This window comes from Dipteris shenzhenensis, chromosome 26 (assembly GCF_047967505.1).
Source record: "Dipteris shenzhenensis isolate YYH24624 ecotype China chromosome 26, Dip_SZ_1.0, whole genome shotgun sequence".
Lineage (NCBI taxonomy): Eukaryota > Viridiplantae > Streptophyta > Polypodiopsida > Gleicheniales > Dipteridaceae > Dipteris > Dipteris shenzhenensis.
The window spans coordinates 35,593,505-35,737,683 of NC_141621.1; the positions used below are offsets into that span (position 1 = coordinate 35,593,505).

The following is a 144,179-nucleotide window of genomic DNA, read 5'->3' on the forward strand; positions in this document are numbered from 1 at the left end:
TTTTTAATGTTGAAAAACTCCTTTTCAGACATGGAAGAGGATGCCATGATGCAAATAAAGCCAAATCCCAAATGCTAGTGCCTGCAAGAGAGAATCACAACAAATACTAGGTGCATCCAAATGTGTATGCCACAATAGACTGAAATATCACCAAAAACTCAAAGCTCAAAGCATCAAAAGATGCATCTGACTCATGTGCATATACTATGCATCCATATGAGCAAATCTGACCCAAAAGAAAATGCCAATAAGTGCCAAATGACTCAAGCATAAACACCATCCACTGGCATATGCATCAATAATATCTCATCCAAGAGAGCATAGCACTATCAGTGCATCACCTGCAATGTGTCAAAGCTGTCCCTCAGCTTAAAATAGCATCCATGTGCAAAGCGTCCATAAAAAATAGCATCCCACAACGCAATTTGGGCCTATCAGCGCATCCAATAAGGACCGTAATGCATCCAAATGGCCTATAAATCATCCACTGCAACCCAATGCATACGACGAATGAGTGCACACTGCTCAAACTGCAACTAGAGTGATCTGCATAAGGTATGCTCAAGAAATCATAGTCCCATGGTAATGAGCGCTACTGAAAATAGAACCTGAGATGCCTCAAAACATGGGCGCCATTGCATAATCGGACTCAGCAAGAAAATCTGCAAATATCTCTCTTCTACCAGAACACCGATGAGTGAGAAATGGGAGTCAACACTTATCCACTGCCATGTGGCATAAATCTAAGGTTTCAAAACCTTAGAATAAAAAATGCATAACAGAGACATGAAATCGAATACACAGAGATCTATAACTCTAAAAATCCTCCACCGAATTGTGCAAGAAATGACAGGTAGGGGTTTTTGGGCGTCCGGAACGCAATGGGACAGACGGTTTTGGAAACCGTGGTCTCAATCACTGGGTCCAACACACAGACTGAAAAACGTTTTTGGAAATAGAGCTGTTTGTAAACTCCACTGGAGTGCGAATGATGAGCAACATAGAGGTTTTAGGACCTCCTGAGTCCACCGGAACTGACGGATCTGCAAATGGTTGCTCCAAACTTGAGTTCCAACACCCGAGCAAAAAACGCAGAAACTGACACAGTGAGCCAAAAATCCAATGAAATGATCCCAGATTCAAGAATGAAGGTGTTTCCAAGCTCCTTAAGTGAAGTGGACACCAAAAGCAAGCAATAGTTACCTCTACAAGTCAATACGGAGTCTCTGTAATCGAACGGAACAGGGAAAAGCTCAAAAAACGACTTTTTCTTTGAAAACTCTTAACATGCTCTCAAAACCACTTCGCAAAGCCAAAGTGACTTTTCCAAAGATTCCTCCAAGGTCTCTGCACACTCGGATGCAAGTAAAGTCGCCCACAAAGCTTCCCACAGAGCTTCTCCTTCCTCCCACAGAGCTGCTGAGCTTCAAGCATTCTCGCACGCTCAGCTAGATCACCCGGGCTCTGATACCAGTTGAGAGTGCTCTCAACGGAAGCAAGAACGGAAGAAGAAGAGAGAGAGACAGAGAGCCACACAAGTTTGGTGGGTGCAGAACCACCCTAATCTTCTTTTTCATTCATTTATATATGTGTTTGAGTATTGTACATAACCGGGGTAAAGGCACAGTGTCCATGCATCTAATTCTGTTGTCTGTATTGACCGACTTCTACACCCAGCTATCCACAGGACCCTAGTACCTTGTGTTTTCAACAATGTTCTTTGTCTAGCATGAACACGATGGGCCATTTGCGCTAAATCCAATAATCTTCTCCTATGAGACCTTAATGAATGTAACCTCTCTTCTATTCCCTTCGCCATCTTTTGTTTACAAACACAACTCTCTCTCTCTCTCTCTCTCTCTCTCTCTCTCTCTCTCTCTCTCTCTCTCTCTACATCACATATGCATACAAATATGCTTTGGTTGTCTTATGCAAGTTTATCTATCTAACAAGTTTGATAACTTCAACGATAACATAATAAATCTTAGTTTATGAGATACATAAACAAAAAAAATTTATGAAATTATTTGATTTAACCTAACCCTATACTATGGAATTATCCCCTAGGAAACCACAATTCTAAGCTCATTCTTCATAGGCTAGATTATTGTGGAGGTTGCTCTATTGTACTTCAATCCTATGAAAAATTGGATCCCCTTAGGTGGTTGAACCCCTTAGATGGGCCCTGCATATAATAAGGTGGTTGAAACCCTCTCTCTCATCCCTCTCGAGACTTTTTGGGAGAGAGAGAGAGGCTATCGCATGGCTATTGGATGGGGAGTGGGACCCCCGCACCCGGTGCTCCAGCCTCCACCACACCCACACACATGGCATCCTCTACATCTTTACATTGTATCAGAGTAGCTTGGTTCTACAGCTCTCGCATGGCTGCTATAGCTTTAGATCTCCACAACTGTGCATGCCTCAAGAATTGGTGACCCATGGGGGATTGTTTAGTAGACTGGGTGTTGTGCAGAGGGTCATGATCTAGACGGCATACACCAACAGGGTTGGCTGTTTGGTGGTGACACATGTTTGGCACTTTGGAAGGACTTTGATTTGTGGACTACCCTATGCAATTTCATGTACCAGAATTGGTCGTTGGGTTTCCCTTTTGTTTGGTTGGCTCACCTTTCAAGGTGCTTATCCCACGGGGAGTGTTGGAAATGGGCTAACCCCCTTTGGTGCCCCCTTGTGTGGTTTGTTGCTAATGGTAAGAATATGGCATATGGGCTCATGGAGTCACTTGTGACACGTGTACAATGGCTTACTAATCTTATAGGCAATGTGGGGGATTGATGGGTCTTACATACAATAAGGTGGTTGAACCCCTCTCTCCCATCCCTCTCAGGACTCTTTGGGGGAGAGAGAGGCTATAGCATGGCTATGGGACAGGGAGTGGGAACCCTTGCACCCGCTGACACTTTCCTTGGTGGACATGTGGCATCCTCTGTGGCATTACACAATGTGCCCAGGACAAAAAAGAATTCAAACCCCTACGTTAAATTTTAAATGTTAAAGATTTTAATTTTTTATTCATTAAATCATTATGTGTGTCAAAACATAAATACTTGGATCATATGCGAAAGAATCAAAGAATTTGCAAATGGCGAGGAAAAAGCATCACCTACCTGAGCTAATAAAAGGAGGTAAAGGTGGTCTACACACCTCATGAGCTAAGAACTGGATGGAGCGCCTACCAAAAAAACAACCAAAGAAAAAAAAGAAAAATCCATCGAATCGTATATGCATTAGTTTAAAGCATATGTGCAATGGATCATATATTGGAGACATGAATTACTTTGTGCAATGAGTCATGGCATATAGAAAGACATTCTCTCCAATTATTATTATTTAAGTATGATAGGGGTGAGTCTTTATACAATGTCTAGAGTTCAAGTGCTTCCTTTTTAATAAAATATCTCAAGCTATCTGATTGCTTTTATAAATGGAAATGTAATTTTCTAAATTGTGTAACTAAACCAAGTGAATGTTCTAACATTCCACACACGTACTTTGAAATAGTATTCCCTCTCTCTCTATTTAGCACAATAGGTTTTTCTCCAATCACCATCATCTAACCCTACAAATGTGTTTAAGTGTTCCCCTATAACATTAAACAACACCCAAACATTGTGCGAATGTAAAAGAAATATTCCTTCTCCCTAATCTCAATTCTATTGTTCCTTTGACCCTATATAGCTCCTTGGAATGCATACGAACACACAATTGAATATTGGGCTAGAAAGGCTACTTGTTGAAAAATGTAACAAAATAGGGAGGGCTAAAATCCTAAACTCCCTACCAAGGAAAAGTTTGTGCTCGAAAGTTTATTATTGAAAGTTTTTTGTCTTGATCCAAAACTTCAATAATCCTTTTCTTGAGTTTCATGAATAAACTATAAGAACACCATGATGAATGCACTATAGACCCTGCTCTCTTTTACTTTTAAATCTCTAATGCATGACCCATTAACCCACCTCCATGCATGATGAGTAAAGCTAAAATGTGTAAAAATTACTACTCAAAAGTATGTTAAATTGTTATCTTAAAAACATCTTAAATCTCTCTCTCTCTCTCTCTCTCTCTCTCTCTCTCTCTCTCTCTCTCTCCCCCCTCCAGATTCAAGAGATTCTCTTGAATTATTTGGGTTATTTTTAAAACCTCTCTCTCTCTCTCTCTCTCTCTCTCTCTCTCTCTCTCTCTCTCTCTCCACATTGGAAACATTTTTAAAATATTTTTATCCAAGAATATTAAAAATATAATTATGTAAAATATGTCTTAAAACTTATTGTTCTAAAAACATGTTTAAAATGTTGAATGAATTCTCACAATAATAAAATCAGCATTCCTTATATAAAACCATCATTCCTTATACAAGGATGTTTGAAGGATAATAATTCATTGTGTGGATTGAAAACCATTTCAATAGTTCTAGGGCATGTTCTTAATTTTCTTCTATCTTACTTCTTTTCTTATTTTAAACCTACCATGTGTCGAGGAAAGAGGAGTTCCATGTCCCAGGAAAAGAAGAGTATAGCATGGCGAAAGGATGATTTTTAGGAGGTAAAAAGAATTTTTTTAAAGATTTTTTGGAAAATATTAGGTACCTATAGCTTTCATATATGAATACCATGGATTTTATATACATATTTCTATCTCCCATTCTTTGTGTGTGCACACACACACACACATCTATATCTATGGTGGATGGGGTCTTGAAGTCAAAGGCATTTTAACATCCCACATTGAGACCCAACGGAGTTGGTCTCTAACCTGCCATAGTAGATGGATCAGGCCACTCGTAAATAAAATAAAAATAACAAGGAACAAGCCATCTCCATAATTCAAATATAAAATTAATCTAACTTGTAGCACCTTAAAATATATCATTCAAACAAACAAAACTAAATAAAAACATTTGCAAAATGGACACAAAAAAACTTCTCCTGCTAAATAGCTTTAGGATGACCAAAGTATGAAAACCCCATAGAAGGATTTTGGGACAAGTTTTTCCTCAATCATTATGTCATTAGAGAACATTCCAAAGATCAAAAAATGATATAAACTCCTTGAGCTCTTATTAAAACATCAAAAAAAGTCATCCTTAGAATTGAGAGAGAGAGAGAGAGAGAGAGAGCTTGATTTTGGATGGGGTCTTGAAATCAAAGGCATTTTAACATCCCACATTGAGACCCAATGGAGCAAGTCTCTAACCTGTCATAGATGGATCATGCCACTCGTAAACAAAATAAAAATAGCAAGGAACAATCCATCTCCATAATTCAAATATAAAATTAATCTAACTTGCAGCACTTTAAAAATATCATTCAAACAAACAAAACTAAATTAAAACATTTGCAAAATGGACACAAAAAAACTTCTCCTGCTAAATAACTTTAGGATGACCAAAGTATGAAAACCCCATAGAAGGAATTTGGGATCCTTTACAAAAACCAATACGGAGTATGATCCTTTACAAAAACCGATACAAAGTATCTCAATATTCATGGCTTGCAACCTGCTCTAGTCTACAACTCGTTCTGGTCATCAAATAGTACTCCCAAGAATTGTCTTCGCACCCAACTTTCTATATATTGGAAATATATCCAACAATTCATCCCACAACATAGCATTCCACAAAAAGAGAAGAGTTACAACTCTTACACGAGGAGAGCTAGTTGATCAAGGGATTTCATTATACTTTGTCTCTGACTTTAATAGAGAATGTACTTCAATAGAAATTCAGTTACACACACACACACACAAGCACGCGTCTGCACGCATATGATAAAGAATACAAAAAGAGAAAGAAAATTCAATTTGTAATCTCTCCTAGCAAACTAATCTTTGTGCATCCATCTACATCATCCCCCCCTAGAAATAAATGCTTCTCTTTTTTTTTTTTCTGTGGCCGACTACCACATAACCCATATAACCCAAAAACGTATCAATCAAGAAGAAATGAAGTAACAAACAATACAATGTTTTGATTGAATTTGAGTAGACAATGTATGCAATACCCATAAGTATATCAACATTCCCTACCAACCTCAATACATAGGTATGCCCATTACTGCTTGCAACTTGCATTTTTAACATAATGAATTAGTAGCAAATTTTGAAGCCATGTATGTTGTCTTTGGTGGTGTGACATGCTCCAATGTACTTGCCATTTTTAGAGGAAAGAGCAAGACATTGTTTGGAGCTTGACTATGTGATTGCTCTTGTAGCAAACATATAAGCACACCCTTTTGGGCAGATCTGCCCATGTGAGGACTATGATGATGCTGCAAACAAATGGGGATGCACATAACCTCTGTGGGGAGGCATATGGTCAGTTTATATGGCCCAAAGGAGGGGAAATGGAGATGGGGTAGAGCCCACCAGCAGTAGCTATAAGAATAGGTCTAAGAGGCTAGTTGCAGCTGGCATAGGAATATTTGAGGACCTCATGGGGAGCTAAAAGTTCATGGCTTGGAGGGGCGAGAGCAAAGAATATTTCTTAGAAGTAGGAGGGGTAGAGAAGATCAAAGCATGGAAGCAACAATAGATTGCCTTTTGACTCACAAAAGCTTTTTCTGTTGAGTTGCCTCCTCTTCATTTGAATTTGACCTCCCCCTCTACTCTTCCATCCTCCACTGTCCACACATACCTGAAGTATCTTTCCCAAAGACCCTATGTTTGACGAAAAGTGTGTTTAGCATAGTCAACTTTGTATATGCTACCAAACACTTTCAATATAATGAATTAGCAGAGAAAATTTTGAAGCCATGTATGTTGTCTTGGTGGTGTGACATGCTCCAATGTACTTTCCATTTTTGGAGGAAAGAGCAAGACATTGTTTGGAGCTTGACTATGTGATTGCTCTTGTAGCAAACATATAAACACACCCTTTAGGGAAGATCTACCCATGTGGGGACTATGATGATGCTGCCAACAAATGGGGCTGCACATAACCTCTATGGGAAGGCATATGGATTGGTTTATATGGCCTAATGGAGGGGCGATGGAGCTGTGGTAGGGCCCAACAGTGGCTTCAAGAAAAAGGGCTTATCATTTACTGTATATATCTACCATAGTACTCCCAAGAATTGTTTTCACACCCAACTTTCTGCATATTGGAAATATATCCAACAATTCATCCCACAACATAGCATTTCACAAAAAGAGAAGAGTTACAGCTCTTACATAGGGAGAGCTAGCACATTCAAGGACTTCATTGTACTTTGTATCCAATTTTAATAGAAAATTTACTTCAATAGAAAATGAGTCACACACACACATGCATATAATAAAAAATAGTAAAAAGGGAAAGAAATTTCAGTTTGCAACCTCTCCTAGCAAACCAATCTTTGTGCATAAATCTGCATCATCCCCCAAAAAAAAAAAATGCTTCTCTTTTTTTTTTTTAAATTGTGGCCAACTACCACATAACCCATATAACCCAAAAAAGTATCAATCAAGAAGAAATGAAGTAACAAACAATACAATGTTTTGACTAAATTTGAGTAGACAATGTATGCATTACCAATAAGTATATCAACACTCCCTACCAACCTCAATACATAGGTATACCCATTACTACTTGCAACTTGCATTTTCAAGATAATGAATAAGTAGCAAATTTTGAAGCCATGTATGTTGTCTCTTGGTGGTGTGACATGCTCCAATGTACTTGCCGTTTTTAGAGGAAGGAGAAAGACATTGTTTGGAGCTTGACTATGTGCTTGCTCTTGTAGCAAACATATAAACACATTCTTTAGGGCAGATCTACCCATGTGGGGACTATGATGCTGCTCCCAAGAAATGGGGATACACACAACCTCTATGGGGAGTATATGGGCTGGTTTATATGGCCCAATGGAGGGGCAATGGAGCTAGGGTAGAGCTCAGTAGTAGTTATAAGAAAAAGGGCTTATCATTTACCAGATATATTTACCATAGTACTCCCAAGAATTGTCTTCACCCAAATTTCTGCATATTGGAAATATCCAACAATTTATCCCACAAGATAGAGTTCCACAAAAAGACTATGCATATATTTTTTGTAGATGAGGAGATTGTAAATGGGTCTACCTGTATGACCTCATGGATCCCACTTGTCCACCTACCTTTTGTGCATAAATTAGTTCAAAACTTCACTTATGCTTCTCATGATGCTTGATGACACCCAGTCTTCCTTTGTTATGACGACCAATGAATGTAACAACGTTTCCAATGATGAACTTTACAAACTCCACTACTTTCCCTGTTTCAATTGATATCTTGATTATATCATTAGCTTTAATCAATGGATCCAGATATTTGATCCTATGGCCATTGTATGTGATGTAGGGGATCCCTTGTTACTAAGGTGCCATATACAGAAGACCTTGCTCTTCTCTCTAGACACATGTCATGTGATTGGCTACAAGAATCTCTTCGTAATGCCAAAGATGATGGAGATGATGTAATCTCCATCGAGAGTGGGAGCTTGCAGTCAAATGTATGCCACATGTAAGTTTCTTATCTTTTTATTTAATTTGGGTATTTATGATCACAATCGCTACAAAATGCATCCTCATTGTTTTAATCATGTTCTTTTGTACTACAAAAAGTACATTGCATTATGGTCACATGGACAGCATTTTTGTGTGGAATGGATCGATTCAAGGAGAGTCACATATGATTGTTGAGTCATGGCTAACTTTGTACAAGATAGCCACGCAAGTGCTTCTAATACCAATCTTCTCTCCTTGAAGCGAGATTATTGTGGGACCATACGTGATATACCCAAACCTTGTTGAGTTTGTACGTTTTCTCTTTACGGTTTATGTATATATATGCATAGTTTTCATGTAGTTCCTTCAATACAAAAGATTATGCCTCTCAAGGACTATTAGGATGAAGGGGTAGGGTCAAGGATGTTGCTCTCAACATCGGAAAAGGCCAATTTTTCTATATGTGTGTGTGTGTGTGTGTGTGTGTGTGTGTGTGTGTGTGTGTGTGTGTGTGTGTGAGGAGATTGTAGAGGATCTCTCTCTCTCTCTCTCTCTCTCTCTCTCTCTCTCTCTATCTCTCTCTCTCTCTCTCTCTCTCTCTCTCTCTCTCTCTCTCTCTCTCTCTCTCTCTCCACATCAAGAGATTCTCTTGAATATTCGAGGACCTCATGGGTAGCTAAAAGTTTATGGCTTGGAGGGGAGAGAGCAGAGAACAAAAGAATTTGCAAATGCAAAGGAATAGATATCACCTACCTGAGTAAGAAAAAGTAGTAGCAGTTAAACTCGGCCACTTGCCAAAAAAAGACCAAAGAAAAAAAGAAAAGATCAGTGAACCATATGGCAGCTCACAAAAAAGAAAATATAGATAGAAATTAAATAATTATTTCACTTTAATCTATGTCAAACAAAATCATAAAATTTCATAAAATTATCAATTTACAGACCTTCATGTGTTTTTGCAAAAAGAGAGCAACCTTATTTAAAAGGGGGGGGAATGAGAAATGTTACATCTGGCTTGAGATATACTCAAGCAAGTATAGATAGAAACTAAATAATTATTTCACTTTAATCTTTCTCAAATAAAATCACAAAACTTTAAAAAAAAATCTTTCTCAAACAAAATCACAAAAGTTTATAAACCTAAAACTTCCTTTTAACATGAGGAGAAGGCAATTTCCTATCCGATTGGCATTGGACATGACAATCAACAAGATACAAGGCCAAACGTTGTCTATTTTGGGACTATACTTGGTGATAATGGTGTTTAGTCATGGGCAGTTGTACGTGGCATTCACGCGTGTCCAAGCGTTGAACACTGTCAAGGCGTCCATTCCAGAGAATGTGTCTGATGTCGGTGGTGAGGATGTGGATAAGACTTCTACCACAAATGTTGTATATAGGAAAGTTTTGCAACTGGCAACAACAAGAGCCTAGGAGTATGTCATTGTTCTTTCAAGCCCTCCTAAGACTTTCTTGGGTGGAAAATCTTCATTTATGTAAGCTTTGTATATTCTTTTTTATTCATTCAATATTCAATCCAAGAACTGTCATATGTCTTGGGGAATGCCAGCTATATATATAAATATTGAGTGAGATGTAATATTTTGTGACTTTGTCCTTGACAATCTATAGCTTTTTGGAGTTTTGTGTGTACTCTGTGAAAAATTATTTTCCATTTAAGTTGTGGGTTTGCAATATACTACAGACTACTTTCTCTAGAAATTGTGGTTTAGAAAGTTTATTGTTTTCTCCTATATATATGGATTGACACTCTTTCTTGTTGCAATGTGATAGGCTGTCTAGGCAGTTTACATTTGTCTTGCTTGATATCTAAGTTCTATGTCAACCTATTTAATAGTAGGGCCATTGACTTTTAGAAAGATGCAGATCCTGCAGGGTGGAGGTCTCTGGAGAGCGCACAACTATTGTTGGACCTGCTTGAGCTAGAGAGCTACCTTGGTTAGAAAATGTGTATACCGTTTGTTACTTTATTTTTGTTAGAACAAAATGTTATTTGGGTTATATATGAGTGGGCAAACATGCTATTGTTTTCTTTTAGGTCTATTCCTAATTTAAGGTTTGTAATGAACCTCTATGTCAATCATCAATTGGGGGGACAAGAACAATTGGGGTATTACGACATCGTTGCTCGTAAGCTTCATGGAGATGTTAGACTATAGAGAGACCGCAGACCATCAGTGTATGTTGGTTTGGATACCATGCATGTGTGATATTATGGACTTTCTATCGAGGGAAAAAAGGGGACTATACGTACACCTTTGTCTACATTATTCACAGCCCTTTGTGTCAAAGTAAGTACTCTAATGAATGAGTTAGGTTTTATCAACATATAGTTATAAAACTTTTATGGCTTAGTAATTATAGTCCTTAAATTTTATTTTTGTTTGATGTGGATCAAGATCCGATTATTCATAGTCCATGGTATGTTCGTCACCGACACAGACATGGCGGGCATGGCCGCAAGCTTTTCTAGGGATATTTATGGTTGCATGCTTTTCTACAGATGTTTTTTTTGCTCAGCTATGACTTTGTTTATGGATGTGTATTTGGACATATTACTCAGTTGTTGTTGGTACTGGATATTTCATGTTCGAACATGTGACTCCACTTTTGGATATGATATTTTGAAGTACTCTATAATATAGATTTTTTTTTGTTAGAGCATCCTAAGAATCATAAGGCAAGATTTGAAATAACTTATGTGCAAGACATAGTTGACAAGTGTTCCCCACTTGATTAGGTAATGTGTTTATAGTTTCTTTGCTACTCTATGAAATTTTAAATCACAAGATGCAAAAGATGTCAAACGAAGCTTGTATTTTATGTTGGGTGACATAAGCTACAACATAAGGTTGGAACTTAAATGTAAAGCCCTGTGATACATGCTTTGGATGTCTTGGCAATAGTCTCTGATCATTATCTTTTGAATTCTCTGCAAGTCTCTATATCCTATCATGTTGGGACGTTACCTAGCAATCATGTGTGAGTTGGTGGGAGATCACATGCCTTAATTTTCAAAGGAGGTTAATATTCACAGAGAGAGAGAGAGAGAGAGAGAGAGAGAGAGTTTACAAGATATCTAGTGTTTTGTGTGTGTGTGTGTTTAGAAGTTTGGTTTAATGAAAGACCACTGAAAATTCTTGAACATTTGTGTGCACGTGCACATGCACATGCGCATGCACGTGGGCATGGGCATGGGCATGGACGTGGGTGTGTGCATGCACATGCACGTGCATGTGCGTGTGTGTGCACATACATGTGCATGCATGCATGCACGTACGTGTGTGCATGTGCGTGTGCGTGTGCATGTTGTGATGGGATTTCAAAACCACCACAAGCCCACATACATATGGCATTCTCACACTCTGCATCCATAGAAGAGAGGGGGGGTAGAATGGTGGTGACATGGGTACCCTTTATGTAGTTACTAACATTCTATATTCTTTAAATTTATTTCCCCAATCCTAGAGTAGGTCATGAATCCATGACAATAAGTATTCTCAAGTAAAAAATGATTGTCATCTACCAAATATCTATATTTATCAAATATGCATCTCACATTGCATCTTATCAAATTACATGGTCTCTTAATCATGAAATAATTAAAATTATTTTTTCTTAAGATTCAATGTATAAGAGTAATAGGTTTCTTTATATTAGGATGTATAAAATTACCTCATAAAAACTTTTTGCATTAAATTACTTCATAAAAACATTTTGCTATAGTTTTCATAGATATGTACAAACTTTACCTTAGCTTCAAAATTTAGGTAAATTTGAGCACTATTAGAGGGAATCTTATGTGTGGGTGACATGCTATACTTCTCACTAAATGCACTATATTGATGAGCACCTTTGAACTCAAATGTATAATCAATTGGTATCAAGGCTCTAGTTTATTCTCACAAGTCCTTCATTAATGTAGGGTTGAATGTCAAAATCAATATAGGTAGCACCTTTGCTTCTTGCAAGGGAGAGACTTTGTAATGGAGTTACCAAAGTGAGGTTTTAGAACCAACCTTGGTGGCACCTACCATTAGAAGGAGAGAGCCTCATGCAACAAGATACCCAATGTTAGTTCTGACCTTGGTAGCACCTCTCATTATTACAAGGGATATTCTTAGTACTTGATGAGGATAGCCAAGGTATTCATTACAAATAAATGGTCATGAAGATTAGAATCACATAAACCTATGAGGAAGTGTGGCAAAGTCACTCATTCTCTCATGAGGTTTGCACTATGAGTTTAAGTGTTGTATCCTTGCATTGTAGTCACAAAGGGATTCAGTATCCTTCCATTTAACCTCATATAGTTGATTGATTGGGCTCCATTTGGTTCCACTAGGGGCAAACCCCACTATGAAGGATTTACACAATGTGTCTTGAGTAGTTTTTTCACTCAAGGTTCAGAGACCTGAACCATTGTCTAACAAGATACCCAACGTTAGTTTAAAGACTGACTTTGGTAGCACCTCTCATTATTATAAGGGATATTCTGAATACTGGATGAGGATAGCCAAGGTATTCATTACAAATAAATGGTCGTGAAGATTAGAATCACATAAACCTATGAGGAAGTGTGGCAATAGTCATTCATTTTCTCATGAGGTTTGCACTATGAGTTTAAGTGTTGTATCCTCGAATTGTAGTCATGAAGGGATTCAGTATCCTTCCATTTAACCTCATATAGTTGATTGATTGGGCTCCATTTGGTTCCACTAGGGGCACCCCACTATAAAGGATTTACACAATGTGTACTGAGTAGTTTTTTCACTCAAGGTTCAGAGACCTAAACCATTGTCTAACACTGGTGGTTGGGTTGGAGCCTATGGCTCTACTGGCACTTTGTTTTGTCTTGCAAAAGGATTTGCCATGTCCTCTTACTCAGTCAACCAAGAGTCAACCTAAATCTTCCCAATAATAAAAGGTCTCTTGTATGTGAGATGCTTTGGTGGAAGGGGTAGGGGACCAAGGACAAACTGAGCTGGAATTATGAGTAATTAAAGCTCCAACATTTGGCTTTTCACCCATTTCTTCATTAAAACTCAGGAATTCCTCTGAGCTAGATATCTCACTTTAGGGTGGTGCATTCATAGAATATGAACTAAGGGTTGAAGTTTCAAATTGAACTAATGTAAAGTTGGTGGGTGGTCACGCTGGGCCAAATGTTATTTGAAGCACTATCTTCAAGTTTATGCCCTGTTTTGCAAAACTCTACCAAATCTCAGGTGCATGTATGTGAAGCAATGTGTGTGACCCATCCAAAGATGCTCATGCAATTAAAATCCATCAAATTGTAGTTCCTAGGCTAACTTGATGGGACATTGAGTTAGGTCTTAATTGCATAGGCACTAAAACAGCTAATTTAGTGCATTGAATGAGGCTTATTTAACTAGGGCATCGAACTATCCTTAATTCAAGGTGGGATCCAATTCCTAAATTTTGATATCACAAGTCACTTTTTTCTAAATCGTGATGCTTAATTTAGTGATTACACTCATCTTGGCAATTCTTGGAAGCACTTAGATGTAAGTTCTATCTTATCCTCAATAATGGAGAGTCTAACCCTTCTTATACTTATTGAGTGCAATCTTAGGGTTAAATGTGAATGTTTCAGTTAGACTTAGCCAAATGTCTTGTCAATTGACCTGACTATCAGTTCAAATATTCACCCTAATCTTGCTTTCCAATAACTCAATGGGTCGCTAAATTAAGCTCTAACTCCTGGGTCATTGAATTAAGTCCTAATTCAGTGTTGACTTTTGCTAGGTTCAACATGCTAAATCAAAAGGATTACCATAAAGCAAGCAAGAAAAATTGAAAAAGACATAAATAATTGAGCAAGAAAAAGTGAGTAGACATTGAGAAATTCCTTCATTAAGAAAAGTTTAAGGCTGACAAACATTTCTATAGAATCAATCCAAGGCATGAAGGGTTCTTTTTATTTTTCCTCGAGATACCTATGAAGTGTGCATCATATACATTATGACATGGTTTAGGATTTAACAATTAGCACCAAATGTAGTTTCACATTTTTTAATTGAGAAGGTTAACCTTATATTTTTTTGAGACAACAAAAATCCAATGGAAATCTTGAATATGAAAGAACTTTAACCTTTCTAGACAATAAAAAATCTATTTAGCTAGAACCAAAGATGCAATTTTGTGTAAAAAGCTATGCAAATAGCTTTTGAAATGTCATTATATTGGTAGCTTTATAACTATTTGTCATGAAAAATATTTACAAGCGTATGAAAAGCAAAATTTATCCTTTCCTCCATGGCTTTTCTGCTGTACTAAGTGCACAAATGTCACCATAGTTGCATCTTTTGCAAGTAGCAACATACAACACCTTCAATGGGTTCTTTGACTACTAAAATCTTGATACAAACTCAAGCTTGTGAGAGCCTCTAGGTGTATAAATTGATGAAAAAAATCACTCAACCCAAGCACAATAATAAAATTAAAATAGATATGTTTGCAAGTCATGAAGGGCTCCTTTTTTTGTTTCTCTCCCTGTGAAGTCAGGACATGTGCATCATGGATACCATGAAATGGTGACAGAATATGTGAGACCTCTTGCAATAGATCTTGGAGTTGTGACATTAAATTATGCAATTCATCAATTGGCATTATGTCATCCTTACTGACCACATGTGCATTTGATGCTTTTTCCTTCCCTATTCTTTGTTTGAATTCCTTGTTGAGCCATGACCTCTATTTGACTACTCATTCATCATGATGAGGGTCTCATCGGCTAAGCATTGCACTCTTATTTTTTCCCCTCATTCCCATTAGTTCTTCCATTTTCTTGAAGTACAAAACCACCCTTCTCCAATTGAAACCCCTCCTCCATTGTAGCACATGTACCAACATCAATTTTCCATTTCCCTGGAGACATTCTTAGCACACCATGAATGGACTTCTCTACAAACCATGTGTGCCTAAAACTCGAATTGCAAAACCACACCAATGGCTCAATTATGCCTTTGTTATGAACACCTTCTCCTAGTCCATTCAAGATCACTTGAACCATTTCTGCGGGATTCATAGTCTCTCCTGCTGTGGCAAGTTGATTGTTGTAGTCTTTTATGCGGAGTACATAAGCATGATCGGTTTCACTGCTGTCTCGGAAACTCTGCTTGATCTAGTTTCTCAAGGTGAGAATCCTGGATGTGTTCTTAGACTCGTAGAGAGCTGCCAACATATCCCATGCTTCTTTTGATGTCTTGACTGTGTTGAGTTGTCCTAGCATGACATCTTGCACATTCTGCTTGATCAGGTGATAGGCATACTTGTCTTTCTTATCCCATTCTGCTTGAGCTCGGGCAATGGCAGGATCTACTACTGGTGCGAAAACTGTTTGTGTAGATGTAGATCCCATTGCTGGTGTTGTGAAAACACATGGAGTAGAGCTACTGGTGGCTAGATCGGCCAATGGTCTAGGTGTAGACCCATCGATATACTCCCATTCGTCCTAAAGCACAAGAATGGTCTCCATTTGGTATTTCCATGTACTGTAATTGGAGTTATCTAACTTAGCAGATGCCTCCAGATTGAGGTTGCTAGTCAACATGGTGCAAGAAATGTACTCAAAAAGTGTCCTGAAAATCTCTGTATGAATCAACTGCAAATACACTGAATATGCCAAGTGAAATCTCTGAACCGTCGATGAAGATAGAACTGTAGTATATAAAATCTGATCTGTATTACAAGGCTTGTGGCAATGACGCCGGGAATAGCCAAGAGGCTTTACAAGGCTAAAATGATGTGCACAATGCTGTGAGATAGCCAAATAGGCTTTACAATGGTGGCATGTGTGTGTGAAATCAAATGCTATTTGCCCACTGAATTAATCTGCAATGCCTCTAAACTCTGAAGTCTGCTCACTAAACTGATGAACGTAAGGTTTCAGGTAATGTAATGATGTGAAACTGTATGTGAGCATATGGGGTACTAGTCAAGAATTTTGGGCATGGCTTAGATTGGCAACTTGGGAAAATTCAAAGCGTCCTGTCTATGGCGATCTAGTCTACTCTGATCTAGATCTAAACCAATCGTCGATCAATGAAAGAACAGTAAATAATTCCTTTTCTTTTGTTCTTTTTAACTATTCGGTCAGATGCGTCGAGGTAGAGGCAAATGTGCGTTAAGGAAGTGGTTTTGTCGGCGAGGCTCAAATGTGAGTGTAACTTGCGCCGAAATGTGTGCATGGTGTGACGAGCGTGTAGAGCATGAAAAAACGAGCGACTTTCCTTTTTGGAGCACCCTCAAATTCTTCCTAGATCAAGAGATATGACTTGATCTAGGTGGAGGGGCAAAAGGAGTGCAAATGTGCTCAATGATGATGTGTCACTGTGAGTCACATGCAGTGATGATGTGGCACTATGCCTAGCAAGAGGTGTGCCTATGAAGCTCTCTGTTGAGGTGGCAGGAGTGGTCACTTGAAGTGATTGTGAAGCACTGTATGTGCCTGCAGAGGGTCAGTGCTGACTGGACCGCTGACTGGACAGCTGAGGTGGCACTGCTGAGGTAGCAGAGGTGACATGGCTGATGACATGGCCTGATGATGTGTCACTACTGATGTGGATTATTGACATGGCAAAGGTGATGTGGCTTGCTGATGTGGCAATCAATGATGATGTGGCAGTCGATGATGATGTGGTAGTGGTGATGTGGCAGCCTCACGGGGCTACTAGCGTGGCAACTGGATAGAGTGATGATGTTGCACTTGGGTAGATAAGGTTGCCACATGGCAATCTGTGGACCAAACCCAATTGTGAGTTAGACTGACCTGGGTTAATCTAACCAACCCTAACCTTTACTGACTATACCCGAGTTATCTGGACCTAAGGTGGGTGATAGGATTGATGGCCATGTGTCACAATTATGGCCAAACCACCTAACCAGGGGTTTGTTGAACCTAATCGTGGTTTGCTCCTATCTGCAACGGAGTCACGGGCATTTGCGCGGAGATCGTTGTAGGAGATTGTGTTCGTGAGCAGTCATTGGTGGCCTTTGCATGAAGCTTCTTGCGATCACGCCCGCATTGGAGATAGCTATAAGAGGTGCTGTTTGAAGTCAGCTGAGGCCACTGTAGACAGCTTCCAACTCCATAGCCAGTGGATGGCCATCTGAGATTTGGTTATTCTAAACATTGGACTACCAGTTGGATGAGGTGATAACTCAAAAGTGACATACCGATTGTATGATGGAGGTAATTCTGACACCCTTTGTATTCTAGTACAAGAACTCAATGCTACAGTAGTGAAATAATCAAAGGTACTTGCTGAATCAAGGAAAGCACATTAGACTCTTTGATTAACTCCTCAATAGCAATAGTTCTCCTTGTAATAGCATCAACTCTGTAATGGGTATGTTCCCCCCCAACAAGATAGAAACATTGTCATCCATCTTCCAACATGACCATTGGAACTTATATGGATGTATCTTGAGGGCCAAGTCCTTGATGCATACTAATTTCAATGCCTTTCAACCCAAGGTGATCTTGTAACTCCCCAATAAACCTATCGATGGGGAGTCAAACTTGATAGAAAGAGTTTGATGTGCACCATATCTAATTGTAACATGGAGTGGAATTGTTAGCTAATGCAAGGATTTTGGTTCTTGTAGAAGAATCTGGAAGGTAAAGGAGTGCATTTCAAACTACTTGCAACTATGCATCAAAGGAGCTCCACAAGATTCAATTAACTTGGAAAAGTGGATTCAGCAAGCATCCTTCAAGGTATCTACAAGAAGGAGTTTGTATAGCAGAGGACTACAAAACCAAGGAAAGGAGTTGATTGAGGGGATGAGAGAAAATTGATCTCATTAACCAAGCATCTCAGAAGTCTCTCACTAGGTGGCCATGGGAAGGAATCGATAGAATGGAACATAAAGCCCAAGAGGAGTTGACAAAGTATAAGAGAGCAAACAAAGCATAGCAAGAAGGGGAGGCTACTATGAAATTCATTAAGAGCTAAAATGAGGGTGAAATGAAACTCGGCAAGAGGGGGAGGAAACTATGGGAAGGAGTATATAGAACAGGAGAAGAAACATCAAGGTAAGAAATTGATAGAGAAGGAGAGAGACAAGTGAGTGCAACAACCAAGCATTCCACAAGGTAACCACCACAAGGAGATGATAGAATGGAAAATAGTAGAAATTGCATAGAAGGAGGGGGCGAAATAGAATAGGGAGACAAACAAATTCAGTAGAAGATGGTTGCAAGGAGTTAAGATCCATGATGTAAGAGCCATCGACTCCTAACTCATTATGTAGATTTAAAGAGCTAGCCACTAGCCACCCCTTCATTCAATTATTTGAAAACACTTGGCCAGATTATATCCATCTTGCAAAATCCAATGTGCTATTTTTATTCATTAAGACTCTTATTTGTACTAGTTAGTAGAGTTGCTCTTCACTCAGGTTCCCAATTCCCTCTACACCTCTAGTCCTTAGCCAAGTCCTTAGCCAAACTCCTCTCCAAAATTGTAGGCTTAACTTGAAGTTACTTAAAATTGATGTTCAAAAACTAGACAGAAATGTGTTTCTACTCAGTCAATGAACAAGGAAAGGGGGGGTATAGGGGGGTCTTGCCCCCTACTACTATCACTGAGGGGATCCAAGGGGGCGCAACAATAGCTATGTAGCCCCCACTTGTGGGGGGTTTTGGGTGTAGCACCCCCAAATCCAAAAATGCAGGCATTTTTGTACGCTAAAGATAATTGACTTTAATCTAAATGTATAACTATCAAACTTAAGGATACTCCACTTCTAAACTCTATCTTTCAAAATACCCTTTGCTCCAAAAATGGCCAACCTACTCCTTCTTCTCCTTCTCCAAACCCACACAATGACCTGCTCTTACTTCCCCATTTCTATCCCAACCCGTGCAGTTACTTCCTCATGCCACTCAATTTGTTGCTGCTCCAAAACTTTGTTTTGCTTTATGTCTTAAACGTGGACTTGCTCCAAAACTCTCTGCTCCAAAAGCTAACATCCTCTCTATGCTACAACCTTCTCTAGCACCTCAACTTTTGTGGGAAAATGTGCGGTAATATACTTCCTAGTTCTTTCTTCTTTAAACATTGCTTATCGACATGATTCTCACTTGTCTAGGTAGATGTAGTTTTGAGTCTTAGCATCTCTCATTTTTGCTTCTCATTCCATGTTGAATATTGTTCTTTGGACCATTTTAGACAGTGTGTTAACACACTATCTAAAATGTTCTAAAAGACCCTTTTTTTTTAAGTTCCATGGTCTCCATAAAAGAAAGGTTTATGAGCTAAAAAAAGGTTTAAAAAGTGTCTTGTTGACCATTTTGGACAGCATGTCAATACACTGTCTAAAATGGTCCAAAAGGCCTTTTTTTTCATGTTCCTTGGGCTCCCAAATGGCATGGGTTTCATGCTATCCTAGAGGCCATGGAGCATCAAAAAGATTGCCTTTTGGAGCATTTTAAACAGTCGGTGAACATGTTATCAAAATGGTCCAAAGTCCCTTTTTTAATTGTCCCTAGACTCCAAAAAGGCATGGATTTCATGATATCCTAGAGGCCATGGAACGTGAAAAAAATGGCATGTTGGACCATTTTAGACACCATGTCAACACGTTATCCAAAATGGTCAAAAATTCCTTTTTTTTAATGATATGTCAACAAGAAATCCATGCCTTTTTGCAACCCAAGGACCATTTTAAAAATGGCATTTTTGACCATTTTAAACAGCCTGTCAACACGCTGTCCAAAGTGGTCCCAAATGCCCTTTTTCTAATGGTCCCTAAGCTACAAAAAGGCATGGATTTCATGCTATCCTAGAGGCCATGAAACATGAAAAAAATGTCATTTTGCACCATTTTAGATAGCGTGTCATCCAAAATGGAGCATTTTAGATAGCGTCTCAACACGCTATCCAAAATGCTCCAAAAGACTTTTTTTTTCAAAGATGAGGGTGTGATTATATTATATCATAAAAGAATCGATTACAACTATATATCTCTTCCTTGGTTCAAGATATGGATTAGAAAGTGCAGTCTTCATCTAGACTTTCTTGCACTTCAGGAAGTCAAAGTACGAGGAGATAAGTTGAGATGGCACCTAAAGCAAATAGACAAAAATTGTCTTTGGTTTACCATAGATCATGAAGAATGTAGAGAAGGCACTGCCCTTGGAGTAGCAATCCATCTAACCCAATTCATAGGCACAGCTCAAATGGCCTTTGAGTCCAACAAAATCAGATTGAGTTCAATCATGACAATTTATATTCAATCTACACTCTTGGGAGATTACAACATGGTAGAATCCAGGAGGGATAGATGGCAAGGTTTGGGGAATGTCATTAGAGGCAGAGAGCTTGCCTCTTGGAATGCTCTAAAAGAAGCAGCTGAATTGGGACACGTCAGAGGACACTTTTTTTACCTAGACTGACAACCAAGTAGGGCACTATTGCAGGAAAGCCAAAATTGATAGGGCTGAATTGAGACATGTCAGAGGACACTTCTTTTTCTTGGACTAACAACCAAGTAGGGCACTGTCGCATGAAAGCCAGAATTGATAGAGCTTATATCTCAAATCTCTAACCTACAAGAGCAGCTCTCTTTACCCTCTTGGACCACAAGATGATCAACGTAGACAAATCCTTTCTTCTTTCAGCTCCCCTATATCAAGAACAAAATAACCAACATTTGGCATAACACTTTCAAAGGATTAACTTGTGATCACTTTAGGTTCCCCTAGAAGGCTCTCAAAATGGGAGGCTAGGTAGTTAGAATCTCCTCTGAATCATCAATCAAGTGGTCATCCTGAATAATGCAGTCCAGAGTTTCTTGAGTGTGTTTTTTCTTGAGAATTCGAAACATATCCTTGTTAGCTCTATCTCCCTTACTTGCTCACCAATCCCTTGTGTAGATCCTTGCCTAGGATGCTTCCATCATAGCTTCTACCCAAAGTGCTTCTCTACACTATTTGAGCCTTTTTGATCTGCCTTAGTGGAGTCGACAAGATCTTGTCTTCTCTTATACAGTGCGATGTATTATGGTGCATTTGGATTCAAAGATGTGCCAATGTGTTTTCTAATGCAAAAATTTCTTATGCTCTCTTCTCTCTTTTGATGGTGTCCCCAGAGCCGTAGTGACAATCTACAGATCTTGGAATAGCTATCTAGACAGGTGCAAGATTGTCTGAAGAAGGAGATGGATTATGCTAAAAAACAAGCTGTGATCATGGAGTAGGCTCGGATTCTAATTGTAGCCGCAGAGGAAAAGGAGAAGACCCCTCAACTTAGAGCAAACAAAGCTGCTAAAGGATGGCCCCATCAATACCCCAACCGGTAATGATTGTGCACTTATAGCCACCCCCCTTCCTTCAAAGAGACACCGACCTCTCTATGCCCCGATCAACTCCGACACCCCAACCTCCAACAAAGAAAACTTCAAGTGTCATGTTTCTAGGAATGACCTTGCTAGTGCAAGTTACAAGGTCAGACATGAGACCTTTACTCCTTATTTCCAATATCCTCTTGTTGGTGATAGACCTATGGCTTCTAATACTTTGTCTACCCCCCTTTCCAAGATGATTTGCAACGACACCTACAGTGAAGAGCACTGCAGATACCACCTCGATAGTACCTAATCCTACTACTGCCTCTGTTGTTATAACAAGCGCACGTCCAAATGCTTTCTACTAATGAAGAGTCTCCAACCAGGGTTGCCTACTCCGTCCGGCTATCCCAACCACAATAATCCTCGGAGTAGTCTACCAACTCTACACTATCTGAAAATCCTCTGGTTTGGTCTTTTGTTAAGTTTATAGTTGGAATTTATGCTCTTAACTTTGACTTCAGTTCAAAAAGCTTTTTCTAATGGTATGTCAGCAAGAAAACCATGTGTTTTTGGAGCCCAAGGACCATTTTTAAAAATGGTATTTTGTAGACAGTGTACCAACACACTCTCTAAAATAGTCCAAAATACCCTTTTTCTAGTGGTCTCTAGGCTCCAAAAAGGCATGGATTTCATGCTATCTTGGAGGCCCTAGAACATGAAAAGAATGTTCTTTGGGACCATTTTAGATTGCGTGTCAAGACGCTGTACAAAATGATCCAAAAGCCCTTTTTTTTAATGGTATGTCAACAAGAAAACCATGCATCTTTGGAGCCCAAGGACCATTAAATATGGCATTTTGGACCATTTTAGATAGCGTGTCAACACGCTGTCCAAAATGGTCCGAAATGCCATTTTCTAATGGTCCCAAAGGCATGGGCTTCATGCTATCTTAGAGGTGAAGGAACATGAAAAAAATGGCCTTTTGGACCATTTTAGATAGCATGTCAACTCGTAGTCCAAAATGGTTCAAAAAGTCTTTTTTTTAATGGTATGTCAGCAAGAAACACTTTTTTTTGGAGCCCAAGGACCATTAAAAAATGGCATTTCATACCATTTTAGACAGCCTATCAACACATTGTCCAAAATGGTCCAAAATGCCTTTTTTTTATGGTCCCTGGGCTCTAGAAAGGCATGGATTTCATGCTATCTTAGAGTCCATCAAACATGAAAAAATGGCCTTTTGGACCGTTTTGGACAACGTGCCATTTTGGACCATTTTTGACAGCGTGTCAACACGCTGTCCAAAATGGTCCCAAAGGCCTTTTTTCAATGGTATGTCAACAAGAAAACCATGGCCTTTGGGAGCCCAAGGACCATTAAAAAAAGGCATTTTAGACCATTTTAGATAGTGTGTCAACACACTATCCAAAATGGTCCAAATTGCCCTTTCTTTAATGGTCGTTGGGCTTGAAACCATGTGATTTTGGGAGCCCAAGGATCATTAAAAAATGGCCTTTTGAACCATTTTAGACAACGTGTTGACACACTATCCAAAATGGTTCTAAAGGCCATTTTTTAAATGGTATTTAGCAAGAAAACCATGTGTGTTTTAGCCCAAGGACCATTTAAAAACTAGCATTTTGGTCCATTTTAAATACCATGTCAAACTACTCTCCAAAGTGGTTCAAAATACCCTTGTCTTAATGGTCCCTAGGTTCATAAATGTATAGATTTCATGTTATCTTAGAGGCCATGAAATATTTAAACAATAACCTTTTGGACAACGTGCAAACACGTTGTCTAATGTGGTCCAAAAGGCCCTTTACTTAATGGTATGTCAGCAAGTAAACCTTGCCTTTTGGGAATCCAAGGACCACTTTAAAAATGACATTTTGGACCATTTTAGACTGCATGTCAACACACTCTCCAAAATGGTCCAAATTGCCCCCTATTTAATGGTCATTGGGCTTGAAAACCATGTGTTCTTGGAGCCCAAGGACCATTTAAAAAATGGCCTTTGGAACTAGTTTGGACATGTTGGCACACTATCCAAAATGGTTCCAAAGGCCATTTTTTAATGGTCATTCAGCTCCATAAAGGCATGGCTTTCATGCTAATGGCTTTTGGACCATTTTAGACAACATGTCAACATGCTCTCCACAATAGTCCAAAAGTCCACTTTTTAAATGGTCTATCCACCTACAAACCATGCCTTTTTGGAGCCCAAGGACCATTTAAATAATGGCCTTTTGGATCATTTTATACAACATATTGACAACCTATCTAAAATGGTCTTGACCTTGCTAAGACATTAAGTTGGAAAACTTGGTTTATGTTTCTACTAGGGGATGTCTGGAAGGAATAACGTTTTGCTTCTAAGGGTCTTGTTGCTTTAGGATGAAATGGTCTCTTGCTTTTCTTCAAAGGCATAGTTGAATTAAAAACAAGATTTTAGAAATAAAGTTTTGCTACTTAGGGTCTTGTTGCTTTAGGATGAAATGGTCTATTGCTCCTCATCAAAGGCATAGTTGAAAAAAAACAAGAGTTTAGAAGGGACTATGGTTTTGTTTTTCTTCCTTGGCTCTTTGTCTAATTTATTATATGTCAACTTGAATTGTTTCATGCAGAATGAAAAGGGATGCAAGTAAAACAACAATGAAGTTAAGAGACGGGGTGGAAACCGTTCCTCCCTCAAGAGGGTATGAAGGTCAAACAAGTGATATGGCCAGTGAGGCTTCCTTTGAAGGACCTTCCAATTTAGGAATTTATGAAAATGTAATTAAGGAGGGTGAAAAATCTATAGACATGGCATGTGACCATGAGGAGACATAGGATGATGACAAAGCTAAGCTCTGTCTCAGTGAAATGGATTTGCAAAATGGCTGGTGGGAATGACGGAATTGGGAGAATCTAGTTCAAAATTTTGGGAGCAAATGACTGTCCAAAATCCCCCTTTGTAGGCATATTACATATGGAAGAGTGAGAGTCTTGAGGATTCATGTCTCTTCCCTCAAGAGTGCATTCCATTTGAAGGATATTTACCAAAGAAGGGCACCTTTATTGTTTTTGTTTGCACATGTGATGGTCAAGAGATGGAATTAACTAATGCAACTAGGGACTTAGGGTCAGCTATATGGAGGGAAGTTGATGATGGCTTTGATGATAGAGATATCAAAGAAAAAAGAGTACAAGTTCCTCTCACAAAAAATGTTTTATGTTTGGGAGGGGAACCATCATACTATGGTGTGGATATCACTAACAAATGAAGCCTATAAGGAGACTAGGTCTAAGCACATTAGAGTGTTTGCACTATGATAGACCCTAGAAAAGCAAGTGAGATGTCACTCTTGGTTGAGCTATAAAGAATGACATTGTAAGTCTCTTATCTAGTGAAAGGAGACTTATGATATTGCTTTCTCTTAGGTATAAGCATGATTTGGTGGTTTCATTAAGCAAACTAGTAAATGCAAGTGATTGTAATTAGGGATGTGATAACTATATATTTTTGGTACTTCACTATTTTTTATAGGCTAATTGAGCATTACATCATTAAGCCTAGCTTGAGGACACACTTATAAATGCTAACCACATTTGTGAGTATTATCCTCAACTTTTCATGGAATCATTGACTCATGAGTAAGTGATAGAGTAAATGGAGGGCAACAGAATCCAAGGGGAAGAAACCATGGTTTCCTTTGAGCCATGGTTATTTGGCATGACTTGTATTCCAGGTACCTATGTGTAGTTATGTTCAAGAGGACTTTAAGTCCTTGCTTTTTAGAATACATTGCATGGCATTATGCTTCTCATGTAGGTTGAATACACCACAAAAATAAAAATGCAAATGGATAAAATATCAAATAAAGTCCCAGAAGAGCAAATAGGTGAAATGGAAGGCAAACAATGGGTGGCTATCCAAAAAATAATTTTGGTAGAATGGGAAAGGTGGGAATTGCTTTGGAATTGGAATCCAAGGTTTCTCTAATTTTTCTAATATGTGACTTGGCTGATTTGTTTGAGATTTGTGAAGGTGTTGAATTGCATTGGTCCTAGAAATGGGGATGTGTGGAAGTCAAGGTTATTTTCATTACATTATGATGGGCGTGACTCTTGTGTCACTTTGGAAAAATTGAGGTCACTTGCTAATGTTAGCTTGAGGATGGAGAAAAAATTAGTGTTTTTGTCATTATTGGAATCCAATAAAGTCATGAAGGACATGTGCTTCATGCCATTGGAGATGTAGAATACAGAGGGTATGTCTAGTATAACGTAATTGTAACGAAAACCACTTGTTGATGGTCATTGCTATCTTTGTCTCATCCTTGTTGCTATATGCTTTATAGATGGCTTTCCAGAGTAGTATTTTACAAAAAGTTGAGAAGAAATCCTTGGTAGCAGGAAGCACATGTTTTTGGCCCTTAGAGAGCTAAGGAGGGTAAGTTGGACAAAAAGGGTATTAAAAAATGAGATGAGAAAAAAACTTGACAAAGCTAGAATAGGCAGCCCATAGAGTTGTTTTTAGGTAGTAACACACTTTCAATCTTTTGTTGTATTTGTCTAAAATCATCTCTATCAAGTTATTCATTGTATGGCATCATATAAAGAGTCATGTTATGGTGGAAGGCGTTTTGACTTGTTTCTATGTGTATGATTTTTCTTTTAGGCACCTTCTTCATTTGGTGTATCAGCAAAAAACTGTTGAGATGCCCAAACATTATAGAGGGTGGACCGAGATTGGCAACCCTGCATCATTCATGTGCCCATCATCCATGCATTCCTTGTCCAGATGGGAGTTGAACAATTGTCCATGGTTGATTGATTTTCCATCTGGTCAAGCTGTCACCAGGGAGAGGGATTTGTTCAAAATGCATTCTTTAAAACCACAACTGGATGTGGGAAAAGAGCATCCAAGGGGAAGTAGGACCACAAAACAAAAGAATACAAGATCCACCCCTAAAGATGATTATTACCTTATTTAGCATGTGAGATTTTTTTATTTGCTTCTACTTATCAAATTTATAGGGAAGGATGTTTATACATGTAGAGATTATTGTGGATAGACCACCTTTGGGATGTGCAGGATGATGTTCAATAGGATGTTGAAGAAATCCAACATGATGGTATGCAATTTTTCCTCCTAGTTCATTGTTATTCTGGTCCTGTTTCATATGAAGAGTTTGAAAAAGTTTGTTTTGTGTTGGATACAAAGTGAGTGGCTAAGGTGATCATGAGCTACAGGTACTATGCATCACTAGCCTACATCACTGCTATGACTACAATAGCCTTGCCATTGTATGGATGCCTAGTGGGAGATTACATCTCTATGGGGCTAATTTTGCTATGGCATAGAAGAATGACTAGTACTCACAAATCCATGGTTTTTTATCCACTTGCAAGTAGTAGAGAGCCTACATGTGGATGGGTAAGAAGGTATGGTGGGCTGCTGATTTCATTCTGTTAGACTTACCTACTGATTATGACTTTGAGGATATGGAGGTGGGGTGGAACATGTTCACTGAGGATCACATCCAACATGGACTAATAGTGGCTGTTGCTAGCTTGGCAGATAGTGGACGGATGGTAGTCATATGCCCCCTCTTAGGTTTATCTCTTATGTCATTTTGTGTTGTATTTAGAGTAGCATCCTCGAGTTATGGGAGTCAAGTGTGAGTTTTTGCATCCTCGTGATTGTTGTTAGCTTGAGTAAGTAAAATGGTGCTTTGCTTCTGGGGTTTTCTACCTTGAATTTGTCAGATCTACATTGACTTGGTTGGAATGTTATGTTTGGGTGCAAGGCTTGGAGGTTGCAAGGCGTGTTGTTATTCATGACAAGATACAATATGGGTTTACTACAAAACATGGAGAGAATATGCCTGTGAGCGTGTTTGACTTAGAGTTTACTCTATGAAACATGTAATATCCATCGTCCTTATGTTCTAAATGTATTTCTTGTCTTGAATGTACATGATTCCTTCATATTGATGCTCATGCATAGGATGAACAAGAGGCCTACTTTGTTCTTCTCAGCAAGCAAGCCATTGTTTAAAAAGCTTGCTATAAAGCCAGAGGAAGACATGTGGACACACTATGTTCCAGAAGCAGAGGCAATGTTACCTTTCCCTTCTTGTTTGGCTCAAGGAGGGATGTAGAGATGCTTGAACTTTATTTCTTGTATCTTAACTTTGTTGTGTGCTCCAAGAGGGTTGTCGTTGGAGATGGGATGTGGTACTACACCTCTAATGCGAGGATGCGGCTTCCAATCAACCTTGCTTTTCTTTTGATGTTGCTAATAGTGTAGTGAAAGGTATTGTGAAGCCATTGCTACATGCACATAGTAGCAAACAGGCTAGGTTGTGGCTTTGGACTATAGTCATTCCATAGTACCAATTGAACTTCCTCAATGTCTTTGAATGATGCAAACGTTATGAGTTTTGCTTTTATCAAAGTGAGAATTGTGCTACCATGTTAACTGTTTTAGAGGGGCCCAATAGGATAGGTAATAAATTGATATCGGATAAATGCAATGGTTAAGAACCATCCTTCTATCTACAAGATTGGCTTGGAAGCCCCTCCATTTATCTATCTTCTCCGGGAATCTATCCATAAACTAGTCCCACCTTTGCTTTATAGAGATATCAAAGCCATGGGAATTCCAAGTAACCTAAAAAACAGCTCCCTTCCTAATACTGTGGTATCCAAGGCCCTTAAGGATTTTCTATTCACCCCCCCATTGAGAGTAACATAACCAGTCTTTGTGTGGTTAATCCTAGATCCAGAGGCCTTGCAGAAGGTGTTCGGGCATTTCATAGTGCTTTCAACATCCTGTGTTGTATTTTTAGGTGTAAGGATAGTATCATATGCAAATTGTTGGCATACTAATTGCTTGCCAAAGGCCAATTCTATACCACTAAGTCCACCTTCCTTGACCTGGTATTGAAGAAGCTACCTTAGAGCATCTATTACAATGGCAAAAAAAGGAAGGGGTCCAATGGACAGCCTTGTCTGATTGACTTCTTTATGGGGAAGGGCTGCCTCATTTTACCATTCACACAGATTTGGGATGATGCATTAGTTAGCAAGAGATAAAGGGTGGCCCCAACCCCATATCTTCTAGAGACTGAATGAGGAAGTCCCATTCAAGATTGTCATATGGTTTATCAAAATCTACCTTGAGAAAACATATGTCCTATCTAGTCTCTTTAGCATATTCACACCCCTCCCATATATTGATGATGGCCTCTAGGAGGTGTCTACCCTTAATAAATCGTTTTTGTTCTTGTAAGATCCAGCCATCCATCTTCTTTTGAATTATGAGGGCTAGAGCTTTGGCAAAGATTTTATAAATACAGTTTAGCATAATAAGGGGTCGTTAGGCCCTTCTTTGGGGATGAGTTTGATAACCCCTCCATTAACATGACTAGGCAAGGCTCCTTCCTTAACACTTTCTTGTCAAATGAGAAGAAGATAAGGCCCCAGAATTTCTTGTAAAATTCAATTGGCAATCCATCCTCAGCACAGGTCTTCCCATCATCCATGACAAAGAAAACCTCTTTAAGTTGTTCAAGGGAGAGAGGTCTCTCAAGAAAGACCATGTCAAATCCATGCATAATATTCTCTCTCATAGCCAGCGTTCTCTAGCCCTCTGAACATCCTCATTTGATACAATAGTAGAGGAAAGCAGAGATTGAAAGTAACCCTATATGAGCTTGATGTTCTCTTCTTTGTTGTCAACTAATGTGATGTTAGCCCTTTTAAGTAGAGGAACTTCCTCATTATCTCTCTTTCTTCTTATGGTTGGTCTGTCCAGCTTGCCTACCCACCATTCTTTGAGATACACCTTAGTGTCATTTAGTACTATTTGCTCATCTTCTAAAGTCTTTTTTGCCTTATAGCTTCCCTCCCTACAAGGAATGACAGATATTTAATTATGTGTTCCTCTGCATCTTTATTAGCTTTCAAAATCTCACACTCAAATTTTACAATGGGGATGCTACCTTGCCTAAGACTACCTTTTTTTGTTTTGAATAGCTGTGAAGGCCTTACCTTGTATAGTGATATCCTTATTGCCAGCATTAACCTTTGCTTGCTCATCCTCTGATTCCTCATCACTCGCCCCATCTCCTTCCATTGCATCTTCTTTATTAACATATTCCTCAAATTCCTTAGACCATTTTCCTTCAACCACAACATCATCTTCAGTTCCTTGATTCTCTCTAATCAATTCATCACTCTCCCTATCCAATAGAGCCTCAAAAGAGTTTTTGCAAATGATGTAGTTACTTGCTCTTTTCTCTTTTTGTAATGACATTGCATCTAGAGGAAGGGACCACCTCCTGTGTTGGTTTCTCAGCATTTGCTGGAACCTTGGGAACCCACTTCTTTGTAGGAGTGGATTGCTTGGGTGCAAGAAGGGGGTAGTTGTTCTCTGTAGATGCTACCACTCATTTTTAGAATTACAAGACTTTCAGGGAGCTCCTCTGTGTTTAACTTGATGCATATCCGAGGATTCCCTCTGGGGTTAATAAAGTTCTCTTGTTCAATTCCCAGCACCTCACCTAACCCACAAAATAAGAAAGGCACTAGATTACATAGGGATAGAGGCAAATCTGGGAATTCAACCCACAGTAGAAATTCTAGTGGACCTGGGTGTATCAGGAGAAAATCCTGCACCATTCCAAGTAAAGTGGCTAGTGCCTAATAGTCCAGAGTCCATACTACAAAGCTCTAGCAGCCATTTCTAGTCTTTCAAAGAGAAAGACAAAGTAGCCTTTTCTCAGGAATCTTACATTGATGACATTCATACCCTTTCTAACCCAATTAGTTATAGTCCAGGTTTCAAGAAAAGACATAGGGTGGAGTCATCTAGAGTCCATACTGCAAAGCTCTAGCAGCCATTTCTAGTCTTTTAAAGAGAAGGACAAGGTAGCCTTTTCTCTGGAATCTTACATTGATGACATTCATACCCTTTCTAACCCAATTAGTTATAGTCCAGGTTTCAAGGAAAGACATAGGGTAAAGGACACTAGGAAGATGACCTACCAGAGCATGGTGCTCCGTTACTCCACAGAGTCTAATAGAAGTTTGTCATCAAGGAAGGCGATGGTACTCTTACTTGGATCAAGCTGGTCACCCTCACCGAGAATTTTGTGTGTTCCTTCAGTAGTAGCTCTTTCCTTTCTTGCTGATCATCTTTACCCTTTGGACTATTATTTTCTTGCGAGCTAGGGAGGGTACATCTTTGCTGCCTTGTGTCTGCTAAGGATTTCCTCTATCTTCAATTGTTGCATTTCTTCCAAAAGGTTTGGCTTCATCTCTATCTCCATCGTCCCCAGAATTTGAGCCTTTGTTCTTACTACTGCTGTCTCATGCACACGTAGTTCCTAGGGTTCTCCTTTTAATTGCAACAAGGGTTCAACCGTTGCCTATGAATCAAGAGCATTTGTAGTGGACTTGTCATCGGCATGTCGATGCATGTTTCGGTCTTTCCCTCCATATCGATGATAGGAGTTGTCAGCGTCGGCTTTGTGTAGCACTCCCTCGGCCATGGACCCATCTGAATAGGCAAGGCAAAAAGAAGAAGGTGCTCTTGGGGGAATGGAAAAGAGCCCCCCATGTTGTTTTTGAGCCGTGAACGCGTACGAAGGGCGGGTGTGCCCCCCTCTTCCATCTTGGGCCCCGGCAATCCTGAATCCATTTCTCTAAGTGAGTAGAGCGTCTTTTTCAAATGTGATAGAAGCTAACGCTTGCGGCGTTTTGTCTTTTACAAGAGCAAGAAAAGCTGCGTCATCGCCCAAGGCCAAGTCTTCATCAAATAGGGAAGTGGGTAGGACCCTTTTCCCATCAACACCTTGTCCTATGTGTTGAGATTTGGAGATATGATATGACATTGCTGAATTGAGCTGAGCTTACCTCTATCCTCAATAGACTGGTATCCATACTTGGCTTTAAGAGCCTGAACATATCGGGAAGGCATATGGCGAAGGTGCTCCACTATTGCAAGGCCACCATCCACATCACTATAGCCATCTCCATCACCATCCTCCATTGCACATTAGCAAAAAGTTTCGATGCTTGTAGCTAAACTACTCAAGGCCCTTGAGAGGGACATACAAAAACTTTTCATTATTATACAAATTGAGAACTCTAAATGGGTACCCGAATGGCTATAAAACCTACAAATAAGGAAAAATGGCAAGCATGCATTGGCTACAAATGGTTCATGAAAGTAAAATAGAGAGATTACTACAAATGGCTCATTAAAGTAACAAAGAGAGATCACTATTCCATCCCTTTTCAAGGTCTTATTCTTGACGAAATTGTTGGTCATGATATATACACTTTAAGATGGGTGCTTTGGATACTATGAATTGAAGGTTGGCCCTTTGTTATTCCTTGGACTATAGATGTATTGGTGCCTCTTTGAAGGAGTAACATGAGAGTGCGGCAGTTACAAGTCTTAGGTAAACGAGTGCCCTCTTATCACTTTATTATTTGTAGTAAAACATAATGTGAATAAGGAAATGAGTGATTTGGTCAAATCACTATACCTCAAGGAGGAATGACCAAGGACAAAATGTATGTGGCACAAAACAAGTGTAAAAGACAATAACGAGAACTTTGCAAGGAAGTACATTTAGGGCAAGCTAAAAATAGAGGTAAGCTTGACCAACAAAAAATGCACATGGAATGCTATATTTTGAACAACAAGGGTAAGAAGAAAGAATGCTATATTTTGCACAACAAGGGTAAGAAGAAAGAATACAAATTCACGGAGCACAGCAACAACTCATGTGTTATGGGCATTCACCCACTTGAGTTAGTTAGCTAACCGCGTATAATTAGCTCAAGAAGCTCCTCTGCATCCTTTCAGCGTAGGCTATGTGTGCAATTGGCCCCTTGTAGTTGGCCATGTGTGTGTGTGTGAGTGAGATCAAAATTAATCTATTTTTTAAAATAAAAATGAAGCGCCGTTGGGGCCAAGAAGCCAGGGGTTGAACGAACGCACGCTCACACACACAACACATGTGCATCAACCACAAGCTAGGACCCCATTGGCCAAAAAGATTTTAAAAAACGAAAGAAAGAAACAAAAGAAAGCTAGGGCCTAGCTACAACCACAAGCTAAGAGCTCGGTGGGCAATTCATCTAAACTGCTGAGCGCTCAGAGCTAATTGCAGAGCATACTTTGCAATTGGTTGGTCATCCATGGGTGACAATTGGGTTGGGTGCCAATTTGTGTAAAGCAAGCCTTAGCATTTATAGGCAAAGTATAGCACTCCATGTGCATTTTTTGTTGGTCACCTTACCTCTATTTTTAGCTTGCCCTAATGTACTTACCTTGTGACCATCCCCTAATTGCCTCTCACACTTGTTTTGTGCCACATACATTTTTTCCTTGGTCATTTCTACAATTAGAAGAAGTTAAAAGGCTTATTGATACATGAAGGAGCGGTAAAGCAGATGTTGGGACGACATAGCTCTAGATCACCACAACTAGAAGCACAAAGATGGGAGACTCCATGGAAGTTGGTTGCTATCGGCAAACAACTCAAAGCCAAAACGTTACTTCTAAAATCCACTTCAATTCAATAATACTCAATGAAAATACTTTCATTTGAACAAATCTCTCATTCATTTTGATATGCTTCATTGCTCCTTTTAATTTGCATTCTTTTTCTCTCTTTCTTTCATTTTTAAAAAATCTTTTTGGCCAATGGGGTCCGAGCTTGTGCTTGAGGCGCGTGTGTTGTGTGTGAGTGCGTGAGTTCTACCCTCGACTAAGCCCTAGCTTTTTGGCCAAGTGGTCGTGATTGGTGGATTAGAGTGAGCTACAAGGGTGGGTGGGGTTACCAAGCCGAAAATCTCCATTATTGATGAATCAAAGTGATTTGTGGGGGTAGGCGAGGGGTGGGCGGGGCTACCAAGCTGGACGAGATGTCTCTAAACTTTGTTGTGAGTTGTCTTGGGTTGGAGAATGCCGTCGGATCGTCTGAACACAAGTGTCGTCTAATTGGAGGTTTCTAAAGTTAAACCTGTGTCATTGGGCTGGTGCAAACGCAGCCTAAGAGCGCCTCCTTGTGCCAGCTAGTGGCATTGACCAAGTCCCACTAGCAGGTGATGAGTGAGACCCCATGGAGGGTAGCTCAGCCGGGCTCCCTAGTAGTCAAATGCTAGCCTAGAGTTGATGAAATATGGGATTCCAACCCAACATGCGACAGCTGGACTGGGAAATCAGGTATCCTTCATTCTCAGGGATAGTCAAAGCTTCACGAGGCAAAGATAAGCTTATGAGGTTGAGGTTGGAGGGCATAAGTGTTGAGCACACTTGGGGAGATGATTTGACGTGCATCGTCAAGGTTGCCGATGGGTGGAGATCTAATCTCCACCATCCGATAAGGGGAATCTGCCTCTCCAAAAACCGGCGGACCAGATGGTGGGCCAGCAACCATGTGTGCCCTCCCCGTTTCCCATGATGGCCGGAAAGGACACCGCATGTTGCCCTTTTTGATCGGATGCCGACTCGTGGCTCCAACTTTCGGCTTGTGGTGCCGGTCGGTCGTCGGAAACCTCCAAGCTTGCTCTTGTGAATGCGGTGGTGTCGGTTGGTCGCCGAAATCCTCCCGACTGGCACCTGTGAATGCGGTGGTGTCGGTCGGTCGCCGGAATCCTCCCGACGTGCTCCCATGAACGCGGACGACGACGAGTGGGTGGGCAGCGTGCCACTCGCGGCGGGGGGGAAGCCCTCTTAGGAAACGAGAAGAAAATGGAATGAGAGATTTGTTGAAATGAAAAGGAAGTATAGAATTGAATTTGAAGTGTGAATTTAGAAGTAAATTTTTAACGTTGAGCTTTGTTGCTTCACTTTGCCGGCAGCAGCAACCAGCTTCCATGGCGTCTCTCCCATTTCTGAGCTTCCAGCTATGGCGACCCTCAGCTATGGCGATCCACAGCTATGGCTTCCATCATCCCCTGTTTCCCTTTTCCCTTCTTCCCATCTTTCTTTTCTCTCTCTTTTGAACGCACCTTTCCCCTCGCTCCCCCCCCCCCCCCTCCTCCTCCACATTTTGGATCGCACCTCACTCCAACCTTTCTTTCCCTGCCTCCCCTCCCTCCTCTCTCGATCCCTCTTTCCTCTTCGTCACGGTCGCCCGCTCTGGTTGATTTTGAATTTGCTTCCCACCTTGAAACCGAGCGCTTGCTCCGGCATTGCATCAAGCGTCCAGTGGAAGCACAATGTACTTCTTTTTCTTGATATAGGACGGGAATGCAAAGTTCTAGCGTCGCTCCGCGGGCAGAGGCCATCCTAGAATGGCTCCAGCAGGAAATGGGGTATCGGCCTCAGAGTCCTTACTCATCCTCGGAAAAGTTGCTTCCTTCGGTGGACAGCCTGAAGAGGATTTGCAGAGGAAATATGCTGCCGGTTTGGAAATTTCTCCTCGAACGAGTTAAATCCGAGAAGACCGTGGAGATTGTGAAAAGAAACATACTCGTCCACGGCAGCCCTGGCAGTGGACCGCAGGCTAAAATCGCCTCTTCCGAATTTCCCGCGAAAGAATGGACTAAAGGGAAGGAAAGCACCAGTGAAGATAAGGAGTCGACAAAGCCGATTGGACGCGATAAAAGAAGGGTTGATCTAAAAACGAGGGGAAGATCCGCATCAGCAGAACTAGCGAAAGTGAAAGACGGCACGGAAAGAGAGAAGGAAAAGGTGTCGGAATCAACGGAATCTAAAGAGAGGGCGCTAAGAGAGCGAGAGGCAGCCGAATTCGAGGTTGAAAGGCTGAGGCATGTGCTGGACAGGTTGCGAAAAGAGTTAAAGACGAGAATGCTGGAGCTGTCAAGGGAGGAAGGCGAGCGTCGACGGGTGCTGGATGACAAATCGAACTCCAGGTGCGACGTCGATTTGTTGCCATTTTGTAGAGGTCTGGAAGATTGTTGATCGAAAGAGTGGTGTCCCTCACTCTCACCAGCGTTTGAACGTAGCGTTTTCGTATAACATTCGGTCATTGCATTTGCCATTCTCTTTCGTATGCTTATTTTAAAGGGATTCGTAATTCTCTGGTGATCTTATTTAGGCATAAGCAGGTGCTTCTGGACGCTTATGACGAAAGGTGTGAACAAGCTGTTCGCATTTTTGCTGAGTATCAAAGAAGGTTGCATCGTTATGTTGAGAATGCAATGGATGTTCAGAGAGGAAAAGCTGAAGGAGGTGATCCAACCACAGATATTCTTCATGCTCGCACTGACCAGGATGCAATTTATGCAACTTCTGTACAAGGTAACAGACCTGCTGATGGCCATATTCTTATTGAGACGGCAGCAGAAAGGAGTATTCGGAAGTCTTGTGAATTGCTGGCTGCACATTTGATTGAGAGAATACAAGACACATTTCCTGCATACGATGGAAGTGGAAACCAGAGAGAAACAGCTTTAGAAGATAGGAAGCTTGGGGTGGATGTGGATGGGGAATTTTTACCAGAAGATGTTAGAGAGACTGCTTTGAATCTTCTCAAGAGCCCACCACAACTTTTGAAAGCAATGGCAGCCTACACTTCTCGAATAGTAGCTCTTATCATTCAGGAGACTGAAAAAATCGACATAAAAGCTGATGCAGAGCGGTTACGGTGAGTACTCCATCTCCTGTTCTCCGTCTGGCTCGTGAACTAAAAAATCGTGATTGCCATGTTTCGCTATAGTGCTTGGCCTGTTCGAGCTCATCTTTTGATATCAAAGTCACGAAATGACTATAGCACGCTTACTGTGCTCAACCAGTAGATTTGAAGATCTCCACATGATTTTGTGTGTATAAATTTTTTATTAGGAACAAGCCAAAGCGTGATGGATATTTTTGCAACTCATCTTTTTCACCTCTAATTGATGGACGAAGTTTCCAAAGGACAATTAGCCTGGTAGTTCAGATCTCTGGGATCTTGGGTTCAGCTGGCCAGGACCTTTGGGAGTTTATTTTAGATAGAACACTGTACTAAAAATATTGCATGACGTGCCCATCAGGGACTGCTGGCTGCAGAAGAGGCAGTCCCTTATGTAGTTTGGCAGAGTCTGCACATCGACTGCTTTCCCTGTTGGACCAAATCTATCCTTTTTGTTGACCTAGAATTGGCTGTGTGCAAGGTTAGTGACATTGTAAGGTGGGAGGTTAGAGTTTATCGCATTGACTCCTTTAAAATCTCTTATACCTGGTCTTGATTTAATCTTTCAACAATGTGCTGGTGCAAGTATTAATTTGGAAATCTTCTGAAGAGTTGATATATTTTATTGCAGATATAAATATGAAAACAACAGGATCACTGAAGATGTATCGGTAGATGCTGACGAAACTTCACTTGCACAGAGCAGAGGCAGTAAAGTTGGGGTAAATGTGACAACAAAAGGGACGTTCAGACAGCTGAGGGAGAGACAGGTATTATTAACTTCATGTCCTCAACACTTAATACTATTTTGATCCCAAAAAGTGCCATAATGCTCACTGCAGACACTGTTATTACAATGCGAGAATGTAATGGATGAAAAATATGTCCACAACATATGGATTCTGAGGGGTTGTGGCGGGAGATAGACTATCCCCACTCTCTTTCCTGCTCACTAACTGCAAACTGCAAGATGATGCACTCAATACACAAAGTGATGCTGTGGATGTGAGTGAGAGAATCAGAGGGAGAGAATATAACTGACAGAATACAACTGTATGGAGGAGCTGAAAAACTGCAAAACTGGAAAGAAACTAGACTACCTAGAGGAGGTGAATCCTCACTAGATCCCTGTAGAGGCTGAGGGCACCCTGCTGGTCTGCTGCGGGGGAGCTTGTCTACTGCTGCACTGAAAGCTTGGAAGGCCTGAGGTGGGGATGAGAAGTGAAGGCCAAGGGGGCTGCTTTTATAGGCCCCCCTTGGGCCTCAAACTGACCGACCAGGCATATTTCTGCCCATCGACCAGACTGCTCTTGTTCACTGACCTGCTGTTGCTGACGTGGTGGCCGACCTGCTGATGTCATCGCTGACATGGTGCTCTGTTGACGCAGCGTATGGCGATGACATGGTGCGCTGCTGATGTGGTGCCTGTACGGACTGCTGAGCTGGCTGTGGCAGTCCACATGGCTGCAGCCCTGACGTGGCTGCCTGCGTGGCAGTCCACGTGGCTGTTGCGTGCTGACTGGACAGCCCACGTGGCAGTCCAGCATGCCACGGGGCTGAGGATGCCCGTGACATGGATTTAGTTTCTTATACAAGTTGGCCTATTCTGCATGAAGCAGGTCATATTACACATAGGAGCTTCCCATTTGGTTGTCTTTTGCTTCTTCATGCATAGATGTGTCCCTAAGGAATCTCTAACATTCCAGTCAGTCCGGGGATGAACTCAAATCATGTTATAATTCGTCTGAGCGATTCTAGATGCCTAGTAAATTGGGGACGAGCATTTTCCGAGCGAAATCTTCCGAGCATCCGAGCGAAGGAAAAAAAAGCTTCCAACTATGTAAAAATATGCCAAAAATAGATCAGAACAAAACCTAGTTGGTGCATATAACCATACTCACATTCTCTTTGGAATTTTTGTTTGGACATAGTTTTAAAACCAATCCTTTTTTAGTGTCATGTGTTTTCTTGCACCTTAATCATGTGGCGCTAGCACCCGAGTCATGTCATTGCTTACGCTTGAGAGAGAGAGAGAGAGAGAGAGAGAGATATGTTTATCAGAATTAAACGTGGCGAGAGGAGAGAGGGAAAGAGAGAAATTAAGAGAGAGAAGAGGGGCTCTTCGGGGCCGTGGCCGCCAAAGGGAGAGAGAGAATGAGAAATGAGAGAGAAGAGTAGGGAGGGAGACAATAGGCTTTAGTTACACATTTTATTATGGAGGCAGCTGGTATGTGTCATTATAAGGTCAGCAGTGAGAGCATCTTGTGTGACATCTCAAGAAGCTCAGGATATCATTACAGGACAGGGGTAGAGGTCTCTGATAAATCATTGAGGACCATTTAGTAATATGGTGTGGGTGCGAGGAAATGCTCGCAAGGATTTCTTTTTTTTTTTCAAGAAAGAGACTTCTATGAAGTAAGAGAAAAAACCCGCGAGAGCAAGCTCAAAGCGGAATACATCATGAAATCATGAGGATAAATAAAAAACCCCCTCAGAGTGAGGTGGAAAACAACCAAGGCTGAGGCTGAAAGTGCCACCTCAACCCTATAGTAGTCTCAGAGAAGAAAAGAGAATCCTGCCATTCCCTGAAGAAAGAAGCCCTCCTAGCTGAGGCTGCATGGGAGTCTCCCTGGATATCCATCCATACGGCCATCAAAGTATGTACGGTGTCTGTCCAGATACTAGCCAATGTGTGCGAGGGATGAACTTGAGTACCCTCCAAAGCCTCTGTGCATCTGGCTCTCCAGATATGCCAGGATGCTATGCTCGCTAGAATCTCCCAAGAAGTATCCACAGGATGTACAGTTGTAAAAGGAAGGTGTGGTACCACATCCAACGAACAGAACTCAGTCTGATGACGTCGAACCGAAATGGCCCGAGAGGAGTCAAATCTCTCATAGAATACCTGAGGCCCTGTAAGAGAAAGCCAAGCCACTGAGTCCCATGTCATAAAGAATGGGGAGTGGGCAAAGTGACTGAAAATCCTGGCTACCCCCATCCAAATCATCCTCGCATGTCTGCAATCCCATAAGCAATGCTGAATAGTCTTCGAAGCAGAGAGGCAGCGAGGGCAAGTAAGGTCGGCTCCGAACCTGGACCTCCAAAGGTTCACTGCAATCCCACAACCAAAAGACCTATAACCCTGATAGGCTGAAAAGCAGATTCAAGCAAGATGTCCTCTGTGGACCTGAGCAATCTGCCACCATCCTGGACACTAAAAACTAAAGCATCCTCCTGTGCATCTCGAAAGGCCAAAACTTGAAGCGGAACACCACCTCTCGTAAAAGTACCTGCCCACGTGGAGGAAGTGAGTGGCATATTATCTGTGTCTACCCAAACCTCTGGAAGGGCTGCCTCAATCTGCAAGATCCTCCCTGCACTCCCTTTGAGATGTCCTGTCAACCTTGATTTGGTCTCCTCTGGAAGCCTGCGGAAAGCTTTCCAAGACCCCATAGATGATGCAGGTCCCCTCTCCCACCTGGACCACTACATGTAGAGTGAGGCACCCAGTGGTCTGCCATGATCATCTAAAATATTGTCATTCCACATGATGGGTTGCTTATCAATCTCTTCACGAGAGGAAGGAGGAATCCTCCGAAGAGTGCTTCTGAAACTGGCCCAAGCTTTCAGAATGGCAACCATGAGAGGGGACGAAGGTGATCTGAGGTGTGCTGTGGTGAAGATCCACCTAACACTGCTCATCCAGTCTCCTCTTGAAGAAGGTGTGCACCTTTGTATGCTGCTAATAAGAAAGTCCTTCCACGGTTCCTGCCCTGGCATAAGTCCCCGCACCACCATCTTGCAAAGTAAAGCTCTGCACTGTAAATCTAGATCAATAATATTGAGACCCCCTTCCTGTGTAGGGAGGATGAGGGTCTCCCAAGCCACCCTGGCTAAGGCATCTGCTGTGCCATCAAGCCCACTTCAAAGAAAGTTTCTGATCGGTCTTCTGACCTAAATGATGCAGTCCCTAGAATGGCACCAGATGAACAAACAAACCAGGCCGTGGCCAAGAGGTTCTGGTTGACCACCACAACTCTAGAGGCAAGATCCAACTTGGCTGAGCTCCAAAAAAGAAGCTTCCTCCTGATGCTCTCCAAAACGGGAGCAAACTGCTGCGTGGAAGAAATATCCAAGCCGACTTGGCAGCCCAAATGCTTGATAGGCACACCCCTCTGAACCCAAGTGAATCCTATGTCAAGCCCCCAAACTGGAGTGTCCTCATCACTGATCCAAAAGCCATTGGATTTATGCCAATTTATGTGCGCCATTGCCACCAAGCAAAATAAATCCAATGCTGTCCTGAAAGAAGTGAGCGTTTGTGGAGTGGCATCCAAGTAAACTGCTGTGTCATCTGCCAACTCACTGTCAAGTAGCTCCTCTTCCCTTCTGATGGGAAGTCTCAGCCCAAAGATGTCAGCTTGAGATCTAACATAGATACTCATAGCTTCGGCCACGAACAAAAAAAGGAAAGGAGCAAGGGGGCATCCTTGACGGACTGATCTCGAAATCTGAAATCTCTCACCCCTTACCCCACCAATAAGTACTTGGCTGTGGGCTGATCTGTACAAAGAGGAAACACCTATGATCCAAGCATCAGTAAAGCCAAAGCGTAGAAGGGTGCCCTCCAAAAAACCCCAATCTACTCTGTCATAAGCTTTCTCAAAATCCAAAAGTAGAATGGCTAGATTCTAGCCACTCTGCATGGCCCACTCTGAAGCTTCCCAGAAAGAGAAAATGTTATAAAAAATGCTTCTGCCATGCACAAATCCCGTCTGAGTGTCATGAATAAGATCAGGGAGAAGGGGCTGCAATCGGAGGCTGAGCCTTGGCCAAAATCTTGTAACAAGTCCCCAGAAGTGTGATAAGCCTCCACTGGGACACTAAATTTCTGCAACCTCCTTTCGGGATAAGGTGGATGAGACCCTTTGTAAGCGACCTAGGCATCTCGCTAGAGTCCCAAATGGCCTGCAGGGCTGAAGTAATGTAGTCTCCAATCATATCCCAAAATGCAATGAAAAAAGACGGGGTGAGGCCATCCGAACCTGGGCACTTGCCCTTGTGAAGGGCTGAAAGTGCAGTCCTGAACTCTGTGTTGGTGAAAGGTGCATCGAGCAAAACATGCATACCCGGATTCACCAACACAGGGATGCTCTACCAAATAGCCTGTTATGCGCTAGCCGAGATAGCATGACCTCGGAAAGATCGGTGGGCATTTTCTCTTAGATGACCAACTGTTGTAATAATTAATGTGCGTAAATGAAACGGCAAGAGAAGTAACTGCCAAGGTCCTAGGTGAGGGTGAAATGGCATTGACTAGGTGGTTCTGAGTGCTAAGGCCTAGGTGCACCTAAATGTGCAATAATGCCAAGGGGCAAGTGGTTTTAAATGTGCCCCAAGAGAGGGGTAAATGGTGCACCAAGTGGAAAGGCTAAAATGATGACATTTGGCAAGGGGAACCATCTAGGGAAATGAGGGTCTCGTGGATATGCATGAGGAAGAAAAAAAGGACGTATTAATTGAAAAACATGCGATCTACAAGAGTAGGCTAGGAGGAAATAACAGATGCCATCGCCCGTGATCTGAGTGTGTGTTAGAGAATAGAGAATCTATCAATTGGTATCAGAGCTCAAGGCAAAGGAAGAGCGACGAGTTAGGTGATGGAAGGAAGGCTTGGAGCGCAAAGGTGACGCAAGGTGGTCAATTGCATCACCTGTTCGTGACGTGCGAGGGACGTGAGGATCGCTGGTTGTGACGAAGGCTGTACGTGACGGGGGCAGGTGGACGGGCATCTCCGGTTGATGTTCTGCGGTGACGATGTGGCGTGGTGTTGACGGGCACTTACGCTCATTTACGCAAGCTTCCCTCCATCAGAGCGCTGTCCATCTATAAGCCTACAGAGATTCCGTCGGTTAACGAACTGTAGGCCTAAATATCCTGGTGGATTGACGAGGTGAGGAGAAACGGGCAACGTAGGAAGAGTCGCCATCGCCATCGCCTGCCAAGTTTCCGTGGCTAATTTACGTCATAGTTCCAGAAGGTCGCCGGTGAAACGAACCAGAGATAAATACGACAAGGGGGATCAATCGACATTTCGAGAAGAAAATCAGGGAGCACCTTCTTTCGATACAGCTTTTATAGTTTTATATATGGTCCTGTTATTCCTGCACCGTAAAAGGAACGTTCAGAGTATTACATATTTGGGAGTTTAGTGTGCAGGAGAAAGAAAAACAGGAAAGTAAAATAGAAAAGAGGTGTATATATATTTTATTTGGGCTCTAGAAAAGACTGAAAAAAGAAGAAGAAGAAGAAAAAAAAAAAACCCCTTTTCCCTTTTAAAACTATGGAGGCAGAAGGACAGAATTCTAGGGTGAATCCTAGTGAGTCTAGAGCACGGTCTACACAACAAATATCACATCACACAGCACCTACTTTGATCGGTAGGATTTCGATATTAGAAGATGCTTTACAGCAAATTATGAACCAGTAGCTTCAAGTGAACGTTGGTCAGAATGAGATCAGGGAGATGGTGCAAGCCTTGTCGGCTAGACCGTCTAGAATTGATAAGGGCAAAGCTCCAGCAGAGCCGAGCCCAGTATACATTCATCAGAGCGCGCAAAGGTCAAAGTGCCTAATATCGCTAATTATAGACCGGAGAAGTACGCTGGTCGGATGACCGAGCGCAGTTCTGATGTGATCGAGGTTTGGTTACACAAGTGGGAAGAAGCCTTCGCCATTTGTGAAATCAGATCTGATCTAAAGAAAAACCGTGAGGCCACTCACCTGTTTATTGAGGCAGCGATGGTGGATAAAGCAACAGAAGGATCAAGTTGCTCCTACCACCTGGGAAGGGTTTAAAGCTGAATTTAAGAAACACTTTCTCCCACCTGATGAAGAGTCCCGAGCTTGGGATGCTTATAGAAATCTTCGTCAGAAGAGTCTGTCGGTGGCAGAGTACACCGACAAATTCAGGGAATGTGTCATGAAAATAACAGACCCTCTCCCTATGTCAGTTCAGTTAAAAGACTATATCTATGGACTGAACGACAAGATCAAAATGGAAGTTCGGGCTAAATATGTGACTACATTAGATGAATCTATTGCAGTAGCCCTGAACTATGAGGATGCCAGAGGCAGATTTGGTGGATTTGTGCAGGCAGGGACTCACTATGAGTACCCGAAAAAAGGGGGATTTCAGAGGAAATGGATTTCAAAGACAAGTGTCTCGCAGCCAAGTGGCCAAACCAAGCAGGTGAAGCCGGTTGAGGGACCAGTAAAAACAAGTACCACCATTGGGGTGAAAAGGAAAATAACTCCAATGGCAGCCCGGGCTTGGTCAAAGTCCTCGTTGACTCCTGAACAAAAAGAGAAAGCTAGAAAAGAAGGATTGTGCTTCGGCTACCTTCAGCGACATCAGTGGAAAGATTGTCCACTGAATAAAGACTGTCGCACGGCTAATATGATAATATCTGAATGCGACGTGGAAATGCAGGAGAGTCCCAATGCGGAACATATGCAGATGCAATTGGCGGGACCTTCTCAGAGGTTAGTACTTGTGTTGTTAAGTGTGTCTGTTACTAAGTTAGTAAGCGGTGCACCTGATAACATCCTATCTAAGCCCGCGGCAACGGGGTATACAGCCTTTAATGATACGGAGTTAATTAAAATGAAAGGGCAAGTGGCCAATCATGATGTCATTGTGTTGTTTGACTCGGCGTCAACTCACACTGTGATTAACTCCAAGCTCGTGAGGAGGCTGAAATTAAAGACAGGTCCATCTGACTATGCGTATACAGTCAGGATGGCAGATGGAAGTTCAACTGAAGTATGGGACCAAAAGGGTTACCCAGTTGGAGCTTGGGATTCAGGACTATGCTAAGAAGCTTGATTTTGAAATGACCAAGCTTGCTCATGCAGATATAGCCCTGGGTATGGCGTGGCATTCTAGGAAGAATCCAGCCATTGATTGGAAAAAGCACGTATATCAATTCAAGATGAATGATGTGCTTTATGTCTTGCGAGGTGAGAAAGATATACCTCAGGGACCGTTGGTTTCCGTGATGGAAATCCGAAAAGCTCAAGTAGAGTTTTTATTCCTTTGCACAGCATCGGTAGAGCCGGTTGATGATTCTTCGGCTAGCACTGATGTTACGTAAAGTGGTGAGATGGCCAAGCTGGCTAATCGTATAACAGAGGAGTTCTCTGAATGTTTTAGGGATGAACTACCTTATGGGTTACCTCTAGAGCGGAAAGTTCAACATAAGATTAAACTGATCCCGGGGGCAGAACCTGTAAATAGACCTCCCTATAGAATGAGTTTTACTGAAGAGGCGGAGGTGCGTAGACAACTGGAAGAATACCTCAAGTTGGGGCAGATTTAACCAAGTTTCTCACCTTTTGCTTCGCCAATGATATTAAAGAAGAAAAATGATGATACGTTTCGCCTCTGTATAGATTACAGAGCATTGAATAATATCACTATTAAGCACAGGTATCCGATGGCTCGGATTGATGATTTGCTAGATGCATTACATGGAGCTGTGATTTTCAGCAAGATAGATCTTAAGTGTGGCTACCATCAAATCCGGATTAGAGCCGAGGATGTGCATAAAACCGCTTTCAGAAGCAAGTTTGGTCATTATGAGTTTTTGGTAATGCCCTTTGGACTTACCAATGTCCCAGCGACATTCGTCATGCTTATGAACGATTTGCTACGTCCGTATATCGAAAAGTTCGTAGTACATTTTATTGACGATATTCTGATATTCAGTAAAAGTATTACTGAGCATCGTGAACACTAAAGAGTAGTATTCAGTACTTTGAGGAAAGCCAATCTTTATGTAAATAAAAAGAAAACTATATTGTGTATGGTTAGGCTTGAATATTTAGGGTTCATAATTACTCCACAGGGGGTAGAAATGGATCCGAAGAAAGTAGCTATGATACTAACTTGGCCAATCCCTCAGAGTCTGACCGCGTGTTGCGATCATTCTTGGGATTTGTCCAGTTTTATAGAAGGCATATCAAAGGATATTCCGGAATAGTATCGCCATTGACTGATCTGACCTTAGATAAAGTACCTTTTATTTGGGGACAGAGTCAACAAGAAAGTTTTAACACCATAAAACAAGCTGTGGTCACAGGACTGGTGTTAAAAATAGTTGATCCCCAGAAACCGTTGTTCCTGGAAACCGATGCAAGTGGCATTGCGGTAGAAGCAGTTCTCCTTCAAGAGGGAAGGCCAGTAGCCTTTGAAAGCAAGAAGCTTTCTCTCTCTCAAAGGAATTGGCCAACTCATGAATTGGAGTTGTATGCTATTATCCATGCTTTGAAAACATGGAGGCATTATTTGTATGGTTCAGAGTTTTATGTGGATGTGGATCATGATACTCTGAAACATTTTTGTAAACAGCCTGACTTGAGGGGCCGCCAAGCTAGGTGGGCAGAGCTCATGCAGGAGTTTAATTTAACGATTCGGTACCGAAGAGGAAAAGATAATAAGGTTGCTGATGCGTTGTCTCGCATTATGCACAACCTGAGTTTCACGGTATTAGAGAGTGCTCTAATGACCGAGATTAGAGAAACTCAAAAAGTGGACGAGTTTGTCCAGAGCTTATGGCCTAAGGCTCATGTGTTAAAACCCGGGAAAAATGAAAAGGATGACGTGGCATCCAGAAAAGGCTAAACTTATGCAAGCTATACCATAAGGGATGGTATGCTAGTTAGAAATGGCAAGGTTGTAGTACCTAGTCAGAATGATCTCAGGTAGAGAGTCATTCGACAGTGCCATGATAGCCCGTGTGCGGGACATCCAGGAGTCGAGAAGACATATGATCTCGTGAAGCGAGATTTCTTTTGGCAAAAGATGAAAAAGCATATTCATGAATATGTGACACGGTGTTTCTCGTGTCAGGTAAGCAAGGCCGAGCGGGTGAAGCCACCCGGACTTTTACAGCCCTTGGAAATACCACTAAGTGGGAGAGCATTTCCATGGACTTTATTGTAGGGTTGCCTACAACACAAGGAGGGTATGATTCTATCCTTGTGGTGGTTGATCGTCTAACCAAGATGGCTTACTTCATTCCAATTAGAGAGTCTGTTAGTTCCCCGCAAGTGGCGGATTTGTTTATCAGACATATATTTCGTCTGCATGGATTGCCTAGATCCATAGTGTCAGACCGAGATGTCAGATTTACCGGTCATTTTTGGACAGTGGTATTTGAGACACTAAGGACTGAGTTGGGAATGAGTAGTGGGGATCATCCTGAGACGGATGGTCAGACGGAGAGAGTCAACCAGACGTTAGAGGATATGCTGAGGGCATATGTGTCATTGAGGCAACATACGTGGGACAAGTGGTTGCCATTGTTGGAGTTTGCCTACAATGATAGAAAACATTCATCTACCGGGTTTAGTCCGTTTGAGCTGAACTATGGTTATAGACTAGCAAATCCAACTATAGTTGGAGTACCTCAGAAAGTGCCTAGTGCCGCGAACTTTGTAGTTCAGATGCGGGAGATGCTAGCACTTGCGAGAGCTAATATCCGCCAGGCTATGGATAGAGCCAAGGTGTATGCGGATGAAAACCGGTCTATAAGAGTATTTAAGGAAGGAGAAAAAGTTTTTCTCAGAGTTCCTTCGCACTCGAAGTCGTTGACTTCAGGAGAGTGTGCTAAGTTGTCACCTCGATACTGTGGGCCGTGGTTAATTCTAAAAAGAATAGGCAAGGTAGCCTATAAATTAGAGTTGCTACTAGGGTGTAAGGTGCACCCAGTGTTTCATGTTTCTCGTTTAAAGAAATTTTTGCATATTGGTGACTCACTAATCGAAGGTGTGGTTTTGTTTTAGGAGATAGAGGATAATGCAAGACGCAAACCAACAAGAATCCTGGACCGAGGAACAATGCAAATACGGAATTGGAAGATACCCACGGTGTTGGTTGCATGGCATGGTCAGCCTCTATCGGAAGCTACCTGGGAATCCGTATACCAGTTACGGAGAGTGTTCCCAGATTTCATCATCGAGGACGTTGGTGCTTGAAGAGGGAAGGAATGTTATGCTCTAGCCGAGATAGCATGACCTCGGAAAGATCGGTGGGCATTTTCTCTTAGATGACCAACTGTTGTAATAATTAATGTGCGTAAATGAAACGGTCAAGAGAAGTAACTGCCAAGGTCCTAGGTGAGGGTGAAATGGCATTGACTAGGTGGTTCTGAGTAATGAGATGAACCGTATCATACGGTTATATCTCCTCCAACTCTATACGTCTCGACTTGGGGAAGGGATCAAGAGTTCCCTATCAAGATCCACTGCTTGTCGCAACCAGTTCTTGAGAATATCGGAGTACGGTCTCATCATCCGGCCCTTGACCTAGAGGACAGAGGAGTCTCGCATGCACTGAGGATAGCCATTTGGCAGATGCAGGTCTCGTCCCATCAGTTGCGGATTGAGGCAGGGAGTCGTGGGATATGAGAGAGAGAGAGAGAGAGAGAGAGAGAGAGAGAGAGAGAGAGAGAGATGTATTAACATCTGCAGAAGCCCTCATGGGACTATGAGACAAAGTACACATCCAAAAAGAAACACTTACATCTGTGACAGTCAGAGAGAGTCGAGGAGTGCACGATGCATCTCAGCTCGAATTATTCAGCACATTACTGGAGTCTAATATTATTTCTGTGAAGTGGCCTTCATTACATCATTTTTTAGGCTGAGAGTCTTTGGGTCTAGGGTTGAAGTCTTTGTTAGTGCTATACCATCTCGATAAACAGCCCATTTTCCTTCCTTTTGAACTTTTACTTTTTCCAATTCTGCAGTTCTTGCCTTGAGCTGAGTCAGGGTGAGCTCCTCTGAAATCCATATTCTAGTACCTCTCGGTTTGAAGGAAAAACACCCACAACTCTCCTCCAAAGAAAAACCTGTTGTTGGCAAAGAGGGAGCTTGCGATTCCAGAGTTGATGCAGTCCAGCCCTCCACCACCTTGCATTGTGCCTCGTAGACCACACATGGTTTGCCCGTGCTGTATTCCAAGGGAGAGGCAAGATAACCTTGTATATATTGGCAACTGTGAGAGAAGTCAAAGGAAGAGGATGCCGAGCAGTGAAGTCCGAAACAAGCACCCAGTTGCGAAGGATCTTGGAGATGAAGGGGAGGTATTGGCTGAAATTCTTGAAGCATTTGGGGAAGCAAACATCAGTAGGGGCGTTAATGCATCCCCAGCGCAAAATGATGAGCCGCCAGTGGAAAGGGCATCACCTAACCTGTTTCAAATACATTTGCCACAAGACGAATACCCTTGGACCATATAAAATAAGAGCGTCTAGGCTCTTGCAAAGCTAGAGGAGAAGCAAAAGCCTTTTGACCAGTGAATACTTTCAGCGCGCAAAGAGTTACCATCCGGAGAAACCCGACCAATCCATTTCAGATGTGAGAGTATGGTTTTGCAGTTAAAAAGCATCCGCGTGACGAAGGGACAGCCCCGAATTTCGCCCTGAATGTGTCCAGGGCCATTGTATTAGCTCCTAGAAGCCACAGACTGTAGTAATAATATGGCGTAGCAAATGACAAACCATAACAGCCCAGGGCTGATCAGTCTGCATGAATTGGAACATCATTTTTCCCTTGTGGGCCAAGATACGCAGGTGAATGTTCACACACACACATACATATATGTGTGCCTGCGTGTGTGTGTGTGTACTTGTCCTACAATGAAATTTTCTGATCTTGTATTTGCTGATCTCCACTTTGGAGACAGCCTCTTTGTAATATAAAGACACATGGATTTCACAAAAAAAGGTTTGTGTGTGTGTGTGTGTGAGTGCGTGCACGCATGCATGCATGCACATGTCTGCACACACATGTATATGTTTTTTTTTGGCTGCATGTGCACATGTTCACGTGCACACACATGAATGCACTTTGGTCATTAAAGGCTCTTCTGATTGAATGTTTTCAGCGCTATTTCTTTCAAATCCAGTTTGTGGAGGTGTTTGTCTAGTACCCTTTTTAAATATTGTTATAATATGTTGCAGTAGCTAGTCCCTGCAAAGTAGCAAGATGGAGTTGATGATTTACCACGTTGGGTTAGTGTCATGAAGCTGAAAACTACATCGTTCCTTTTATGTATATGATGATTTGGGCATCCTTTTGGATTCATTGAGATAGATTTCACTTCCGCTTCTTGAAGTTTTTGAGAGATGAAGGGTTCTATGTAGTTTTTCTCTGATCAGTGTTCTTTCTTAGGTAGGAAATATGCATAGCATAGACATAGCAGCACTCTTTCTCTCTGTCTCTCTATCTTTTTGTAAATGTGCAAATGTCTACATGTGCACGTGTAGATCAAAACGGTTTCTTATAACTCCAGTTTGCAAGATGTTTGCTTGCAATTTGTAGGGATGTATGTGAAACACTCCTGATGATGTCTGTAGAGAGCGCATGTGCACCAATTTATGGCAACGGAGGAGGCATTGAATGCTGCTGCAGATGCAAGAAAAGCAAGTGAAGAGCTCATTAAGCGCATCCGTGGAGGTTCTAGTGGAGGAGATGCTGTTGGTACTACTAGCACAAGAGAGAGTTCTCAAAACACCGGAAGCTCGCGACAATTTGAGGTATACCGATTATAATCTTCATGTACCGATTCTTACTGATGAGGAGTACTTCTTTAACTTTTGCATCCTCTTGCACTTTGTGACATAAAGCTTGTACATTATGTTTTTGAGACTGTCAAATGCAATAAAAACATGGAGCACATTAATGTTAGTATGCACACTGATCTGATAAGGGATGCTATGCTGGCCAAGAACTGCTTGCTTTCCAAGCCTGCAGGTATTTTCTGTCATACAAATATTTGTCAATGCATGTGTGCGGGATACTCGTTTACCAAAATATGTGCTCTCTGTCTGACTCCAATAAATGTGTGCGGGATACTAATTTACCAAAATATGCCACCAGTTAAATAGGGATGTCATGAAGGCTTAACATTTTAATTGTGTGGTAAATACATGTATATTTAATCTCTTCTATGGCATTTAACAATTGATGCTTCATAAATAAGTGATTGGGTTGGTTTGATGATTTTTTGTTTTTCCTGCAATTTTAAGGGAAAGAGGCAATTTCAGTAGGTTTGCAATTTCAGTCGGTTTCTTATAACTCCAGTTTGCAAGATGTTTGCTTGCAAGTTGTAGGGACCGTATGGTTGTAGTTTACACCTTCTAGGACCATATGTGAAATGGCCTCTTCTTGGTGATGTTTGCTGCTCTTGCAAGCTGCAAAACACCTCAACTGAAAATATCCAAAGGATTTGCAAAACAAAAAAAAGATGAAAGATTGCATTCCCTTTGCTGGCTTCTCCTTTCCAGCATTAAAAGCGAGCTGTGATTGTTGAAATCATCCTCAGCTACAGCTCCTAACAGCTTCCTATGAGCATTGACACCATGTTGGATGGTGTTGTGGAGCAGAATGGATGAGAAAGAAATGAGAAAATAGGCGAGAGTCTAATCAAAAGAGTATAGAGCTATGTGGTACAAAAAGGGTTTCCACAACCATAGACGAAGAACGCAATGTCATGTGGTAGGCGAAATTTTTTTGTGGGCACATGATGTAGATAAGCCGAACTAGTCTAGCTGGTGTTAGATATAAAACTACTATTAGTTTGTACAAATATGGCAACAACAAATCTTAAAACCAACACTTGTATCTCAAAGTTTTTAATAAGAGAGCTTGTAGAAAGGGAGGAGTTCTTGTCTTGGCCTCCTGATGGGGTATTGCGACTTCATAAAGATGTATTTCTAGTTGAGAGTATGAATGGTTAAAGGCATGTTAATTTGGAAATAGCAAGTGGTTTAATATCGCTATCTAAAGGGTTAATCACTTGGGAAGGGTTGTGACCTACAGAAGCAGGAGGGGCCTTGCTGTTTAAAGCCTATAGAAGAGCCGGAGAGGCCTGCTATGTAAATACCTAAGTCTTTAAACCCTATTGTTTTTGCTTTTGTGTTCCATAGATTCATAGAACGTTCATTAATTATTTAAGCCTATTGCATAGGGGTTGAGCCCAACCGATGAAGTTATGGTGTAGGTGTGTGGATTCGTATGTGTGAGAGCATATGTTTATATGATGGTCTAAACCCACGATTAGCCGTTGATGATGTCGGTGGGGATGTCATAGTAGCGAGTCTCTCCTATGCATGATAGAATATATGGTTTTCCAACTTATGAGTGACTATCATGAGATCGAAATTGCACTATGTGTTGTGTTTTAAGAGAATAATTGTGGGCATGTTCTTGGATTCATATGAAGATCACAATGTTAAGAAGTCACAGATTTGCAAGGTTTTTGTATCCACTAATGTTATCCAAAAATCTATTTCGCTGGTATTAGAGGTGCTTAGCAAGTCCTAGTTGTAAAAGAAGGATGTGTTGGGTTGTATTGTAAATCCACCTCCGCTATGGAGTCTAGAGGGAGGTGGGGTGTCGAAAGGGCTTTCAGATGGGGTTTATTTCAAGTCAATCGGGTCAGCGAAACCCGAGATATACAATCAATTATGTTGGTGTAGGGTCATGTTCCCATGGGGGGGTTAGAGTGGTTTGATTATGGAGTGTGAGCTTTGGTGTAAATAGGGACTTGGGAAACGTCTGAAGAGTTGTAGTGGATGGCTTGTAATCTTGTACATACTGGTGTGATGGGTGTACTCTACTTGAAATAGGATTTCTAGGGTTAGGCTAGCCATAAACAAGCTTAATTAGCAAATTAATATTTAATTTATTATTCTAGCATCCTTATTCAATCAAAGTTGTATCTTTTTTTCATGGAAAAAAAAAGTCTCATCTTTTAGTAGCTTTTTGCTCTTTGCTAAATGAGGCCTTATGTGATGGGTTAATTGTCACCTTCACACATGTTTGTCCCCTTGCTGCTCCCAGTGTTTCACTTGGAGAGTGTTTGTGCAATTTGGAAGCATCTTGCTTGAACACACATGTAACAATCGGCATCTTCTTGTTGTTGGCATCCCTCTGGCTGAATTGCAATCTAGATCCGAGCCTCTTAGAAGCTTTTTGGCTCACTTCACACTCAAAGATTGTCGATTTTGCGGATTGTTGTTTGACCCCTATAGTGCTCATGATGTCCTCTGTCCATCTTGCACGTGATCGAACCCTGCTTGAGACCCTCTCATATCGTGCCATGATTGTCCAGATGGTCTTCTATACATACCCCAACTCCTGCAAACGTTTGATGAGGCGAGATCTCGGCACCGTGTTAAAAGCTTTGTGGAAATTCACAAAGCAACAATAAACCCTGTGTCTCTTGCTCTGGCCTTCTCGATGATTCCTTTGAGTGTGAGTATGTCATCTAGAGTCGAGTGATTGGCCTAGAAGCCTGCTTGTCCCTCGGCCCTTAGTCCTTGGAGCTTTGCAAACTGGCTAACCTCTGTGTTGACTACTAATTCATAGACCTTAGACATGACATGTCTAATCATAATGGTCTTGTAGTTTTCTAGTCTCATGGGATCCTTTGGGAGGGAAAGTGTTAAGAGTCCAAGTGTTAGGAAAATCGGGCAAACTACTTCATTAAAAAGCTTTGCTAAGATTGGGGCCAAAGTATGATCTTTAGCTCAGCCACTATGAAGCTTCAGAGTTGCATTTTTGATACCGGCGGCTATGAAAAGAGTGCAAGAAGTAGGATAGGGTACTTGCAAGGGGTGAGGTGATGGCTAGTAAGGAATATCACACAGCACGTGTATGTAGGAGTGCCATAGTGTGATGTTCAGGAAGGGGATGGGGATCACCGCTTAACGAAAGCCTACTTCGTTCGGCGGACCAAAAGGCGGTACTCATGTAGCATCTCCACCTCACTTGAGAGGCAATGCTCAGTTTCGAATCTGAGTTGACAGCCTAGAGCCTTACACTCATCATCGTATTAGCTATTGTAAGGTACTGGGCCAAGAGGTGACGGACGAGTGGAATAAGTGGTGTGTGGAGAACGAGTGATCAAGGTGGCTCGAGCCTTGAGGAGTGGTATGTGATTGATATACGTGAGTAGAGTGGAGCGGTGCTTGGAGTATTTAGGGGACAAGCTATGATCAGAGTGTATGTCATGATATGTAGTGTGCATGCACAATGCCGGGGTGTGTGTTTAAGGTAGGGGATGGATGTACTAAAGAAAAAATAGTTGTGTCCTGATCCTGGAGGTGGTGGCGAGACAAAGAAATCGGTGATATGTGAGGTGAAGAAGGGGATCCCATGAGATAGTCAACTACACGTGTGGGGAACAAGTGAAACCACTCAAGGAGGGCCATCTGTCCAGATCATCATAAATGACAAAATTGTGTACCTGCCCCAAGTGTTAATTTCATGTTTATTTATGGAGTGTTTACCAATGAGTTAAGCCTTACAATAGGGGTGTTTGGTTTTCAAGGGATACTATCCGAGTCCTCCCACAAATGTAACTTGTACTATATGATCATTTCGGAGAGTGCTACCATGGATTACCTCATCTTCTCCATTTGCTTTTACTATATTTATGTTGTTGTAACCTTGTTCCTTTTTATGTACAATATTGTGGGTATGGCAAGATCTACTTGTTTGATGCTTTTTTTGGTTGTGTATGTTCTTAGCGCCTCAGCTAGTGCCCTCCCTTGCCCCAAAAAAGGTCAACCATGGGACCTTTCTAGAAACACTATGGAAGCCTTGAAGATTGGTACCTGCAAGATTTGTACCCATAACTAAGGCTTGGAAGCTGATTTTGGCCCTTTTGAAGAATGTGGTGATAGACAAGCTGTGTGGTGCTGCTGTTTCATATCAAGGTTGGCCAAAAGATCTTATTTCAGATCGTGTTTTGGTTGGGCTAGTGTTTTGGTTTTCATGCAAGTCAAATTATGGCACCTGCTCCCAATACTTCAAGGGTGACATGAGGGAGTGATTGGAGGAGATTAATCTTAGAATGTGATGAATGCCGTGGGCAGAAAATTTGTTGTTTATTTAGGAGAATGGGCAGTTTGGCTAATTTGGCCTTTGGACTGAAATAACTCATTGGTTTTTGTGGAGGATTTCTGTCGTTTTGCTTGGTTCACTAGTGGTTGCTAACCATTTTTGTATTCACAGTTGGATGTATGGACCAAGGAGCGCGAGCTAGTGGGACTGAAAGCAAGTGTCTCAACACTAACTAATGAAGTTCAAAGGCTAAGAAAAATGTGTGAAGAGAGAAGAGCTGCTGAGGATGCATTACGAAAAAAGTGGAAGAGGATAGAGGAGTTTGATGCTCGACGAACGGAATTGGAAGCTATTTACTCAGAGCTTATACGTGTTAATTTGGTATGATGTTTTTCCTCACCATTTGGTGGTTCTAAAATATGCTATCTATAACGGAACTCATGAATCTTGATTCTCATACTTAATCATATTGGCTTTTATCTTTTCTCTATTCCTTGATTGGAGGAAGCATCTTGAAACAAATTTGTTCTCTTATCACTGGAAAAAGGATCAATGGCAGCGGTACAATCTCGTAAATTATAATTGTTGAAAAATCCACCTTTTAGTACCTCATACAAAAAGATCTTCGATGTGCATACCTCTCTACGAATCAAGCATATGTAATTGATAACAGTTAGAACACTCCTAGTGCGCCCTCTTTTAGAAAGATGGTTACAATGCCTCAATCCCTCAATCTCCCACAACTTGGTCAACTAATCTAAGTATATAAACTAGAAAACATGGTTGACGAAGATTAACTTTCAAGGGTGTGGTTAATTAAATGAAACCATTACCAGATTTGTTTTCTAAGAACATGTATGTTAAGGGAAGGGAAGCCAAATTAGGTTCATAGCACACCAAGGGTTGCTGATAAGCAAAATCATGAGGGCTAGCTAAAAACCAAGATTTATATATTGGTAGATGGCATGTTCTTTGAGATCCAAGCAAACACATGGCGGTGTACTTGCGAGCTTGCTTGGACATTATAAGCCCTATCAACAACTAGACAGTTCTACTTTGGACAATAGCACAGGAGGGTCTCCCCCATTAAGAAGCCATAGTATGGGATGTGGTATCTATTTATATGGATACTAGAAGATTAATTGAGGTCTCCCATGACTATTACCTTGCCTAGTTCTTTCAGTTCTGCAATATCTAGGCATAGTGATTCAAATGCCTCACTTGAATCTATTCCATTCCGGGCATAGAAAGGGGATTCATGGTGAGGTATATAGCATCCTGCAAGGAAGAGGGGGCAGTCACCAAATTCAAGTTTCAGCCTTATAAACCTCTTGTTTTTATCAGCTCTGTACATGCTGATTTTTTCCTGCTAAGTGTTCTTGGATCATGCATGCTACTCCTCCCTGGCCTCTCTTTCCAATTTGTTTTTGGTACACAGTGTGCACAACATATCCTGGTATTTCTGGGATTCGGCATATCTCGCTTTCCCATGTTTCTCCAAAAAAAGTACATCTGCTCCCTGCACGAAAGCATTGATACTGACTCCCTTATTCCAAGGGAAACCTCTACAGTTCCAGAACATTTACTTGCAAAGATGTGTATGTCCCATGGGTCTTGCATCCCTACTTAGTGTCCTCCTGAGAGGGAGGTGTTTTGCCTTGTCTTGCCAACCGTTCTGCATATTGTTTTCTTCTTGCTTCTTGCTGTTTTGGGGTGCGGTCCTCAGTGACATAAAAGGGGGAACCTTTAAGGTACTGCTATTGTCTAGGATAATGTCACAATTTCTTTCATCCATCACCGTGCATACAATGACTTTTTTTAGGCATTCCCTCTTGGACTCTTCCCACTCTGTGGGCTCCATATACTGCTACATCTGGCATGGCGAAATGCTGCGCAAAGAATGCTGTCACCTCCTTGGCCAATTCAAGAGGGGTCTCTTTGTCTGGTTCAGGCATACTGCGAATGACAAGATTCTGAGCTATCTTGTCTCTTTCTTTTTGTTTTGCATGTCCCCATTGGTAGGCATATTATCATGTGGTGGGGCTTGAGCTTTGACTTCTGGGACTTGTTTTTTCCTGGGCTGTTCATTGACATTTCCATGTCCATTGGGCTGTAGTTGGCAACCTCTACCCATTGGTTGGGTGTTATGATGGCTTTGTCTTTCTTTTCTTGATCTCTAACTTGTATCAATTCTTGAACCTGTTTACATCCAGTCTCCGCTGTTTGCTCCAAGACCGACACCTTGCTCTGAAGCTTCATAACTAATGATCTCAGTTGGAAATTCTCAGCCTGTAGCTCGATAAACGTGTCCATTAACTTGTCAATTCTCTTGCTGTTTTCCGTGCCATATACCTTCGAGAAAGGTGTGATAAAATCTTGTTTTCTGTTCAGCCTGAATGGGGTCTTGGGGGTCCCCATGGTCACCTGGAATGCATCAGATTCGAGAATTCTTTGCGCAGTAAAATGTTGAGGTGAGAATCTTGACGAGAGAGAGAGAGAATCTCCCGATTATATGCAGGCGCTCCTCTGGTTGGAACAGGGAAATAGCCGTGACGTTTCCAATCTCCCGATTATATGCAGGGCTCCTCTGGCTTAAGAAATAAACTCTTTCGACCTTGACGTGACGACAGAGAACTGATACTGCGGTCTGCCTTCTCCCTTTCTTTGCTCGCTCTCCTGGAGACTAATTTGAACATTGTAACTTCCGTGTGATGCGGTGGTCACAAACATGCCGGCCTCCTAGCCTAATGCAACAGCTTCAGTGGAGTGGCCACGACTGTTTCCGGAAGGTTCGCATATAAATAGCTCTGAGTGACACCGTAAGTCATCATCTCGCGCAAATGCGAGAGCATTCAAACAATATGAGCAGACGTAAATTTCTCATCTGAAATGCAAGGTTGCCCGTAGTAGCGGCACTAGGCAGACACCTAAGGAGCGAGTCTACCAGTAGAAGAGACGGGTTAGGTGCAATTTTGGTAGTGTAGGATTAGGCAAGCGCCAGAACATTGGTATTTGAGAGAGAGAGAGAGAGAGAGAGAGAGAGAGAGAGAGATGTATTAACGTCCACGGGAGGCCTCACGGGCCTATGGGACAGAGTACACAAAAAGACGAACTCATACAAGCTTCAGTGGGCTGAAGCAAAGGGCGTGCTAGAGCCCTTGCTAAGTACTAGTACGTGCTAAACAAAATCATAATCATGAATAGAAATAGTCAACTGCATAGTGGACCAGATCAATCTATCCAGTATCAGGTAGAAACTGAAAAACAAGTCAGTCTCGGAGTTGGGACTCAGAATTAGAATCAGAAACTAAAGTGTGGCATAGTGATGGCTCTGTGGTGAGCTGCAAAGATATCTCATATTTGCGTTTATCGAGCTGTCTCGTGCTGCAGTGGGGGGCGTGGTCTCCTCGCTCTTTGAACTCTCTGGGCTATGTCCAGAGTGACCCCTCGTCTCTGTCGGTCTCCCTTGAGGAGAGCTATGATAGGTCGGACCTCAATAGAGTGTGCTTTAGGCACTCTCTGTAGTGCATGTGGTCTCTGCGTCCCTCTCTCGATGGTACTGTGTCGGCTGTCGGCTAGCTTCTCCTCTTACGCTCCGTTGTGTCCTAGGGCTGACTCAAATGTTTGTTTAAAGTCTGTGACGTTGTGCCAAGTTAGCCTCTATGTCCTGTGGTGGTCTGGCCATCCCCTGCTGCTCTCTGATCTGTCGCAGTAGTGTCTCCCTGTGCCGACGCATCTCCATCAGATAGAGCCCAATACAGACCTGGTCATGGAAATGTATCAGTCGTGATAGAGGACCAAAGCCACTCCCCTCAAGGTAGAGACAATGGTAACGCCCTCGGATCTCATAGTAGGCTAGGCAAACACAAAGAAAATGCTCCTCTATCTCAACCGCACCCAGTGTACATATCATGCGAATTCGTTGCTCTCTGGGTATACCTGTTGCTCTCTCTGCCTCGATCCTCAACTGATGGGAGGAAACCCGCATCTAACGAATGGCAATCCTCAGTGCATGGGAGTCTCCTCTGTCCTCGAGATACTGGTGCATCAATTACTTGCAAGAGATCGCTCCTTCATGTGTAAACAGGGAGATTTTTAGAGTTGTGCTTTAGACTTGGCACAATTCGATAACAAATTGGTGAAATAATTTAGGTCAATAATTACGGCTTACAAGATGGAAGGCTCGGTAACCGATTATATTTAGAAGCACAAGGTGAAAAATTGCTTACTTGCTTTTGAATTGAGGGAGGTATGGATGGTACAAAGACTCACTGCATCTTTTCCTATGCTTTACAATTAGCTCACTCGTGCCTCCATCTCCAAACGATTCATTTGTAGTTCGTGAGGTCAACGTTATGTTGAGAGGTGGGAGGTAGGAGAAAACTTTAGAGTATGGAAGTGGTAAATCGGAGGGGGAAGCTGGACCGTCCACTATAGGGAAGGAGGGGAACCTTGTAGGCTATGCCAAGGGTGGATGAGAATGGGAGCAAGAAGGTACCAAGAGAGGAGAGAGATTTTAAAAGTCTTAGAGCAACAGAATCTTGGGCCAACCCAAAGGATTCTTTAGGAAGAGGGAGGGATTTCATTGTATATTGGGCTGTGGTGGGAAACCTTGATAGCCAGCTGCTCCTCTCCTTTAGTCAAAGAGGCTACCTCCTGCCCTTGGTCGTGTTAGAAAAAGAGGTGGAGGTTACTTGCTACAATGAGCACTCCCCACGAAGATTGTAAAAGCGTATGCCCAGAAACCACACAGTGCTATTTTGAATCTCACTTCTTTCCTTAATGTGTACAACTACATAGAGAGATATGTAGACAAAACCCCTCTTTTGGAGTTCAGCCAAACTTGACCTCGCTTCTAGGGTGTTAGTTGTTAACCAAGAACTCCTGGACACAACGTGGTTTGTTTGCTCTTGTCGGTGCCACTCTAGGGATTGCATCACTCAGCTCAAAAGGGCTATAAGGAACTTCTTGTGTTGTGGGCTAGATGGTTTGACTGACACCAGAGCTAGGGTGGCATTAGAGACTTTGACTGAGGGCCTTGCTTAGCAAGTTGTGGTCAAGGGGCTTTTGCGAGGGCAGGAACCTTGGAGAGGTTTTTTCTAATCATTGCATACTGTCCTATCCTCCTTCCATAGGTGGAGATTAGATGGATAGTACTATGTGGACTTTGGAGAGTCCCCCCCTCTTCTTTGGAAGAGATTGATTGTAGCCTGACAACATCTCGATGGATAGTACTATGGAGAGTCCCCCCCTCTTCTTTGGAAGAGATTGATTGGTAGCTTGACAGCATGCTCGATGATCATAGCAGACCTCTTGGTACTTCTCTTAGATGTAGCGGTCCAGATAGGACAGAGGTCGTGCTTTCTTTGTGGGTTCTTGGAAGGATTTTAAAGCCTTCCGGAAGAGGAAGAGAAAGGAGAATTGAGTAGATTGATGCAGCCATACCCTTGGATTGGGTTGTTACAGATTATAGGCTCACCATTGCTTTACTTCACTAGGGGGTTTTATGGGGTTAGGTATCCCACTTGAGGTCACAAGATTGTGATGAAGTATAGATGGGGATGCTGGGGTTTTTTATGGTTGTCTGGGTCTTGGGATGAGGATATCCTTGTAGACGTTGCTTATGAGCTTATTAGGGTTTTGTGTCATGTGGAGCAATGTTTCTTGACCTTTGGTTGGTATTCAGTGCCTAACCTGGATCCTATTCGCTTCGGTCCATGGAGGATGACTCTATGCATAAAGTATTTGTAGGGGACCCTGGGGAATGGTAGATTGATGCAGGGAACAAAGAGAACAGCATTCCCTTCTTTTGCTATATGGTTAGTAATGCTAGGAGATTTCAGGTGAGCCTTATAGGTTGGAATCCCTCTAGATAAATCTTCAAGATTACAGGTTGGAAGCCCTCTAGAGCCCCTCATTGGGATAATTGTTAGTTATTTGTTGACTTGTAGATATCCTTTTGGAAGAGACTCTAGAAATCCCTCAAGACTAGAAAAATCACTCTTTTCTTTTGCCTTTGTGTTCACAGAGAGATTGTTGTGAATCAATGGAGGTTCAGGTTGAGGGAAGCCCCTACTTGCTCTCGTTGCCTTTTTTGTTTCTTCCCCCTACATCATGACTTCGGGTTTGGTGGCTTGGGGCCTCTGGTCTTTTGTGAGAAGCATGACCTTTGTTGGGCTCTTTCGGTTTGACGCCATTTAGTTGAGTCACGCTCTCTCGACAATGTTCCCCAATTTCCTTCACATACCCATGCCTTGGCTGATACTTTTTGGGTGATATTGGTGAGTATTTCAGCGTGGCATATTTGGAGATCTAGATGCATAGAGGCTTTGGATGGCTTCGAGATCCATTTGTTGCACACATTGGTTAGTATTTGGACATATGCTACACACTTTGATGGCCATTTGGGACGGATGTAGGGGTCTTCTCAAGCGGCTTCTTGTAGGAGGATGGCTTTCCTTAGGGAGAGGAGTGGTTCCCCGTTTTTCCCAGCCTTGAGGTGGCACTTTTAGCCTCAATATTGGTGCTTTTCTAGCTTTATATGATGAGCATGTTTATTGCCCACTTAGGGTGTTTTGTTGCTCTGGCCTTGCATGATGTATTGCTTTGCTCTTGGGGTATCCTGGTATTGAAAAAAAGAAAATTTTGAAAAGAGCCGCAGACCAGTATTAAACTATGCTCGCGAGAGAAGAATAGTAACTGTATATTGCTCCAAAGATGGCCAAAAACCTTGTACAAAAGGTATGCACAGTGTGACACCATCTAGCAACAAGGAATTGCCTAGATGTGGACTCTTGTCACTACAAAACTGTTTTCCTACCTCGCTCATGGCACCTTCAAAACACTGTAAACCTATTTGCCCTCCTAGAGCTCTAGTGGACTGCTTAGTGATGCCTTGCAAACAGACCTCCTCCAGTGGACAGCCAGTGGTGAGGCACTGTTTGCTCCTTGCTCCTTGACTGCTTTGCTACTTCTGTTTGTAGCCAATGGTGAGGCACAAGTCTCCCACCATTTCTGCCCTCCTTGCTGCTCTGATAGACAGCCTATTGTGAGTGCCCCTGGATCTCTTTGACGCTGTGTGTGCCCCAGGCTGAAGCTCCAACACTGAATGAATGAACTGCCCCCCTGGTGCTCTTTATGTTGGGCTAGATGCCTGACCAACTCAACCGACCCAGTCTGCAGACTGGCCTGACCTAGACTGCAGAATAAGTCTGCCCAATGACGTGCGCCTGAATGCCACATGGCAGCCTTACAGTCTGGGACCTGTTCCTGGTGCATTCCTGGCTGCCCTGACCTGCAGATCTGCTCCAATCTGCACTTGTCTCCTGCACAGGTATGCAGGCCTGTCTGCAGCTGCCCTTGCATGGCCCTTGTATCTGACGCAGTCCTGTCCCAGCTCTAAGGCCTCTGTACTGCATTCTGATGGCATCCTCTGCTATCCATGCTACCCACATGGCAGCCTGCATGCTGCCCCTGTGGCAGCCCTGCCTTCATTTCAGATCCGCCCCTGTGGCAGTCCCTTTCTTTTCCCACATGGCATCTCTCCTAGTATGTTGGTCTGCCTCCCCTATGTCCTCATCATTTGGGGGCGCACAGGTGGGGAGGTGACCTGATATTCCGAACTGGTCATTGTTTGGGTATGATGTAGTCCAGCTAGTGGAGCCAAGTTAGTCTTCTCTAGTGTCTCTAAGCCTTATTGTTCCATTGACCCATTTTCTCAAGTCTCCTAGGCATGGGAAGAGAACCCAACAATAACAAAATAAAAGAGGATGGAATTTGGTCATTAAAACTCGACAGAACAGTCAATTGCCATCAATCTGTCGATGTCATGGTTCCAAAGTTGTATAAGGTATTGCTGCCTCCTCCTTGGTTTTCACCTGATGCAAATCACATCTCATCTATGACTCGTACTTCTTGGTGGTGGATAAAAAGGTTGCAGCAAATTTGGGCTTGCAAACTCCCCCTTTGCAAAAGAGGGTTCCTCCATTTGGAGGTCTTGGCATGCTTTCATATTGCTCCTGCTACTTTTCTCCGATATTCCCTGTGGGAGTATATTCCTCATCTATTTTGGCATTTTCCTTGAAACTTGTGACTTCTTGTTTTTTTTACAGTGACGTCTTCAAAGACCCTTTTCTGGTGCTTGCTTTGGCAAGCTATTCTTGCTGTTTAGGGTTCCCCTGTCTGGCGGGGGTATGATCTTTTCTTTACTCGGGTGCGCTGTTGGGAATATGGACTCTATGGAAGGACCGAAACCATAGGTCTTTGTGATCCGTCCCTTGCCAAGGATCCCTTCTTCCGGGCATCTTTACGGCAATTGTTCTTTGATTGTCTGCATGCTCGGCATCTTGATTATCTTGCTTTCTTTTCATATAATGAGATCTTTTGATGTTGTAGCTGTCCCTCTTTGGGACTGCTTTTTGTGATATAAAAATAAAAGATATAACTGAAAAATGTGTGTGTGCGCATGCGTGTGCGTTCATATATATAATCTGATTGCCATTTAGTTGTGAGTAGTAGCTGTCCCACTCTGGGACAGCTATGAACGTAAATTCTTTCTTAATGCAAAATTTCTTCTATAAAAAAACAAGTGCATATATATAATCTGATTGCCATTTATAAGGTGCTCAGAGACTAGCATATATTAGGTTTCAAGATTGGACAAAGGTTGCCTTTTTGGATTTTGTGAATAAGAAGTGAGGACCAAAAAATATGTGCATCGGTGCATGTCTTGTTATACACATTTGAGAACTTCCTCATTTGTGTGCCTCAAAGTGGATGCTGAACCTACCAAGAAGAATTTTATAATCGTGTGCAAGAGGTTTGTGTTCTATTAAGATACTTGTAAGTTGTAGCGAATAAAGTCTAGCTTGTTTTCATTGTTCCATATTGTATGAATCTCTGAATTGTGAATGCAAAGAATTGGGCTTTTTAGTTGGAAGACAGGCATGGCATGCTTATCATGATATTATTAATGAGAACTGTCTGCATTGTGCTTGCTATCTGTAGTTGCAGAAGGAATGCATTTCATGACTTTAAATCTGAGCTTATGATTTGCAAATGGGGAGCTATGCTATAGAAACATGTTCCTGCTCATCCAGCTAGATGGGTTTAGTGCATCAGAGAGGGCCTACATTATAAAACAATATTGTTTTGCTCCTTTCGCCTACTATTAGTTTGTGCATGATTTCTCATAATTTGGTGATGATCACAATCCAGGCTGCTGCAGCTTCATGGGAGCAGCATACTAAGCTTGCAAGGGAATACTCAGCAAACACAGTCATCCCCCTTTGTGTTGCAGTGCAAGAAAAAGCAGCAGCTGCACATGATCTTGTGGAAAGAGAGGCTACTATTTTTCAGAGAAGCCCTGACAATTGCCTTTACATGCTCCCATCTACTTCTCAGGTAAGTGGTTGAATTCTATAGTATGGTGATTGTCACCCTCAATGAAAGTAATTCTGAGGCTGCAGGTTGGAAAGGCTGACAGCAAGGGCTTCACCTTAGGGGCGGTTGTACATTCAAATGAGTGACTACAGTGTGCTCAAATTTCAATTTAACTATTTTGTTCTGCATATCTGTTAGTTACTTACTAGGCATATGTAGATGGATACGTCCAATGAAGGTAACAAGTAATCAAGTCATTGAGACAGAAAGAAAGACGTCACAACGTTTTTGGAAGACATAATTAGTCTGAATGAATTCCTGGAATGTATTATGTGTACTTTAGTGTATCCTTGAATATTTCTGATATACATCTCTGCATTGGATTAGGAGTCTAGCGCACCAAAGGTGACAGTGGACTAAGTCTACATGAGGGGATGGTACAGTCCAACTAGTGCAGAACAGAAGACTAGGAAAGCGAATTGTAGAGTAACCTCTGTTCTTGGCAATTTACTTGGTAGGACACTACTGAAACCCACCAGTCCACCAATGCCCATTCGTAAGCCCAGTGGCCACCTATCCACAAATATGTCCTAGTACACTTAGAGCCTTGTTTAGGACACTTGCTTTGTACCAACTGTCCCATTTGGACACTATTAGCCTCTAGGGCCACCTAGACCTAACTAATGTATGACCATCCTAGTTTCCTATCCCTTCCTAGGGGTAATGCTATACTATTAAGGATGCAACATCCCTCTTGGCAGCAGTATTAGGAATCGCTTTTTGAGTTTGCTTACATTTTCCTAGGTAGCATTCTCTTCTAGACCAGCCTTTCACTTGATCGAATAACTACATGGTGCGTATACCTTTATTTAACATCAAGAATACTTTTGGCTCTTGTGGAAGTACAGAAGGTTCAATCAAGTCTACAAGGATTTCCTCTTTGACTAGACTATCACCTTCAAGTAGTTGTTTCTTTAAACGACTACCATGCAGCATTAGATGCACTCTGCATCCTTGTCGTATGGCTTCCCTGAAAGCATGTTCACCAATCCTTTGAAGTATAGTGCATTATGATGGAAACTTTAGTATTGGACACACCGTTATTATGGTGTACACATGATGTATGGACAGACATATGTTGTGGAGTTTGAGTATGTAGATAGGCATGATGCTATTTGGGCACCTTACTTTTGGGCATTTGGTCTTGAATGAGCATAGCAGCTTTTGCCATTCATGGTTGTAATTGGAAATTTTCTTTTTGTGGCCAAGCCAATTTTGTACAATTTTGTCGTCCTTCCTTATGCTGATGGGTTGGCTGTAATAAGAGGGAGGAGGCATGCAGTTTTGGCACTAGAAGGAAGTCGAGTTGTCAGGTTGCGTCTTGCAGGATAGTTTTACCCTTGGTAGAAAATCGCTCATAATTTTGCACTTGGTGGTCCGTTTTGGACAAAACTTGTATTACCATGGAGGGCTTTTCAAGATGCATTTGCTGGTATGGGCATTGTCCTTAGATGGCTTCAGAATGTACAGTTATGGGGCTCTGTGTCTAACAATTTTTTTTTTGGAAGACTGTTTTGAGAGGGTTGGGAGAAAGTCGTTAGCGGCAAACATGCTTATATTCAACTTAGTTTCCAACCTACTTATTGAAGAAAACCTCCAAATGTGGCTATCAAACTTACTATTCCGATCACTGACAATAACGGATGGTAAACCATACAACTTGAAAACTCCTCGACGCCAAACATCTTGCCAAATTCACGGATTTGCACATTTTTCCTAGCCGGTATAAAATGAGGCGTTTTAGTCATTTATCAACTATAATTCACATAGAGTGGTGACTTCTATATGTAGTAGGTAAATCAGCAAGAAAACCTAGTGATACTTTCCCACTTGCTAGATGGGATCTCTAGTAGATGAAGGTAATTGCCTAACTTAAGGCGCTTGGCAATTCTTACACTTAACAACATATTCTTGGATGTTCTTATTTGCACGAAACCAGAAGCATGGCCTCTTCAAAAGGGCATGAGTCTTCTAAATACTTGGATGTCCCGCACCATGTCAATTGTATGAAAGTTGATGCTTGTGTGTATATCATCCGGAATGCAAATTCTATTCTTATAGAGCCGATAGCCACTATTGTGGTGTATTCTTCCCAATTTTGTCCTTCCTTTGCACCAACCATAGGCACAATTACATTTCATAGTTCACCTTGGAAATGCAACTTTTGGTACTTGTTCTTCAACCCCAACTTTTGGGGTTGAATTTACAGGATGATCATCATTAACATAAGTAACACTCCAAATTTTTGAGTGAAGGAGATCACATTCACATTTAACCTTCAAGGACTCCTGGTTCTCTTTATTAACTTTGAGTAAAACTCGTTGATTTACCATGGGCATTTGACTCAACGCATCAGCCATCACATTCGTGGGATTGACTCTGGCGGTGCATCCATGCTATACTAAAATGGGAGGAGCCGGTCCATTTGAAGACCCTGTCTGGCAAACCATGCGGATACGAGTGCATACCATGATGTGCTGCCTCCGCTCTCTGCTAATCGTATGGATGACTCTAGTGCCAGCCTCGGCAATCTCCAGCTAGGTAGCTCCCAGACACTATGCAGAAAAGTCACTCTTTGAAAGATGGCATTGATGTGAAGTGCTGTCATAGCGAACTCTGCTTGTATGATGTAAAGGCCAAGTTGACAAGTGCCAGTATTCCAGCTTCTTGTTAATCTTTTGAAGCACCCATTTAAGCTGTTGTTGAGGGGTAATATTCCAGCCAATGGGATACCCTAAATGCCTCACAATGGTATGGGAAGAAATAATGTGGCTTGGCCAGAGAAGTGCATGCCAATCAGCTTCTTTCAATGCTAGAAGATTCGATTTCTGAAAGTTGATATGCAGTCCAGCAGCTATGCCAAAATCATCTTAAGTATGCATCAACTGAGAAAGGTCACGTTGAGAATTCCTGGGCATGAAATATGAATCATCAGCATATGCCTATGCAAGAAACGGCTGTGCACCTGGAATTTGCAAGCCATGAAGCTGCCCAGTATCTGCAAGATGGTCCATATGCAACAATAACGGATGAGTAGCAATGGCATACAGTAGCGAACTAAGAGGGCATCCCTGTCTCACTGTACGGGTCATAGTCCATGTCCTTGACAACCCACTACCAAGCAGACACTACGCAGTGGCATGAGAATACAACCAGTAAATAACATGGACCAGCCGTGGGCCAAATCCCAATTTATGCATAGTTTGAGAAATAAAATCCCAATGGACAGTATCAAATGCTTTCGTAATGTCCACTTGCAGAATGAGAACATCTTGTTTAGAATATTTGACATACTCAATTGCAAGCAAAACATTGGAGATATTGTCAGTAATCTGCCTTCTGGGAACAAACCCATACTGCTTGGGATGAAGTCCTGCCTGCAAGATAAATCGAACCCTAAGGACAATCATCTTGGCAATGAGTTTGTAAATGACTGGCATAAGAGATATGGGCCGCCAATCAGTCATTGTCTCACACAACCTTTTTTTTGGGATCAATTTGACAAGGCCGTGTTTCCAAGGAGGAAGAGATTGTTCTGCCCAAGCATGATTGATCATAGGAAGAAGAGTGTCCTTGAGATCACCCCAAAATGCACGGAAAAATTCAACAGGAAATCCATCCCAACCAGGAGAGCTGCCTTTACGTAAATGACTCAAAGCTTCATCCAGTTCATTGAGCATGAATGGCTGCTCCAATGCATGAGCCTGTTCCCGAGACAATATAGGCTGCTCGAATGTCACACACACACACTTTTTTTTTGGTAAAATCCAGTGCATTGTATTTATATTGTCATAACTTTACAAGAGGGAAAGTCTCCAAGATGGAGAGTATCCCACAGATCAGAAGCATAAAAAGAAAAGCTCAATGCAAGATGTATGTATATCACCCTCATGGCAGGCATCATATAAAGATTGCCGCAATGAGGCTCTAAAAGATTCATATGACTTTTGAAACTGGCGGCCCAAGTATGCCAAATTATGCTCTTCCTAGATTGTCCAAAGAGCCCAATATCTCACCCATGAGAAAAAGAGTAAGTATTGAGATAAAGGCCTCCTAAATCTGCCAAATAACCAAAAATGTTTCCCAAATATGTGACTCGGGAAACGGAGGTGAAGATGATCTGAAATTTTCCCAAGGAGGTTCCGAGTAGACGGGCAATGCCAAAGCAAATGAGGGACAGTCTCTGAAGGAGCGTGATACCGTAAGCAGGTGGGTGGTGCAATGTGACGTTTGGCAAGTGTGATTCCCACTGACAATGTGCCGGTCATGCATCTCCAAAGAAAAGATCTTTGTTTCAAAGGCATTTTACACCTCCATAATAGTCGGAGATTCTTCCGCCACCATGAAAGGGGCTGCCTGATATGCCACAGAGGATTAGCATATTGATGAATCCAAGGGGCAGGCTGAAGAAGCTTGTAGACTTTGATGGAGGTCAAAACAGGCAGAGGAATAGGACGAGAGCATGTAGCAGAGGGGTACAATTGCCAATCCATAAGCCTGTCTATGTCAGCCGCAGGGGGAATAGGTAGAAAAGGATGCAAGAGATCAGCAATTTTCTTCCATATCAATCTGTGATGCATTCCCAATGCATAAGAGGTAGTGGCCTGAGGAAAAGATAAGACATGGCCATGATCATCTACCACATCATTGATGTATCTAATTCCCAATTTCATGAGATTATATGCCCGAACCGGTTCCTGTAAAGCAAGTGGAATGTCAAAGATGGCACTCCAGTGAATACTTTCTTTCCTCATTGAGTTTGTCCCCGAATGATTATCAGGAGCCCATTTGACTTTAGAAAGCACTTGTTTCCAGTCCAGTATCAGAGCAGTAGAGAAAGGGCATCCAGGAATCTTTCCTACAAACCTCCCAATGATAACCTCCCAATTATCAGTAGTCCAATTTGTCCTCATGTTGACACACATGGATGCTATCATACAAGTCCATGGCTGTTTTTGACGGAAAAAGGTATGGAGCATAGTCGCCTTCCTTGCAAGTACATGATATCTAATATTTAGAACATTAAGTCCTCCATGCAGCCTAGGGGAGCACACCATTTCCATCTTCAGCAGTCTCAATGCTTTCACAGCAGTTTTTGTCTTCCATAACAGCTCCATAGCTTGAGACATAAAGGCTAAGATATCTCTAGAGGACCAATGTAGTAAAGGCAAAAAGAACTGAACATAAGACATTACAATAGACTGGACTATTTTGAGCCTGACATGAAGTGGCCAAGTAGAAATTTTCCAATATTCCAATTTATGTTGAAGTCTTTGGAAGATCCATTTTAGCTGCTGCTTCCTGGTGATATGCCATCCTATAGGATATCCCAAATGCCTGACTACATCTTTGGAATGCACTATCTGACCAGGCCAGAGAATAGAATGCGAGTCACATTGTTTCAGGGGAAGCAATTTGGATTTGTCAAAGTTGACATGTAATCCCGCTGCTAATCCATACAATGATAATGTGGTCATAAGCATGCCGACTTCCCGAGGAGAGTTCTGTGGCATAAAGAAGGAATCATTAGCATATGCCTGTGCCAAAAAAGATGCAGCCCCAGGGATTTTAAGACTAGTCATCTGTCCTGTGCTTGTAAGATGATCAAGATACATCAGGAGGGGATGAGTCGCAATGACATAGAAAAGAGCACTAAGGGGGCAGCCCTGTCTGACTGATCTACCCAATATCCATGACCAAGATAGATGACTTCCGAGAATGCACCGGGAAGTAGAGCCAGAATAAAGCCAATAAATTGCATTTGCTATCTTGGGACCAAAGCCCAACTTTGTCATGGTTTGAGAGATAAAATCCCATTGTATAGTGTCAAATGCCTTAGTGATATCTACCTGCAATATGAGCACATCTTGATTCGAGTACTTAGCATATTCAATTGCAGTCAGTGCATTGGAGATATTGTCATGGATTTGTCTTCGCGGCACAAACCCATACTGATGAGGATGAAGGCCCGCATTCATTATCCCATGAAGCCTATACACAATCATTTTGGCAATGAGTTTGTAAACTACAGGCATCAAAGTAATAGGCCTCCAATCTGACATATGATCACGGAGATTTTTTTTTGGCACAAGTTTGATTATGCCATGCTTCCAAAGGTGCGGCAATTGATTTTCTTGCCAGGCAACATTGATCATTTGTAAGAGAACATCTTTTAAATCATCTCAAAAAGAAATATAAAATTCCACCGTAAGACCATCCCAGCCAGGGAACTTGTCTTTGTCGAGATGGGACAATGCATTATCAAGTTCCGTGTCAGTAAAAGGTCTCTCAAATAAAAGAGCATCATCCATTTCCACTATCCCAGAAACATATTGAAGAAATTCAGTCCTCGCATCAGTCATTTGATTTGATGGGGAGCCAGGGGTAGAGAACAGTGTCTGGAAGTAATTTTGGCATTCATCTTGGAGATCAGAGAAAGAGTGCGTCCAAGAGCCATCTAGTTTCCTTACCCTTAGACATGAGTTTTTCTTTCGAGTGGCATGCAGGCCCTGGAAGAAGGCTTTTGATGAGCAGCCCTTATCCATGAGGGGCTTCATTCTTGCTCTAATCTGCCATTTGTGCAATTTCCGCTGATCATTATCAGTCATTTTGATCCGGGCTTGTGAGAGGGAATCATTTTCTGATTCAAAGAGAGGCCTTAAATGTGAAAATTCAGTCAACTGTTGTGCTGTCCTTTTTGCCCATTTGACCTCATTCCTCCATGTAGCCATGTGCCAGTTTCCATAGTCCCTAATGACATTCTGTATACGAGAGACAAAACTGTCCCAAGCATAATTCATGTCCTCCTGAGCATGCAAAAGCAAGGGATGAATTGCAAATCTGATCATTTGCTGGAAATATTGATGTCAAAGATAAGCCTGATTGACATGCAGTAATCTGCTGGAGAGAGTCAGCAAATCATCCAGTGGCATACCAAATTGCAGATTTAACCATAATGGGGCATGATCTGACAAGCCCAATGAGAAATCTATGAGGAGATGAAGGCTAAAATCTGCATATTGTTGTGGATAGAACAAATACCATCTGTCAAGCCTTGCCCAGTATGTGGTAAATGCATCATGATGGAAAGTATATCCGGGCACTGACCCTTGTAGAAGCAGCCATAAATCTTCAGCCTGCATAGAAAGAAGCATGCTATCCCATTTCTGTCTTTTCGATGAAAGCATATGAGATCTTGAAGTGGTGTTATCTCTCAGCAGAGGAGAATTGTTAAAATCTCCACAGATAAATGCATTGGATCTCCATGGATATTTGCTTAAAGAATCCCATAGAGAAGCCCTCATGGCAGAGGTCTGGGAGGCATAAACTGATGCAAGCTCAAGAATGTCACCATTGACATTACATTGTATGACTATCCATCGGCCACTGCTGTCATTGAATGCTAACTGAGGCTCCAGCTCATGTCTGACCATTATGCATACACCTGAGTAGGTAGTGGTACCAGCATAATATATATCATAGCCGCCAAAGTAATCATGATGACCAGCCTTATAGTGTTGATTATGCTCTTGCAAACAAACAATATCTGGCTGCATTTTATGTACATAATTCCAGAAAAGCCTCCACTTTGAGACATTGCAGAGGCTCTGTACATTGTATGTGAAGCACTTAAGTGTTTGATGCATGAAAGAGATATATACAGGAAAGTATAAGTATGAAACAAGATATCAGAGAGGCAAAGCCTCTGCCTGCATGGGTTGCAGGCTTTCATGATCCATAAAAGATATGGCATTCTCCCCTTCTTCAGAATCACATATGGGGATACCCTTCTTCAAAACCCCACCCAATTTTGAAGGACAGGAGCTGAAGTAGAAGCGTGTCCTGGTAAGGGAGAGGAAGCATCCCATTGCCGAGATTGAAAGGGGCGTTGCTTCAATACAACCACCTTCTTAGGTTGTTGAAAACCATCCCGATCTGTCTCCACAGATTCCTTCATCTTCTCTTTTTCTTTTTCTTTCCCTTTTCCAACAAGTGATTGCACCTGATTAATTGGTTTAGCATTCTTTGCTCCATTTCGATTTGCTGCCTTGGCTTGCAAATTCTCATTCTTTTCCCTTGTCTGAGGCGGCAAGGCATTAGGAGGGGGTTTGTTATGACAAGAGAAATGATTATTTAGTTAATTAATAGTCATTAGAACTTTATTATTGTTAGGCGCCATTTTGATGGTGCGGTTATATGTTTGTACTTATGATCGATGAAGCGGTGTAAATAGTACCGCCAAAACTATGTAACATTGGCCAATGATTAGTAATAAAGATGTGCACACATGTGTCTAGGTCCTAGGGGCAATAGGAAAGGGAAAGGGTGCATTAGAGTGCATTGAATGGTAGGTGCATGGGTCATAGGCTAAGGGTAGGTGTAAATGGGAAGATGGAACTTGAGTGATCTCAAGGGACATTAATGAAAGGGTATCACCCTTTCATTGTGAATCTCACGTAGCATTCTTTCTACCACATTGCATTCATTCGTCATCTCTCTCCCACCTTGCATGTAGGTCGAAAAAGAAACAAGTACTCTCACGAGGGCGCTCTTCCCCATTGGAGGGCCAATCGGCATTCAAATTCTGCATGCATTGCACACATTTGCATTTTCAAAAAGTGTGGATCTTCACATTTGGTATCAGAGCGGCAACGATCCACGAGCGGGACGAGAAGAGGGCGACAGTTGTGAACGACGGAAGTCGCAAGAGAGGTTGCGGAAAAGGATCACGACTGACCGATCTCGAGGTTCTGAGACAAGGGATTTTTCTGAAAAATTTTGGCCTTCAACGGTGAACGGGGTGTCCTCACGGAGGGGATTTGCCCCCCCCCCCCCCCCCCCCATCCCATGTGAATGTACCCTTAAACCGTGAGAAAAAGGGATCCCCGTTCTACCCAAACGGGAAGTCGGATCGGAATAAGATTTTAAGGGAGTGATCCACCCATCGAGTATCCCCTATAACGGTATCTAGAGCTCCAATCCACTCAAAACAAGTAGCCCAAACGGAGCGTACCAGTTTACAGCAGAAATACAAGAAGAAAAGCTTGAAAGAGAAGGGAAAGGAGGTCATTTTAAGTGTCTTCTCAACACAAACGAAGCGGGAGTCGGATAAGTACCACCACCTCTACAACACTTGAAGTTTGCTGTAAAATAAACCTTCTTTTTTGAAATTACAGCAAGACATTTTCTCTCTTGTATTACTAAAAGGAAAGAATGGAAGGGGAAGGGACATATAACAATGAACTTATTCCTTTTCCTCCATTACCCCAAGGAGAGAGAGAAAGAACACCTTCACCCCCTCTTGAAGAGGATGGATTAGGTGAGAGTTATACACATCTTGAGTATGATAACCCACAAATAGATTTACTGCAGTCTCTCCTTCAAGAACCTCCTGATAGGGAGTTCTCCTTTCGTAATGAAAGAAGAAATGAGACCAGCCAAGAACAAGGTGATGAGTTCACGCCTTTAACTCAAAACCCAATACACATGGATTCTAATCCAAGTGCAAGAGGAAGAGAGGAGACTCCTGTTGATAAGTTGGTTTTCCAGCTTAGCAATATGATTGAGCAGTCCATTATGACAAGATTAGGGACTAAGAAACTTTAAACTTCGGGGATGAAGAGTTGAGTAACCCTTCTAAGAGGTCTAAATTCCAACCGCGAGAGAGAATTGAGTTCCCCAAATATGATGGGGCAAGGGAGGCTGACAAAATCCTCAATTGGATTCGTCATTTTGAGCTATACTTTGCCCATCAAGATAAGACCGAGCAAGAGAAGCTTGCTCTTGCCACATTGCATCTGCAGAAGGATGCTCTAATGTGGTGGTCCTTGTCACAAACAGGAAAAGAGCCTATTCATGAATGGGCTAAATTTGTGGAGCAACTGAAAACCACTTTCATGCCACCGAGGCATGAAGAGAACCTAACCTTTCGTTGGGAGAGGTTTAGGCAGTTCGATAATGAGAGTAATGCAGATTTTACAGCCAGATTTTGGAAACTCTCTCTAGAGTTACCCGAAAAGAGTGAGAAAGATAGGAGAAAGAAGTATTTAGTAGCTTTAAGCCCAAAAGTAAGGTACGAGGTTAAAATGTTTAACCCGACCACGCTTAAGGACCTCACTAAGCTGGCTGAAATAGCCGAGAGAAAATTGAATCCTCGTAAACCCTTCAATAAGGAGTATGGGTCATCATCTAAGACCAATAATATACCCACTTTTAGGAAACCAAACCGGTTTAAGAATAATAAAGGGAAGGGTAAAGCTCTTGTAAGGAATGTGAACAGCCAATCACGTCCTGGATGGGTGCCATTTCCTTCTATGACTGACGAAGAGAAGAGGAAGTTGATTAAGGAAGGAAAATGTTTCGGTTGTTAGAAACATAAGCCAGGGCACGTATGGCATAAGTGTCCCGTTCTCTTGGCTAAGATTGCCAAGACGAATTCAATAAAAGGGAAAGCCAAGGCATCCAAGCAGGAGGGTGAGGCTTCTACCTTGTCACCCTCGAAATCTACTGTGACTATTGAGCCAATAGTGAATGCTGTCCATTCAGCCAATACCTTTGGGCCTCATGATCTTTTTAAGGTGTATGGATTCGTGAATGGACAGAGAGTAGTGGATCTCCTAGATGATGGATGTAATTATGACTTAGTAAGTGATAGATTGGCAAAATTACTCCATCTTAAACCAGAACCTATAAAAAACATGTCGCTTTCAGGAGCTTTAAGGGGACACAATGAAGAAGATACATCCATAGTACGAAATATTCCTTTTTGTATACAAAAATATAGAGATCGAAGGGATTTTGTAGTAGCCCCTTTACAAGACGTTGACATGATACTAGGTAAACCATGGCGGTATGATTTTAATCCTGCTATTCATCCTCATACTCATCATTGTTGCTTTGTACATAAGGATGAAAACATAAGGATCGTAGGGGATCGGGACGTGTATACAATTCCATTGATTACTCCTACCCAAGCGAAAAAGAGGGATAGATTGTAATCTTGTGTATATACGGGATTCACGAGATCTTCATATCTCAAAAGAAGATCGGAAGAGAAATGAGTTCCTTAGGGCTTATGAGGATCGATTTTCAAGAGATGACTCATTCGAATTGCCCATGGAGAGAGAAGATGATCATGCCATAGACTTAGAGCCAGGAGCTTCTCCTCCATGTAGAGCCCCATATAGGATGAACAGGATAGAAATGGAGGAGGTAGAAAAACAAATTGAAGATTTGTTGCAAAAAGGCCTGATTCGACCAAGCAGTTCTCCATTTGGAGCACCTGTATTATTGGTTAAGAAGAAGGATGAATCATATCATATGTGTATAGATTACCGTGCTTTGAATAAACTTACGATTAAGAACCGGTATCCGATTCCAAGAGTGGATGATTTATTGGATATGCTTAAAGGTGCTAAAGTTTTTAGCAAATTGGATTTGAAATCTGGTTATCATCAACTTCGTATGAAAGCTGGGGATGAACATAAGACTACTTTTCGCACTCTCACTGGACATTATGAGTTTTTGGTCATGCCTTTTGGCCTAACTAATGCTCCAGCCACTTTTAGTAGGCTGATGAGAAGGGTTTTGCGACCCTACTTAGGAAAATTTGTCATAGTCTTTTTTTATGACATTTTAGTGTTCAGCCAGAATGAGGAAGAGCATAAGGATCACCTTGCTAAGGTGATGGAGCTCCTAAGGAAGGATCGATTGTTCCTAAATACCAAGAAGAGTGAGTTTTTCAAGACAGAAATAGAGTATTTGGGACACATTGTGTCTGCCGAGGGAATTCGGGTTGACCCTAAAAAGGTCAAGGCCATAATTGAATGGCCAATACCCAAAAACATACATGAGCTGAGATCCTTCCTAGGGATGTGTAGTTATTATCGCAGATTCATTAAGAATTTTGCACGTCTTGCTTCCCTACTAACAGATTTGTTGAAGAAGCATTCCTTGTATGAGTGGGGAGAGGTTCACCAAGTAGCTTTTGAGGAGCTTAAGAGAACATTGGTGACTGCACCAGTGTTAACACTTCCGGACATGGACAAAGAGTTCTTTGTTGTATGTACGGATGCGAGTGGTACCTCGATTAGGGCAGTGTTGATGCAAGGAGGGCATCCCATTGCTTATGAGAGTAGAAAACTTCAAGGGGCTGAATTGAAATATATCACGTATGAGAAGGAGTTATTGGCAGTCATTCATGCTCTAAAGTTATGGAAGCATTACTTATATGGTTTTGCTTTCAAGATTAAGACTGACCATCAAAGTATGAAGCACTTGTTTTCTCAACCCATTGTCTCTTTAAGGCAAATCAAATGGGCTGAATATATTCAATCCTTTGGGCAACCAAATATCGAATATCAGCCAGGAAAGGAGAATTTAGTAGCTGATGCTTTGAGTAGACGGCCCCAAGTTAATCACGTTTCTGTGATTAAGGAGAAATCATTAGGAGCAATGGTTGAAGCTTATCCTTTAGATGAGGACTTCGTTGACATTTATGGGAAGATTCAGTGTAATGAGGTCGGGGATTTAGAGGCTTATTCCATCGTGGAGGGATACTTATTTTTGGGACGTGCCATATGTGTACCCAAAACATTTCGGTATCTAGTCATGAGTGAGTTACATGCGAGTCCATATTCTGGACATAGAGGCATTAGAGGGACCATTGACAATATTGAGAGATACTTCCATTGGCCTAAACTTCGCAAAGAAGTTTCGACCTTTGTTCAACAATGTGACGTATGTCAGCGCATTAAATTTGACACAAGTAAGACTGCTGGTCTTTTGCAGCCTTTGCCTATTCCTTCGGAAAGGTGGGAACACATTACAATGGATTTTGTGTCTGGTTTCCCTGTCTGCCTTTGAAACAGCAAGGTTATTCATTAGGGAAATCTTCAGGTTACATGGGTTACCAAAATCCATTGTATCCGATAATGATGGCCGTTTCATTAGCAACTTTTGGACAGCTCTATTAGAGAATCTCGGAACCAAACTGAAATTTACTACAGCCTTCCATCCTCAAGGAGATGGACAAAGTGAGAATGCCAATCAAACCATAATTACTTTACTTTGAGCTTATGTCCATGACCAACCTAGAAGGTGGCCAGAGTTCTTACCCATGTTAGAGTTTGCTTATAATAACACTGTACATACTTCCACCAAGAAAGCCCCATTTGAAATCATCTATGGGCAATGTTTACCCACTCCAATAACACACTTGGGGGAGTGAATTTTTGCTGCTGACCAGTTTGCTGAGGATATGTCACAGGTTATTGAGCAGGTAAAAGAACATATTAAGAAGGCCCAGGTTCAACAATCCAAGGCAGCCAATAAAAAAAGAAAAGAAGTTTATTACAAGGAGGATGATTGGGTTTTATTGAAGATTGATAAAAGAAGAATCAAGTCAGTGAGAGGAAGTACCAAACATGTCAAGCTAGCACCGAAGTTTTATGGTCCATTTCAGATTTCAGCAGCTTTATATCCAGAAGAAGGATCCAGAGCGTATGAGCTGAAGTTACCAGCCCACTGGCGTATGAAGAACATCTTTCATGTGAGCAATTTGAAGAGATACCATGGCGATACTTCTGCGTTTTTGGATACTCAGCATCAAGAAGAACCTGAACTTGAAGATGGGACTGAAGTTCTTACTCCGGAACAGATCGTGTACCATAAAGAGAAGAGTACTCGTGGAAAGAAGAGATATATGTATTTACTGAAGTTTAAAAACCAGCCAGCTAGTGATGCACAATGGATGGAAGAAGAGTTCTTTACAGATTTTCCACAGATACTCGCAGATTACAAAGAGGCGATGCAATGGCAGAAGTAACAAGAGAAAGTGCACGTAAGAGGAAGAGACAAGCAATAATCCAGAAGAGGACTTCTGCTCATTCAAGCAGGAGGGAGTGTCATGACAAGAGAAATGATTATTTAGTTAATTAATAGTCATTAGAACTTTTTTATTGTTAGGCGCCAATTTGATGGTGCGGTTATATGTTTGTATTTATGATCGATCAAGCAGTGTAAATAGTACCGCCAAAACTATGTAACATTGGCCAATGATTAGTAATAAAGATGTGCACACACGTGTCTAGGTCCTAGGGGCAATAGGAAAGGGAAAGGGTGCATTAGAGTGCATTGAATGGTAGGTGCATGGGTCATAGGCTACGGGTAGGTGTAAATGGGAAGATGGAACTTGAGTGATCTCAAGGGACAGTAATGAAAGGGTATCACCCTTTCATTGTGAATCTCACGTAGCATTCTTTCTACCACATTGCATTCATCCGTCATCTCTCTCCCACCTTGCATGTAGGTCGAAAAAGAAACAAGTACTCTCACGAGGGTGCTCTTCCCCATTGGAGGGCCAATCGGCATTCAAATTCTGTATGCATTGCACGCATTTGCATTTTCGAAAAGTGTGGATCTTCACAGGGTTGATGCAGAACCATTGGGCATTCAGAGGCTAGATGCCCAAACTTGTGGCAGGCAAAGCAAGCGCCTGCAAATACACCCCATTTCAAGTCAAAAAACTTTTTCCCCAATTGCACACCCTCAACTTCCACTGCAATAGGAGGAGGGGTAGGTATGTCAGTGTCCCAGAGGATGCAAAATCTGTTACGATTTCCCATGGGGCGTGGAGGACAAATGACCTGTCCCAATGAAGCGGCTAGGCCAGGCAATTCTTCATGCATATAATCCGGGAAGTTAACAACCTCAACCCATACAGGACAATGATGGCGTATAAGACTTTGGTAATCCTTGTTTGGGGACCAAGGCATGGCATGTACCATCTGCTTCCCATAGAAGAGGGGAGAAAGCTCAAGGAGCCTCTGCTTGTACAAAGCATCTGATAAATGCACCTCATAAAAGCCTCTGGAGGCAAAATAGACACCCTCTACAAAACATCCTCCAAGGATAGACTTGATCCATTGCGCAACATCACTGGCGGCTGGGATTCTTCTTGGAAAGAAAATAATTACCGCGGTTTGAGATAGCTTCCTGAGAGGATTCACAAGGGAGGGCAATTTCAATTTGTATGTGACCTCCGGAACTGGTTTGCCCCATTCCTGTCGTGACTGCTGAAAGTCATCCTTAAGTGTATCAAACACATATTGAGCTTCCATAGTAAGCTCATCATCTTGTGATGCAGGCTGAGAAGGACGACGCTTGGTATCTACAGATCTTTCTTTTCTAGCATATATACAGACATCGGATCCTGAAGCCATGATTGAGATATGGCAAAGCAAGGAAGAAATAGAGTGAAAGATAAAGCAGACAGAGAAAATGTACGGAAAGGCACAGGGAGAAGAAGCAGAACAGTACGGCAGAGGCTGTACAGAAGGCCTTGTACGGGATAGGTTGTACGGAACAGCATGAAGAAACTGTACGGAAGATACTGTACGGACGAAGGGATGCTGTACGGAAAAACCTGTACGGAGGATCGTACACGGGATGAACTGTACGGAATAGCGGGAAAGCTATATTGGGATTCCGTACGGACAAAGGAGTGCTCACGAAAATGTACGGGAAAAAGCAGGGTGGTACGGGGAAGCTGAGTACACTGACGATGTCGCGTCGTACAGAAGGGCTGACAAGAAAAGTACAGACGTACGGAAAGACGGCGAACTGTACGGTCTTGCACGGCGGGAGAGTTCGTACGGCGGTCGTACGGACGTACGGACGGAGGGGGAGATAACCTGGGAGGGTATCGGGCGCCTGCACTCACCGTCGCTCACACACACCACGATCGTACAAAGACACACACTTTTTTTTTTTTTTGTGGGAAGAAATCTTTTATTGCTGTAGAATAATTACATTCATAGTTACTTTAAAAAATGAAGTAACTACTACTCAACTGAAGATCTCAGTATAAGCTGTATATACATCCTGATCAATCAAACGAGTCTGAAGACAATCATAAAATGATTGTTGCAGAGATCGTTTGAAAAAAAGAAAAGATGAAAATAGTGGATCACCAAAGACTCTATGATTTCTGTCCATCCATAAAGTCCATAGTGTCCAATCTACTTGTCAAGACCTCACTGAACTTAGTCATCACCGTTCTTTGTCCTCGTACAGAGACACACACACACACACACACACACCAAACACATGTACACACTATTTTTTTTGGTAAATCCATGATTATATTACCAAACACATGTACACACAAACACACACACACACACACACACACACACACACAAACACACACACACAGAGATTAATGTTCATAGGAGACCTCATGGGTCTATGGGACAAAAAGCACACCAAAATCATCAACATCAGTTAGAGACTGAGAGTCTATGGGGGAGTATAGCAGCTCAGCCCCAAATTATTATAGCATAACTACATTCAAGTCCTATATTAAAGGTGGTCTAAATAACATCAATTTAAGGTTGAGAGTCTTTGGGTTTAGGTTTGAAATCTCTAATGAGTGCTTGCCTATCTCAATAAACCGTGCGTGCCCGAGAGAGAGAGAGAGAGAGAGAGAGAGAGAGAGAGAGAGATGTACTACCGTCGTCGGGGGGCCTTGTGGGCCTATGAGACAAAGTACAATCACAAAGATAACCCATACAAGCCACTGTGGGCTAAAGCAGAGGGCTTGCTAAGGCTATTTGCTGAGTACTAAGCTAAGGCTCTTTGCTGAGTACTAAAGCAGAGGGATCGCTAAGGCTCTTTGTTGAGTACTAAGCTAAATCAAACTCAAAATACAAAAAAACAAATGTAGTACTCAAACTGAGAGTCAAAATATATAGCCCGGTGCTAGGCTGGCTCTCCTATGAGGTACGAAAATGTCTCATATCTATGTCTGTGGAGTTGTCTCTCTCGGCGGAGGGGGGCGTGGTCTCTGTGATCTTTGTATTCGACGAGCCATGTCGATAGTGACATCTCTGGTCGAGCGATCCCCCCTAAATATAGCTGTGATGGGCTGAACCTCCATCGTACGTGTCCTAGTCGATCTCTACATCGCGTGTGGCTCTTGCATCTCTGGTTGCGCCTTTACACAACGTCCTCTCATCTCACTGACCCAGTCAACTCTCATATCATCTATCTCCTCCTCCTCAACTTTGCCAAGTCTAGTCGACACATTAGTGAGATCGACGACCATGTACACAACATCCTTCTGGGGAGGTGATCTATCAACAATTGAGTGGCGGCACTGCAAAAGATTGCAGGTGACTATGGGAATTATGGGATCCATGATGATTCGGAGCAATCCCTCAGTCCCCTAGCAGATCATACAGGCAGAGTTCACCATGAAACACTCCACGTCAATGCTATCTTCCAGATGATCACGTATCTCCACAGGATATAAGCCTTACCCAGAGGGAGATTACCAAGATTGGCACTAGAGTCGTCTATACGACTAGCTGAGAGGGGGTTAGCATGGCTTGGTATGCACACATATCCAAATGGTTTGCAATGCCACGTCATCTAGATGGACCACCTCTCGCCCTTTCAATACAGCTTAGATGCCCCTGACCATCTGATTCCACGCGATGAGATCAACCGAATTATATGATTGTACCTACTCCAACTCCATAAGTCACAAGTTTGGGGGCGGGGGGGGGGAAAGGAGGGATCCGATGTTTCCCACCAAGATCTGATTTTATCATGATGACTTCCTAAGAGTATCAGGAAATGGAGTGATTATCAAACCCCAATACTTGGAGGACAGACGAGTTTCACATGCTTTCAGGATCGCCATCGGACAGATGCGGGTCTCATCTCATCAACTGAGGATTGAGGCAAGGAGAGCCCTAGGTACACCCAGAGAGCAACGGATCTGCTTCGTCGAGGGGTCCTAAAAGCTGTGTCGGTGAAGAGTTACTCGTGAGGTGTTGAAGATCATAACCTTGGTCTTACCAAGGTTGATTGTTAGGTCTCTCTCTCTGCAAAACACCTTTAGGCCCTCTAGGTGCCTTTGTAGGCCTGCTGGTGAGGAAGATAGGAGGACTATGTCATTTGCGTACAACAATATCTATATCATTATGGGGTCTCTTGCTTTGTGTATAGGCACAATGGTGGTGGTACTCCAAGCAAGGGCAGTGTACGGCACAGGACATGTGGCTGGGAAGAGGGCCTGACAGAGGCACAGATATGGCAGGATGTGCAAGCCCAGATATGCAGCAGTAAATGTGGCTGTCAGTGGGCAGGAGACAGGCCTTTATAGGCTGGATACCTGCCTTGAATGGAGGGCCAAAGGACCCTGAAAGTTTGGGCCAAAAGCCCTGGGGGGTGTGCCCTTTTAGGGCTGGACCAGCCACAGACTGGTCGGCCAGTCTGTAACAGGCTGGTCGGTTTTTTGCCAGCCCCCTTGGGGCCTATAAAAGGAGAGGCCCTGGGCCTCATTTCATATCACTTGGAGCAGCAGAAAAGCCCCATCAGAAAGGAGCAGCAGGGAGCTTGTCTTGGGCCTCATCACTAGAGGAGAAGAGAGCATTCAGTAGCTGCAGACTTAGCTGAGGGTGCTGCCCACCTAGGCTGGTGCAAAGACAGCAAGGTGGAAGGGATCTAGATGGAAAGTCTACTTACGCTCGAGGTGGAGCACGCGGACTTGAGTCTAGAGATAGCTAGCAGATAGGAGAAGGACTTTGTGGTAAGATCAGAGGACCACACCATTGGTGGGACTCTGGATCTGTCTCTTTTGTATTGTGTCCATAGTTGTGGACGGAAATATATATTTTGGTGGTTTCTCTATCTGGTTGGTTCATTGTCTATTGATTGAGTCTGCACACCTATTGTATGCACACAAGTAAAGAAGTCTGTGATTCCACACCCACACCGCACACTGTGTGAGCTCCTGGGCATTACTATAAGTCTTCCGCTGCGTGTACCCTCTGTTGGGTCATTTCTAACAATAACTAGCCAGCAACCAATCAGGGAACGGCAAAACAGGAAAAGACAAGCCTTCTTCTACCCGGAATCCATAGAAGAAAGATCACCCGGGCTGGAAAACCCTAGATCTTGCGGAGATAAGCTGATTCCGCCTTGGTACAGCTCAGAAGCAGCCTAGAATAGAACACCCATGCCTGGAAAGATACCAAAACCAGTCACAACACCCAGAAAGCTCCAGAAAATTAGGTCGAAATCTCCTACAGAGCCTGAAAGCCTGAAAAAGCAAGTTGCAGTTCACCCGGAGCAGTCTGGTCAAGTCTAGAACTCCTGGAACAGCCCTAGAGCCAATTGCAGGCACCTGGAATAGCTTGGAAGAGCCCAAAGCAAATCGCAAACTAGAACAGACACCTTGGCAGAAATCGCCATCTACAACAGTCTCCTGGATCAATTGCGATTTGTTTGGCAGGCCTTGGATCACCTGGAACTGGCCCCTGGGTAAAAACGAATTTCCCTAACAGGCTTTGGAACACCTGATACTGGCCCCTGGGTAAAAACGAATTTCCCTAGCAAGCCTTGGATCACTTGAAACTGGCCCCTAGGTAAAAACGAATCTCCTTGGCAGGCTCTGGAACACCTGAAACTGGCCCCTGGGTAAAAAAGAATTTCCTTGGCAGGCTCTGGAACACCTGAAACTGATGATCTGGCTCCTGTGGAACTAATTTGGTCAACTGCATCCAAAAGAAGGGCTCCCTCCCCCTTTTAAAGCCCTAGGCTAAAAAAAGCAGTGTTTTTAAATTGCACTACTCTTTTGGCCCCTAAAAGCAGTTTTTTAATTGCACCACTCTTTTGGCTCCCTTGTTGCACACTTTGGCCCTAGGAATTCATTGCCTAGTAACTGGGCGTACATTCACTATTTACCAGGGCCTACTAGGAATTTTAATTCCCCAAGTCTTGCCCCATGGTCGGACCCTCGCATCCCAGAGGCTCAAGGCAATCACGCGCATATTACGGGAGTCACAAATCAAAAGTCTCAAAATTTCATGTCCTCGTGACATCTGTCACTCGCATTAGTGTCTCTCTGTGTTGTCACATCTCAAATCAGATAGAGCCCAATGCAGACCTGGCCTTGGGAACTGTGAGAGTGGGGACCCAAGTCGTGCCCCTTCTAAAAAAGACAGGTATCGTCCACATATCAAGTAGGTTGGGCATACACATAAGAAATGTTCCTTTGTCTTGACTGCCTAGTAACTGGGCGCACATTCACTATTTACCAGGGCCCACTAGGAATTTTCATTCCCCAAGTCTTGCCCCATGGTCGCCCTCGCATCCCAGAGGCTCAAGGCAATCACGCGCTAATTACGGGAGTCGCAAATCAAAAGTCTCAAAATTTCATGTCCTCGTGACATCTGTCACTTGCAGTAGTGTGTCTCTGTGTTGTCACATCTCAAATCAGATAGAGCCCAATGCAGACCTGGCCTTGGGAACCGTGAGAGTGGGGACCCAAATCATGCCCCTTCTAAAAAAGACAGGTATTGTCCACATATCTCAAAGTAGGCTGGGCATACACATAAGAAATGTTCCTTTGTCTTGACCTCCCCCCACCCCCCCCCCCCCCCCAACGTGCATAAACTGCAGATTCACTGTTCTTTGGGTATGCATGCAGCTCTCCCTGCCTCGATCGTCAGTTGATGGGATGAGACCCGCATATGTCCAATGGCAATCCTCATTGCAGGTGAGACTCCTCTGTCCTCGAGGTACAGGGGTCTAATGATGAGTCCATCCTTCGATACTGGTGGCCGTGATAGAACTGGATCTTGTGGGAAACTCCTAGTCCCCCCCTCCTGAAGTTTGAGATGTATGAAGCTAGAGGAGAGAAGCGTATGATACGGTTAATCTCGTCTCGTGGGATCCGCTAGAGTAGTGCATCCATGTTGTACTGAAAGGGAGGTCCATTTGAATACAGTGATGACGGGTAAACCATGTGGATAGACATGCATGCCATACTGTACCGAGCCTGCCTTGCTAGCGGTCTATATGACTAGTGTGCCAGCGTTAGTAGTCTCTTGTGGAGTAAGGCTCAAACTTTGTGGAGAAATGTCACTATCCGCTAGAGTAGTGCATCCATGCTGTACTGAAAGGGAGGGTCCATCTGAATACAGTGATGATGGGTAAACCATGTGGATAGACATGCATGCCATACTATACTGAGCCTGCCCTGCTAGTGGTCTATATGACTCTAGTGCCAGCCTTAGCAGTCTCTTGTGGAGTAAGGCCCAAACTTTGTGGAGAAATGTCAGTGTCCGAAAAATGTCATCACACTGGAGAGGTGTCAGGGCGAACTATGTTTGTACTATCTGAGGGGGGACTGAGGGCTTACTCCGAATCATCCTAGATCCCATAATCACGCGAGCCGCTCAAATCTCCTCCACTCTGTCGCCAATAGATCACTCCCCCAAAAAGGTGTTGCATACATGGCAGTTCGCCTTACTAGGGTGTCAGAAAGCATGTCCTTCGTAATGTCCATTGGAGACCAACATGTCTATGGGTCAACATTACATCAGTTCGGTGGGGAAGGGGGGGGGGAGGGGAAAATGCAACTCCGAAAGATTGCATAAAGCGATTTCAATTATTATAAGATACCTACGTTGTAGTCTAAAATTGAAGATAATAAGCAGCTATACATTAGTTTAAGAATGAGGGTCTTTGGTTTGTATTTGAATTCCTTGATGAGGGCACACCCAACACAATATACCACCTACCTCGCCTTGGTGAATTCCATTGGTTCAATTAAGCTTGTGTATATCTTGGTACCTTTCAGCTTTTGAGATTGGCGAAGAAGCTTGATTTCTACATCTCATGTGCTACGATAGGAAATACTTATGCTTCTTTCTCAAGAAAGGCAGGGGCTTAGAATCCATGTTTACGCCACCTTTAAATTTCGGTTACCCACAATGTCACTCGATATGACCTCCCTCCCAGTTTCTTAGCATCGAATAGGAGTCGAAATTGCAAATTTGCCAATTATGGCATGTCCTCCACAGTCACAAATATTAGTTGTGGGAGCTGTCCCCTCTTCGTGTGCTTTTGGCCATTCAATGCCAGGTGTGGCTTTTTTGATGTGTGCTTGCATATCCTCGTTGCAACAAAAAATCTGAATTTGTATGATTGGATATATTCTGCTCTTACAAAGGGGGATATGCGTGTGTGTGTGTGTGTGTGTGTAGACTCTCTGGAAGGATCGTAATCATAGGGTCTTTGGTGATCTTGTTTTTTCCACTTTCTCTTTCTTCAGAGACTCTTTGCAGCAATCACTTTTTGATTGCTTGCAATCTCGTGTCTTTGATCATGATGTATATTTGTTTTACAGTGAGATTCTCTTGATGTATTATAGCTCTCCCTTTCTGGGATAGCTTTTTTTGTAATATAATGATTCCACAAAACAAAAAAAAAGGTGTGATGCTTGGTTGTGGCTCTCCATGCATGACTTTCCTGATGACAGATTGCCTTGCAGACGGATTTTGTTGGTGAATAATAGTTATCTGGAACATGTTGATTTTATGGTTTCTGATGCCATTCAGTCTCTCTCTTCTCATATGCTTTTTGATCTGGATTATGCATGTCGGGATTTTGTTGCTCGAATGCAAGCTATGATTCGGGATTATGATAAGTAGATCAGCTTCTTTTATAGCATGTCCATCCAATTCTTACTCAAGCTCAGGATTTAGAGTTGGAACTTCCCTTCACTGAAAGGGAATTGTCAGATGCAGTTAAATTCTGTGGTAGATGGAAATCTCCAGGATGGGATGGCCTCACTGTTGAATTCTTTCTTGCTTTCTGGGATAGCCTCAAATTTCCTCTGTTGCAAATGGCTAATCCAGCTTAGGAAAATCAGCAAATGCCCCTGTCATTGAAAAAGGGGCTGGTAAAGCTCTTTTCTAAGAAGCAGATTTTTTATTTGATCACTGATTGGAGACCAATCACACTCATGCCAGTCATTTACAAGATCATAGCTAAAATGCTTGTTGACTGTATCAAAGGCTCTCTACATGATTGGGCTGCATGCTTCTCAATATGGCTTTGTTCCTCGTAGGCATATCTTGGACAATATTGCCAATGCTTGTGTTGGGATTGAATATGCAAAGTACATGCAGTAGGATGTTTTGCTCTTACAGATTGACATTGCCAAAGCTTTTAACACAGTTCATTGGGAGTTCATCTCGCAAACAATGCGATCCTTGGGCTTTAGAATAAAAATGCAGCAGGTTATTTATTGGCTCTACAGGGATAGCAATGCTGCTTGTATTCTTTCTAGAGACATCTATGAAGAATGGACTCTTCATAGTTCGGTTCGTCAAGGCTATCCCCTTAGTGTCTTACTGTATGCTATTGCTACTCATCCTATGCTGCAATACATTGATCATCTAGTGGCTACAGATTCTCTCCATGGTTTGGAATTGGATGAAAATCGCAGTGTGGTTGCTTAGGCCTATGCTGATGATTCTTTCTCGACTCCAAGGAATACTCCACTTGATCTTTCTGCTTTGATGCAAGCGCTTTCAGTTTATGGTTTGGCAGCTGGCCTTCATGTTAATTTTCAAAAGTCTAAGCTACTCCCATGCGGCTGAGGACTTACTCGGCGACAATAAATTGATTGGATTCTAATCAAGCTCCGGAGAAAGCTTGAATATTGAAAACTGGCAACTTGGCCTTTACATGTTCGCCTCCGAATAGTGCAGTCCATACTTGTGGCGTACATTCAATTTTATTTGTCTTTGATCATGTTCACAAAGGGAAATTTTGATTCCTTTATGTCTGTCATTATGGAGATCTTTTGGCGTTCCAAACATGGCAAAAAAAGTCTCAGAGTGCTTTCGGTGCATCAAATTTGTTCCCTTAAAATGCATGGAGCTTTGAATATCACTAATATCCAGGTGCACATCCTTGCTCACAGGGGGGAAATGTTGTTGCAATTTCTGAAAGGTGATCAGCCATGGGATCTCATGATTCAATATCTGGTCACACATATCATTACTCCTGCTTTTGGTCATTGGCAACCCCCTCAGTGGGATTTCTTATTTGGATGCATTGATGGCACTTTGCAGGGCTGCCCTATGGTCTCTAACTTGCTTCTTGACTGGAAGCATATTCTGTCTCACTTGGAATGGCATGGTCAACAGTCTCCGATGGGTAATTCTTTGCGGGCTGAAAGTGTTCACTGGTCAAAAGTTTTCTTGCTTTACAGGAACCTCACCGTTTTGCTTTATGTCATAGGTGTTTGGCTCCCAGGGAATCCTTGCTCCATCCTTTTTGGACTTGTCTTGTTACCTGTGACGTCCTGCTATTTCTTTAGCAGCGTCTCCAGGCCCGCTTTCCCACTACTTGCTTTGGCAAAAAAAATTAGATCTTCGGCATTCACCCATGGAGGGTGGAGTTTTGAACTTTTTTTCACATGGGTTCGTTATTGGGCACTTTGGACTCTATGGACTGACAAGAATCATAGTCTTTAGAGAGCCTACTTCTTCCATGTTTTACTTTTTCCGTATGCTGCTTAGGCAATTCTTTTATGATTGCGTGTTTGTTCGTCAAATAGATTACATTGTTTACTTGCCTTACAATGAAATTTTTTGATCTTGCTCTCCACTTTGGAGACATCCTCTTGTAATATGAAAACACATGGCTTTCACTTTTAAAAAAGTGTGTGTGGCAAGTTCTCCCTTTGGGAGCTGCTTCTTGTAATATAGACAAATATGGGTTTCACCCAAGAAGTTTCCGAGGTAAAGCTCTGCTTGATTCTTTCATATGTTTTAGTGATACCTGAATGTCCAGCCATGGGAGAGAAGTGCATTTCTTGCAAAACCAGCTGGTGCTATTTTGAGTTTGGCACTAAATAAATCTTGTCTTGGCACCACAACAACCCATTATGCAATTTGAAATCCGGATGACCCTGACTAGAAGGCTTCTGCAAATCTGAAAATATGAGAGTTGCTTTAGAATTCTGCATATACTCTTCTTGAATGCCATGAATCCACTCCTGATATATGGTAGAGACAACATACAAATTGCAAGCCCACATCTTGGACAAGGCATTTGCAACCGCATTTTCTGTACTCAATGTCAAAATCATAGGATTGGACTGCAGCCAACCACCGTTTCTGCTTATATGACAAATTGAGAGAGTGTTGTGAGCGATGGAGACCTCCTCCTCCTCTGCTCCGACAGCCCCTGTTTCCTCCCTAGTTTTGCCCGTACAGCCCCCGCCTTCCTCCTTGTAGTCTTCATCGTCATCCGTACAGCTGCCGTTGATATGCCAAAAAATGCCAATAGTTTTTTCACTTGTTGCATGTTTGAGGGTAGGCACATAGGTATGCACATAGCTAGTGGGTGATGGTTTTGTGTCAATGGGCACTCTCATCAAAAGGCTTTGTACTAATGTAAATATTCTTTTGAGATTGTAAATGTCTTTGCAGGGGCTCGTGGGATATGATGAAATGCAATGTGGGAGCACCAGGATAATCCAGAGCATGGTTTCCAACATTGTCTATGTGATGACGTGATACCATGTGCTCCGAAATGTTGTCCTGTGTCACGTGTCTATAATGTCGTGAGTGTTTTTTCCTTTTGTCTTGAGTCATGTGAACTTCCCATGAGTCGAGTTTGTATGATTTAAGGAGATTAGAAGTGGCATGCAAGTGATTGAATGCCTAACTAGAACCATGTGTGCATCAACGTCTAAGGTTTGGAAAATGAGCATTTAATGCTCGGTGTATGAATTTGGGGAAAAATCTTTGAGAGTGGTAAAATGTCATTGTTGAGGTGGCTGAATGAAGCTAAGGTGGCCGTATTTATTTGGAAAGGAGGGTGTGCATGTGAATGTGACTACGTGAATCTTTTCTCAAGCTTTCTAGATGGTGAGGTGTTACGTGATTAGGATATGGGTGTTTCTGGATTGCATGCAAGGTGGCTACATGATCTAGAAGAGGGATGCTCTGGCTGACGGGTGGAGTGGATTGATGGGGATGCTTGCTGGAAGGATCGTTTGGGACTTTTGACGGGAAGATCGTAGGTGAAGAGAGGGGTGTGTAAGCGGAGGGGGAGACTCTTGGAGTGGAAGGATACGTACGTAACGGAGGGGTGGATCTCTGACTGCATGCCTTGGCACAGATGGACTCTAGGTGCTCGGTGATGATGCCATCTACTCTAGATCTTGATTTGGGATTTGCCCATCCGATGCGCATCAAGCTGCATTTTGCATCTTTTCCCACTGCATGTTATCGGTGCCGACAGGTTGGTCATTTTGCACGTGATTGCCCTTTTGCATCCCGGCCCACTCCTCCTGCTCCTTCTTCAGTTGTCAAGGTTACTCTCCCTTCTCCTCCGGTTTTTGCTATGGCTTCATTGGAGAAGCCTTCTTCTACTGCTCTGAAGCACTACTGGAGGAAGGTAGATAAATCACAGGCCAATCTTTCTCTTGCTGAAGAAGCTCAGGATCGCATCCCTGTTGAGCACCATCAGTATCCTTCTCCTCAAGATATGGATGTGCCCCTTGCAGAGGGGATTTTACAAGATGATCCACATGCTCTCTCTCAGGTTGCTATCCCAACTGAAGCTGAAACGATGAGTCCTGATTTATCTGATGCAGCTCTTTCGTTAGATGTTCCTTCTTCAGAGAGTATAGATATTGATCCAGTTCCTATGTCTGTGAAGACTGTGCCAGAGTCTCTTTCTATGATGCAACAGGTTTTTGACGTTGTGATTCAAAAATTTCGGCTTTCAGCTTATATTAAGAAGAATCACAAGGGCAAAAAACAGTTGGTTTTTATTGATGGTGTAGTTTCTTCACTGCATCAATTTTGACAAAGCAAGAATCTGAAACTGGAGGATGTTGTGTTTGATCCTCCTCCAGTTTGATCTTGTAACCTTTGGCTGCCTCATGACTTTTGCTCTGAGGCTTTACTTGTAAAAATTTTCTTTGTACTTATTGGTGGGTAATGGCTCAGTTCAAGGGCTCATCATATGTCTTGATTGGGTTCACAATTTTGGGTGAACACAAATACTTGTGTGAATCGATAATCAACCAATATGCAAGGATTTATCATGCAATGCTGTAATTAGTTGATTGATGAGCGCCCGCATACAAATTACCAAATACTATATAGGCTCAATATTTTTTTGCTTCAAGTTGGTTTGGACATCTTCCTCTTTGATCTCCAAGGAAAGCCTTAGACACGTGCTGCCAATTGTGAACAATCTTTAGGAAGTCTTAACTAGGCTCATGATAAATAATTCATGTGATTGTAAGGATCTACTTGTTCAGTACCCTTGAACTCTGTAGGCCATCTTCTTGTGGTTCTAGGGATGCCCTATAGGCCATGGTATGTGCCTTGTAGGCATAAGTGTAGGCACTTGTTGTGTTAGTGCCTTTTAGGCCACATACGACACTTAGTTCTATGTGACACCTAGGACACTTAGTCCTAGGTCTAGGTACAAGTACCTTGTACTCATATCTTTTCATTATCTAAGATTTGACGTGACGGCTAACTCAGTGACTCTTTGCTACATGCACTCTCTCTCTCTTTCATTCGATCCTACAGTGGTATCAGAGCCACGGATCTGCTCCCTGTCCCTGTACAGTCCGTACCAACTGCCCGTAAATTTTTGTATTAGCTGTCTGTACATCTGTCGTACGTGCGATCAGTATACCCAATGTACATTTCCGTACCTATGATCAGTACATTTTCGTACATGCGATCAGTACAGCCGATGTACATTTCCGTACCCTCGATTAGTATTGCTCTCCGTATCTATCCGTACAGGGGTATCGTATCGTGCTTCGCTGTACAGTTCCGTACTTCAGTCGCCGTATAGTTCCTTCAATACTTGTGCTGCCATACCAGCTGCATACCTGTGCTGTCGTACATTGTACACCCACGTACTTGCATCGTACACCGTACAGCCACTGTACTTGCATACCGTATATTGTACAGCCACGTATTGCTCCGTACAGCGTACACAGTACCTCTTTTGTACGATCGTACATCCGTACATCGTACGGTGTACATGATCTGGTACTTGAGCTGTCCGTACAGCTAGTACTTCTCTTGAGGTCTCCATACAGGTGTCGCATGTACAAGGTCACATTCAAGACATTGGTATTTTTTGAGGCTTTCAGTTCATTTCAGCTTCTTTGGTTGCAAATTCCTGCAAGAACATTGGGGCTTTGGGATTTGATCTGCAATTTCTCGTTTAATTGCAATACATTGGGTCAGATTGGAGTACATTGAGTCACTTCTGCAGGACATTGAGTCAGATTATCATACATTGGGTCACATTTGCAAAAAATTTCAGTAAAATTTGGGGCTTTTCTACATTTGCCCTCTTTTTGGCCTATTTGCCCTCAATAAATTTGGGGCTTTTGCCAGATTTGCTATTTTTTGAAGTGAACATTGCTCGTCACAGTCACATTTGGGTCAGATCTGCATTTGCCCTTTGATTTGGGCCAGAAATTTTCGGAAATTTGCTGTCATTTTTGGACAGCCAGCTTTTTGCAGTGATAGCCTTGAGGCTTTTGGGTTTTCAGGTCTTTTTTAAAGGTATCACATTTGCTATGGCTGGGAACAATCAAGATTTATTTGGAGTTCTTTGTGAAGATGATAAGTTGGATGGCAGCAACTATCCAATGTGGTCTTATCTCATGAAACATATTCTTGTTGCAAAGCATTTGTGGAATATTGTTTCTGGGGCTGTTTGAGGCCAGCCAATGCTATAGAGGTTGCCTCTACTGCTGGTCCTTCTGCAGGGGGTACTCCTCCTGATGCCTCTTCCTCTAGCACTCCTGCCGCTGCTCTTCCAACTCAAGAACAGTCAAGATGGGATGCAAGAGATGCAAATGCACATTCATGCATTGCTTTATCATGCAAGAGAATCATTATTCCACACATCCGGTCTTGCAGGACAGCAAAGGATGCTTGGGATAAATTGGCTTCTCTCTATCAGATTCGCAATGAAGCTCGTGTTGCATATTTGAGAAGGCAATTACAGGAAGTCAGTATGAATGAAGGTGAGTCAATGGATGCATACTTGACAAAGGTCAAGGACCTCATGGAACAGCTTGCCAACATTGATGAGGTGGTGTCAAATTCACAGCTTGTTAGTACCACATTCAATGGACTGCCAAATATATATCAAGGGTTTGCTACAACCCTTCTATTAGTGGCCATGGGTAATCCAGACCACTATTCTTTTGATCAGCTAGTTACTTTGCTTTTGCAAGAAGAGCAAAGTAGAACTAATAGGCAAGCCATTATTCCTGATCATGCATTTGCTTCACAGCAGACAGGAAGAGGCAAAGCTTCCAAGCCTATGGGCAAGCCAAAATCTGCGCATAGCAGCTGCAATTCCTTCCATGCATCTAAAAATACAGGAGATAAGGCAAAGAAGAAAAGATGCAACTATTGTTGCAAGCCTGGACATGACATTTCAGAATGCAGGAAGCGCATTGCTTCGGAGAAAAAGAAAGCAGGATTGACAGTTAATGCCTCACATGCTATTGAATCCCATGAGCTAGCAGATGCTTCACATGCACATGCTCTTCAGGATGATTGGGCATGGGCTGTCCATTGCTTATTTGATCCCTCCAAAGCTGGTGCACTCTTTACTGCTAATGATGCTCAGTCCTGGTACTTTGATAGTGGTGCTTCCAAGCATGTCACATCTTGCAGACAGTTGTTCCATTCTTTAGCTGATGCACCTCGAGGGGGGACTGTTACATGTGCTAATAATGCTTCATATGCTGTAAAAGGAGTTGGAGATGTGCAGCTCACATCCATTTCAAGCCATCCTGTCACTCTGACAAATGTCCTTTTTGTGCCTGGCATTGAAGTCAACTTGATTTCAATTTCAGCAATTGCTACTTCAGGTTTCAGAGTAATTTTTGATGGCTACAGATGTCTAGTTTATGATCTTTGTGATGACAATGCCATAGTTCTCACTGGCACTTTGCAAAAAGGGCTTTATCACCTTGATCATCATTCAGCTGCACTTTCTATTGAAGCATTGGCTATTTCAGATTCACAGCTTTCTGAAACTCATCTTTGGCATGAGAGAATGGGCTATCTCAATTATAGAGCTCTTGCAAAGCTACATTCACAGCAGTTGGCAAATGATGTACCTCAGACTCACACAGTTTCCAAACATGTGTGTGAGGGTTGTCTTTTGGGTAAGATGCATCGATTTCCTTTTCAAAAGAATTATCCAAAACTCTCACAAAGGAAATTGCAGCTAGTACACAGTGATGTCTGTGGCCCAATGAGGACAAATGCCATTGAGGGGTATAAGTATTTCATGACTCTCATTGATGATTTCACAAGATATTGCTGGGTATATCCTTTAAAGGCCAAATCTGAAGTTTTCTTATGCTTTCAGAGATGGCTGAATATGGTTGAGAATGAATCAGGAAGCAAGCTTGTCACCCTCAACACAGATAGGGGGGGTGAGTATATGTCAAAAGAGTTTGATGCATTTCTGTCTTCACGGGGCATTATTCACTCATGCACTACTCCTTACACTCAGCAAAATCCTGAAAGGAAAAACAGGTCCGCAATGGAGATGGCCAGATGCATGCTTAAGGCCAAGTCTTTGCCCAATAAATTTTGGCTTGATGCAGTAATGTGTGCCAACTATGTGCTGAATAGATCACCTACACGGGCATTGAAGACTATTACACCTTATGAAGCATGGAAAGGCAGGAAGCCTTCACTTTCACACATGAGAGTTTTTGGGTCTCTTGCATATGTTCATGTACCATCTCAGCTGAGACATAAGCTTGATGACAAGGCAATCAAATGCATATTTATTGGTTACAGCCAGGGGAGCAGAGGGTATCGGTTATATCAACCAAATACTAGGAAGATTATTGTCAGTAGAGATGTGATCTTTGCTGAACATTCAGCTTCTCCTCTTGTGGACTGCAAAGCAAAGCCAGATGTTGACATGTTTGATGCCTTTGAATCTTGGTTACCTCTGCCATCATCAGAAGCGGATTTTGACCAGCAACATGAGCCTCCTGCAGGCCCTCCACTAAGCAATAATCAGCCACAACCTCATGCTGATTTGCAGGTTTCTCTTCCGGCACAAAATGGGATGAAGTATGTCACACAACCTCCTGGCTTTGAGGTTGTTAATTCTGAAAATAAGGTATGCTGGCTTAGAAAACCCTTTATGGTTTGAAGCAGGCACCCAGGGCATGGTATGCCAAAATTCATGCACACTTACTATCCCTTGGTTTTCAGAATAGTCCCACAGAACCCACTCTTTATGTCCGTGGGAGTGGATCTGATTTTTTAGTGCTGATTTTATATGTGGATGATATGCTCATCACGAGCCCAGATACTCAGCAAATTGTAGCTTTCAAGGCTGATTTGCAGCAGATTTTTGACATGTCATTATTTGGGCATTCAGTTTGCTCATGTCGAGGGGGGTATCATGATGTCTCAGTACAAGTATATTGGACAGCTTCTTGATCGTTTTCAGTTTGAGGATTGCAAGCCAATCTCTACTCCAGTGGACCCTGGCTTCAAATTCTCAGCTCATGATGGGAGCCCACCATGTGATATCACTCTTTATCAGCAGGCTGTTGGATGCCTTATTTATTTATGTCACACCAGACCTGACTTGCAGTATGCAGTATCTCAGCTCAGCATGTTCATGCACTTGCCCAGTTCATAGCATTGGCAGGCAGTGAAGAGAGTCTTCAGATATCTCAGAGGCACTTAGGATTATGGTGATCAAGGTTCACTTACCATGCATGCTTACACGGATAGTGATTGGGCAGGATGTTCCGACACCAGAGTGTCACATACTGGCAATCGTTTTTTGCTTGGCAATTCATGTATCTCTTGGCTCAGCAAGAAGCAACCAACAGTTGCCACGTCTAGCTGTGAGGCTGAGTACAGGGGAGCTTTCACCGCTACAGTAGAGTGTGTTTGGCTTCGACAGTTACTTACAGATCTTGGTATTTGCCAGACATCCTCCACTATTGGCTACACTGACAGCCAGAGTGCTTTGGCCATTGCGCGTAACCCAGTGTTTCATGCGCGTACCAAGCATATTGAAGTTCACTATCATTATGTTCGGGAGCGGTTGTCAATAGGAGACAGAGTTGTCCTATCTTCCCACAGAGGACAACATAGCAGATATGTTTATAAAGGCACTTCCTCGTCCCAAGTTGGAAGTCTTCCGACAGGCTTTACACTTGGTTCCCTTTGCTACATGATTTGACATCCCTTGTACATTCATAGGTGGCTATATCCTTTTGGATGAACATGTGCCACCATGACCAGAAACTACCAGGTATTCTGAGACGTTTCCAGAGTACTTCAGCCCATCCCATGGAGGGGGGTTTGTAGGCCATCTTCTTGTGGTTCTAGTGATGCCCTCTAGGCCATGGTATGTGCCTTGTAGGCATAAGTGTAGGCACTTGTTGTGTTAGTGTCTTTTAGGTCACATAGGACACTTAGTCCTATGTGACACCTAGGACACTTAGTGCTAGGTCTAGGTACAAGTACCTTGTACTTGTATCTTTTCATTATCTAAGATTTGACGTGACGGCTAACTCAGCGACTCTTTGCTACATGCACTCTCTCTCTCTTTCATTCGATCCTACAAACTCTTGGAATTCAAAATTTTCCTTAATGAGCTGAGAGGATATTAGCTTGGTTACTCCAGTTATTGTTAGACAACATGCCCTTAGGTCCCCCATTGGTCTTTGACCTACCATACATGTTTAGAATGGAGAGGGTTTTAAATACTTGAGCTTTACCATGATTTCCAAAATGATATTTACTCTTGAGCCTCAATCCACAATGACACCTAGAATTTGCTACTTCTAAATCTTTGCTATGATTACTGGGACTGCCTCATCAAGCACAGGGGTATCAATCATGGGAACAATGACTAGGGAATCCACAACTACTAGTACAGACTTTTGCTTGATTTGAACTATTTAATGAGAAATTTGCAGTAGTAAGGGGCCAATTTCATAAGCTTAGCCACCATAATTTGATTACAATAGCCTTGCCCTTAAAATCCTTAGCCACTTTGGCAGATCTTCTCTTTCCAATTGACATCTCTAGTTGGAGATGTCTCTTCTCAAGATTTGTTAGTCGCATCCAATTGCTTCCGTCACCACTGCAAGGACTACTTGGCACGTCAGGTTCAATATCCCATCTTTTAGCATTACTCTTGAGTAACTTGATTTTTTCCACCCATAGCTTGCATTTTGTCTTGGTATGGCCATCTTCTTCACCAAAAAATATTTGATCCTAGGTGGCCCTCGGTACTTGGTGCTGACCTTTATCACTTCTCCTTTGCCTTGCTCAAGCCTTGGTGGCTGCTCGTTCTTTGGATTCACTTCTTCAAGCACATGTTTGACATATACAATGCATTTCTTGGCATACCCAAACATCGAGAAATCCTGCCAAATTCAATACATGCACCACAATACTTGGTTCTACACCCATCTCATTGTTGTGCAATCATGTTGGAAGTACTCTTTTTGGACTTTTTGTGGAAAAAAAATCTTTTTTTTTTGGTTTATTGATAACCTAACCTCGTTTCTCATAAGTCTTCCCCCATTATTAGCCTCCATGCACACATTTGATGTTACCAATTGTTACGAAGCCATACCACATAGTGGTAATGATAGCCTTATGGAAGCGCTCAATTACTTAGTAGACTTACTAAAGAATAATGGATATAAGGGATTTAAATGGCAAAAACATACTCTCATCCTTACTAAAACCATTAACCCTCCCTTCTCTTTTGATCTCTTTCAGCATATCAATCATTACATCTTGACTAATGCATTTGTCAAAGGTGGTAATCTTATTGCCAAACAAACCTTGGGAATAACCATAGGATATTCATGTTCCCCATCTTGGTGCAATATCTACCTTCTCAAATTTGAGATTGCCTTTGGCAAAAGACTAACAAGGCTCAAAATCTTCTTGGGGTTTCCCACATAGAAATAAAAGATTTCACTATTAAAAAAAAAGTGTGTGGAGAAAGAGAGAGAGAGAGAGAGAGAGAGAGAGAGAGAGAGAGAGAGTCTATTAACGTCCACGGAAGGCCAACAGGTCTATGGGACAGCAAAAAAACCTCTCTAGTACATCTGCTTAGGGAGGGCACATGGCAGCTCCCAGTGAGTGCAAAGAACAGCTCCAATTATTTAGAGTACCTATGTTATAGCTTGAAAAACATAATCAGCCACACATCAGTTTAAGACTGAGAGTCTTTTGGCTTAGATTTAAACTCCTTAATGATTGCTATGCCTCCACGATATACTGCCCATTTTCCATCCTTCCTAGCAGCCTTGACCATAGCTAATTCTGTTGCCTTATTTTTCAGTTGAGCTCATGTAAGTTCCTCAGCTATCCATATCTTAGTCCCTTTCAATTTATAAGATTGTCGGAGAAGCTTGATACGTAGATTGAGTGAGTTGGAGCGTAATGATAGCATGACCTTGAGACTCTGAGATTTGAGTTGGTTTGGCTTCATCATCATCATCCACATCATTACCCTTGTCAACTGTCCAATCAATGTTAGGCATGGCTGCTTTGACATGTCCTATAATGTCATTGTAAGAGTCCTCTTCTTTATGCCATCCTTCAGGAAGTCCCCCTGTTCTTATCTTCAAGGCATTATCACGTCCGGCTGCGTGTTCTTTAATCTCTTCCTGAATGTCAGCGTTATTTACTTTGGTATCAAACTCCTATTCTGATGTTCATGCATTGCTGTGTTTGGCTTCATGCTTCTTGATCTCAGCTTGAATGCCAATTTTATTCGCCTTTGTATCCACCTCTATAATCATTTCCTTCTTGATGGTTTGCTTTTCTGTGTGAAAAAGATCCGAGAGAGAGAGAGAGAGAGAGAGAGAGAGAGAGAGAAGGGGCATCAATCCAAAATTGAGGATCTCTTGAAAAGTCTGTTGAAGCAAGGCTCCAATTGGTGGTTCTACTTTGTGGGAACTTTGAAAAAATGGTGCAGCTTACATGATATGAGAAACCTGCAATAGCAGAGTCTCAGTCTTCTTTGATTGGGTTTTTTTGCAAGACTTAATGAACACACATGCTTTTCTCAATGCTGTGTTTTCAAACTTTGGTATATTTGAATATCTGGAAAGGCTTCCTACCATTGTCTTTTTATAGTTTCCCTTTTTTAGTATTCTAGATTAAATTGCGTTAGGTGCATTTATGTTGAAAAATGGACATATACTAACTTGAACATTTTTTGTAAGAGGATTGCAAAGGCTGTTTGCTTTATAATGTTTTCCTGTCTTACAGTATTGGAAACGGATGTTGGGGATGACTTTTGTAAATGGACCTAGTGTGTCTAGTTCTTGACTTGAAACTGCTGAATGTACTCTCTTATTTAATAAACATAGATTTTCTGTGATTTGTGGTAGTAAAGTTCCTCGACAAAGTTTTATATTGTTTGTAGACTCTCAAGCCCTAGATTTTCCTTTCCAAGCTTTTGTGAAAATGTTTTCACAAGATTGCTTTAGCATCATGCTTTCTTTTCTGGGGATTGTCAATATTTAAAGCGGTACTCTTTGGTTTTGGGGATATTCCAACTTTTAAAACCTTGCTCGCATTTTGTGTTTCCTTCCACATCATTTATCCTTGTGCAGGCTCTATTAGATTCCATTGGAGCCACTGGAGCTACAGGGCCTGAAGCATTGGCTGCAGCAGAGAGAAACGCTGAGGTATCAACTGCAAGAGCTGGAGCAGGAGATCCATCTGCAATACCATCAATTTGTCGTATAAATGCAATAACTCAAAAGATAGCAGGTATAACTCTTCTAGGACTCTAAAGGCTTATGTTTTGTGTTGCTTTCTTATTTGGTAATTATGACAGAATTAGGGGGAAAAAATAAGGGGTCCTCACCGTTGTGAATGTGTAGGTCGATGAGCCAATCTTTGCCCTTGTAGAGCTGCAAATATTAGCCTTGCTACCATTTGTAAGGCGAATTTATCAAATTTAAAGCTCTGAAAATTAGCCCAGCCTTGGAGATCCAGATGCACACAAGCTTTGGATGGGCTCCTAGATCCATCCATCAACTTTACCTTGGCCAGTATTTGGATAGATATTGTACACACCTGGAGGCCATTTGGGTGAGCATGTAGGAGTCTTCTCGGGCGGCTTCTACTAGGAGGACTGCTTTTTTTAGGAAGTGGAGTGGCTCCCTGTTTATCTCGGAGTCCTCCTCTTGGGATGTTTAGCTTCTCATGCTTTGCATGATGTATTTGAAACCAAAAGGTAATTCTTTTCACACAAATTCACCACTTAATCAATTGGAGAAAGAGAACACAATCACACCATGAAAACGACAGTTGAATGGGTACAATCTCCCTCCCCTAGATGAGTGGCTCACGCGTCCTCATCTTGAGTATTTATGATTTTTCATAAAAGCGCCAAGGAGCCAAAATTATCCCTCCAAAAATGAGGGATTGGCTTTACATAGCCATCTTAGGGCCCAAAATGAATTATGTCCATAACAAAATATATTGCTCAAACTTGCATTAATTAAACAAATACAAAATTGGCCCATGCCCATATATAATGCGCTGTGTGACACCTCGATCGACACCCTCGCACTAACTCTAATTCTCGCTATGAGTTCCATCACCTGTACTCAAGCCGCCAATTACATTAGTTATTAACAATCAATTGAACGAAATCACCGAATCAACCGATCCCAACATAACCGTGCTCAAAGCACAATAATCAAGCACAACGCCAATAACACTAGCGACATCAGTATTAACATGGAATCACCCACAATACCGATCATCTAGCATGGCAAAACACAAGCTAGTCAGGCGTCCCCAACTAACCACACAAAGTATCCACTAGGATCCCCGCAGCGTCCGGTGCGCTCCTATGGAGTACTTTGCCATAGTCACACTCGACTAAAAATAATAATGTCCAAAGCAAGATATATCAGAAATATAATTTTCGTAACAATATTTCTGCCATGAGCTTTGCTCCTTGAGTTTTGGTCATACTTAACAGAAGTTTTTTCTTTGGGGGAAAAAAAGAAGATTGGCCCAGCCAACTTGAAGAAGCCTCTAAATTTGCCATTGGGAAGAAATTCACCCCCTAATTTTTTGATTGGATGAGAATGCATACATTGTCCGTGATTCTAAATTTATTGTCAGATTCCTTATAGCTCTATAGGCTAGATGATCTAAGTTTTCTTGCAATGGTTATATATCTATTAGGTGCCTTTGAAGTCTGCACACATTGTCAAGAGTAATTCACATAAAGGGCATAGACATGTGGACAAACTGTATTGACCCAAGCCTATCGTTTCTTCAGATGCAGGCTTTAAAGTGCCATGTTTACATAAACAATCTCATCTTCAATTTATCCCTTCATTGATGCAAGCTTGGGCATGTTTCTTTTGTACAAAGGTACATATCTTAACTATCTATCTATTTGACTAACTGTCTATATATCTACACACACACACTCTTTTTTAGTGGTGAAATCCATGTATTTTTATATTACAAGAGGCAGTCCCCAAAGTCAGCAAATACAAGATCAGAAAATTTCATTATAAGACAAGTAGACAGTGTAATCTATTTGATGAACACATACACACAAACGCGCAAGGTTTTTGTCCTCGCTATTTGGGTCATCCCTCTTCAAGCATAGGATTTTAGGTTGACCGCGAATCTTTTAAGCATAGATCCCAATTCACTTTAGATTGCATCATGGCAAGGAGCGATAGGACCACCTGCCTTCTAGACTTGCTCCTCAATCCCACAATCATAGGTTCTCCCTTGGGTCTGATCACATTGAGAGTGGAAGGGAAAAGGAAGCATAGGTACACACATCAAAGAATGCGAGGAGCACATGTAGAAGTCAATAGCTTGTTAGTAATATGCCACAAAGCCCCCCAAATGCTAAGCACATGGGCAAGGATCCCATAGAGCATTTGGTCTCTTTGCTTTGACACATTTCCTAGGGATGTTTTTAACTCATGAGTTAGTTTTACCCCAACAGAAGGCTGTAGAGGCGAATACGACCTCTCATTTGCCCCTCCCCCCTTACGTGAGCCATCTCCCACTGTCCTCCCTACCCTAGTCTTCTATTTAGGTTTTATCCCTATCTTGTAGATACTTACCATGCATCAATTATCACTCTAACTACTTGCCTCCCTTCCTTGGAACCTTTGTCGAGTGCATTATGGCGCTTGGGGCCCTAGAAGGGTTTAAAGACATACCCTATGGATTTGGAGCTGATGTGATGCTGATGATGCTACAATCGTTGAAAGGTGGCACGATAGGGGTAGTTGTTACTAGGTAGTAAAACTTCACTTTGTTGGGGTTTTAAAAACCTTTGCAGCTTTTGGTATAGAGCGGTTGAGCTCCACACTCCTAGATCTTGAGATGATGAACCAGATGTTGCTGATGTTTGAAGATTGGTTAGGCCAGCAAGTTTGGAACCTTTGGGTCAGCCATGGATATAGGTCAACCTTTGAGCTGTCGTTTACCTACGGTAGGCGAGGGCTGCGCAGCCTTATTGTTGGTTATCCCATTGGAGGCAGAGGTGTAACTTCAGGGGATTTCCCATTGGCCATTGAAGCAATCATCCAGCAGATTGGGAGTGCCCGCATCAAGTTTTTGATGCATTAGGCCTACAAGGTTGGTTTGGAGTTGATCATGCTTTTAGTCCGCCACTGCATTGACTTGGACCATCCAAGAGCATCACGAGCCAAGAGATCTGTCGATGCCTCTCATTGGAGGGCCCTAATGAGGTCTTGCCGTTAGGAGAAAGGGGCCAACATCATGGCTTGGAGCTTTAGTCGCACAGTGCAGCCCAGTAATGAGGGAACAGCAAGTTTGGATTTCTGCTATGCTTTTCAATGTTTGGCTTAATATCATGTACACCTTGCACGTTATGTGGGAGCAGGTATAGAGGGATTCAAGAAGACTTCTGAGAGGGGGGAGCATTTTTGCAAGGCTTGGTGTGTAGGCATATTTTGCATTCTCACAGATCGAGGAATCCATTGGTTGTATAGTCTACTGCATGGTTGTTGGCATTTGCTTCCAGGGTACCCCAAAGGAGTGAGTTGGGACTGTGTGAAGGATGCTGCAGGACCACTAGGTTTCTCTTAGTGCCTCATGGATAGTTGACTCTGCTCTCTGAAAAAATATGAAGCAATCCTGTCCTTTCTTCTTTTTAGATTTGTTCTTGAAATCCAGGCTCTCTTGTTCCACAATTATACCTCCTATGCGCTTTTACATATGTACTAAGATGAGGAGCTGGTGAGACTTCAGGAAATGGCACTCAAAAGGCAGGGTGGAAGAGGATGAGGTTAATGACACTCAAAGCTTGGGAGGAGGAAAATGCAGGGTGGAAAGGCTTTTGAGGGGAATGGCATTCTATGCGTTTATCAAATGGCTGTGGTCTAGCTAACGTTATGATGATGCTAGTCTTTTATACATGGCTAGTTTCGCTTGAAGATGATAAATGGATTATTTAGGTTTGACTTTTTTATAAGCAGCCTTTTTCACATGTTGAATCTTCTGCATGTCCTGAATAACTCTGATGAAGAAATGAATCTTGATACTTGCTGCAGGGTATCAACTTTTTACATGTGCTACATTTAATGGCGTAATGAGTTCCATTTTCGTTGTAGGTTCTGATGAAGTAAATGTTGGAGTGGTTTGTTATAGGTTACAATGGACCTGACATTGGACTGGCTATTGTGGTGGATTCCTTGCGCTTCTTCCTTCGTCCTTGTTCCTCACCTGCCTTTGTCTTGGATGAGCTAGCAAAAACAATGAGTAAAGTGCAAACATCAAGAAATCTGGTGGGCAATAGTCGCTTATTATTGGCCGGAGCAAATAATTCACGGCCAGAGTATGAAAGGTGACAGGTTTTTGAAAGTTAGATGTTTGATTATTCTATTGTTATGTTTGTGATCAAGCTGTTGCCAGTTCAAGTTCTTTCTTTTAACACCATACAGTTGAGTACTGCTTTCGTGCGGCCCTGTTACAGATTCCGTTCTGTATTTCAATGCAGTATTTTTATCTCTGGTATGTGTCCGATGTGAACCAGTGAGACAGCCTTGAATTTGGAATTGTTCTTTGCATGCATGAGGATCCTGTTTTTTATATATGTGCAGATTGTTCATGTTGTAGTTAACAAAGTTTGCTGCACTGAGCTCCTGATTTGATATCGTGTAGCTGTATTGTGATTTTGAAGTGCCTTCAAATGCATTTACTGATACACAATTAGAACTCATCTCCTTGGACATAAGAATTACTCCTGGACACCATTGTGACAGACAGTTCTGCTTTTTGTACTACAAATTGTCCAATGGGGCAGGGACGATCCCATGTTAAAGCCCTGGAAAAAATAAAATTTTAAATAACTTCACCCCACATTGTAGGCCAATTCGGACTACCTAAGTGGCCTTCCACAGTTCACATGCTATATAGTCTCTTCTGACCATATCAGCAGTACTGAAGAAAGGGAGTAGGAAAGGTCAACTCCCCAGCCATGGATTGCTGAGACTTCTAAGATTTTAGGCCTAGCTGCCAGAATGATTATTCATTTCTGAAAGATAGATGGCTTTTGGGACCCATGGCTTGTTACAGGTCCCATGAGAATATACAGCTTACTTTCTTGGGTATCAGGTTAATGTTGATATCTCCTTAGCACCTGTGTTTGTAGTTGTTCAGAGGAATACTCCACCAGGTTTGCATGCTGCATTTGGTACATAGCATGCTGTACTTCATCAAGTTGTGCATTCCTTTTATCCTTGATGTTCAAGCTTAAAATTTTCTTTCTTGGAACATTATAATTGAGAGCACATAGAACGTGGAGCACAATCATCCTTCTGTGGATGTGAGGACCTAGAGATTGGATAGGGTCCTTGTTAATCTCATTTCTTTCAGGTTCCCCTTGGATGTTGACCAATGTATGCTAAATCTAATCTTGGCATGAGTAGATAATCTTCAGTCCAATGAAGCGCTTGCACAGGAGATAAAGCCCTCAAAAGTAGGAAGGGACGAACATGGCACTTTTTAATGATGAGATGCTCCTTCTTGGTGCATTTAGAAAAAATGCTAGCAAACATTAACGTAAAGACGTTTTTTACAGAAGTGTTGCGGCCTGTGTGGCAACTGCTTCAGAGCAAGAAAAGACCTCATTCGAGCATTGGCTACCTGAGCTGAAGGTTGCAGTTCAGGAAGCTCAAAAATGCCTGGAGGATTGTAAAAGAGTCAGAGGCATGGTAAGCAATGCTGCAGCATGTCAGCTCTTTTGAGTACTATTTGCAATGCTTCTCAACTGCTTGTGACAGTATCAATTCAGAATTGAAAAAGAGCTTGCAACTGCCTTGGTTTGTGCAAATGGGTAGGAATGCACATTTTGCTGCTGTAATAACGATTTTTTCGATACCCACGTCATAGGTGGATGAGTGGTGGGAGCAACCGGCTGCAACTGCAGTGGATTGGATATCAGTTGATGGACAGAATGTGGCTGCATGGCTTGCTCACGTGAAGCAATTACAGACTGCATTCTATGACAAGCAACTTCTATGAAGTTACATTCAGAGGGAGATACCGATGGCATTCTTAATAGCTTATACGAAAAGCAAGAAACTGGTTGGTGGTTCTGTTCCATCTAAGTCTACAGATGTAATATAATGGCAGGTTGCAGCATTCAGGGGCGCCATGATGCATATGTAAGGTTTGTTTATCCCCCTAGAAAGGGGCCGATATTTTTCTTTGCCTTGCAAAGAACACATTATTACACTAAACTGTTAATCGCTACAGATATGCAGTAGCTCTTGTGAATTAGTTATCCAATTGAAACTTCAGGAGCTGAATTCTGTATATACAGATGAAAACTTTAGACCTATACTTGGTTTTCACAGCCAAACTTTGACCTTACTCCGAGTTAAACTTTGGCCTTTTTATACCTCTGAAGTTGCAGTGCCTGTATTTCTACGATTTTTTGACTGTTGTATTTCCAATGGTTGCATGGGGATGCATCATATGCCTGTGAAATATAAGATTTAATGACAACAACCATTAGCTAGTTTAACAAATGTTCCTTGTAATTGTCATCTTAGTAAACCCCTGGACAGGAACTTTTGGGGCCACGAGGGAAAGGCAGCCTAGCTTTGGGGCAAGTGTGTCATTTTTACTTAGTTTTGTGATTATTTAAATTGCATCAGCCTTGATCGTGGGGTGTGTGTGTAGAAGTGCATGGTGAATAGGCCTTCTATGTGTATTGTGTGTAACTATCTTTGTGTGCGTGTGGGTGTTGTTGGACGTGGCTGTACGAGGGGTGGGTTGCAGGAATTGCAGAGCTACTGCTGCCGAAAGTGTAGAATTGCCTATAGCTTGCCAAAAATGGAGACTTTTTCCAAGCATCCGTTGTAAACTAGGGGATGTCACTTGTGACCATAGAGATCTGAAGTGTTACAACAGTTAATGCTGAGAAATAAGATTTTAAAAAATACAGAGAGCAAGGTTTGGGGCATGCTGATATACCACATAGAATGAAAAAAAAAAGACTGATCAATCCTCCACAACGACAGAACAAATGCAAAGGAATATAGGTTTTGTAGCAATTGAAAACACATACTCAATAGCACAGAAGATACCAAAACCATTAGAAGAACAGCGTGAAAGACAAACATAAGAATTCCAACGAAGATCAATAGAAACGAGAGAAACAAGTAAATTTGTTGACGAGAAACATCCTAGGCGAAAAGGTGATGGTAAAACACACAATTATCGATCATACTCTCAAAATTACGTAACTAAAGAGAACCCAGCGAACATGACATGAAAGATTGTAGAAGTAAGCTACAATAGAAGAGCAAGATAAAAGTCAGCCTTGATTCGCTTCGAAATGTGCCTCCCTTGACTAGCATATGCTAATTGAAGGGTAAATTTAATTTTGGTCATCAGTTGAAAGTCTTCCCGGCTAAGGTTTCATATGTTGATTAACCTTGCAAACAACTCATGATAGGGATTAACAATATCTTTGAGGAGAAACTTGTTTTCAGCCAGCCATATCGACACTCTAATCAAGGCCCATTTCTCAATAGCTCACGTGCATTTCCTAGCAAGCAAACATCCCAAGTGCGTTTCTTATTAGTGCCCCCACTAGCAAGCTTCCTAACCCTCCTTGTTGGAGGGTAGGCCATAATTAGATGAAAGACATCCTCTTTTATGCCAAGACCTCTTCTCATAGGACATGCTAGAGTACTCAATAGAGGTAATGGTTCTCTTAGTTAGAGGTTTTAATGCAGATAGAGTCCAAGCAAGCAATGAAAATAGAAGGGTGGGAGCCACTGTGGATGAGAAACAAACAAAGACAAAGACTTGGAAATTACACATCACTTTAGACATTGAAGGAGACAAGATTTCAAAATTGATGATCAAGATTTAGAATGTAATTGTATGGAAATGTCCTCACAATAGAGGTGTGCCACAAAATGATGTCAACATGGAAGGTAGGGGATTAATGCAAGTGGACTCCAAGTAAGCAACAATAGTATGGATGGACAAAGATGCTTGGAAATCAAAGATCCTTTTTTGATAATGATGGAGATAAAAGATTACAAAATTAATGATGAAGGGGAAATGTTCTCACATGTGTGCCACAAAATGATGTCAACATGGAAGGTATGGCTAACCCTCACCCATAAAAGGACTACAACAAATTCTAAAATTACAGCAATCAACTAGAAACAACCATATGCTCATGCGATTGGGAGGGCAATTCTGTTGAGATTGTTACGGAACTAACAAAGATAGCGAAAGAAATGTCCCATACATTGTCAAACTAACAAATGGCAAAAGCACAGGGTTGGCATGTAGTTTGTCGCATGTATGTTGAATGTAGTGAGGTAAGTATCACTTGAAAATAAGTAGCAAAGGCTAATGGATCAATTAAGAAAACATACACAATAATTGATGAGAAGGAAAGGTTCATAAAGACAATAATTTGAACAATATAGGTAGTGGAGGGAAGAATCAAAGTTAGTTTCCAAAAACTTGATGAAAGAAATGTTGTAAACATGTTGGGAGGGGTGGGATGCCTCAAAATACATTATGTATCCTATAGAGAGAAGGTTTATGAGAGTAAATATAGGAGTGAATTCACTTATCAAGGCAAAATGCACAATCATCAAATTGATGGATATTGAGATGGAATTAAAGAAAGGAAGTAGGGGCTAATGGCAAAGATGTCGAAATGGAAGGGTAGGAAGCAAGGGACGTTCTTGTGTGCACAATCAACAAAATCCTAGAGGAAGCTTCTTAAAAAATGGCTATAGCTCTTTACGATGGAAAAATGCTCCCAATGGTTTTCATCATGCTTGTTATATGGCCAATGTTTTTCTAGCTCTTTACAATTGAAAAATGCTCCCAATGGTTTTTATCATGCTTGTTATATGGCCATTGTTTGTTCCAATAAACTGGATATCAAATTGCGTCATTACATCTCATTTTATGAATGAAGCCCAATATTGCTTCATGTAATTAGTGCATGCTTTTTATGTGGCTACATCTGCCACTACAAGACCCCACCAAATAGGAAAGATGTAATCACTTTGCCTTCACCTTGGTTTAAACGTGTACTGCATGTGGGATGATGGTAATGATTGTTAATGACATTGGAATCTAGATTGTCAACATCTTCCCTTTGCTTTCCATCATCAACCATGATAGCTTTCCATTGGCTCTTTGGCCAAAAAGCATGACTAAGTTTTGCATGCTATAATATAGGCTTCTTCATGCAAGGCATTAGTGTCTCCCAATATTGAATCATAGGGTCTACTCGGGATGCTTATAATCAGCTTATTGAGTGAAGATCCTAATGCAACATGGCATTGTGTCAGTATAGTTGAAAATTCCTACTTGGTTTGAGTTGATACAGCACTGCTTGAAAATGATATATTTGTTTTACCTCATCATTGTGAAGGTACATCTCTCTCTCTCTCTCTCTCTCTCTCTCTCACACACACACACACACACACACACACACACACAATAATTTTGATTAGTAAATGTATCTCACACGCATAGACACTTAATTCTTTACACACACACACACACATGTATACTTCCCCAACTATGAATTATTCTTTTATGTAGCCCCCGTCAAATCTCCTCTTTACACTCTCTTTTTAACCACCCCTCACATTAAGCACACTAATCCTCCCATACCTCCTCTAATTCCTTCTCAACCCATGCACTCATTCGCTCCTTACTCCACTTGTGACTTAAACTTTTTCAACTCATTCCAAGCTGTCTTTGATGACATGGCTCCCATCACTAAGTGAATAACCTTTGGATGAAGGTTAAGTGCAATGATCGCCAATGCTTTCTCTTCAATATGCTCCTCATCCGTAGTGATGTCGATCTGCTTCGTGCCTTTCACATGCGGCCAGCCAAAAGAAATTTCCTTTGACGCCATTTTTGAGATGAATACAATTGCTTAATTGGTAAATATGTGCAGAAAATGAAGACAATAGCAACTAGTATGTGCCTCAAAAACCAGCTCCTCAAAATGCTTTGAAAAAAATGAAAGAAAGATTCAATCAATGTAAGGTTAATGAAAGAAAGGTTCAGTCAACTATAAGGTTGACTTGCTAAAAGGAACCTTTGGGGAGGGCATTATGGGCAAGTTTTTTGAAATGCCTTGTGTCAGCACCTAAAGCTTGGAAGGAAACTTTGGCCAAAACCAAAAAGACGAGTAATCTGACCCGTCTACGACATGCTAGGGACCCGCTCCGTTGGGTCTCAAGGTTGTGATCATAAATAACCTTTAATAAAATTTAATGTTTCGTTTATTAATCTCAAACTTTGAGGAATTCTAAGAAAATTTATGAAAAAAATATACATACGGGTGCGCACGCATACACACACACATATACACACAATGTGTATTTAGTATATATACTCTGTGTGTGTGTGCGCTCTCTCTCTCTCTCTCTTCTCTCTCGCTCTCTCTCCAAGTATCATGACCTGTCTACTGACTGGTTAGAGACCCACTCAGATGAATTGGCTCTATGCTCAGATTACTCAATGATTCAACTCAATGAGTGGCCATGTTGTGTTTATCAAGGGGCAAGCATTTGCACAAAAAACCACACCACCCTCTCTCGCTCTCTCTTCGAGTATCATGACTTGTCTATTGATTGGTTAGAGAGCCACTCAGATGAATTGGCTCTATGCTCAGATTACTCTTCGAGTATCATGACCTGTCTATTGATTGGTTAGAGAGCCACTCAGATGAATTGACTCTATGCTCAGATTACTCAATGATTCAACTCAATGAGTGGCCATGTTGTGTTTATCAAGGGGCAAGCATTTGCACAAAAAACCACACCACCCTCTCTCCCCTCCCAACACACATGCTCTCTCTCTCTCTCTTTCTCTCTCTCCCTTTCCTTTGACTATCTCCCACATGCACTCACACACACATGCATTAAACCCTTCCTTAAGGAAATACAGACATAGATGCATCCATCTCTCTCTCTCTCTCTCTCTCTCTCTCTCTCTCTCTATATGTGTCTATGTGGTAATTTGCATATGTATATATGTGTATATGCAAAAACATATACATTCAGGTCTATGTATGCTCATTCCGTTTCATGAAAGTGTACATGTGTATGTCTATCTATGTGTGTGCACATACCATGGTATACCTATGCACATGGACCTTTTTACGATTTTTTGTGCATGTCTTTTGATTGTTTGGTCTTCTTTGAGTATGTGTGCCTCTATCTAGACGTGCATGTGACTTGTGTTTATGTGTACGTTTGCTCTCTCTCTCTCTCTCTCTCTCTCTCTCTCTCTCTCTCTCTCCCCTTTCTCTGCCCACCCCCATCTCTCTCTCCCCCGTTGATTGCCCCCCCCTCTCTCTCTCTCTCCCCCCTATCGCCCTCTCTCTCTCTCTCTCTCTCTCTCTCTCTCTCCCTGCCTCCCTCCCTCCCTCCCTCCCTCCCTCCCTCCCTCCCCCCCCCTCTCTCTCTCTCTCTCTCTCTCTCTCTCTCTCTCTCTCTCTCTCTCGCGGGTGTCTTGTGTCTTCTCATAGGCTACGTGTCTTCTTGGGTGTTGTGTGTCTTTTTGGGGATGGGGCCGTGTGTCTTCTCAGAATCTTTGGGGGGGGCGCTTGCTTACCTTGTGGTTAATGGCACTGCGCCATGTGGCTACCAGTAACATGAAATATGAGAATATAATAAAAACTCTCTCTCTCTCTCTCTCTCTCTCTCTCTCTCTCTCTCTCTCTCTCTCTCTCTCTCTCTCTTCTCTCTCTCTTTTTGTGAGTAGCCGGGCCCCTTGCTGACAATGCCGTGTGGCATGTACACCCCAGCCATGTGGGACGGTGCACCCTGCTTAGTTCGTGACTCTGCCAGCGATGGACACATGTCAAGGCTTGTCAACCCCTCCCAGTCACTCAGTTCTGTTGATGAATCTATGATCGCCACATCTCGTGTTTCTCTCCTCTTCCTCTTTTTGAGCCTCCTCCGAACCTTATTTTTCCAGTAGTACAATGGTACTTCTTCTCCTCTCCCATTCTCTACTTTCACTCCTCTCTTCCTAGCTATCTCATTACACCTCCTCTCTACATCTCTATAGATTAGCTTCATAGTCCCTATACCCTCTCTCTAGTATATCTCCCTTCATGACTTTCACCCCCTTCTTGCAGCACAACTGCTCTCCTAGCCCCCTTCATCTATGCTCCAACTCATCCTTCCCTCCCTCTAGATTTACTCCATTAGCCCCCTTACCTTGACTCTCCTCTTGGCTTCTCCCTCACCTCCCCTCTCCTTGTGGTGGCTACTTTTCGAGTCCCCTACCTCCGTGGCTACTTCTAAAGTCCCCTCACCTCCGTGGCTTCTCCCTCACCAACATCTTTTGCCATGCTAGCTCCCTCAACCTCCCACCACCCCTGCTTGTGTGGTTGATCTCTTCGAACCCCACCTTTTCTCCACTCATCACCTTTGCTCCACCTCTCCCTTCCCTCTCCTTGTGATAGAGCTACTTCCTCGGCCCCTCATCTCTACTCGCCACCCCCTCACCTCTACTTCCTCGGCCCCTCACCTCTACTCACCACCCCCTCCTCAAGCGCTAGTCTCTTCACCCCCCTCACCTTCACTCACCTCCTCCTCCCCCTTCCTCACGGATTCTCTCTTAGGCCCCTCAACTTCTCTCCAAGGCCCCCTCCACTCTCGTTATGGTTGCTCCTTTAGACCCTCATCTCCTCTCATTAACCCCTCACCTAGATTTTTTCTCTCAATTGCCCTCACCTTTTCATTGTGTCAAATGAAGTGTCTCAAAAAGGTCATGGATTCTACCCATGCTTGCCAAATCAAATCCTACATGGCTGTTAATATGTCTTTCTCCATCTTACAAAATGAATATGATGATATGAACATTGTACTCACTCCAACCAACCGTACCTCTGATAGCATACCATGTTGATTCATCCCATTTCTAAAGGTCCCATGGATTTCATGTGAGGAACAACCAAACCTCTTAGGCTCGCGCACTACATTTGATCACGTGTGTGTGTGTGTGTGTGTGTGTGTGTGTGTGTGTGTGTGTGTGAGAGAGAGAGAGAGAGAGAGAGAGAGTCACAAAAGAGTGTGTGTGTGTAGGTAAGGCTAGAGGCTTGAAGGTGGTAGGTTGTGGGATCAGCTAACAAAGGCTGCATGCCTCATATCATGGTAGTACCTCATCACTTGTCCACCCCTTGTATCTCATACCCATGTGCACACATGGTTATTAAGCTTATGTCTTAGCCTCTTTTGTTACATGCAGAGTCATTTGAGCCTATCTTTTAGATCCCTCGCACCATATATTTATTGATAGTTCACATTAAAGGAGGTCATCTAGGAGGTGTCTAACAGGATCAAAAAATGCTTTGGTAGGCACCATTATACCATCCAAAGCTCAAAAATAGAAGGTATGAAGGTCAAGGGAGGTATAATCAAGCACTTTTGTCTTGAGGTAAGTTCTAATAAATATTTGAAAGCCTTGATTGACCACAAATGCTTCCATCTAATCATAATGTACCTTCCCTCCCACTCCATCACCTTCCCTCCCACTCCATCAGAGGCCTCTACCAACTGAGATCATGCTTAGGGCAAAATGTGATGAGGAAGGTGAAGGAGTTATGGGAAGATTGTATGGATAGAGGGAAAGATCAATTGTGTGAATAGAGGAAAAATTCAATTGCAAGAAAGTAGTCCATTGTTGTGTAAAAGGCAAGCACATGCTAATCTAGAACTATGGGTGGGAGAGGTTGCAAGGAGGGAGCACTATGTGTGGCACTGCCCTTTGAGCGTCACGTGCACCAATTAATATAAAATAGGAGATCATCAACAAAAACCAATTCTAAAGTGGAATGAGATGAGTAACACTTTTTGAGCTTGTTGTGCTTTATTTTGTACTCCTCCTGAGTGGTTTTTTTAGCATGCAATCTCCGGCTATAAAGGACTATTATTGTTAGAGTAGCCCATGGAGATTATTACATGTGGTTGCACATTCGAGCCACACATAGAAAGGTAGAGCCATCCAAAAAAACCTCAATAAACTTTTCAAATGGTCTCAGGGTTTTAATGGAGCTAGGACCTTAACTTGCACAACAATAACTAAAGCAGTTTGCTCATTTGCCCACATGACCTGGCTAGCCATGTTTGTATCCCTAAAGAAAACCCATGCTCCTTGTCAGCATAGGCCATGGGTGGTGTGCCCCTCATAGATGGGTGGTTGCTTGCATGCATGCGTGCCTGTTGTGTAGGGTTTAGGGTGAGTGGGAGGGAAAAAAGACCCCATCTTATGTAAGGCCGAATCATGTGTGGATGGACGTCTTCCTAAATTGAACAAAAATTCTTTTTTCTTCTCAAATCTCCTCTCCTCATGCTAAACACATGTCAAATTCCTAATCATCGAACATTGAATAATATCAAGTTAATCTATTCAACATTCTAGCAAGCATTGCTCAAGAATAGCCTCGTGGAAAGGTATTAAAATACTTCATTATAAATCAACCCATTCTTACTTCATTGATTTTTTCAAGGCATCCATATAACATTAAATAGTTATGTGGCAATAGAATGCAATGGTGACTTATGTTTATAGAGAAAGGGACTACATGAAATCATCAAATTATACATTCAATCTACCATCACATTAAACTGTGAGCAAAAAGCAACGGGAAATTCTGACCTAGTATCAATTCTAACATAATGGGTGGAGAACAGCAATAGAGAAATATCGAACAAACTGACCTACTGCGTGCTTGAGCCACATTCTCATGACTGAGATACCTTTGCAATTATTAAAATCGAATGACAATGGCTAAGTGATCAAATGATATGGTACAACCACAACCCCTTGAGGCAAATTGACTACCCTTGTATAAATGCTTGCCATATCTTAATCAACAAATGCTTGCCGTATCTTAATCAACACCTTGCTACAATCCTGGAAAGGTAGTTAACGTTCTACGTGAGTAAATCCTTAGCATCTTTAGAAGAAGATGGCTTGAGAGCCTTAAAACAATGGGCACGTTTAGAAATAATATCTTCAAGACCAATGGTAGTGATTAATACATGAGAAAGCATCCTAAAGTAGGATTGGTTGTTCATTGTTGCCTTCCTTCGGAAATAGTATCTTCAAGACCAATGGTAGTGATTAATACATGTAAAAGAATCCTAAAGTATGCTTGGTTGTTCATTGTTGCCTTTCTTCAAGAGAAACATAAAACCTACAAAACTTTCAAGGGAAATCATACATTCATTAAATAAAAAGGCAACAAACAGATTAAGAAAAAGAATAATAAATTATTGGCCTGCATACCTCAATTAAAAAAGCCTTCAAAATTCTTACACTATATATACCATAGTTAACCCTCCAAAATTGTTGCTCTTGTATGAAATTTGCAAATGTATGTGTATAAGAACTAAAGAGAACTTTTGAAGAATTGACTTGTTAGAGTCGTACTCTATGGACAAGGAGAATCATTGAGCTCCATGTACCAAAGTGTGCATAAAACATTGACAGAAACGGATGACCACAAACTCCAAGACCTCCCTTTCCATATACATTCGATGCACTTTTGTTGTGTGCGTGAGTGTTTCCTTGTCCATGACCACCATGGTAAAGAGGAAGCTGGTGCTTGTGAGTTGAGTGAGATAGAAACTTCTAAATGTGCTACGGTTTGAATGTGTGGTTCCTATGCTTCCTTTTCTCAACTTCAAACTATGGATGGTGATCCAAGCCTCCTCCTAGGCTCCGTGTGACTTGGTGTTGGACCTCATCTTGTGTTGTGTGTGGATTGGTTCTTCTACTACATATTGATAGGCTCTTCTTGAAGCTACTTCATTGAGTGCTGCTTTCCCTAGTGTCAGGATTATAGGGGTTACAATTGAAATTGGTAAAAGCATCACTCCTATAGACATGAAAAAGGCTTGAGATAAAAGGGACCGCAGATCCACAACTCTCAAAGCTTGGTTCACAGCCTGAGTCTAAAAAGGATGCTACCATGGCCCTCAATGTCAGATTGAGTTCCCTGAAGGTAGCAAAGAGGTCAAAGCTTGCTAATGTGTTTGCTATCTTGGTGGTTTGCGCAATGTAGGTAGTGTCCTTACCTTGCAAAAATGCTTCATAGTTGCACAATCGAGGGACATCTAGATATCTAGTGAGCCTAATTCTTGTTATGTGAGCAAAGTAGGCAAGTACTGACATGATTGGCTACGCGTGAGGTCATGAGGGTTACTCATCCAAAGAATCTACATGAGGGGAAACTATGTGAGAAGGGTGGCAAGCTATAAACAGGATGGAGTACAATTGAGAGGGAAGAAACAATGATCTGTGATGATAATTCAGTGAGAAGACACAGAAATGCAGAAAGCCAACTGGTCTCGTTCAAGGTGTTGAAGATGTTTTGTGAACCCTCTAACTATATATATACGTTGATCAACACCAAGCATGGAAATCAACCCACCATTACTATAGTGTAGCAAGCGTCCGAATTTCGTGCCTCTACGCATATCCATAGAAATGAAAAGAATGGATCATCTCCTTCTATCACAATAGCTGACTTGAAAGGCTCCAGTGTGACCAATTTTTCAAGCAGGCATGTTGTATCTCTGCCTCAAATTCATCACACTCAGATAACATTACAAATCCTCCCTTCTTTATGCGCTTCCTGAGACTTTAGGATAGTCAATTAGGGGAAACAACCATGCAATCGTTTATTCCAACAGACTGTCCCCTGGTTCATGGCTATAGCTTCCCCAAGTCAGATCTCGAGAGCATGCCAGAGTATGAGCTCAGGCGTAAAGAGGATGAAAGACTGAATCCAGCACACTTATATAAAGACACCTCCTCTTACTCCAACCATTGTTGGTCTGTTTCGTTAAACCTCCCAGATTTCTTCACGAAAAGAATATGGCTGAATGCGCCTTTGGCTCGACTTTGAGCCCGTGATATCACACCAAAAGAGCAACAGGAAACAAACTGTGGAGGACTTTGCAATCAAACGTGCTGATAGTAAAGAACTCTGTAAGTTGAAAGCTTCTGCTGGAATACCATGGAAGGATCACTCATCGAAGCTTGCATGGGCAAGAAGACAATAGAGAAAGATTAGCGAAGCAAGTGGATAATTCTTTATTCGATTAAGAGGCTCTCAAAAAACTTCGGGGCATTCAAAAAGAGAGACAACAAAGAAGATGCAACCATGGTTTGCGCAGCAGAAAGGTGGCACTGATGGAGGAGGAGGTGAGAAAGAAGAGGAAGGCAAAGGAGACCTGTATGAAGACACACAGGTACTCCGTGGTCAACATGGAAGACAGGGAGCGAGGGGGGTTTTGGCGAGGAGGTAAACCTGGTGCCTCTCTCGCAAGGAGATTTTGAAAGGAGAGACGGAGCGGTGTGGGTGACGTGGAAGAAGGCTGAAATGGCACATGGCGGCGGTAGTCTGACGCGGGCCAGACTGACACGCAGACAGACTGCGCAGACAAGAGTGTAACGCGGACTGACACAGCGCGACGTGGACTGACACGCCACACTGACTTCGAAGATAGAAGCGAGATGCGGATAGACACGTGGGGAAACACGATGTGGATAGACACGATGCGTAGACAGCACAAAGAGAGAGAGAGAGAGAGAGAGAGGAGAGGGAGAGAGAGAGAGAGAGTGTGTGTGTGTGTGAGAGAGAGAGAGAGAGAGGGGAGCAAGAACGAGAGGAGAGGAGAGGAGAGAGAGAGAGAGAGAGGGAGGGAGAGGGCGGGAGAGAGAGAGAGAGAGGAGAGAGGGAGGGAGAGAGAGAGAGAGAGTGTGTGTGTGTGTGTCTATGAGAGAGAGAGAGAGGAGTAAGAACGAGAGGAGAGGAGAGGAGAGAGAGAGAGAGAGAGAGTGGGCCAACGAGCAAGAGAGGAGAGAATGAGAGGGGACGGGGGGAGGGGCAGAGAGAGAGAGAGGGGGGGAGAGAGAGAGAGAGAGAGAGAGAGAGAGAGGAGCAAGAATTAGAGAGAGAGAGAGAGAGAGAGAGGAGCAAGAATGAGAGGAGAGAGAGAGATAGAGAGAGAGGAGGGAGAGAGATAAGAGAGAGAGAGCGCCATATATATATATATATAGACAGCCAAGGCAAGAGGAGAGAGAGAGAGAGAGAGAGAGAGAGAGAGAGAGAGAGAGAGGACATAAATATAAGTTTATATTTATATTTATTAAAACATATATATATATACATATAAACGTAGATGGGTCAGGTTACTCGTGTCAACAACCTCCCTCTCCTTAACACGTGGCAGTCTCCACAACCCACTCCCTCCAATGCAAGACTTTCCTCTCCATCAAACACGTGGCAACCTTTTGCCTCCCTTTCTCCTTAATATATTAATATATAATAAAGAAGATGAGTGCTGAACCTGTGCTTTGCACGGGCAAAGATGCATGACCATCCTCAACCACTCCCCATCTAAAGGTGATCTTTGATTCTTAAATTTCGACTAAATCTTAACCCATGGCTCGAGATCTTTCATATCCTCCTTTCATTCCATTAACCTTCCATCTCCTCCGATTCCATTTACCTTCTATCTCCTCCTTGCCCCTAAACCTAGCTATTGTCTTTTCATCTCCTCCCCAAAGCCTACCTCTTGTCTTCCCACCTCCTCCCCCCTCCAAGCCTCCATCCAAGAGCTCCTTCTTTGTGACAAGTGGTAGGCTCTTCTTCTCCAAGCTACCAAGTGTCCTCTCTTTTTTTTTGGGTGTCCGTGGTTAATAGGTTAAGGATATATAATAAGATAAGATAGTAAGATAAGAAGATCAGACGAACCATCGAGTTTTTCGTGAGAGTGTTAAGAGACGCGCAAAGAAGAATGAGTCGCGCTGCAGAGGAGAATGAGTCGAGCCACCCAATCAATGAAGGCTTCTAGCAATTACTCTGGCCGAAGAAAACTCGTGAGGAAGCTCTACTGTAGTAGCGACGATCAACAGAGACCGAAACACCGCTTTTACGTTCGCAATGATCCGAGAATGACCGCCACACACAGGCAATCCAAAGTATATTAGCTTGCTGCAATTTTCTCCATAACAAACGTTTGTACGAGGCTTCAAGTCACCTCGCTAGAAAAAACGCGTCAAAAAATAGAAAGCCTGCGCAACAGATTGATTTGACGGCTGAAATAAGGTCGAAGCAATCTCAAGCTTGGCAACGACAAACAATCATTCCTTCAATCTGAAATAGAGTCACAACCTTTGGCAGTACAAAAATCATTCGTGGCAACTCTGGCAAACCGAGAACCAATATCCAGAAGAAAATTTCGTCGTAGAGTTTAGTTATTGCATGGAACTGGCCCGCTGTCGGCAATCTACTGGCAATAACACTGCTTGTGAGAAATAAACTCCTCACCGAAAATTCTGGGAGATTTTTGGCTTCAATGATAGTGAACAAACGAACTACAGATTCGTTGCCAGGCAGAACTATCAATGGGGCAGCAAAACGACTAGGCCTTCACAGAGCCTTGGAAAACTTCCATCGAGAGAACTGCTCCTGGCAATCCACAACGTTTAATAGAAGAACAAATGGAAGAGTAGATAAATGGCAGCTGCAGTCTTCAACAGGGGTAGAGTCGCCTTTGAGAGAAAACACTACAGAGCACTTCTTGAGAATAGAATGGTGACTCAAAGACTCCAAGTGGCAAGATAGAGAGGAAAGAGAGCCTAAAGCTCTGATACCATGTTACAAAACATGGATCGGGATACTCAAGAGGAGAAAGATGGTGGAAGCTCTAGGAAGAAAGCTCACAAAAGACGTGAGAGAGCAAGAGGCAAGAGCTATCCAACTCCTATGTTTGGATTTCCATTCCACACCACACACTTCAACTTGTGTGTGTGTATACTCATACAAAGATTAGGATTAGGGTCCTCATCCCCAATCCACAAGCCTGCATCCCATTGGCTTGCTAATCATCCACTCACCCATGCACTCTCTTGCTTCTACTAGAAAGAGCTTTCAACAGACGTTGGCTTTTCTGTAGTCTTAGCTTCAGCCATTCATCTGGTCATTTTTGTTGTGATGCAAGCCTCCAATTGCTCCCCTTCATTGCAAGTATATCCTTAGTAAGTGTGTTGGTAAACTGAAAGGAAAGGAAAGAGTGGACACAAACTCAGAATACTTGCATTATGGAATGAAGAAGAGTGAGGTCCTTAAGTAGGCACCTCATACATGCTCACTGACATCACTGATGACTTCAGAGCTCCACAATCATCTCCTCAATCTGCTCCTAAATTCTCTCAATCATCCTATGTGGCTCTCCACCATCTAACTGTGCTTGTGGGCACCTAACTGTGCCTCTAGCACTCACACATAGAAACCAAGGTGTGCCTGAGGCATACACCTTGAGATATCCCATCAAACCCCCCCTCAAGGGAATGCCTCAGGCTATGTCAAGGATACATCTAGTCTCATAGTTTCTCATGCCATCTCATGGTGGTCAAGGATAAATCTATGGCTAGGTTCTCATGCTAGCAAGGGTTCCCATGGGTGTAAGATAAACAAAAAGGGATACAAAAAGACCTTCCAATGGTTATCTCCCCTGCATGTACATGCACACAATGTCTGCAGGAGGTACCATGGAGCAAAACATACACATGGCCTACATCATAAGGTGACCAGAGGTGTTTACAAAACACACAAAACACAATAATTTATTTCATTCATTTTGGAGGACTATCCAAGCTAAGTACCTTGACATAAAAAGAGAGATCTGGAGCATACATAGAGATGTTTTAAAATACATAATCTTCAAAGGATGCCTCATCTTGTGGAAGCTCATCAACTGAAAGTAGATTTGCATTTTCTGTCTTTGCTTTGGCTCTGCAAAACTTCTCATTATGGTTGTTCTTGCCACAGTGCTTGCATGGATTAATTTTGAAGCGGTCCTTTGAAAGGTGATTTGTCTTTCCACAATGATTGCAAGGGGAATACTTGCCCTTTTGAACTTTTACAGCATAAACAGTGTCATTGCCTTTCTTGAGCTCCATATGCCTTTCTTCTTCTTGGAGAGCAGAGATAATACCTTCAAGATTAGGATTAGGAAGATTTTTCAAAGTGGTAACTATGTGATCATAGTCTTCAAGCATACTCTTAAGTAACACTGCCATAGCATCATCTGGAGTAATAGGAGAATTGATAGAAGCTAATTGAGTCATAAGACTCCGCATGTAGTTGACATGAGTTGCCAAAGTAGTGCCACTAACCATCTTCAATTCAAAGAAAGAGATTTTAAGTGATAATTTAGAGATGTGAGAGCTAGCACCAAAAATCATGTCAAGCTTCTGCCAAGCTTCTAAGTCAGAGATGTGGTGAATATAATCATCTCCTAAAGCAAGAGCAATGATACCGTATGCTTTTTCTTCTCTAGCTGGATCCCTTGCCGGTCGTGTCAGAGTTGAGGATTCTCCAGCATTGGAGGCCGTAGAAGAAGCGGTAGGAGTAGGTTTGACAAGTCCCCATAAGTTCTCCCTCATCAATGCAAATTTCACCTTCATCTGTCATGTGTGGAAGCCCTTTCCATTGAACTTCTCTAGATTCAATAGGGTAGCCATGAGACGGTCTAACCCAGATATTAGGCAGTGTCTCTCTCTTATAAGGCAAAAAATAACTGAAAGACTTCCAAAATATGAGCACTTGATGTAGCAAAGACTAGTGACCAATATTCAATCAATGATGCTTCTTCTTACATGCTTCATAGAAGTGGCTAAAATGAATACTTTCCAATCAAAACCAGGTCTAGTAATTCAAAACAAAACTAAAGCCACACTTGTACTGAAGTTATTGAAAGTTTCAAAAAACCAGAAATGCTAGAGTAGCATTTTATGTAGCATCATCTTCAAAAACTTGTCCAAAACTGTTAAAACTAAAAGGCTGAACTTGGAGGGCTTGTAGCTCACTCTTCAAAGCAAGGAAAAGAGGGCTTTCTAAAGCAAAAGAAAGCTCATATACCAGAGAGGATCCAGTACAGAGGTTGGACGAAATGGTGCGCACTTTTGCCCGGGGGAGTTGCTACAGGCTGAACCTGAGTTTTGACGATTTCTCCTTCGTTACTGAACCAAATGAGCTGAAAAATGACTCAAAATCTTCGTCTTGAGGTCGCCCATCCACTCCTAAGAGGGCTCAAGCAATGGCAGAGCAGACAGGGAGTATTGAGCAATAGAAGAAATGGCGAAAAATGCGCTGTTTGGGGAATGGCAGCCAACAGAGACATTTTTTCTTCAATTGCTTGCAGGTGGAAGTTCGCCCATACTAGAGGAGTTTCCAGCTCAGAGGGTTTGGGCAATGGTCGTTTGTAGGTGGAGAACCAAGCTCTCAAAGATTTTGGAAGGAGGAGGAAAATGGAGAAGAAGAAGATGAAGAAGAAGATGATGATGTGGCAGAAATGGACTCAAGGGGGATTAAAGGGCTCTGATACCATGTTGGTAAACTGAAAGGAAAGGAAAGAGTGGACACAAACTCAGAATACTTGCATTATGAAATGAAGAAGAGTGAGGTTCTTGAGTAGACACCTCATACATGCTCACTGACATCACTGATGACTTCAGAGCTCCACAATCATCTCCTCAATCTGCTCCTAGATTCTCTCAATCATCCTATGTGGCTCTCCACCACCTAACTGTGCTTGTGGGCACCTAACTGTGCCTCTAGCACTCACACATAGAAACCAAGGTGTGCCTGAGGCATACACCTTGAGATATCCCATCAAAGTGGTGGTCTGATTTTGTTTGCACTCCAAACACCTTGAAAACAACATAAAAAGGATCAATGTCAATCCACCCTCAGATATCCAAAAGATGGATATCCTTTCAAATTGGTTTTTCTTTATCATATTCTATTGAGACAAAAGGGCTCAAAAAAGGTCACCATAGATGAAGCTTTCTCTGCCAACCTAAAGTTGGAATCAAATAAAAATGGATCCAGACCAACGAAGGGTTCCTAGACGTTGAAGATCCAAAAAAGGAAAATTTCAAAGGTGAATGTCCATAAATTAAAATTTTCAGAGGTGACCATGAACAAAATAAAATTTTCAAGCCCCACCTTTCAAATGTTTGAAAACCGCGATTAAGGACATTTTAAGATTGCACAAAACTCCATTTTGGAGAAAGTTCTCCAATTTAAAGGCATTAGATCTGGGATCATCCAAAATCAAATTTGAAGAAATGTCAATAATTTTTTACTAACACTGCTTGGATTAATATTATCTCTGGGACAAAAGGAATGCCTTATGTTATATTTTACAAAGGGAGGTTTGTTGCTGTACGAACTTCAGAGATGAATTTCTTGTAACACGTTTAGCAATTTACGTCTCCCTCTCAAGAGAGGAAACTGGAGTAATCTCCAGCATGTGACTGATTGCTGTATCTTCCCGCTCTTTGCTGCTCACTCTGTCACGACCAGCTGGTTCATCTAGGTACGAAGCAAAGGACCTCAGAAATAGTGCACTTTTAGAAAAAGAAGAGGCTCTAGAGGTAGATATGCTTGCTCCACTTTGTCCCCTTGTAAGAATGAACCTTCGCAGTAGCCGTGCAATGTACAGGACTAGACAGAAAACTGATGCCAAACCTGTAATCATGAAAAGGCCTGAGAAAGTCTTCAGATCTAGTTGACTAGAGTCAACTTTGGTATCTTTGGAGACGCCCTCTTGCATATCGAACCATAAATTGTGAATTTTCTGGAGCTCACCATTTTCTGACATCTTGAGGATTGCTTCTGATATATCTGTTGTTAATTGTGAATTTTTTTGAAAGGCCTGCCAAAAACAGAAAACTATAAATAGATATACCTTCATATGACCAGAATATATCTAATCTTACAGGTAACAATTTTTTATAAAACAGTGAAGACGGGGAACAAAAAGAAGGAAATAATGAGGAGGAAGCAAACAAGAAAAGCTTAGCAACCCAAGAAAGATAACACACATCCAAATATGAAACTCGGCTAGAAAATCCACTAACTAAACAAGAAAACTAAAAATATTTTGTTGATGTGAGTCGATTAACTTTTCTAAAAAATGATGGTAGGACATTGGCCTTAAAAATGTCCTTTGGAATGATGGTAGCAAATTGGCCTGCAACAGTGGATTCATAGCACATTGGCCTGCAACAGTGGATTCTCTTTCATTGAATACAAGGGGGAAGCTGATCTCATTTTCTGTAAAGCAATTTACGATTTTAGGGCTTCTTTCAACTACATACAGACAGCATAATGAAATGTACAGTATGCATGTATCATACATCCATACATGCATGATATAGTGCTAGAATAGGTGTGCTGCCAGAAAGCCAGTCTTCCGCCCCAAGAACCATTTGAAACTTGGTCTGTAAGCTGCTTATCACACAAAATATAAGCAACAGGGACAAGGAATGGGTGAAATGTCAGAAGACTTTACTCAAGCTGCAATTTTCAACATTGCTGGAGTATAGGAGAGCTCAGCTCCTCCCCATCACACCCCCTCCCTCCCTGCTGCCCCCCCATACCTTCCCCTCCTTGCTGCCTCCCACGCCCGCCCTTCTCTCCCTTGCTTCCCTGCCTCCTCGCCCTGCTCTCTCTCCCCCCCGCTTCCTGCCTCCACCACCCTGCACCCCACGCTGCCAACCTCTCAGCCCTGCTGTCCCTACACATGCTAATGACTCACCCGCCCCCCTCCTGCTAGCCCCTCTGTCCTTCTCTCCACCTGCTGCTAACCCCCGCTGCTGACCCCTCTGCCCTGCTCTCCCTGTCCTGCTGCTAAGCCCCGCTGCTAATCCCTCTGCCCTGCTCTCCCTAACCCGCTGCTAACCCGCTTGCTAACCCCCTCTCTCAGCCTCTCCCCTCCCTCTCCCATCCCCCCCATCCATGCTCATGCCGTAGAGCTCCATCTTGAGGTCTAGAATCCTCGCTTCGTTATTCAGCTCGTAGATGTCTCTCTAGTGGTCCAGGCCTCAAAGGAAGTGTCTGCCGCCACCATCTGTATGTAAGGAAGCACCGCATCCGCTGGAGTGCCCCACAATAATGGCTAATGCCTATGCATCTCAAATCTGCCAGGCTCTCAATACAATAGGATCTTCCAGTGCAGTCACTTCTGGTTGTAGCTGTCGTCGCTCGAGTTACCGTGGGTTGAGGCATTAACTGTCTGCCCGTCACAATCTCCCATGACTCCCTCAATATTAAATGGATCCAGACCTTCATCTTCACAATGGTTAATTGCTCCCATCCAACTTGTCTTTATCCCCAAAACTGGGAATAACATATCTCTGGGCCATGACAATGAACTGAGAAGGGATAGAGTAAGACAGTCGTACAGTTGTCTGAACCTGAGCCTCCCTCCTCCTCGCAAGGGCACAATCCTTCAAATGTCGAAGTAGATTCGCCCAAGCTCTGAATCAAGGTCGTCCTTCAGCAAGGTTCTTGCCTTCAGGCTCCATTTCTCATGAACTTCCAACTAGGGCTTTACTACCATGTTAGAAATGACCATAACAGAGGATATTACGCAGCGGAATACTAATATATAGCGCCTACAAATTCACACAAAAGTGTTTGACGACAGACTCCAAATCTTCTTTACTTGAGTGTACTGAACATGCATGTGTGCAAGCCAGTAAATAGACAATGCTCCACGAGAGATATAGAACCAACATAAGATATATTTCCGTCCACAAAATGACACAATACAGAAGAGTCCATAGTCCCACCAAACTGTGGTCCTTTGTCCTTACCAAAAGTTGTCCTACCTCCTCCTAGCACCCTGAGCCCACATGCTCCTTGCCGAGCTTCTATAGACTTTAGACATTGTGCACCTTGCTGCCCTAACTGTCAGCCTAGGCATGCAGCCCCTTTCAAACTCTATCTGCAGCCCCTCAGCCCTCCTTTATCCTCCTGGTTGTAGGCCCAAAGGATGCTTCCCTACTGCTCCAGTCTGCTGGTTGCTTGCTGCTCAAGTGGATACTCAATGAGCCATAGGTATTAGGGGCTCCCTTTTTATAGGGCTTGGAAGCCCCTGCATACTGGCCAACCCAATAGGGGTATTGGACGACCCAGCAGCCCTCTAAACCGACTGCCCTGGTCTGTCCGCCGTCTACACCTGTGCAGACCTGTTCCAATATGAGCTGTACTGCCACGTGTCTATCCCGGCCTGGCAGTCCACCGTGCTGGTTCAAACTGCCAGGTAGGTTCTCTGTTGTGCTGCCCACATGGCAGCCCATGTGCATTCCTTTTCTTGCTGTGAGCTTGCTGCTCACATGGCAGTCAAAGTGCTGCCATGTGGCAGCCACATCACTCTTAGGTCCCCCCCCCCCCCCCCCCAAACCTCATATGGGGGCACTTACAGATGGGGAGGTGACCATACCATTTGCAACAACTTGATTGTCTCTGTCTCTCCCCCCCCCAATTATTTCCTGTCTCATCATCTCCCTCTACCCCTTTTCCTCACCTCTCACTCTTTCTCCCCCTTCCTCTCTCTCATTTCTGTCTCATCATCTCCTTCTACCCCTTTTCCTCACCTCTTATTCTTTCTACCCCTTCCTCTTTCTCATTTCTGCTAATTTTACTGTTTTCCCCTAATCTGCCCGGACCGCTTTTCTACAACGGTGGAGCAGCTGGGATCCATACATTAGCATAAATGGACTATAGCATGCAGTTTTGAATGCTTAGTATAGGCAGATTCCATAATAAGAAGATACTCCTCCCATTTGTCTACTGTTTACTAATATAAGCACGCATTTCACAGTCTGATTGACCCATTGTGTCTAACCATCCACCTGCAGATAATGAAACATGCTCATATTCAGCTTAGTTTCCAACTTCTGAAAGACAACCCTCTAAAATTGACTGTCAAACTTACTATACTGGTCACTCATAATACTAGTAGGCAAACCATAATGACTTGAAAACTCCTTCGACAAACAATCTAAGCAACCTAGGGGTTTTTCAAATTTTTCTAGATGAAATGAAATGAGCCATCTTGGTCTACACACACCGAGTAGCAACCAGTCGTCCATCTTGCATCAACACAGCACCCAACAGCTCTACCACTTGCATTAGTTTCAAATATGGAAGGTTCATTTTGATCAACTAGTTTCAAAACTAGGGCAATGGCTATCAACTTCTTTACAAGCTGAAAATCTTTTTCAACTTCTTTGGTCCATATAAAGGCACATCCCTTTTCCTTAAGCTGGTCCGTCATTGGTATTTTTGAAGTTCTTCTAGAGCAGTCGGACTAGGCCACTCCAAAATAGCTTCAACTTTATCTAGATCCACAAGTATCCCTTCCTCAGAGACAATATGAAAATAGCTTCAACTTTATCTGGATCCACAGGTATCCCTTCCTCAGAGACAATATGACCCAGTTACGTGACTTCTTTACAAAAGAAATTACACTTAAATTGTTTGGCATACAACTTATGTTGCTTGAGCAACACGAGACTAACTACAAGTGCTTCAAATGCTCGTGCTTAGTCTTATTGAAGATAAGAATACCATCTAAAAAGACAACTACAAATTCACCTGAGTATGATATAAGCATGTAGTTCATTACAGTCATGAATGTAACAAGAGCATTATTTAGACTAGAAGGCATTACTCTAAACCAATAATGACCTTTATGAGTTCTAAAACAAGTCTTTGGTACATCATTAGGAAGGATCCTTGATGGTACCTACAATGTAAATCAGTTTTTACTCCTTGCAATTAGTCAAAGAACTCATCAATGCGAAGCATTGGATACTTATTTTTTACAGTCACCTTATTTAGGGCATGATAATCTATGCACAATTGCATAGTAGCCCATTGAGAACTGCTCGACAAAATCTGCCCCCCCTTTCTAAGGTACTCTAATAGTTGTCGCTCTACTTCCTTCTCTTTTGTTTTCTTTAAACGGTAGGAGCAGCTCCTGGCAAACTCTATCCTATGATCTATTGCCCATTTGGAAGGCAAGCTCCTTAGGAAAAACATCAACAAACTCCCCCTTTCTAAGGTACTCTAATAGTTGTCGCTCTACTTCCTTCTCTTTTGTTTTCTTTCAATGGTAGGAGCAGCTCCTGGCAAACTCTATCCTATGATCTATTGCCCATTTGGAATGCAAGCTCCTCAGGAAAAACATCAACAAACTCGTGCAGCAAAAATTGAACCTTCCATTTTTCTTTTCAACGGAATGCAAAAAATTTTCACCATCAAAAGGAACATTTAAAAAAAAACTCGGGCATTGACGTGTTAGACCAAGTGCTCCAGCTGTCAGTATACCATGTTCGCCATGAAGGTAGATCAGTTATCCATCTTCTATCTCACTGTAAGGGCTTCTCCCTACCTAGTCCTATCAAGGTGCATGAATTGACAAAATAATGATATATTTATACCCTTGAATTTCCAAATCAACATTATTAACCGTAGTGTCCCATACTTTCTTCTTGTCTCGGTCTTTGGCCAACAAGACCACAGTGGGACTTTAAGGCAACTTACACATCTTAATGAGTGAGTGCTGTAAAAAGCTATGGGTGCTGAGGTAATGAAGCAGACATGCTCGTCATCCCCCAAATAAGCCTTGTGCAATTACTTAAGATTGAAATCTAACAACAACCATCCTGAGGATTTCATCACTTGCATATTACAACGCGACATGGACACCGATCAACTATTTCATCGACTAGCATAATTACTTACAGAGCTATTGCTGAGCTACCTACCCCTGAGGTTAGAACCACCTCACTCTAATACCCATGTTAGATCCCTAGTGGGCACTTTATATATATGCACTAGTCCACTTAGGGCACTTCGTGCACCTAGGACTTGGTTCTAGTACAACTGTCCTAACAAGGCACTAACCAACCTTTTGGCCACTTAGGCCTAATAACTAAGGACCGCCATCTTACTCCTATCTTCCTAACCTTTGGCATCCCCTTAGGGCTAATGTGGCACCATACTATTATTGATGTAACATGGGCAGGGGGGGGGGGATACACACAAAAATTTTCATTCTTGCAACAAAACTAGCAGCAGAAAAGATTGATATGCAGATTCAAATTGAAGAATGTGGTAAGGACAAATACATACAAATGCCCATCCACTTTTTGTAAACTCTTGACCAGCAGTTGTAAAATCTGCATCACCCTCAAAAGCCAAGAATAAGTGAACATATGGCAGTTCATCAACGATAGCTGCAACGCCTCCATTGTCTGGTCCCATAATGAGTGCTTTTGCATACATTGTCTTAGAGCTAAGAGGTGTAAGTCTGTCTGGTTTTACTCCAAGCTCTATAAGATAATCTTTAACAAAAGAGCCTGTTTGATAGCCAATTGGTGCATCGCTTGCAAGCAAGTTATTGATACCTAACATGGCAGGAGAGAGCTGCTGCACTGTGAGGATTGACGTTAAACTTGCAGTATAACTGGAGGTGATTATCAGAACTACAAATAACCAGATGATGAGGACAGCTCTCCCAAGAACAGTCTTGGTCTTCTCCCCTGCACATATGCCATGCATCCAATCCATAACAAAATTTGGTAGGGTTTCTTTCAAAGACAAATAAACTAACAGGAAGGATGGTGAGATGTGGTTACTTTGTGCAAAGAAAAGAGTCGAGAAGATGAACCTGCATGATGGAACTTTGAGTCAGTTCAAGATGAAAATTATACGTTCAAGTTTAACTATTTGAAAGGAGAATTTAAATCATCTGAATTCTGATTAATCTTCTACAGAACCACACAATTTTCTTGGATTAAAATATAGACTACTGTGCCTTTGATTGACAGTCCTTTCCCAATACAAAAAGACAAAAAGAGAAATTAAGGTATACAATGCCACAGTATAATACTTCCATTTGGACAAGTGAGCTAATGCTGGCAAGAAAGATCATATCAAACCACACAAGAGGCTTCAAGCTTTTAAAAATGAGGACAATACAATATACGTAGTTATGAATTATAGTCCAGAATTTTTACAACAAAGGCTGGGTAAAAATTAGCTGTCACATCCCTTCCTCATGCCTCACGATCTGGCGTGAGTGGCTTCCTATAAGATGCATCTAATCCCTACAGATTGCTCCTAGACAGTGCTGCTTCCCATTGATAAACCCAAATGCCAGAGGGTCAACAAATTCTTGCTAGCTGAGTATATTGGGATCTTCTTTGATGCAGATCTTAAGAGGGCAGGTGTTTCCTGTAGGTATTTTTCATTTGGTGGGCCTCCAATCGAACTATTGTCCACTCATAGACCTTCCAGACTGGTCTTAAACATTGTCAACTCCCCTTGGTCAAATCGAATGCTCGAGGTTCTTTGACAACTCTATTCTACTATCGGAGAGTATTGGACTGGATGGTTTCTGAGTGTATTGGACTACCTGTGGCTTCATGTGTTTCCATTCAAGTCCCCATTGCAAGGTTTACTCGTAAAGCAGCTTCTTTCAGTTCTATCCATTTTCTTTATCTCCTTTCCATTGCTTGAAAGCTTGAGCATTTCTTCTGTGGCATATCCTCAAACCAATTAAACATTGTTGTAATGAAGCAGGTAAAATGGCCTAAGTTAGTGATAGCCTTCGGGGCAAATGAGGAGTTTAGAGGAGTCACAACGGGATATAGAACCCCTCCCCCCCATCTTTTCTCTTGGGGGCAAGTTTTGATGTGGCTTAATGATTCTCAATTGTGTGTTTTCTTTTGCCCTTCCAATCAGCCTGCCCCGCTAGCCTCTCTGCTCCCTATCGCTAGCCTCACCGCCCTCTTGCTCTGCTCCTCCGCCCTGCCCGCTAGCCTCTCCACTCCCTCCCACTAGCCTCTCCCGCAGCCTCTCCACTCGCCCTCTCCCTAGCCTCTCCGCCCTGCCCGATGGCCTCTCCGCTCCCCACCACTAGCCTCTCCCGTAGCCTCTCCACTCTGCCCTGCCCCTCCGCCTCTCCGCCCTGCCCCTTACCTCTCCGCCCTACACCCGCTCCCCTCTGCCCTACCCCTTCGGCCCTCTTGCTGCCCTTTTGCCCTCTCCGCCTGCAGCTCCGCCCTCCTGCAACCCCTCCTTTGCCCACTACTACCCCCCCCATAATGAATGGGAAAGGGGGATGAGGAGGACAGGGGACTAGGCGGGAGACCCTTCGGTCCAAATTCACGTACGCGAGGAGATGGGGAAGGGGAACGGTGACAAAGGGAAAACACAAAAGCAACTCAACTTGGAGGACTTCAACAAACGTAGCAACTTGAGCGGTTTGACAGTGGACAGCACCGTGGCCTACCAGAAGCCCATGCCACTCACCACATCCTCGACCTCTATGGTTACCACCACTATTTCACCACCATCATCCGCCTCATCATCTACGCCACCTCTCCTCCCCCTCTCCTGCATCATCATCACAGGTCTCCTCTCCAGTAGCCCCACCACTAGCCCAACCGGCCACAGCTCCACCGTACTTTTTCCTCATATCCCCTCTACCTCTCACTCAGCCACCCTTCATCACCTCGTCCGACCTCGCTACTCCTACATACCACTCTCTTGCCCAGATCATGCTGTCCCCACCCCCAGTACAACCTCAACAGCCCACCTTCATTCCAACCCCTCCAGAGATCCAGTTCCCACCTGGACCAGGATATCTTAGGCCCCCACCAGAGGCTTGGGACTCCCTATTGGCTGAGATACACTGCATCCAGGCCCGTCAGGCAGAGTTGACACATTACACTCAGGAGCAATACACCCAGGAGCAGGCCCGCATTATACACGAGCAGGGCACCCTTATTCAGGGGCTCAGGCACGATATCACACAGCCTCGAGAGGAGCTTGGGACCTTGAGAGCAACACCTGGAGGGACCCCAATCACACAAATGGAGGCACAGATAGCCACGATACAATCAGCTATAGCAGAGACAACTAGGTGGGTGGACGTGGCAAAACGGGAGCTCGCAAAGGCAACCGTTTCAGCCGCCATACAGGAGCAGCAGCAGAGGGCTTCGAAGGACCTCAACATCCGGATATGAGGGATCACGCAAGACAGCACCAACACCACTACGACGCCCATGGAGGAGGCGATCACCTTTGTGACCACCACCATGGGGATCCCCGACCATGGCATAGAGGGAGCATGGCGTGTTGGGAGAGACCCTAACCGAGAGCAGCCCCTAGTCATTCGCTTCAGAGATTCACATGCTCGACTAGCGACACTCCGACGTCGAGCCGCTCTACGAGAGCATCCCACCCTGTCCATGGATGAGGATTTGACACCACTACAGATTGAGGAGCGACGAGTTCTTCTCCAGCAGCGAGATGTTGCCCGCAAGGAGGGAAAATGGGCCGTGGTCCGAGATAGTAGGTTGTTGACCGACACCCGCCGAGCTCCCACCCGTACCTCCTAGGGGGACGAGGCCTATGAGACTCAAGTTTTCGAGACCCTAGCTTGCACCATTTGGAACTGTAATGATACCTTATGGTCAGACCCACGGAACTTCTCGGAATCTTACACAGGACGAGACATAGTCTTTTATACAGAGACACACCAGAGCCTAGAGCGTCCACTACCGATAGTCAATGGCTTCAGGGATGAGACGAGGGATACAGAAGAAGTTCGAGGATCAGGTAGGGTTGCAGTATTGTATAGGTCTTCCCTCGCTGGAGCCATCTCCATTGAGAGGAAGGACGCACGCTCCCAATTCATGTGGATTTGCATCCGACACATAGCCCCTCCTGACCTTTTCACAGCAATATGCTACTTTCTACTAGACACATCCCACTTCGCCAGAGTGGCACGAGAGGAGGGTGAGACATCGCCATATGCACCCTTACATCAAGATATCCCAGACCTTTCAGCCCGCGGGGAAGTTCTCCTTGTTGGGGACTTCAACGCCAAGACGAGCACGCGCCAGGCACCACTCCTGGACTTCCGCAATGACTCTATCATGCTACCAGACATGGACCTAGACGGAGCAGGTATGACCAGGATCTCATCGGACTGACACGGGCCTGTTACACCATATGGACACACACTCCTTGATTTGGGCAGGATGCATGAACTCATCATCTACAACGGGCTTGACCTATGGCCCTCCTTAGGTGGTTTTACTTGCTTCCCACACGGGGGGAGCACTAGTATAGTAGATTACATCATGGGATCCCCTACCTTCACCTCATGTATCACCGACTTCACCGTAGCACCACTCCCTCTAGGAGCTGATCACACATACCTATTCTTCACTATCGCCACTCCACGCTTAGCCACACCACATAGGAAGCACGACACCTACCACGACATACACTTTGATCACAGCCTCTCCCCTGCCTACTCTGGACGCCTAAGCAGACTTCTAACCTACATCGATCACATACCACTCATAGAGGACTGTGCTGCCCTTATTAGTCGCACACTCCACGAGGTTGCCCTCCAAATCTTTCCCCACACCACACGGTCCACTAGACCACCACCTCTTGGTTCTATACCCTACAACAACTGGTACGATGCGGAATGCAAGGCTTATTGCTGACAACTCCAACTTGAAACCAGAGGTCACCTCCCGAACACACCAAACACGGTACGCAAGTACCGATGCCTCGTACATCAGAAGGAGGCATTTCTTTGTCGAAATGAGGAGGAGCTGTTGAACATCTTGTACAGCAACAACTCTAAGGAATTTTGGTGGAGATTCCTTGAGCGTAGGTCTCCATCACCCCTCACCGACACCAGAGTTTGGCACACATATGCACGCCATCTTTATGATGTCCCACATCAGCCTACTCCAGATCTCATACACACACCTCGCCCCACCACTTGCACGTTGTTCACCAGAGGGGGAGTCAAGGACGCGACATTGAAATTACACAATGGCCGAGCTAAGGATCATGAGGGGCTATGCACTGAGTTTATCGCATATGGGATCGACACGTTAGCCCCGATCCTAGCAAAGCTATTCAATGACGTTGTTTGCCTTGGCTTCCCCCGCACTTGGACACTCAACACCATCACCCCCATCCACAAGGCAGGGGATCCCATGGACCCAAGTAACTACAGGACTATCATGATTGGACACGCGATGTCCAAGATCTATACAACAGTATTGGATGCGTCGGTCAACCTGTTCGCAGAGATGAGAGGGCTCAGAGCAGAGGGTCAGGCCGGTTTCAGGCAAGACCATGGGACTTTGGATCACATACTCACACTCAAGAGTGTCATTGAGGAGGCCAGATCACAGAAGGAGAGGGTATATTGCTGCTTTGTGGATTTCCGCAAAGCCTTTGACATAGTACCTCGAGCTCGTCTCATCACACACCTACAGACACTGGGATTTGATCAAGAGATCATTCTGGGCAGTCATGGCACTTTATGAGAGAGTCTTAGGTCGAGTTCGGACCGGTGCAAGTTGAACATATGAGATCTTGAGTACCATAGGGGTCAAACAGGGTTGCCCCTTATCACCAACCCTGTTTGGCCTCTACATCGATGAGCTTGAGACTTTCATGGGGGCTTCCGGAGGGACTGGTTGCTCACTTGCTGGGATCATCATCAAGATTCTTCTTTATGCAAATGACGTGGCACCAGAGTTCTTCCCATCGAGTGACATTGATCGTCCAGTGTCAGCCGCAGACGTGATAGAGACCTCGACCCGACGACCACAACACGACACACGAGACATTGAGGGGACACACAGATCACTCTGGGGGACCACCCGTCATTGTTTAGACTCGGGATATGCCCCACGGGAGTCACAGTTGCTCTGGTCTTACGTCGAGCCTCCTCCAAAAGACCGAGATGCACGAGACTCCTTGACAGACGCCAGCGCCCCATCACCGGCTATGCACCAGCTAGGGCGACATGACATACGGAGGATTCCGCTCCACTCTAGTCTTTTTTCTTTTCATTGTCATACCCAGATGTATTTGATTATGTATGATCAGACTTAGGATTCAGCACGGGTGATGATGCTCGTTTTTAGTAGCTCCACCCTTACTGTGATTTGTATCAGGTTTTCTTTCAGTCTCATAGACCCATCGGTCTTCCGAAGACTCTAATAAAATTTCTTTTCTTTCTTTCTTTCTCAACTTCCTTCTTTCCTAACCTGCATCCATCAACTCTCTCTGTCTCTGTCTCTGTGTCTCTGTCTCTATCTCTCTGTCTCTCTCTCTCTCTCTCTCTCTTTGTGTCTCTACTTCTGCCTGCCTCTTTTACATTGGTATCAAGGTTCATGCTCTTGGTGTCTGTTTCTAGCTGCACACCTCCTTTTCTCTCATCTCCATTCACTTCAGCTTGACTCTTTCTTTTGTGGGCTAATGCTTTTACCAAGCAAAAGAAAAAAAAAGGAGCGGTGATTTCTTTCACGTCCGCTAAACGAAAGAGAATCCGGTCGTCTCTAGTGTTCGTTGCTCCAGCACATAGCATCAAAACACCTGTTCGCATCAACCAGCATCCTGAAGACTCAGACGCCCTTCATTCCATTAAGTAGCCACAAAAGGGCCACAAAAGGGCTTTCTAGCCAAATTGACATGCCTAGCAATTGGTCTATCCCAAGCAGCCGAACTGCCTATCCCATATTCCCATCGTTACCTCCTTTCCAATACAGTGAGCAACCACACAATGGCCCCTGTCGACCCCCTTGGCACAAGTAGCCAAGGGCTGGTCTTGGGTGACCTATCCTACCCCCCAATTATCTCTTTCATCCATTTCGTCAAGCAAATACAATAGGGGCTTCCAGGCCCATCGACCTGAGCACCTGGCAACTACATCAGACGAGCAATTAGTTTCCACTGCCATATAGCAAATAAAAAACACAACTTTTGAAGTTTCAATGCTTAGGTCTTGTAACCTAGGGCTAAACCAACCCTAGTTGCGTTAGATAGTGATGCTCAAGGCAATCATCAAAATCTGGATTTTCCACCAAAAAGAAAACCTAGACTTACAGGAGCCCCCGGATCTGCAGTAGCACTGAAGCCCAAGGTCTGCAACAACTGACATTCTTCAGATTTGCTATTCGTCTTGCACGTACCTAGCCACACTTTGGCACCCATTGACACTGATAGGACACCATGGCACCTAAAAATGCCACTCAATTTGATGAGCCTTTTCCTAGCAAGGAAACGCAGGAGGAGGTTGCTCAACACAAGCAACCTGCCGCAGTGCAAGTAATGGCACAGGGATGCCTTCCCATCCTTTATCACCTACATCAGCAAATGCATAGGCATAGTTGTTGGAGGCATTTCCCTCAATGCTTCGGAGCACTCTTTTGCAGATGGGTCAGTAGTTTGGTCAGACGATATCACAACATATAGATTGACAAGTTCCCCAAGTTGTTACCACTGCCCTTTAAGATAAAGGCAAGAAGCATGTGTCCCACCACAAGGATCACACGGACAGATGCTCGACACTCCTTTGGTTTATCTTGGCAAGAAGGGCACATCCTCTACACCTCCAGGCATTTTTGTGCCAGACATTGGGCAGCCTTTACTTTACAGATATTTTCATCCTTCTAGTCAGGAGCCATCGATTCTTGGACTCCCGATTTAAAACATCAACAAGTGACAAATAATAAGCATGTAGATCAATGTTTGAGAGCTGTTCTTGCAAGGCACAACAGCAAGTAATGCATGGGACAAACAATGCTTCAACATTGCTGAGGTAAGCGTAGACAATGAACAAAGTTGCACGTTTGAATTATAACGTGGGAATCAGGCAAGAGCTAAATACTCCCTTCACTGGAAGACTAACCTCAACTTTGAAAGGTGTGTAAAAGAAACCCTGAAAATTTAGCTTTATAGAAAATTTATTTGCAGTTGGCCGAGCTGCAGAATTGATAAGATCAAACCTCCATCATGATGAAGGCTACCAATTAAGGAGAAAAAGTAGTCCACACACTCTTCATCCAAGCTACAATCGAACATGAAGCCTATTGCAATGTTAATCCTAATAAACGGTCATGACTAACCAGACAGGCGCTTTTACAGTGAGAAGAACTTTACACAACTTAGACACTATCACTTCTGTACATCAAGTTGATCTCAATTTTCAAGTGTCCCTATGTTGCTTTTATTAGCTCAGCCTTACAGGCGATGATATCCCACGTTTTGAATAATTTTGTGATTTTAAGCCCTAGGATTGCTGATAAAGAAAAAGACAACTATCTTCGTTTTCTGAGTCATTTTCGATGTTTTTTTCAATTGTAATAAACAGGAACATTGTTTGAAACTCAGTAACGTATGTGCCTCTTAAATAAATGTATATTCAAATTTGCCAAATCGATTCTATGGAGTACAAAATTCTTGGCATATTCCAATAGTCTGTGCAACATATAATGCAGCAAAGGCACCAATAAGCCTAAATGTAGAGACCACTAAACCGAAAACATGAGGTAAGGGAAAGCAAAATTGCATTTAAACTACCAGAGAGAAGTGACAATCTGCTTTTGGGGACGACCACGAAAGGCGTAATTTATTCTATGCTCCAACATCCAAATGGAAGCTCCTGTGAAGAGAAAAAATGCGCCGGTTGTCAACCACATTGCTGGCGTGAATGGCTGCAAGAAGGCCCACTCATTGTTTGGACGCTTGTTTTTCCAAGGCACAATTATTTCCAAGCCCGACTCTATGTAGGGTTGTGTAAAGTCCACTAAATTCATTCTTTTTGTTGTAATCGTTGCATCTCCAACTACTGCATCAAATTCCTGAAGTCTTCAAACATGAGTATCTTTACTTGAATATACATGAAATGTATGTACATCAACGCATTTTTCTTGCAAATATACAAAATGCTAAGAATATGTACATCAACACATTTTTCTTGTCAATATACAAACTGCTAAGAGTTTCATCCAAACACTAAACTATCTTATTATTTCAAGGGGTAACAATCTTAAAACTTAAGTATGTTACACTTTTCCCTCACTGTTTTTAGGGGCGAGGGAAGAGGTCTACATCATGAATCCATTGACCTAGAGATGGCAATTTTAATCCTACTTTTGCAGAGGATAAACATCCACTTCAATTCATTTTCCTTTCCATAACACTCTTAGATAGATGGAGCAACAAGGGTGGGCTTCTAATCCATTTACATTATGAACTACATATTTAACCTTATATAATCGTATTATACCACATTTACATTCATGAAGTCTCATAAAATACATAGAGCAATACCACTTGCATAAATGAGACTTATTTTAGTATGGACCTTAGGCTCTTTTTATACTCTTTTTATTTAAAACACAAGTTATGTAAAAAGAACACACTTTGACAAATCTTTTAAAAGACACTTGACCTCTTATGGGGGATGTCCACATGTAACACTTTCGATTTGCCAAATGGTTGTGCCATTAACAATACTTAAGTTTTTCATAGGAGTAGATCATTGAATGGCAATACATAAGAGTTGCCATTAAAAGGTTTTTCCTATAAAAATGCTACATAGCATGACAAAGCTACTTGAGGAGCAATCTTAGGCTCTTAAGGCACTATAGGCTGAAAATAAAAGATAAGCCAAGAAACTTAATGATCTCAAAACGTTGGAGAAAGAGGTGGTGCATTGGAATCTTACTAACAATATATGTACATACGTGGGTACATATACACATGTATATAGGCACATATACATGTAGGTACATATATACATAGATACATATATATGTAGATATGCATCTACCTACATATGTTATGTGCATACATACCTATGTACATAGGTATGTGCGTATGAATGTATGCAGATATGTATGTATGTATGTATGTGATCAAGTACTCTAGATCATTGTAAGATTGGGTTTGCTTGGTAAGGCAAAGTAGCTAGTGGAGTAGTATTAGCGATGAGTAGGTTAAGGGTAAGGGATGAGTTTAATCAACACATCATGCAACGAGAGAGAGAGAGAGAGAGAGAGAGAGAGAGAGAGAGAGAGATGATCACCATTGATGTACAACAAGATTGGATATGCTCCCAATGAAGAGACACACAAAAGAATAGGAAAAAGAAAAATGGTTGAAGCCTGAGTGCATAATTTATTATTATCTCCACTCATGTTTCAAAGCCTCCCCATTAAATTAATGGAAATTGTAAAAATTAGTATTTGTTTTATGAGAATAATTTGATAAGGTAAAGGAAAGTAGCTGCTAAGAGAGTATGGGACCATGCTTGCTCAAGGTTTTGATAAGTTTTATAGTCAAGGTTACTATGGTTAGTGTTTTAGTTTAGTGCTAATATTTTCTATTGAGTGACTAGTTAGGTAATCTTTGAAATGGACATGGGAGATTTATACACACTTATGTTGTCAATGGGAGTGTGTGCTCCGATCTTTCAACATGTATCTTCATCGTCATGTGCTCATTACCTTCCTTTAATGATCTACTTATATGACAAACTAATGCACAATTTGAAGGACCCTCAAAATGATGGCATTCAAGTCTATCAAGTGACTAACAAAAGAACATGATTTCGATTCCCTTGCATGTATAGTCTCAAGTCATGCTAGTGGAAAACTTTTTTCCCAACCAGTCAAAATAAAGACACTCTCCAAGTCAGCTAGTTTTTGCATCTCAAAACATGCACATTTGCGCGATTATACACTAAATTACTCAAAATCTGAACCGGCAACCTTTTTCTCCATTTTAGCTGATGCAAAATACAATAAAGGGCATTTTTTTTCAATTTCAGCTGGTGCAAAATTTACACTCAAGGCATTTTACTCAATTTCAGGCGGAGTAAAATACAATAAAAGGCTTTTTTCTCGATTTCAGCAGGTGCAAAATGAAATAAAGGGAGTTTCTTTTCGTCTAGGATGATTTGAAAATTTGAAATAATTATATGACAAACTGAAAACTGAGAGAAGTAAGGAAACCACGACATTTTAAATCTAAACTGACAGATCAACTGAAAACTGAGAGCAGTAAGGAAACCACGACATTTTACATCTAAACTGACAGATCAACAGAAGACGAATTAGCGACAGAAGACGATTTCGCTAATTCCACTGAAGCATGCAATGCCGCAGATGATTAGAGATGAACCAACTAACGCAGAATAATATGACAAACTAACGCATAATTTTGAAGAAGTGTAAGGAGCTCGGAAACGACGACATTCATTAAATCCAACTGGTTCCACTGCATGAGCTGATATAGTACACTAACGCATAATTTGAAGAACCGACAGCAGCGACGACATTTTAAATCCAAACGAAGAGATCAACAAAAGAAGACGGTTGGCTTGCACTGCATGCAGATGATTAGAGATGAAGCAACTTTGTAACTAGCTCGCATGAATCAGAAAATTCAAAATCCGACACTCGGGTATTTAGAGGAACTGAATTACGATTCACTTTGAGCTCAACATGACTTTTTCTGGACGTTTCAACATGTTTTCTGGACGTTCTTTCTCGTACCTTATTTGCTAGCTTGGCGATGAGCTCGTCATAGACCGGCGTTGCATTGCCACTACCGTATGAGATGAATTGATAGGTGACGGCATAGGGAAGATATTGGATCGCAGCCTCGAACACGTTTATGCAGTATCCATGGAAGGTCGTCACATTGTTGGCGTCGACCGTTTGCCTAATGAGCTCCTTGTATCCTGCCTTTCTCGGCACTCCTATCATTAACGGTTTGCCATTCTGCGGAATCACCCAACCTCGAGGAACTTGCGTGCCTCCTCCTGGCCAGATTATGTCTGGCAATTTTGCTGCTAGCTGATCATGTGTCGTTTGAAGTGCATCTGCTCCAATTATCTCCGGTGGCAACGCTGTAATTCCTGCGTCTTTGTCCCAATATCCGATCACCCGGACTCCCCTCCCTACCATATTCACAATTTCAAACGATACAAATTTTATGTCCCCCCTCTTATCCAGCTCTATCCTCCCTGTCGTCCCGTTCCACTTTGTCTTGATGATCTCCTCCCTCAGTGATAACCCTTCTTTAAGAACTTTTAATCTTGCAAGCTCTGAATCCCCCCCTTCCTCGCTCGACCGAATGGATTGGTCCTGGAAGTCGAAGCTCCCTCCTTGCTTGAGATGAGTCCCTATTGCCCGAGCTATCATCCACACCGTGTCGTACGCGCACAAGGCGTACACGTTGAGGTCTTGACTTGGTATCCGTCCTGGAATTCGATCCCATACCTCAGAAAGATTTTTGAGCTCAGATAACTGCGGTATATACCTGCGCATTCCAACTATTCCTTGTATTGATTTTACCACGTTGAAGTCCGAATGCAATGTCTCCAAGGTGGCAGTTATCAAATCCGTAACGATCCAAACAAAACCTGTGTTTATCATTCCTAAGTAGTCTGCTTCAGCAAAAATTTTGAGTCCAACGTCCTGTTGGGCGTGAACCACAAATATGCGAGACTCCATCATTGCCAACCTAGACAGAATTCTTCCGATTCCACTTCCATCAATGTCAGGCGCTAGAGGTTCTTTTCGGAACGTTCTTGAAACGATTTCCAATTGCAATGCATCCTCTAGAGCAGAAATTCCATTGGCTCCATAGTCATCGTCCGTATATAAAGCCACCACTGTCCTCCATCCGAAGTGCTTGATCAGAGCTGCTATTGCCTCCATCTGAACAACGTCACTGTGAGACAATCGAAGAAAGAAGGGGTACTGTTCTTCCGAGAGCGCTGGATCAGTCACTCCATAGGACACAATTGGAACCCGAAGTGTATTACACATATGTGCAATAAAATGCGAGCCCGAAGTAGTCTCGGGTCCTACTATCGCAACCACCTCCTCCTTGAAAAGTTCCATGGCTGTAACAACCATCACAAGGATCACTGTCAGGTGATCCATCAACTTCTGGAAGTAAAGCTAGCTGAATCTCACATGGGTCATTGGTGAGCAGGCAAGTCTCTCAAACATTCCGACATCTTCTGATTCCTAAACAATTCTTCCAAATCTCTTGCACGTGGATACATCAATCCCTTGCCGAATTTTTCCAATGGAACAAAATTTTGGCTTTAACGGAGGCTCATCGAGCTGCTAGGTTTAAGTAATTTTGGTAACCTACCTCCAGCAGCAGCTTGGAACGCACTATTGTTGGTGTTGATGATCCGAAGTGAAAACTGGGACCCGTTGAGCAAACCATTCTCCTTGTTTACTTGCGCAGTCGCTAGCTCTATCACTTGTGTTACAACGGGCCCGATGGTCGAATCGAAGTCGACGAGAGCTCCTATGCGTATGGTCCGAGGAAATGTAATGTTCTCCGCTTCGGAACTGGAATGGTGAGAGCAAAGGAGCCAAAACAGTGCTATTTGGCGCATAAGCAAGCTCTGGGGCGCTGCACAGCTGCTAGCCATCTCGGTTAACGTGCTGATCTTATTAAGCTCTTGAAAATAAGTGTTTAAAACTGTGCTCTACGAAATCAAATAGGATGAGTAGATCATGCGATAACTTGATGAAATCACTCTCACTCCAAATTCACTGGTGATCAGATTCTGATCCGTGAGGATGGTCCTGCTGCTCTGTTTAAGGTGTGCTCTCGTTTAAGCCTCAGCCTCAAGGAAGACCTGGCTAAGCATTCTTTTGGAAGGCCTCACACAATGATTAATGGCCTTTTCTAAAGAAACCAAAAATTTCGAACTTTGGGCTTCAAATGTAGTCCTAAAACAAAATTGGACTTCCATGATATTATTTTGAAGTTTCCTTGCCCTTTTTAAGGCATCCAATTCAGTACTGCTATGCAAATGGAAAAGAATGATTCATATTATGAAAGACATGCACAATGTTTTAGTTGATCTAATTATTTAAAATCAAATAATCCTTTGATGTTTGTAAAACAAAAGTTTTGCATTCCAAAATTTCATTACTTCAAAAGGCCTATGTATGAATTGAGGCCACATATGCATTCGTGACATTTCATTACATGATAAGGCCTTTACTCATAAAGTCAGGATCTCAAGGCAAATTTCAAAAAAATGTACATAATAAAGAATTTTGAAGGCTTTTCTCAAAAGATGGCCTTATTTTGTAATTTGCTGCATAGAGATGGCATTCTATGCATGAAGGTTGTTCCACTGTGGGTTTAGTTTGCTATGAAGGCCTGGAAATTTCAGGGCTTACTTTAAGGTATCATGAAATAATACGTACTGCTGATAGAATCCACCATCACCAAGTACTGTTGCTCGACCACTTTAAGCACGTGCGGTTTCCATACGATATCTTGCGTGAAGGGGGCGGCATTCCTACGCACTCATTCCGTCTTATGCTGAACCGCGGAAGGCGGAGAGGCTTTGCCGGTCTGTCCGATCCGATCCGGACGATGCCGTAAAGTTGCGGCCAACTTACAAGATCCTATCGATTCTATTTAATGAATTGACCACTCCGGAGTTGAAAAGTAAGGCATAGTGGATGGATATTCGGGAAGCCTAGATAAACTAATTTATGCGTGTCGTCCACTAGCTGCAGCATTTGCAACTGAGTGGGGATCAACATGCGTGCAGGGAAGGCAAAGCTGTCGCTCATACTCATTCGCATCAAGTGGTCGTTAAACCAAGATCAATACCGTTGTTGCTTGTCTTTTCAAGCTCTATGATTCCTTTGCTGGCCCCTTGATGCGCCTGAAGGCCTTACATTGGATCGGCTGCATCTCCATCCGGGGCTCCATTTGAAGAATCAGTGTTTCACTTTACTGCACGCTACCAATTCCATCAACCTTGATCCCATATGTCCTACCTGTAGATGAACCAGCATTAACTCTGTTCTCTTTCTGCTTTCCCCCCTATCATTTTCATTTGTTTCTTATATTCGACGTCGGTGCTTCAGAGTCTAGATTAATCGGTCTCTACGTCCACCTGGTGGTAGTGCAACCAGCGCAACACAATAACGACGGATTAGTGATAGAATGGACTGATCGAATACCGTTTTGGTCTGTCTCATCCGTATAATTAAAATTAATGCACATGCGCAGCATAATTTGTGAATGGTGAGTCGGTGGTGGAATGGCATTATACAAAAGATGTGGGTGGATTGCTGTGAAGCAAATTCAAATATTTTCTGTGCACTGCAACCCAAGACGAGTAGGTCTCTAATTCTGGATTTTATGGGCTTAATCGATCAGATGCGATAGGATTCTTTCTCGTCATGAGCTTCTTTTGTCCCTTGTTCCTAACGAAGGTCCGGTACACTCCGAACGTGTGATAGGAACATGGACGGGTGCACCCGGTTTTACACACCGGAATACCCTACAGGCTACACGCGTTCAGTCGATAGCCCAGCAAAAGAAATTAGGGGAAGGGTTGCAATCTTTTGGCGTGAACAAAGCTCTCGCAAGAGGCCAAGACTCGCTATCCAAGCAAATGCAAAAGAGGCAGTTCACCAGCATGGCTTCTCAGGAGTCTATAAAAGAACTTTGTGTCACAAAAGGTGGTGGGGAGTTGGAGTTGGTCTGTAAGTAGGGGAATGCATTCAAAATGGACGAATAAATTATATAACCCTATTCCCAACCCATTAATTAATTTTTTTGTTGCATGTCCCAACCCATTAATTAATTAGTTTTGGTGTATGGCGGCTTAATTCGGCTATGTTTATCTATGGTTTAATTTATTTATGCTTTAATTACTCTATGTTTCTCTATGGCTTGATTTATTTATGGATTCATTAACCTATGTTTCTTCATGAAACGATTAGAACCCAAAACCTTCTTTTCCCCCGCGTGAGCCAAGCTATAAAGTACTATCGTATGTCAATTTCCTTATCATTCTACCTATTAACCATGAACAAAAGGAGAAGATGTGGCAACTTTGGAGAAGATGAATTTGCCACGTGGTCTCAATTTGGACCTTCGATGTTTCAAACGTTGGAGTTACAACATTTTGCATGGCAACGTTTAGTGGCTTGGGTTGGGGGATGTGCATTCAACTCTCAAAAATCAAAAACTGACTTGGGAGAGCGCCAATAGCAAGTGTCTCTAATTTGCAAAGTATGAAGGAGGCCGCAATTTGCAACCACAGTTTTCAAGAATCGCTACATTGATCCAATGTGAAAATCTACAACTGGCCAGACTGAAGGTC

General features: G+C 42.5%; 2 protein-coding genes across 4 annotated transcripts; one reads left to right on the forward strand and one right to left on the reverse strand.

Annotated features, from left to right (window-relative positions):
* The first annotated feature begins 34,685 nt into the window (after positions 1-34,685).
* On the forward strand, positions 34,686-105,676 carry AUG5 (HAUS augmin-like complex subunit). Of its 2 annotated transcripts, XM_087397905.1 has the most exons (11): positions 34,686-35,714; positions 35,900-36,448; positions 37,107-37,245; positions 49,900-50,079; positions 54,566-54,775; positions 63,611-63,796; positions 89,140-89,214; positions 99,357-99,516; positions 103,414-103,609; positions 104,846-104,978; positions 105,157-105,676. In XM_087397905.1, exons 1-11 carry the CDS (start codon positions 35,089-35,091, stop codon positions 105,286-105,288), a joined length of 2,586 nt encoding a protein of 861 aa, XP_087254031.1. In that variant the 5' UTR covers positions 34,686-35,088; the 3' UTR covers positions 105,289-105,676. The 2 variants fall into 2 exon arrangements, with proteins under 2 accessions (XP_087254031.1, XP_087254033.1); XM_087397907.1 differs by lacking the exon at positions 89,140-89,214.
* Positions 105,677-122,414: 16,738 nt separating this feature from the next.
* On the reverse strand, positions 122,415-141,531 carry LOC147885003 (glutamate receptor 3.1-like). 2 transcript variants are annotated; one of them, XM_087397904.1, is made up of 7 exons: positions 141,179-141,531; positions 139,564-140,921; positions 136,583-136,863; positions 128,809-128,840; positions 128,303-128,712; positions 122,963-123,029; positions 122,415-122,842 (listed from the first exon to the last, which is right to left on the reverse strand). In XM_087397904.1, the coding sequence occupies exons 1-7, from the start codon at positions 141,465-141,467 to the stop codon at positions 122,580-122,582; spliced, it is 2,700 nt and encodes an 899-aa protein (XP_087254030.1). In that variant the 5' UTR covers positions 141,468-141,531; the 3' UTR covers positions 122,415-122,579. The 2 variants fall into 2 exon arrangements, with proteins under 2 accessions (XP_087254030.1, XP_087254029.1); XM_087397903.1 differs by having other exon boundaries at positions 122,415-123,029.
* Positions 141,532-144,179: the final 2,648 nt, after the last annotated feature.

Bases quoted from the DNA above. Each gene is read 5' to 3' on its own strand.
- AUG5 (XM_087397905.1), top strand. From the start codon at position 35,089: ATGCAAAGTTCTAGCGTCGCTCCGCGGGCAGAGGCCATCCTAGAATGG. The intron at 89,215-99,356 runs GTGATGACGTGA...ATCCTTGTGCAG, and splicing joins TGGTTTCCAACATTGTCTAT to GCTCTATTAGATTCCATTGG. The intron at 99,517-103,413 runs GTATAACTCTTC...GGTTTGTTATAG, and splicing joins AATAACTCAAAAGATAGCAG to GTTACAATGGACCTGACATT.
- LOC147885003 (XM_087397903.1), bottom strand. From the start codon at position 141,467: ATGGCTAGCAGCTGTGCAGCGCCCCAGAGCTTGCTTATGCGCCAAATA. The intron at 136,864-139,563 runs GTACGAGAAAGA...TGAAGACTTCAG, and splicing joins TCGCCAAGCTAGCAAATAAG to GAATTTGATGCAGTAGTTGG. The intron at 128,841-136,582 runs GTAGTTTAAATG...TCCATCATGCAG, and splicing joins CAGATTGTCACTTCTCTCTG to GTTCATCTTCTCGACTCTTT.